Source organism: Salmo salar, chromosome 04 (genome assembly GCF_965601325.2).
Source record: "Salmo salar chromosome 04, fSalSal1, whole genome shotgun sequence".
Lineage (NCBI taxonomy): Eukaryota > Metazoa > Chordata > Actinopteri > Salmoniformes > Salmonidae > Salmo > Salmo salar.
Window position 1 is genome coordinate 31244058 of NC_138294.1, and position 109905 is coordinate 31353962.

Below are 109905 nucleotides of genomic sequence, written 5' to 3' on the forward strand. Positions count from 1 at the left end.
AAGCACAGTAATTACCCTATATTTTAGCCCATTGTTAAGAATGAGAATTGTTCCACTGATCAGACAAAAAGTAAATAAACAATCAAATCGCTTGAAGACAAGATTACATAAATCTGCCCCTACACCCTAACCAAATTATTTTTCTATTTACTGTCCCCCCTCTAGACTAAAACGTACACTGTAGGTAGGTCTGTCTGCTGCCTTTACGTTGTCACAGCCTAAATGACAATCACCAAAGGAGGGGACTAGTGTGGATTAAATCAACTTTTGTACATGCTGTCAAAATACTGCATTGTATATTGTACATAAAACAGTGGTACCATGCTACTCTTTTTTAGAGTTCTATAAACTCAGGAGAGATAGTTCTCTCTCCATTCAGCTCCACTCTAACCTTGAGGGGAGTTTATTTTTCCATCCAATCCTCTTGATTCCTTAGATAACTAGACTAATCATATGCTTCAATGTGTGGCGGTTCACAGTGCTGTGGCAAGACAGGACGACGATAGAGGTTCAGATCGTGATGCACCCTTGGTCATGTGCAGTGGTGCTCTATGTTATTCTTGTACTAACTAGCTTTAGTAAATGTGAAGCTCCAGTTCACTTCAATGTATTCAGAGTCTTTCTTATTATATCCATTAGTAATAAGAGCTAAGACACTACAGACAGTATGTACTAAAGTCGATTTAATCCACACTTGCGTTAGTCCGCTCTTTTGCTGATTGGCTTTTTGGCTGTGACAATGAAAAGGCAGCAGACAGACAGACATACACTACAATAGGTTTTAGCAGGGAAGTTTGGTAGGGTGACCTGATTTGTAACTATGAAAATAATTTTGCAAACAGATTGTGAACCCAAAAGTGTAAGTTTTATTCTAGAGGGGGGTGTCACGGGTACTTAGGGCAGGAGGAAGGAGTAGAGTCAAATGCAGGAGATATCGTCCAGTAGCTCGAAGTTTATTCACACCCAAACACTAGGTGATCAAAAGGCACTGGGAGTGCACAATACCCAAAAGGGAAACAGGTAATCCACAAAGGGAAAATCACGCACGGGGCGCAGCCCGGCGAGAAAATAAATCCTCCAATATAAAAACGATAGAGAAGACACGGCCACAGCGTAAACCCGCTGACAAACAAACAATCCCGCACAACACACAACCCCAAAGGAACAAACTAAATACCCCCCCCCACTAATGACAGAAATGACAACAGGTGCGGACCTAGACAGACAAAACACAGTGAACACAGAAACACAGATCGGCGGCAGCTAGTAGACCGGCGACGACGACCGCCGAGCGCCGCCCGGCCGAGGAAGGGCACCATTTTCTGTGGATACTGTGACAGGGGGACAATAACTAGACAAATAATTTGGTTAGGGCGTAGGGGCAGATTTGTGTCACCTAGTCTTCAGGAGATTTAATTAGCTATTTACTTTATTGAGTCTGATCAGTGGAACATTTCTCATTCTTAACAATGGGCTAAAATATATATATAGGCTAATTACTGTGCTTGTGAGCAAGAACACTACTGTTATTCCCCACACTTATTTGATTATTCCACTTCTTCACAATTTTGTCAGTGTAATCACATATTTGAAATCTGATATGCCTACTTGTGTCTTTGAAAATGACTTATATGAGGCTATGTCTTTTTGCAGCCATTCATGGACAGTTTTGAATAATTCAAATAAGCATAGGATATTAAATGCTCCAGGAATCAAATATAATTTTTACATTTTAGTATTGTGCACATGCTAGGCAGAGATAGTACGGTGACTCATAAACACATTATATTTTGTCTATGTAAGATGATGTCAAGGATCGCAACTAGTAAACATAAAACACCTGAATATTGATATTAATTTCATTTCTCTTGAAAGTTGGGTGATTTTGAGAAATTAATTGTTATAACAAGAACATTTTCAAACACCCAGCACTTGGGAAACAGATCGGGGGGGGAGAGGGGGGGGGGGGGGGGGGCTCTTGGAGAGCAAACAGGATTCTTCCAGCCCTATTTTAAATAGTTCACCCAAATTAGAAAATATACAATGTTTGTGTCCTTACCTTGAAAGCAGTCTATGGACAAGCAGACTGCAATCTATTATTTGGTCACCCACTGCCATCAACCAATAATATTTCCTGTGCAGAGCCTTGGTGTAGTGCGTAACACTCCTCGGCATGTGTCACATACAACTTTCCAACTGAGAACAGAGATCAATCCCTGCATCCAACCTTCCCACTGTTTCTAGCATTTGCCTCTCTCCCCATTTCATTACTGTCTGAATAAAGTGTCAAACCACCTAACAAATATTAGCATACTTTACATTTCATCCCCCAAAATTCTCAAAGTAACAATTTTGATTTAATGTTAAAAGCATCCTGATGTCGTGTCTTTGGGGTACCATTAAACTGAAGACATGTTTATCAATTAACTTCCTGTAATTATTATCACGCGATTAAACTGATTAATCGTTTAATTGTAATTAACTAGGAGATCGGGGCACCAAGGAGAATATTCAGATTACAAAGTTATAATTTTCCTAATATAACTTTCCTATATTATAATATAGGCCGATTATCTTCTGGTTTAAATGGTGTATTTTACCTCGCGTTCAGTCTCATTCCAAACGTCGTAAATTGTTGTATCTGCACGAACCCAGTCTTTACTAAAATCATCCATACATCAATTGTCTTAAAATCATTTATTTACTACACTAAGTAATTAACAGAAAACATGGGGGGCGTGCCGATGGCTGAGTTAGAATTGGTACAGAAATCCAATTCCATCACATTAACATCAGTACATAGCATCTCAATGTATTACAAATAGCTTTATCCTTATTAATACATTTTATACAACCATTATGATGCAAGTCTCATCGCTGAGGCTATTATATAAACAGTTTTATGGTAATATGGCTATATTGTCTCTTCTGAGTATCACAAAATTGTACCAAGTGGACCAGTTCGTATCGATTCTTCACCAATCTTCCATACCTTCTCCAGAACACACATGTCGCTCGGTTCTCCAATTCTATGAGTTGGAAGAATTTCCTTTGTCTCTCTATGAAACATGTGGTAGGAGATTATCCTCTTAGAGTTTTTACAACCCTTTCACACAGGGCCTGGGTTGGGTGGAAGGTAGGTTGGGGGATGGTACAAAGGGGAGGGGGTCAACTGTCCTTCCTGTACCCAAAGAGGCCAATGTCATGACACTGAATACACCTAATATTGCACCATGATCTTAGACCTAATTCATGTCAAAATACGTAGGATTGCAGTAAATTTGCTTTAAAACAGTAAAATCTCCCGGGGGGGGGACCCACAGTCCCCCGTCTAGGGATTGTACTGGGGGCAATGAAATTCACATAGCAAACATCACTCCACGCTTTTTTCAAAAGTTGGCAGTCCTGTATGAGGTGTGCCGTGAATGTGTAAGAAAAGGGTGAAATGCGTGTGTCTCATGGCCAATGCTTGGGAGTTGGCAGCTCTGGGTTAAATAAAGGTAAAATAGTCTTATTTAGTGTTCACAAGTTAGACATGTGAACTAGGCTGCACCTAGTAGTCATAACTACAACTCAATGGATTATAAAATAATATTAATAATAATACAAAGACAATAAAACAAAAATGTACGTTGGTCACTGCATGCAGTCTATCATGTGCTTGGCTTGGATCCGGGATCACCTACAGGATTTAGTCCTGTTAATGTCTTGTATTGATGTAGCTACTGCCCTTAGACTATGTTTTCTTTCTTCCTTTCAGATCTGATTGATGCTGTAAATGTGACGGGAAAAGAGGGAATGAAAGTAACTTTACCGACTGGACTTACTGAACTACCTAGTGGCATAGTTATATCATGGTCTTTCACTTTGAGTCATTCAGATTCATTTGATAACATAGCTCTGCTGAATGCTGGTGTGATTAAAACGGACTACAGTAGGAAGTTCAAAGACAGACTGAAGCTGGATACTCAGACTGGATCTCTCACCATCACAAACCTCACCATCAACGACTCTGGACATTATAAAATAGTTATCATCAATACAGGGACTACATCGAAGATTGCAAATCTAACTGTCTATGGTGTGTGTATGGCTTAATTTTTTACTTCCCTTTTTTCCATTCTCCCATTTACTCTGTTACCTATCTCCCAGAGTTGTTTTAAATTAAGATCAAGAAAGACCTTTGTATTTAGTTACTTGTTTTTAAACTATAACATGTACCATGGCTGGTCTCAAAAATCCCAAGCAATTCACAACATTTACACTGTAAACTTTACTGTGAGTCTGCCGCCTGAGTCTGCCACATATTTGAAAAAGAAATAGCCCACTTCTTCATATATGTTTACATCTCATTTATGACATCTTATTTCTTACTTTACACACACTTTATTTTAAATCTCTGTTTGTCATTGAGTCACTGCTTAATCATTCTGCTATCCCAGCCTCAGTGTCTGCTCCTCACATCAGTCACTCAGTGGACAGTCCATTTGAAAAAGTGAGCTGTTCATTGGTGTGCACTGTGAAGTACGGGAGAGAGGTGATCTTGTCCTGGTACAGAGGAGAAGAGATATTCAACCAGACCAGCAGCCCTGATCTTCTCGCCAATCTCTCTCTCCCTCTGGAGTTAAACAAAAGAAATGTTGACACCTACAGCTGTGAGGCTTCCAACCCTGCTGACTCAAAACCAACTCCACTCAACATTGAAATTCTCTGCCCTCAATTGTCCACACGCTCTGCCCTCACAGGTATGTCAACACTGCATATAGTATTGTTTTTCTGTTTTGTGGATCAGTGAGGGACCGTAGTGACAGACCAGTAAATAACAGGCTCTGTTTATAACGACCTCACCAGAGATTTCATTGGACAGAGCCGACTCCCAGACAGTGTCTGCTCTTTGTTTCCTCACTAACAACTTATTTTGTAGCATAGTAAGGGGAAAAATAACCTATTTTATTTTTAATAGTAAAACCTGAAGGCAGTTTTTACAAAATCCCTCAACATGCATATTATCATATTGTATTTATTTTAACAGAGTCTGGTCCCAATCCTGTCGCAATCGTACTGGTCACATTGTTAGCAGTTGGGATAATACGTGGTGGTATATTCTGGGCAATTAAAATAAGAAAATGTGGAGGTAAGTACAATCAGTGTTACAGTTCACATCATACAGAGCACCCTGAAGGCAACAAACACAGAACATAAGTAATCGTGTAATATTGTGCCTTTTCCCTTTATTTCAATGCAGCCGGCAAGCAAAGAGAAGAAGACCAACATTATGCTGAAGTGAAATTTCATACATTGGTAAGGTCTATGTGTATGGATGTGTGTATGTACTGTCTATATATGTGCATGCATATTATGCTACTTGGTTTTCTATGCAACTTCTGTATCTGTGAACACACACACACATACACATTTAGGATGGAAGTGGTCACTTGTTGTTGGCTTGTATAACATACCAGCCAATGTGAAAATACAGAATACACAAGAACAAGCACAATATGCAAATCTCATTGAATTGCAGGCTTCTGTTTCTATTTGTTTGTGCTGGCATTACAGGTTGGGTATATACTGGTATCTGTCACCGGAGGAGTCTGTTCACCAGAAGAGTCTGTTTTATACTCAGATGTCAGAATCTTACCTTCTGTTCAGACAGGACTAGATTCAATCACTCCTCTCTCAAAGCTGTGACCTTGGCGTGGTTAAGAGGCTTGTGTGTCTCAATGACCCTGAGAGCTACGCCGGAGGGGGCTTGGGCCCCTGGTAGGTTTAGCCATTCCGGATTGGTCTCCGGTGAGGGACCAGACCAATAACAGCATTGGTCCTACATGTTTCACGTTAGCATGGTGCTATAGGTAGGCAACCATACCACTATGTCAATGTTACATGCTGTGTGTATGTCTTTACTGTCATTTTAAATGTGTATTTTTCATAGTGCTGTACCTTACTTTGCAAGAAATGTGTTTGATAAAAATGCAATATTATTGTTGTTATTTGGTCAGAACATTTTGTCTGAAAACCGGGATTAGTAGCATGTAAACAAGCAAATGATTTAAATCATGGCACCACATCCACTCCCTGAAACGCTTTTACCATTTATTTTCAAAATGATTGTAACCGACTGCCCAAACCTGCTGATCTCATGGGCATGTTTAAACTTGTGGTTGAATGTTTTCATGTAGGTTTGTCCTGCCTTTATCTTCCCTCTAGAGTCTCTGTTATGTTCTCCACTATTTACCAAACTACTGTCATGACTGTCCTGTGAGGATCCAAATAGGTCAGATTAGCTTGGAAATGGATGATTTCAACCAGACCCTCTCTCACCCACAGAGAGGGGGAGGCGGGAGCTAGTGGGGGGTTGACACTTCATGCCCTGTTGTAAATTACAGGAGAGGAGATCCAGGGTCTCCCTCTCCAAATTCACAAAGGAATGTGCTTTGTCTCCCGCCAAAACGCTAATGTCAAATGGGTTGTTATTTGTTTATGTAATAAAAAAAAGGAAAGGAAATACTGTAACTTGAATGTATATACACTACATGTACGAAGTCTCCATCCTTAACGTTGTGTATGAAATATGAACAATTATGAAAGTAATTGGCAAGAGATGGTAACTCTTTAACAGGTGTGCCTTGTTAAAATCATTTATTTCCTTCTTAATGCATTTGAGCCAATCAGTTGTGTTGTGACAAGGCAGAGGTGGTATACAGAACAACGTCCTATTTGGTAAAAGACCAAGTCCATATTATGGCAAGAACAGCTCAAATAAGTAAGGAGAAACGACAGTCCATCATTACTTTAAGACATGATGGTCAATCAATGCAGAACATTTCAAGTTTCTTCAAGTGCAAAAATCATCAAGCACTGTGATGAAACTGTCTCTATTGAGGACCGCCACAGGAAAGGAAGACCCAGAGTTACCTCTGCTGCAGAGGATAAGTTCATTAGAGTTACCAGCCTCAGAAATTGCAGACCAAATAAATGCTTCACAGAGTTCAAGTAACAGTTCCCTCTCAACATCAACTGTTCAGAGGCGACTGCGTGGATCTGGCCTTCATGGTCGAATTGCTGCAAAGAAACCACTATTAAAGAACAGAAATAATAAGAAGAGACCTGCTTGGCCCAAGAAAGATGTGCAAAGGTCATTAGACCGGTGGAAATCTATCCTTTGGTCTGATGAGTCCTAATTGTAGATTTTTGGGTCCAACCGCCGTGTCTTTGTGAGACACAGAGTAGGTGAACGGATGATCTCCACACGTGTGGTTCCCACCGTGAAGCATGGAGGAGGAGGTGTGATGGTGTGGGTGTGTTTTGTCATTGACACTGTCAGTGATTGATTTAGAATTCAAGGCAGACTTATTCTTCTTCTTTAGACTAGTTGAGTATCTGGAGCATCAACATGTGGTTAGGAGCACTCCCTTTAAGAGTGTGCTCCTAATCTCAGCTCGTTACCTGTATAAAAGACACCTGGGAGCCAGAAATCCTTCTGATTGAGAGGGGGTCAAATACTTATTTCCCTCATTAAAATGCAAATCAATTTATAACATTTCTGACATGCGTTTTTCTGGATATTTTTGTTGTTATTCTGTCTCTCACTGTTCAAATGAACCTACCATTAAAATGATAGACTGATCCTTTCTTTGTCAGTGGGCAAACGTACAAAATCAGCAGGGGATCAAATACTTTCCCCCCCCACTGTATGTCTCTTCAGAGGATGTGACAATGAAACCAGTGCTTAATTTGAGAACAGGATCCGGCACCTCTCAGTTTCGGACTGTTTCATTCCGAAACCTATTTTCCAGGATCCGGTACCTCTCGTGGCATGAACAGTGGCTACCCGTCATTCAGGGCAGGTGGGGCACAGTTTTGAGCCTCACCTGTTTAGCTAGTGGAAATTTGTTAAATATCCCTCTTACCATGTGCTTTTCAATGATCCTTGATTTTTTTTATTTTGGAAGGAAAAGAAAACAATCTTTTAGTGAAAGATTTTCCCTTGCTCAGAGAATGTATGTGAACTCAACTACAGACAAAATATTAAACTTACCAGTCCTAAAACTTTGTTTCCTGACCTTCACCATCACATCAGACCTGTTATTAGCAAAGAGAAACTGTGATACACAAGTCAATAGTGTTGTTCCAGGCAACTACATTGTAGACGTGCTGCACAAATCAACTAACGATAGAATGTCATTGTTATCTTCTGGCATCAGATTGCAATATCATATGGGTGCAGTTACTGACATGTTAAACACTTATCCAAGTATTGTGAGATTTATTGTGTGACTGTTTTTCAGACCTCCTGGAATACTGTTATTGTGTTGACATTGAGTCTCTCTCTGTCCACAGTTCTCTGTGCTTCCCAGCAAACAGTAAAGTCTGAGACTCAGCAGATGAAAGGCATTGTGGGACAGTCTTTATCGTTTCCAGAGAGAGTGTTTAAAACTGGATATTTAAGGTATGGAGAAGACACTACTGCAAGTGTGATCAATGGACAAAGCCATGTAGATTTAGAAGAGAGATTTAAAAATCGCGTTCACTGGGACAAAGTAACAGGATTATTCAGTCTGTCAGACCTACAGATAGAAGATGCTGGGGTTTATTCTGTGGAGACTAAAGACGGAGAGAAGAGGATAACTAAATTTAACCTCACTCTTTACTGTAAGTGTGTGCGTGTGCGTGTGTGTGCGTGTGTGTGTGTGCGTGCGTGCGTGTGCTATATTACAAAAACATTAAATATAAGTTCCATTCCTCCAATGTATTTACTATTTGTCTTCCAGATGTTGTTTCCAAACCTCAGGTGACAGAGTGTGACAGCAGCTCCTGTAGTGTGGTGTGTTCTGTGGACAACAAAAAAGAGGTGACCTTGACCTTGTACAGGGGAGAGGAAATACTAAACCAGACCAGCAGTCCTGACCTCACCACTGATCTATCTCTCCGTTTGGAGGTAGAGGGAAAGAACTACAACTCCACCTACAGCTGTGTGGCTGCTAACCCTGTCAGCAAGGAGACAGTTCTTGTCCCAAAATGTTGCAGTGAAGATGGTCATCCCAAGGAGACAGGTAAGAGTATCAATTCTGAATTAAAGCCATCCAGAAAATAGCAACTTCCAAAACAATTAAGTAAAACTATTAGTTGAGCCCATTTAAAACATACTGCCAAACCCTTGCGATATTTTACACTAATCATTTCCTTGTGTTTTATTTATTTCAGACAGTGATGGGATGACTCGGGGTATGCTTATTATTGCTGTAATCTGCGTTTTGGTTGCCTCAGGGCTGGTTGGACTTGCAATCAATCTAAAGCAGAGGGGAAATGAACACTCACAAGGCAGGTATTCATCTTTTAGAGGTCTGAGGTCAGTCAAAACATGTCATAATCTGCCTTTTTTTTATTATCAAGAAAAGTAATTTGGTAAAAAGTAGGAACTGTTTACTTGAACACAGGATGCAGGTCAAATAAAGTGTCACAATTCCTCTGCTTAGTCAGACAGTATTATTATCATCTCAGACCTTCCTGATACACCTCTCTAAATGTTGAAAAAGCAGCTGGCACCCACACAAACACGCTCTGAAAATCATTACTTTAAAGATTGGCTTCTATGGTGCCACAAATACCGCTAGCAGAGAGACAGGTACCCATCGTAAACAGTAGTCCTGAGGGTTTACAGAACCTGTCCAGGAGATGAGCGTCTGTATGTCTCTGTCAGTTAGTCACACCCCCGCCATATATTTAATTGACTTTATTTGTCTTCATAGATTCATCCGAAAGAGTGCAAGTTGACATTGAGTATGCAACGATTACTTACATAAAACAAACAGGTAACCAGGTTAGTAATAATGCTACAGGCTGATAGACAATAAACCAGCTATTGCAGCCATCATGGCTACAACTGTAAGGTTTAGCACTATGCAAGCATCTTCTATCTGTATGCCTGAAAGACTGAATAATCCTGTCATATTGTCCAAGGCGATTTTATTAAGTCTTGAGTTGCACATCCCACCTGAGTTTGATACCCGGCCTGATGTCATTGCAACCAGTTTTGCCCATATGATATGGTTGGGTTGCACAATGAGAAGCCACTCAGCACATATGGTATACAGTAATGCCTTTTATCTTCACATTGTCTTTTAGAGTATGTGCAAAAAAGTCTGTGGACTTTTAAAGTTAGGCTTTGTGTTTCCTCCCACTAGTATTAGGAAAGATCCTACATGTGTTGTGATGACAGTTGAGTTACCAGCTGCAGAACAATGAGTGTAGACAAGAGAGCGTCAGACGTGTCTTGTTTCCTTCCTCTGGTACGAAGTATCTAATAATGAAACATACTATTATTTTTTGTTGTTGGTGCTTTCCTGCCCTTCCCGTCTTTCCCTGTCCCTTATTCCCTGTACCTCTCATTCCTTCCTTCCCTCCCTACCTCCCTCTCCCTGCCTAGGAGGAGCGAAGAAGTATACCAGAACTGGAGTCGCATAGAGACAACCCTGAAATGGCATCAGTTTATGATACACTGCAGTTACATCGCATGGCTGACAGCAGGGATGTTGACACAGCATGAAGGAACAGAACTGGAAGTCACTGAGAAGCCAACATGATAACTCATAAAGAGGACATTTAACCAAAATGAAAGTAAAATAATAATCACCCAGAAAACCTTTTAGAGGCACAGTTGTTATGGGAGAAAAATCCCCTGGAACTGTTGCGCTGATGTTATAACTTCAGGCATTCTTTGTAGGTCATTCTCACAGACCTGTCAAATAGAGGCCTCGATGACATCCACTGATAAGGACCAATTCAATAACTATTTATTGAGTTAGTAGCAGGGTCAGGATAATCCTTCTTTTCAGCTGCCTTTTGTCCCAAATCCCAATGTATAAGTTAAAACAAATGGAACATATATTTTAATACTGGGCACAACTTTGGTTTTGGAAGTGGGAGGACATAACTTTTTATCCTGTCGGATAAACACTCCAAACAACCTACCCGCCCACTCGGAGGCGTCCGTATGGTCCTAAAGCACACCATTGCCTCGTTTTGTATCACATTCCAATGATAAAACTGGGGGGACAAAAATGATATTTCAGAATGTGGGGGGGACATGTGGCACCCTTGGTGTTTGCTATGCTACTGCTAGCCAAAGCTTCTTTTCAGTTATGACTGTTTTGTTGTTTAAATGTAGGTGCCTCCCCTGTATCTTTTTAAAGCTGGTCATTGTTTAGCTTGCCAGTGGATAGCAGCTGTGTACATAATAGAAAAAAAGCAGGCGTTTGAGATAAAGCCTCCTACTCCTTAGCAGCAATGGCTGTTAGGCTCCTTTAGGTCCATAGATGTAATAACAAAAGCTTTAATAACAAAAGCTATTAACAATAGATTTACTTTTTTTCTGTAGATCTTGATTTGCCATTTGATCTTGAGTGTTTTTAGACTCTTCTTATCACTTTTCGCAAAATTTTGTTCTGGCCTAACTTGTCTCTCTTAATTAGCTTGTTTCATTTATTATGATGGATCATTTATTTAGCTGAAATATGTATATCTGTCATTCTTATTGAAAGCAAGTCTAAGAAGTGGAACACAGGAGTGATGGTTGCTGATAATTGGTATTGGTATTTCTGATCAATTTGATGTTATTTTAATGGACAAAAAAAATGTCATTTTCTTTCAAAAACAAGGACATGTCTAAGTGACCCCAAACTTTTTACTTGTAGTGCCGTATATATATATATATATATATATATATATATATTCCAGACTCTGACATTACTTGTTCTGATATTTCTTAATTCCATTATTTTTATGTTGGGGATTTGTGTGTATTGTTATAATTAGGGGGTAGTTTTACAATCATGTTACACTGTATGTACAAGTGGGTAACCTGTACAAGTGTGAGGTGTGAAATGGAAATGTGTTTTGTTGCATATCTCCCTCCCCCTGAGACACCCTCAGAGAGTGGGGTTTTGGCCAGGGATCAGCCAATACCCCTGGAGCAATTAGGGTTAGATGCCTTGCTCATGGGCAGAATGACAGATTTGACCTTTCGTTTACTGGCCCAATGCTCTAAACTGCCAGGTTATGTGCTGCCCTAGTATTACAGTATTGCTCTTTTGGAGCTAGAAACATTAGCATTTCGCTGCACCTGCAATAACATCCGCAAAGTATGTGTATGTGACCAATAACGTTTGATTTGATCAGCTTTTTGATTAGGAGCACTACTCTCCATGGATTCATTCCACAACCATGCTGTTTTGAGACTTTCTACTTTTACAGTGTAGTTTCACACAGCAGCCATCCCTTATCTTTGCTAAGACTCCGCCATCTGCAAGAGCCAAATAAATATTTTACCATATCCTCAAAAGGTCCAATTCTATACAATTAACACAACTTTATTTGGCATTTGCCCTACTCTGAATCCCACATTTGAATACTTTCAATGAATCTAGTTTCAACAGGTTTTTGCTGCTTGTCACCTGGCCGTGTGGTTGACGATATCAGTCAGAGATGGTGTATTTCTCCCTGCCCCCATTATCTATCATCTCTGTTTCTCTGCAGCCCCACCACATCCTGTCTAGCTTAGAGACCCTAACTAGACGTCTGGTTATTTTACCTACTTTATTTCAATGCACTTATTGTAAGTCACTCTTGATAAGAGTGCCTGCTAAATTTAGGTGCAGGGAACTGAGAGCATGGTTTGTGGTGTCAGATCCCTTGCTTGAGAGAAGCTGTTCAGAGACAGAGGGATTTACCACATCTCCCCTATTAGAAGAATGACAGCGACTGACCCATATAGGCTACTGACAACAGAGAGAACAAATAAGCGATAACCACACGCTGACATAGATGGCGATAGAGAAGTGTACATGCACACTCACGCACACTAACACACGCACACACACAGACAATATGGGGTGTTGTGGTGTTGACTGAATCCAAGTATGTTGACACTCATTAATTTTTATACATTTATTTGTGTAGTTTTACATGAGCTAAAGCAACCAGGTTAACTTATGAAGGGAATGAGAGAGTCAGAGACCGGTACAGTTATATGCAAATATGATATTGATGATACATTCAGCACTGTATGTCTGATTGTGGACGGGGTAAATTATTCATTTAAACGCTAAAGCAGTTGATGAGCTCTTTGCCAAGTCAAATTTCAGCCCCCCTCACAGCTTGTTTATCCCACCCACCCCTTCCAAGTAAAATCTTCTAGCTTTCACCTGGCTGAGTTAGCCGATGCAACACACCTACACAGATCTCTGGTTACCCCACACAGGCCCCCAACCCTCCCACAATCTGGCTGCTCTTCCAAAATGTATTCCTGAGGCATATGTCTGTGTTCAGTCACCTGCAGCCCAGCCTTTACCCTTGTGTGATGTTCATGTTTTTGTTATTTTTTGTTATTTTTTAATATATATATATATTTTTTATTTTACATTTTATTTAACTAGGCAAGTCAGTTAAGAACAAATTCTTATTTACAATGACGGCCTAGGAACAGTAGGTTAACTGCCTTGTTCAGGGGCAGAACGACAGATTTTTACCTTGTCAGCTCGGGGATTCGATTGAGCAACCTTTCGGTTACCGGCCCAACGTTCGCGGGTCTGATGGACCCACGACATTATTGGGTTTGTAAAACAATACAGCCATAACAATTTATGTAAAAATGCTTAATACTTAATAATTAGATGTTGACTTATATCAATTACAAGCAATATAGACAGCATACATTGTTAATATTTGTCACAGTATCCACAGAAGGTGGCGCCCCTCCTCGGTCGGGCGGCGCTCGGCGGTCGTTGTCGCCGGCCTACTAGCTGCCACCGATCCATGTTTCTGTGTCTTTTGGTTTTGTCTGTCTGTTCCGCACCTGTTTCTTGTCTGTCATTAGTGGGGTGGTATTTAGTGTGTCTTTTCAGTTCAGGATTTCGTGCGGGATTGTTTGATGTCATTTCAGGATAGACGTTAGTGAGCACTGCTCCCTATTTTCTATTATTGACCGGGCTGCGCCCCGTGCGTCATTTGTTTTGGGAACGTGTTTCCCTTTTTGATTATTGTGTGCGCCCTGTGCCTTTCGGCTTCTTGTGTTTTCCGGATTATTATTAAATACTACGATCTACCGGACCTCTGTCTCCCGCAATTGACTCTGCCTTTCTACTGATCCTGGTAATCGTGACAATATTTGCCATTTAACTCTGCTAGATCACATTATCAATAAAAGCGCTGTTCGTTTTTTTTATAAAATGTGATTTTTGTGTTACAAAAATCAATTATAATCAAGACATGGGTGGAATAAATCATGTTTATCTTGAACAAATATATATGAAACATGGTTTTCATCACTATTTATGTTTATTGCTTTGAAATGAACAAGTTGGAAGGACAACTTTTACATACAGTATTTTTGGGAAATTATAAATTAGCCCCATTGAACCCAAATTAAGTCTGGTCTACACACCACATGAGGGACAGAGTTTTACTGTGTGTGTTGCAAATGTATTTCTTGCACTTGATGCATGTGGACTGTGTCTTCCTGTCCTTCTTGGGTCCACACGCATCACAGCGCTTCTTCTTGTTGCTACCAGCTGCAATCTAGAATGATGAGAAGACTTAGTTCAGGAATTTTACTAACATCTCACTCACTCACTTATATAGTTACAGCAGGCCAAGGTAGGAGAGTCAGACACACACACATGAAACAGCATCACTCACACTTACTTCAGGTATTGGAGTTGTTGGTTCTGTGGGTCGGGCAGATGGGGCACCAGCATCGTCTTCCTAAATGCTCCACAAGATTGCTGCAGAAATTGGGGTACTTGGGATATGTTGCCTCCTCTGGTTTGAGGTCTTACTAATACCTTGCCCAGCTCCTTGAGAAAGAGCTGTCTCCTCTGGAGCTTCCCTCTGTTCCAATCTGGGTTCAACGCCATCCAGATGACAAACAAGTTGCACGCCGAGATGTCCAAGATATTGAAGAATGTTGAAGAATATCACAAGTGGCCAGCGTAGGGTTCTTCTTTTGTAACTGTAGCCAGTCACCAGCTTGTCTAAATTGTCCAACCCTCCTTTTGTGGCATTGTAATCCATTATGATTTCTGTTTTTTTATGTTCCTGGCCACAGATTCTCCCATCCCTATGCAGCGTACTCATGAGTACCACATTTTTGCCTTTCTTTGTCATGTAGGACACTAGGGACGTGTCGGACGTGAACACAAACTTAGAGGAATTGATAGGCCTGTTTCGTGTATTCAGCAGCTGAGGTCGGAGCTCTGGCTTGTTTTTTCGTACTGTTCCTACCATCGTCAGGATCCTCTTGAGGAGCTCCTGTCCCAGCTTGTGTGAATTAAAAAAGCCTTGTGATGTTGTGACCACGGAGTCCATGTGTCACATCCAGGTCAACACGCATCCCTTGGTTCTTATCAGGGGTTCCTCCATCTGGCTTCCACGCATATGATGAAACAGCGTCACAGGCAATCCAGATCTTGATTCAATATTTTGGGGGTTTAGACGGTATGTACTGCCTGAAGCGGCCACGGCCCCTAAATGGCATAAACTGCTCATCAACAGTAACGTTGGGCCCAGGGTTGTAAAACAGGGGAAGGTGGTCCACCCACACTGACCTGCTTGCAGCTAGCTTGTCTCTCCGCAGACGAGCTGGTCTGGTGTCTCGGTTATCGAAGCGGATAATCCTGGAAATAATGTGGATGTTTTCCAGAGACATTGTTGCACAGAAAAGTTATCTGCCAGTTTCTACATCCCACAATGGATTCCCCATTGGATCTGAAAACACCAGGAAGGATAAGAACCCCAAAGTATGAATGTAAATGAGTTTGGTCGACCTCCTTCCATCTCTCCAAAAACACACCTTCCCTCCAAATTAGTGCAGTCCAGAATAATTTTCTGGATGGTGTCTGGGATGAACAGTTAAAAAAAAGTCTTTATGTCTTGCACATGAGTAACCTCCATCCGTGTCGGCCCTGTTTGCATCCTTATCACATTGGCAGCCATGCGGGGTGGCTCATACCTTGGGCAAGAAGACCATTCAATTTCACAATTTGACATACATATTTCTCCTGCAGGCTGCTGATGAGCTGGTTACTGACGGGCTGGTCCTGGGGTTGGCTGCTGACGGCCTGGTCCTAGGGCTGGCTGAGGGTCAATCTCACTAATCCTCTTCTTCCAACTCACTGTCAGACTCCGAAGTGGAAGACTCTCCTTCCACACTAGCTTCTCTCTGCAAAAATGATTTCTCTGAGCAGAGATTATTTTTGCCATAGTGATTGATTGTGGTAAGAAGCCACACATGCAAAGCAATTTATTTGTTGTGTCCCTGCTGTGACGTTCGTCGTTAAAGGTAGACCAAGGTGCAGCGTGGTAAGTGTTCATATTTGTATTTATTTAACTCAGAACACTCAATCAAAACAATAAACAAAGAAAAAAAAGGAACATCACGTTCTGCAGGCTTCACTGAGCAATACAAAAACAAGATCCCACACAGAAAGAGGAAAAAAGGCTGCCTTAGTATGATTCCCAATCAGAGACAACGATAAACAGCTGCCTCTGATTGGAAACCATACTCGGCCAAACACAAAGAAATAGAAAACCTAGAATGGCATTGAATGCCCACCCCACATCACACCCTGACCTAACCAAAAAAGAGAAAATAAACGGCAATCTAAGGTCAGGGTGTGACACCTGCCCCAATTTGCACCTGGCTGGGGTAGAGTGTGAGAAAATACTACGATTTTTCAATGTATCGAAATAATGTATCGAAATAAAGTATTGTAATAACATTGTGCAGGTTCCCGCAAGACAAAGTGTAGTTTCACACATTACAAAGGGTAAAGAGTGCGAGAAAAGCAGAAGACAGGGAGACAGGCAGGGAGACAGACAGGTTCTTGCGGCTATGTTGAAACAGCAGGCCCAGGGAGGAGGGATACAGAGTGAAGGCACACAGGAAACCTTTTTGTTTAATTTTTACTTGTTTTTACCAACACACATTTTCCCACACTTTTATTACTCTCTGTTCCAGTGGCACCGAACACCACATATGTAATATAAATGTTTAGGGGGGTGCACAGTGTGCACTCAATGGAAATGTCTTATTTTACATGTTCTTCACAGAAAATGAGCCAAAGGCCAATGAGTCTCAGGTTGAAAAAATAATGAATTGTATCATTTTTCTTTTGGTAAACATTGAAAAGGGTTAAATCAGGGAGATTCCAAAGACTCTTCCAAGCAGCGTTGTGTTACTATCCAACCGGTTTTCAATTTCAACCAACCTACTTTCTCTCACTAACTTTGCTCTCTGCTTTTCATAGAATTGGTCATCCACCATCACTCAACTTTCAAAGATTCTCTGGAGAATATGAAGTGAGAAAATTAATGCACGCAGAATAGATTAGACGAAATAGCTGTTTATGAAGAACATGTACAGTATAAGTGAACTGTGTTACAGTAAATGTATCTTACCTTTGTTGGCCTCACCCTATGTTGAATGACACTGCAAAGATTCCTGGGAACACCACCAAGGCTGCTGGTGGGACAACAGGATAGCATCTTCCTCCATGCTTCTCATCTATGTTGTGTGGAGTTGTGTGGGGGGAAAACAAATACAAAACATACAGTGCAACCAAAGCTTGAATGAGTCCCTAGGCCTACATATACTGTATATACAGAGACTTCAGAAAGTAATCACACCCCTTGACTTTTTCAAAATATGTTTGTTACAGCCTGAATTTAAAATTGATTTGTGTCACTGGCCTACACACAATACCCCACAATATCAAAGTGGACTTATGTTTTTAGAAATGTGTACAAATTAATAAAAAATGAAAAGTTTAAATGTCTTCACTCAATAACTATTCAACTCCTTCATTATTGCAAGCCTAAATAAAGTCATATAATAAGTTGCATGGACTCAAAAACAAAGACCAGGGAGGTTTTCCAATGCCTTGCAAAGAAGACCACCTATTTGTAGATGGGTAAAAATATTTTAAAAAAAACATTGAATATCTCTTTGAGCATGGTGAAGATTTGAATTACACTTTGGATGGTGTATCAATACACCCAGTCACTTCAAAGATACAGGTGTCCCTCCTAACTAAGTTGCCGGAGAGGAAGGAAACCGCTCAGGGATTTATGTACAACACATCACTGAGTACTGCTCTTTATATTTTCAAGCATGGTGGTGGCTACATCATGTTATGGGTATGGTTGTCATTGGCAAGGACTTGGGAGTTTTTTTGGATACAAATAAATGGAATAGAGGTAAGCACAGGCAGAATACTAGTTCAGTCTGCTATCCAAAAGACTGGGAGACAAATTCACCTTTCAGCAAGACACTCCTAAAACAAAAGGCCAGATATACACTGGAGTTACTTACCAAGACGACATTGAATGTTCCTGAGTGGCCTAGCTACAGTTTTGACTTAAATCGTCTTGAAAATCTGTCAAGACTTGAAAAGGGCTGTCTAGCAATGATCAACAACTAACTTGACAGACCTTGAATAATAAGAAACATTTGTAAATATTGTACAATCCAGGTGTCCAAAGCTCTTGGAGACTTACCCAGAAGACAAAGCTGAAATGTCTGCCAAAGATGCTTCTACAAGGTATTGACTCAGGGGTGTGAAGAATTATGTAAATATTTATGAGATATTTCTGTATTTCATTTTCAATAAATGTGAAAACATTTCTAAAAACACATTTTCACTTTGTTATTATGGGGTATTGTGTGTAGATAGGTGAAGGAAAAACATATATTTAATCTATTTTGAATTTAGGCTGTAAAATGTGGAATAAGTCAATGGTATGAATACTTTCTGAATGGATTGAGGTATTATTGCTTTCACCTGGATTCACCTGGTCAGTCTATGTCATGGAAAGAGCAGGTTTTCCTAATGTTTTGTGCACTCAGTGTTCATACCTCACATAATAGAACACAGGCTACAACACAAGATCATGCGAAGTGCAAACCATTCACAGTGAAATTCTCTATCTTCTCCACTAGAAGGTGCACTGTAACAACATACTTTCTGGTTCGTCACTAGACAACAAGTCTACTAACCTGTCCCCCTAGCGCAAGAGGGATAGGTATTATAGGGTAATGAGCTCAGAGCTGATGGCAATAATGGATTATATGATTTCTCACACATACGTCTTCTCCAAGTCCTCCATCTCCACAGGGTGTTGTGATGTTGACAGTGATGATGTGATTACTGACAGGCTTGTCAGCTACACCACTGTAGATGGAGTTGGCAATGATATCAGGTGTGTAATCATTAATCCAAACAGTTGCAACTAGAACTAGAGTTTCTATTGGACAAATTCAGGTAGGTCCCTACCTGTTCCGTTTGCTTCCATTTTAAGTAAGGTTTTGCAACAGAATCTGCGTAATGAATACACCCTAGAGAGCTGCTGGTCTGGTTGAGTCTATTCTCTCCTCTGTACCAGGACAAGGTCACATCTTGCACACATCTGAACAGCTCGAGCTTTAGAGCAATGAACCATTTGTTTGGATGGACAAGGCTCATGCTGCTATATTTCATCATTTATGGTATGTTTCTTTTGTTGTTACTGATTTGCTTCACTAACATAAAGTATTCAATGTTTTAATTGGTAACTTTTGATCTATCATATGTTTGTACGCTTGTTGTGTTTCTTGACAAGGGAGCCTGGACTAGGGCTGTAGTGTGTGGAGCACAGACCGAATGGGAATATTTACATTAAGGGATAGATACAGACAGAGACTAGTTTCTAAAACAGAGCTCTTTCATGGGATGAAAGAGGTGTAGGCTATAAAAGGTTGTGATCTATACACCAACTACAGAGTATGCCAATACTTTATTGATTCATAAACTCATTTAGATGAGAGATGAATAATCTTTTGGAAACAACAGGCTGACAACCTTTTATAATTCTCTGAGACTGAGACTGTAGCTAGTCATTTGAAATGAACTCACAGAGCTCACAGGCTTACTATGTTTAGGCTCACAGTGCCTGCCCAATGATGTTTGAAAAGACTAATGACTATGGATGTGACAATAAAACATACACCTTTATGGTGTTAGAACTTAGCAATTCCCTCAACCATGTTGAATCATTACAGGACATGGACGTGGCTTCATGCACAAAATGAAAAAATCTATATCTAAAAGTCTTTAGGTAAAATTAACACTCAAAGTGGTACTGAAGCTACATTCGAATGGTACATTTGATGAGTAGCTGAGTTTCATACCATGGGACAAAAAAACTATGGAACATCTTAACTGAACATCTTAACTGAGAATGAAGGCATTCAAGAGCAATAAGAGCTACGACGCAAATATCCGTACAAACGCTTCAGAATTGTGTTCTGAGGGTATCAACAAGTATGCTGATTCCCCATTTCAAGGATCCACAATCCATATGTAATACTTAGGGAGTTAGGGCCCTGCATTTTGTTCTAGAAATGGAGACGCTGTGCTTTTACCAGTTTTTCTAGCATTAACCACCAGTGTTGCTGCAGAACATTCTAGAACATGTTCTGGAATTGACACAAGCTGTCTCCAATCAATCAATTTCTGGTTGTGCATGTGTGTTTGTGGGGGGGGGTCGCCTGAGCCAGGGGAGGCATAGCTTTTCAAATCTTAGCGGGCTTTCACAACAAATTGGTTTGGAGTGGTTTATCCGAACTCTGGCACATTTCCCCCTTATTTCGTATCGTTGAACTGGTGTGAACACTATCCCATAGTCAGGAGCGCATTAACATAACAACAATCAAAACAATCAATCCATAATACATTAATTGCTCCACTCATGTAGTTGTTAACATACTCAAATCAATCAGTCAGTTAAAAATATATAATTCAGTTACAAATCATAAATAAACCCCAATTCATTATTCAACCCAAATTTAGAATGACAATGCTTAGTGTTTCACATTAGTTAAGCTATCACTTAAAGACAAAACCCTCAACTTAACGCACACCGACTCTGGCAGAATGTACATTTAACATACAGTATAATTATCCATAATTCTAGTATTAACTTTCCAATCATGATCATAATTACAGATCAGTATCTCAATGCATTCTTAGTCTAAATTACTATACATTTAGCAGTGTAAACCTCCACAATCAACCTGATAACCCAAATTACAATTTTGGACATTCCTATATCGATTACAACCATTCGATACATAAAAGTACTAAAATGAATATCGTAATTTCAAACATAAGCCCTATTCTAAAATGTATGATTTCCCCCCTCATCAATCTACAATGACAAAGCAAAAACATTTTTTTTTTACATTTTTGCAAATGAATTAAGTCATGTTGTTTTCCATGTAAAATAGTCTTTGGGCCTCAAAAACATTATCCACATTAAGGATGTTCAAATAAAATGTTTAGAATTGGAGAAATTGTTGTTTTCTCTCTTGCAAGTTACATGGAGTGGAAGCTTTAGGTAAGTATTAATATTTTAAAGTCAATTAAATTCTAGTAGAAAATTCTAGTGAACAGGATCCTAAAACATTTTAGATGAAAAGATGTTTGGTTTGTGAGTTTGTGTGGGTGAGACTTAAACACAGAAAGATATTAGACTTATACCGTCTGCATACTTTATTATCAAGTGCCTGGAGTATGTAAGCCGGAGGCTAGCTTCTGTTGAAGAACAGGCAGAATACGTTTTCTAAGCAAATTAATATGCAAATCGGTGATAATGAAGATCATGTTAGTCTTTACCAATTTGCATATCTCATTCACTTAGAAAATGTGAAAACAATGTTTCACAAAAGCACTGTACAGTTACACTCCCAGGCCTACACACCCATGCAGAACAGTCCTCCTTTTTCCTGTGTAAAACTTTCACTTCCGAAGACACCTATAAGACACCTATAGGCTGACATGGATCCTACAAACTGCAAAAAATTATAAATAAAAATCTAATCAAATCAAATTGTATTAGTCACATGCGCCAAATACAACAGGAGACCTTACAGTGAATTGCTTACTTATGAGCCCCTAAAAAACACTGCAGTTTAAAAAAATACGGATAAGAATAAGAAATAAAAGTAACAAGTAATTAAAGAACGGTAGTAAAATAACAATAGCGAGACTATATACAGAGGGGTACCGGTACAGGGGCACCGGTTATATGTACATGTAGGTAGAGTTGTTAAAGTGACTATGCATAGATGATAACAACAGAGAGTAGGGGGGGGGGGGGGGCAATGCAAATGGTCTGGGTAGCCGTTCGATTAGATGTTCAGCAGTCTTATGGCTTGGGGGTAGAAGCTGTTTAGAAGCCTCTTTGACCTAGACTTGGCGCTCCGGTACTGCTTGCCATGCGGTAGCTGAGAGAACAGTCTATGACTAGGGTGGCTGGAGTCTTTGACTATTTTTAGGGCCTTCCTCTGACACCGCCTGGTATAGAGGTCCTGGATGGCAGGAAGCTTGGCCCCAGTGATGTACTGGGCCGTTCGCACTACCATCTGTAGTCCCTTGCGGTCGGACGCTGAGCAGTTGCCATACCAGGCTGTGATGCAACCAGTCAGGATGCTCTCGATGGTGCAGCTGTAGAGCCTTTTGAAGATCTGAGGACTCATGCTAAATCTTTTCAGTCACCTGAGGGGGAATAGGTTTTGTCATTCCCTCTTCATGACTGTCTTGGTGTGCTTGGACCATGTTAGTTTGTTGGTGATGTGGACACTAAGGAACTTGTAGCTCTCAACCACTGCAGCCCCGTTGATGAAAATGGGGGCATGCTCAGTCCTCTTTTTCCTGAAGTCCACAATCATCTCCATTGTCTTGATCACGTTAAGGGAGAGGTTGTTGTCCTGGGACCACACGGCCAGGTCTCTGACCTCCTCCCTATAGACTGTCTGGTCGTTGTCGGTGATCAGACCTACCACTGTTGTGTCATCTGCAAACACACCTCTTACATCTTGACGTTCCGCTAGCGGAACACCTGCTCCAATATCCAATGATAGTGCATTGAGTGCCTTTCAGACAGTAGATACGACCTCTCTGTTACCTAGCAAGCTAAGGAACTGGCAGTGGATCAAAAACATATGACTATTTTACACCATTTTAAAGACAAGACTCTCATTAATCTAACCACACTGTCCGATTTCAAAAAGGCTTTACAACGAAAGCAAAACATTAGATTATGTCAGCAGAGTACCCAGCCAGAAATAATCAGACACCCATTTTTCAAGCTAGCATATAATGTCACATAAACCCAAACCACAGCTAAATGTAGCACTAACCTTTGATGATCTTCATCAGATGACAACCCTAGGACATTATGTTATACAATACATGCATGTTTTGTTCAATCAAGTTCATATTTATATCAAAAAACAGCTTTTTACATTAGCATGTGACTAGTATTCCCACCGAACACTGCCGGTGAATTTATTAAATTACTCACGATAAACGTTCACAAAAAGCATAACAATTATTTTAAGAATTATAGATACAGAACTCCTCTATGCACTCGATATGTCCGATTTTAAAATAGCTTTTCGTGAAAGCGCATTTTGCAATATTCTCAGTAGATAGCCCGGCATCACAGGGCTAGCTATTTAGACACCCAGCAAGTTTAGCACTCACCAAAGTCAGATTTACTATAAGAAAAAAGTTATTACCTTTGCTGTCTTCGTCAGAATGCACTCCCAGGACTTCTACTTCAATAACAAATGTTGGTTTGGTCCAAAATAATCCATCGTTATATCCAAATAGCGGCGTTTTGTTCGTGCGTTCGACACTATCCGAAACGATAAATAAGGGTGGCGCAATTCGTGACAAAAAAATATTCCATTACCGTATTTCGAAGCATGTCAACCACTGTTTAAAATCAATTTTTATGCCATTTTTCTCATAAAAAAAGCGATAATATTCCGACCGGGAATCTGCGTTTAGGTAAACAGACAAAATAAAATAAAGTATGGGGTCGACTGGGGCACGCGCCTAAGCCCATAGTACTCTGATCGGCCACTTGCCAAAAGCGATAATGTGTTTCAGCCAGAGGCTGCCTCGATATCGTTCAGCTTTTTCCCGGGCTCTGAGAGCCTATGGGAGCCGTAGGAAGTATCACGTTATAGCAAAGATCCTCAGTCTTCAATAAAAAGAGCCAAGATGAAACACAACTTGTCAGACAGGCCACTTCCTGCATGGAATCTTCTCAGGTTTCTTCTCAGGACAACTTCACCGCATCAAAGGGACGATGGACGGGGCCATGTACCGTCAGATCTTGGGTGAGAACCTCCTAATCTTCTCAGGTTTTGGCCTGCCATATGAGTTCTGTTAAACTCACAGACACCATTCAAACAGTTTTAGAAACTTTAGGGTGTTTTCTATCCAAAGCCAATAATTATATGCATATTCTAGTTACTGGGCAGGAGTAGTAACCAGATTAAATCGGGGACGTTTTTTATCCGGCCGTGTCAATACTGCCCCCTAGCCCTAACAGGTTAAAAACGCGCTATTAAGTGTCTATAATCAGCATAATTGCTTTCATTGCGTATTATTAATATTATTTAAACTACATAGTTATGTTTCAGTGATATATTGGGGGGGACAAATCATATTTTTCCCAGGATGGGGGGGTCGTGTCCCCCCCGTCCCCCCCGGGATTTCCGCCCCTGGGCGGATGTGTTGTCACCTACCCTTATCACCTGGGGCCGGCCCATCAGGAAGTCCAGGATCCAGCTTCAGAGGGAGCTGTTTGCCAGTTGGTCAGCGCAGTACACGTCCTGGTAATCCGTATGGCCCTGTAGGCTTGTGAATGTTGACCTGTTTAACCTGTTTGGGATAGGGGGCAGTATTTTCACGTCCGGATAAAAAACGTCCCCGATTTAATCTGGTTACTACTCCTGCCCAGAATCTAGAATATGAATAGTAGATTTGGATAGAAAACACTCTAACGTTTCTAAAACTGTTTGAATGGTGTCTGTGAGTATAACAGAACTCATATGGCAGGCCAAAACCTGAGAAGATTAGGAGGTTCTCACCCAAGATCTGATGGTACATGGCCCCGTCCATCGTCCCTTTGATGCGGGGAAGTTGTCATGTCCCCTTAGCAGAAAAACACCCCCAAAGCATAATGTTTCCACCTCCATGTTTGACGGTGGAGATGATGTTCTTGGGGTCATAGGCAGCATTCCTCCTCCTCCAAACACGGCGAGTTGAGTTGATGTCAAAGAGCTCCATTTTGGTCTCATCTGACCACAACACTTTCACCAGTTGTCCTCTGAGTCATTCAGATGTTCATTGGCAAACTTCAGACGGGCATGTATATGTATTCTTGAGCAGGGGGACCTTGCGGGCGCTGCAGGATTTCAGTCCTTCACGGCGTAATGTGTTACCAATTGTTTTCTTGGTGACTATGGTCCCAGCTGCCTTGAGATCATTGACAAGATCCTCCTGTGTAGTTCTAGGCTGATTCCTCAGCGTTCTCATGATCATTGCAACTCCACGAGGTGAGATCTTGCATGGAGCCCCAGGCCGAGGGAGATTGACAGTTCTTTTGTGTTTCTTCCATTTGCGAATAATCGCACCAAATGTTGTCACCTTCTCACCAAGCTGCTTGGCGATGGTCTTGTAGCCCATTCCAGCCTTGTGTATGTCTACAATCTTGTCCCTGACATCCTTGGAGAGCTCTTTGGTCTTGGCCATGGTGGAGAGTTTGGAATCTGATTGATTGATTGCTTCTGTTGACAGGTGTCTTTTTTACAGGTAACAAGCTGTGGTTAGGAGCACTCCCTTTAAGAGTGTGCTCCTAATCTCAGCTCGTTACCTGTATAAAAGACACCTGGGAGCCAGAAATCCTTCTGATTGAGAGGAGGTCAAATACTTATTTCCCTCATTAAAATGCAAATCAATTTATAACATTTCTGACATGCGTTTTTCTGGATATTTTTGTTGTTATTCTGTCTCTCACTGTTCAAATGAACCTACCATTAAAATGATAGACTGATCCTTTCTTTGTCAGTGGGCAAACGTACAAAATCAGCAGGGGATCAAATACTTTTTCCCCCCACTGTATGTCTCTTCAGAGGATGTGACAATGAAACCAGTGCTTAATTTGAGAACAGGATCCGGCACCTCTCAGTTTCGGACTGTTTCATTCCGAAACCTATTTTCCAGGATCCGGTACCTCTCGTGGCATGAACAGTGGCTACCCGTCATTCAGGGCAGGTGGGGCACAGTTTTGAGCCTCACCTGTTTAGCTAGTGGAAATTTGTTAAATATCCCTCTACCATGTGTTTTTCAATTATCCTTGATTTTTTTTATTTTGGAAGGAAAAGAAAACAATCTTTTAGTGAAAGATTTTCCCTTGCTCAGAGAATGTATGTGAACTCAACTACAGACAAAATATTAAACTTACCAGTCCTAAAACTTTGTTTCCTGACCTTCACCATCACATCAGACCTGTTATTAGCAAAGAGAAACTGTGATACTCAAGTCAATAGTGTTGTTCCAGGCAACTACATTGTAGACGTGCTGCACAAATCAACTAACGATAGAATGTCATTGTTATCTTCTGGCATCAGATTGCAATATCATATGGGTGCAGTTACTGACATGTTAAACACTTATCCAGGTATTGTGAGATTTATTGTGTGACTGTTTTTCAGACCTCCTGGAATACTGTTATTGTGTTGACATTGAGTCTCTCTCTGTCCACAGTTCTCTGTGCTTCCCAGCAAACAGTAAAGTCTGAGACTCAGCAGATGAAAGGCATTGTGGGACAGTCTTTATCGTTTCCAGAGAGAGTGTTTAAAACTGGATATTTAAGGTATGGAGAAGACACTACTGCAAGTGTGATCAATGGACAAAGCCATATAGATTTAGAAGAGAGATTTAAAAATCGCGTTAACTGGGACAATGTAACAGGATTATTCAGTCTGTCAGACCTACAGATAGAAGATGCTGGGGTTTATTCTGTGGAGAATAAAGACGGAGAGAAGAGGATACCTAAATTTAACCTCACTCTTTACTGTAAGTGTGTGCGTGTGCGGTGTGTGTGCGTGCGTGCGTGCTATATTACAAAAACATTAAATATAAGTTCCATTCCTCCAATGTATTTACTATTTGTCTTCCAGATGTTGTTTCCAAACCTCAGGTGACAGAGTGTGACAGCAGCTCCTGTAGTGTGGTGTGTTCTGTGGACAACAAAAAAGAGGTGACCTTGACCTTGTACAGGGGAGAGGAAATACTAAACCAGACCAGCAGTCCTGACCTCACCACTGATCTATCTCTCCGTTTGGAGGTAGAGGGAAAGAACTACAACTCCACCTACAGCTGTGTGGCTGCTAACCCTGTCAGCAAGGAGACAGTTCATGTCCCAAAATGTTGCAGTGAAGATGGTCATCCCAAGGAGACAGGTAAGAGTATCAATTCTGAATTAAAGCCATCCAGAAAATAACAACTTCCAAAACAATTAAGTAAAACTATTAGTTGAGCCCATTTAAAACATACTGCCAAACCCTTGCGATATTTTACACTAATCATTTCCTTGTGTTTTATTTATTTCAGACAGTGATGGGATGACTCGGGGTATGCTTATTATTGCTGTAATCTGCGTTTTGGTTGTCTCAGGGCTGGTTGGACTTGCAATCAATCTAAAGCCGAGGGGAAATGAACACTCACAAGGCAGGTATTCATCTTTTAGAGGTCTGAGGTCAGTCAAAACATGTCATAATCTGCCTTTTTATATTATCAAGAAAAGTATTTTGGAAAAAGTAGGAACTGTTTTCTTGAACACAGGATGCAGGTCAAATAAAGTGGCACACTTCCTCTGCTTAGTCAGACAGTATTATCATCTCAGACCTTCCTGATACACCTCTCTAAATGTTGAAAAAGCAGAAGGCACCCACACAAACACACTCTGACAATCATTACTTTAAAGATTGGATTCTATGGTGCCACAAATACCGCTAGCAGAGAGACGGGTACCCATCGTAAACAGTAGTCCTGAGGGTTTACAGAACCTGTCCAGGAGATGAGCGTCTGTATGTCTCTGTCAGTTAGTCACACCCCCGCCTTATATTTAATTGACTTTATTTGTCTTCATAGATTCATCCGAAAGAGTGCAAGTTGACATTGAGTATGCAACGATTACTTACATAAAACAAACAGGTAACCAGGTTAGTAATAATGCTACAGGCTGATAGACAATAAACCAGCTATTGCAGCCCTCATGGCTACAACTGTAAGGTTTAGCACTATGCAAGCATCTTCTATCTGTAGGCCTGAAAGACTGAATAATCCTGTCATATTGTCCAAGGCGATTTTATTAAGTCTTGAGTTGTACAGACCACCTAAGTTTGATACCAGGCCTGATGTCACTGCAACCAGTTTTGACCATATGATATGGTTTGGTTGCACAATTAGAATCCACACAGCACATATGGTATACAGTAATGCCTTTGATCTTCACATTGTCTTTTAGAGTATGTGCAAAAAAGTCTGTGGACTTTTAAAGTTAGGCTTTGTGTTTCCTCCCACTAGTTTTAGGAAAGATCCTACATGTGTTGTGATGACAGTTGAGTTACCAGATGCAGAACAATGAGTGTAGACAAGAGAGCGTCAGACGTGTCTTGTTTCCTTCCTCTGGTACGAAGTATCTAATAATGAAACATACTATTATTTTTTGTTGTTGGTGCTTTCCTGCCCTTCCCGTCTTTCCCTGTCCCTTATTCCCTGTACCTCTCATTCCTTCCTTCCCTCCCTACCTCCCTCTCCCTGCCTAGGAGGAGCGAAGAAGTATACCAGAACGCATAGAGACAACCCTGAAATGGCATCAGTTTATGATACACTGCAGTTACATCGCATGGCTGACAGCAGGGATGTTGACACAGCATGAAGGAACAAAACTGGAAGTCACTGAGAAGCCAACATGATAACTCATAAAGAGGACATTTAACCAAAATGAAAGTAAAATAATAATCACCCAGAAAACCTTTTAGAGGCACAGTTGTTATGGGAGAAAATTTCAGGCTTTCTTTGTGGGTCATTCTCACAGACCTTCTGTCAAATAGAGGCCTCGATGACATCCACTGATAAGGACCAATTCAATAACTATTTATTGAGTTAGTAGCCGGGTCAGGATAATCCTTCTTTTCAGCTGCCTTTTGTCCCAAATCCCAATGTATAAGTTAAAACAAATGGAACATATATTTTAATACTGGGCACAACTTTGGTTTTGGAAGTGGGAGGACATAACTTTTTATCCTGTCGGATAAACACTCCAAACAACCTACCCGCCCACTCGGAGGCGTCCGTATGGCCCTAAAGCACACCATTGCCTCGTTTTGTATCACATTCCAATGATAAAACTGGGGGGGACAAAAATGATATTTCAGAATGTGGGGGGGACATGTGGCACCCTTGGTGTTTGCTATGCTACTGCTGGCCAAAGCTTCTTTTCAGTAATTACTGTTTTGTTGTTTAAATGTAGGTGCCTCCCCTGTATCATTTATAGCTGCTCATTGTTTAGATTGCCAGTGGATAGCAGCTGTGTATATAATATAAAAAAAGCAGGCGTTTGAGATAAAGCCTCCTACTCCTTAGCAGCAATGTCTGTTAGGCTACTTTAGGTCCATAGATGTAATAACAAAAGCTTTAATAACAAAAGCTATTAACAATAGATTTACTTTTTTTCTGTAGATCTTGATTTGCCATTTGATCTTGAGTGTTTTTAGACTCTTCTTATCACTTTTCGCAAAATTTTGTTCTGGCCTAACTTGTCTCTCTTAATTAGCTTGTTTCATTTATTATGATGGATCATTTATTTAGCTGAAATATGTATATCTGTCATTCTTATTGAAAGCAAGTCTAAGAAGTGGTAGATATGTTCTATGTGCACTATTTCTATTTTTGCCATGCTTGAGTTTTGCTTTTGTGTATTTTACTTTTGGTTTTGTACAACAGCTTCAAACAGAGGAAAACACAATATTTTTCGTTATGGAAAATATATTCCACAGCGGTTTAGATGGTACAATGATTCTCCTCGCTATAGTTGCTTGTTTTGTCACATAAACAACCAGGAAATGGAAAGAGTGATTTCTGCATAGAGCATCTATAACATGAGAAGGTTTTGCGGAAAGAAAGTATTTTTGTCAACCCAATAGATGGTTATCACGTCAACTGGCTTCACACGGAGTGATAGACAAACGTGGGCATCACACAGACAGACATGAGCAATATTGCTGGATATTAATTGGCAAATATTGTGTTTAGTTATTTTAACAACCAATTAATCCAATAGCAAAAAAAATATGATACATGTTTCAAAATTGCCCTTTGAATGTAGTATGCTACTGTACTGTAGATTCCAGTACATTACACTGTTTTCACTTTAGGCAATACACTTGCACTACCCATAACAATTTACTGAACATACAATTTCCATAATTCAGGCCAAATAGTTCAATCTTGGTTTTATCACACCAGATAATCTTGTTCCTTATGGTCTGAGAGTCCTTTAGGTGCTTTTTGGCAAACTCCAAGCAGGCGGTCATGTGCCTTTTACTGAGGAGTAGCTTCCGTCTCGCCACTCTACCATAAAGGCCTGATTGGTGGAGTGTTGCAGAGATGGTTGTCCTTCTGAAAGGTTCTCCCATCTCCACAGAGGAACTCTGGAGCTCTGTCAGAGTAATCAAGGCCTTTCTCCCTGATTGCTCAGTTTGGCCGAGAGGCCAGCTCTAGGAATAGTCTTGGTGGTTCTAAACTTCTTCCATTTAAGAATGATGGAGGCCACTGTGTTCTTGGGGACCTTCGATGCTGCAGACATTTTTTGGTACCTTTCCCCAGATCTGTGGCTCGACACAATCCTGTCTCTGAGCTCTACGGACAATTCCTACAACTCCAATCAAGTTGTCCAAACATCTCAAGGATGATCAATGGAAACAGGATGCACATGAGCTCAATTTCGAGTCTCATAGAAAAGGATCAAATTACTAATGTAAGTAATGTATTTCTGTTTTGCGTTGTCATTATGGGGTATTATGTGTAGGCTGTAACGTAACAAAATGTGGAAGAAGGGAATGGGTCTCAATACTTTCCCAAATGCACTGTATATATTATAATTTTTAGTTTTTTTTGTTGTAAATTTCAATTCACCACAGAATATATTCTTACAATGTAGCTATGTGGTTGAGAGGGTAAAATTCCAATGAAATGTACCATCTTACTGCCCCTCATGTTTCCAATCTGTCTTAATAAAGCATAGAAAAAATAAAGGTGGAATTCCACAAAAACTATTCTCAATAGGTCCTTAAAATCAATAAATATTTACACTTTAACCATTTGCATTTCTAAACCATTGTTTATTGTGTTTTGATGCTGCCTTTTACATGCACTGAAACCCCCAAAAAGTGTTTTCACAACACTCTCTTAACAATTCCAATATGTAGGTTTAACGCTTCATTTCTGTGTATTAAAACACTTACGTTGGGTTTACATACAAACACCAGATCTCAGTTTACTGCCTGCCCTACTGTACAGCACCTGCTTTCACAGGAAGGTCGAGAAGATTATATCAAGTACCTCAGTCACCCGAGCCAAGGCATGTTCACCTTGCTACCATCTAGAAGATTGAGACAGTATAGGTGCTTCAAAGCTGTAAACGAGAGACTGAAAAACAGCTTCTACAGTTGAAGGTGGAAGTTTACATACACTTAGGTTGGAGTCATTAAAACTTGTTTTTCAACCACTCCACACATTTCTTGTTAACAAACTATGGCAAGTCGGTTAGGGCATCTACTTTGTGCATGACACGAGTAATTTTTCCAACAATTGTTTACAGACAGATTACTTCACATATCATTCACTGTATCACAATACCAGTGGGTCAGAAGTTTACATACACTAAGTTGACTGTGCCTTTAAACAGCTTGAAAAATTCCAGAAAATGATGTCATGGCTTTAGAAGCTTCTGATAGGCTAACTGACATCATTTGAGTCAATTGGAGGTCTACCTCCAAGAGGTGTGCCTCTTTGCTTGACATCATGGGAAAATCAAAAGAAATCAGCCAAGACCTCAGAAAAAAATTGTAGACCTCCACAAGTCTGGTTCATCCTTGGGAGCAATTTCCAAACGCCTGAAGGTACCACATTCATCTGTACAAACAATAGTACGCAAGTATAAACACCATAGGACCACGCAGCCGTCATACCGCTCAGGACGGAGACACATTCTGTCTCCTAGAGATGAACGTACTGTGGATCGAAAAGTGCAAATCAATCCCAGAACAACAGCAAAGGACCTTGTGAAGATGCTGAAGGAAACAGATACAAAAGTATTTATAGCCACAGTAAAACAAGTCCTATATCGACATAACCTGAAAGGCCGCTCATCAAGGAAGAAGCCACTGCTCCAAAACTGCCATAAAAAAGCCAGACTGCCGTTTGCAACTGCACATGGGGATAAAGATCATTATTTTGGGAGAAATGTCCTCTGGTCTGATGAAACAAAAATAGAACTGTTCGGCGATAATGACCACCATGCTGTTTTGAAACTTTCTACTTTTACAGTGTAGTTTCACAAAGCAGTAAAAATTAAGAAAAACCCTTGAATGAGTAGGTGTTCTAAAACCTTTGACCGGTAGTGTATGTCCCTGTAAAACATCCAATGCCGGTCCACACCTTTGAGTGCATGCACAGAAAGAGCGGTCTTCTTCACCTCACCTCAATGCATGTGTTCGTGTTTTCCCTGTGTGTTTGTGTGTGTGTCAGTTGATGAGGAAAAATCTGACTGAGAAGACAGGGCAGTACGTGGAGCTGACGTTTCTGGAGCATCAGACGTGTGATTGCAGATAATAAAGCGTGATATCATCTGCCATGTAATGCTATCGAAGTCATTCAAAATATGAACAGCACTTTCACCCAGGCACATTCTCTTAAAAACTGTGTTGTATTCACTGGTAACGAGACGTAAGCAATCAGGCCGATACGGGAAGGTACTACCCTGACCATATCGAATAAGAAAAGCTTATTTTAATTTTCCGTTGCCAAACGTTTTGCTGTGGTGTGCGCTAATGAATATGAATTAACCTGATGAGACCAACAACAACAAAAAACCTGTCGTCTTGTTTTTAGACTCAGTAAGATGCATTTAAATGAGAGGTGAGAAAATAAATTATTACTTCTATGGTTACAGATCTGTAATTGGGTAGCACTTTATTTACAGTACAGTAATGGTAAAATGGTAAAATGTTTGTTCCTGTGGATTTGTTAACTCAAGCACCACTCCTTTCCCTGCTCCTTCTCAGCAGTTCCAGAGTGAGCATCCATCCCAGTAGGAGGAAGCACAGGAAGAGATCCAAAGACTGTGGCAAGTAAGTGTCACTAGACTGCCCTCAGCTGGTGACGGGAAGTCTTACATGCACACACAGGTACACCAGAGAGAGCTAGAGAAGAGAGAGAAGACAGCGAGAGAGAAACTTAATTGCCTACACATAATACTGATACTAACGCGGTGGTGGGAGCCTACAGCTCAGCGTTCAACCCCATAGTGCCCTCAAAGCTCATTACTAAGCTAAGGACTCTGGGACTAAACACCTGCAACTGGATCCTGGACTTCCTGACGGGCCGCCCCAAGGTGGTAGGTGTAGGTAACAACACATCCGCCACGCTGATCCTCAACACAGGGGCCTCTCAAGGGTGCGTGCTCAGTCCCCTTCTGTACTCCCTGTTCACTCAGGCACGACTAGGCATGGCCAGGCACGACTCCAACACCATCATTAAGTTTGCAGATGACACAACAGTGGTAGGTCTGATCACCGACAACGACCAGACAGTCTATAGGGAGGAGGTCAGAGACCTGGTCGTGTGGTGCCAGGACAACAACCTCTCCCTCAACGTGATCAAGACAATGGAGATGATTGTGGACTTCAGGAAAAAGAGGACTGAGCATTCACCCATTTTCATCAACGGGGCTGCAGTGGTTGAGAGCTACAAGTTCCTTAGTGTCCACATCACCAACAAACTAACATGGTTCAAGCACACCAAGACAGTGATGAAGATGGCATGACAAAACCTATTCCCCCTCAGGTGACTGAAAAGATTTAGCATGAGTCCTCAGATCTTCAAAAGGTTCTACAGCTGCACTATCGAGAGCATCCTGACTGGTTGCATCACTGCCTGGTATGGCAACTGCTCGGTGTCCAACCGCAAGGCACTACTGAGGGTAGTGCGAACGGCCCAGTACATCACTGGGGCAAAGCTTCCTGCCATCCAGGACCTCTATACCAGGCGGTGTCAGACGAAGGCCCTAAAAATTGTCAAAGACTCCAGCCACCCTAGTCATAGACTGTTCTCTCTGCTACCGCACGGCAAGCAGTACCAGAGCGCCAAGTCTAGGTCAAAAAGGCTTCTTAACAACTTCTATCCCCAAGCCATAATACTCCTGAACAGCTAATCAAAGGGCTACCCAATCCCCTATTTTACGCTTCTGCTACTCTCTGTTTATTATCTATGCATAGTCACTTTAACTCTACCTACATGTATTCGGCGCATGTGACAAATAAAATGTGATTTGATTTGATATGAGGGATTGTCACGGTTGTTGTCGGTGAATGAGGACCAAAACGCAGCAGGTACGTGAATGCTCATCTTGATTTTTAATTATCTTCAAAAAATGAACATACAAAATAACAAAACCGAAAAACGAACAACTAACAAACAGTCTGGCAAAGCAAAGCTCAACACAGAACAATCACCCACAAATCACACACACAAACACACCCTAATATATGGGACTCTCAATCAAAGGCAGATAGACAACACCTGCCTTCAACTGAGAGTCCCAACCCCAATTAACCAAACATAGAAACACACACACCAGACTAACCATAGACTACAAACACATAGACCATCAACCAAAAACCCGGAAATACTAAATCAAACACCCTTTACACAAACACACCACCCCGAACCACATAAAACAAATACCCTCTGCCACGTCCTGACCAAACTACAAAAACAATTAACCTTATACTGGCCAGGACGTAACAGGGATCATCAACTAGATTCAGACAATTGACGATTCTTTTCTTGAGCGGATGGGAGGCCGAAATATAATTACAAATTATTTTTAGATTGCAAATTGACCGCAAGAAGCCCGAACAGATATAATATTTGACGAAAATATACTGCTCAAAAAAATAAAGGGAACACTTAAACAACACAATGTAACTCCAAGTCAATCACACTTCTGTGAAATCAAACTGTCCACTTAGGAAGCAACACTGATTGACAATAAATTTCACATGCTGTTGTGCAAATGGAATAGACAACAGGTGGAAATTATAGGCAATTAGCAAGACACCCCCAATAAAGGAGTGGTTCTGCAGGTGGTAACCACAGACCACTTCTCAGGTCCTATGCTTCCTGGCTGATGTTTTGGTCACTTTTGAATGCTGGCAAGGAGGAGCAGGAGAAGCACTGCCAGAGCCCTGCAAAATGACCTCCAGCAGGCCACAAATGTGCATGTGTCTGCTCAAAAGGTCAGAAACAGACTCCATGAGGGTGGTATGAGGGCCCGATGTCCACAGGTGGGGGTTGTGCTTGCAGCCCAACACCGTGCAGGACGTTTGGCATTTGCCAGAGAACACCAAGATTGGCAAATTCGCCACTGGCGCCCTGTACTCTTCACAGATGAAAGCAGGTTCACACGAGCACGTGACAGACGTGACAGAGTCTGGAGACGCCGTGGAGAATGTTCTGCTGCCTGCAACATCCTCCAGCATGACCGGTTTGGCGGTGGGTCAGTCATGGTGTGGGGTGGCATTTCTTTGGGGGGCCGCACAGCCCTCCATGTGCTCACCAGAGGTAGCCTGACTGCCATTAGGTACCGAGATGAGATCCTCAGACCCCTTGTGAGACCATATGCTGGTGTGGTTGGCCCTGGGTTCTTCGTAATGCAAGACAATGCTAGACCTCATGTGGCTGGAGTGTGTCAGCAGTTCCTGCAAGAGGAAGGCATTGATGCTATGGACTGGCCCGCCCGTTCCCCAGACCTGAATCCAATTGAGCACATCTAGGACATCATGTCTCTTTCCATCCACCAATGCCACGTTGCACCACAGACTGTCCAGGAGATGGCGGATGCTTTAGTCCAGGTCTGGGAGGAGATCCCTCAGGAGACCATCCACCACCTCATCAGGAGCATGCCCAGGCGTTGTAGGGAGGTCATACAGGCACGTGGAGGCCACACACACTACTGAGCCTCATTTTGACTTGTTTTAAGGACATTACATCAAAGTTGGATCAGCCTGTAGTGTGGTTTTCCACTTTAATTTTGAGTGTGACTCCAAATCCAGACCTCCATGGGTTGATAAATTGGATTTCCATTGATTATTTTGGTGTGATTTTGTTGTCAGCACATTCAACTATGTAAAGAAAAAAGTATTTAATAATATTATTTCATTCATTCAGATCTAGGATGTGTTATTTTAGTGTTCCCTTTATTTTTTGAGCAGTGTATAATAATTCAAAGCTGGCTTACATTTGTAGACGATCAGGTACCTCTATTACGCTTGGGAATACTTGAACAGATTTCTTAATTAAAAATCACTTGGAGCTGATTTCCTGGTGTTTTCTGGCTCAAAACAAAACGATAATTTTGATTCCAACACCTGGTTCTAGCTCTTTTGAGGTGTAACAATGCAGTACCGTAGAGAGTACATTAATTCATGCAAACACTGTTCATCTGTGCTCATCCATGTTCTAGCTGTTTCTAGCTTCTCGAGTAAACAAATAAGTCCTGTGCTTTCTCAGATGTGCGGACCTGAATGATTAGGTAGCTAAACTAGCTAGCTACTGTTTGCTATTTTTCTGGCACATGCAGAATCAGATTTATTGCTCTACAGTAGCTAGCTAACGTTAGCAAGCGAATTGCCATTTTGCTGAGAAATACATAATATGCTGTAGATAGCGCTGGCAACTATTTCTCTCTTCTTGCCCATGTGAAATTATATAGTGTATTAAGAGAAGAGTAATGGGTTAGCTATAGTTAATAATAACCTCACTCAATTATATTTTATCAATAGTCTCCAGTATTGATTAGAAAACTAATGACAACTGTTAACTTGCTGACTAACGATAGCTCGTTTCTTGCATGTTCTGTGTCTTAACTACCTACAAACAGTAACATTACTTTAGCTAACACCAAACAGTTAATGCCCACTACAAATTTTTTAATATCTAATTTCTAGAAAATGTATAACATTAAACTATATATTTGTAACTTGCTTTTCTATCTTGGTAGCGTTATAAAAGTCTTCAACAATGAATAGTTACTTAACGTTAGCTACATCAAATCAAGAGTACACCCCACATTCTGTAATTGCATTTTTGACTGCCCCCCCCCCCCAGTTTTTTCATGTGATATAAAATGAGGTGACGGCGTGTTTTAGGGCCATGCGGATGCCTCCGAGCGGTCGGGTAGGCTGTTTCGAGTGTTCATCCGACTTAATGTCCCCCCCACTTCTAAAACCAAAGTTGAGCCCCTGATATTAGGCAATATGCTAGATGTAGTATGAAGAGAGCAGAGTTGGAGAGACTTTCTCTTGAGCTATTTCTATAGCCTACCTTCTAGAAGTGGGAAGATTCACAGCAGGGTCAGACAGCCAGGGAAGACCAGTCTACGGAGCTCAGGTGAATTTTGCAGTATATTCAGTGAATGATACTAAGTTCCTTCTTGAATTGATGGGTAGACCTACAGTAGCTACATGACAGCTGCTTAAGCTTAAAGCTACAGTCTGGGATCTGGGAATAATGGTAATTTCAATTATTATTATTTATATTCTTGGATAATATCATGTATAAATGTACACCAAAGTAAGGCTCGGTTTGGCTGGGCGGTCAAGCTGAAATTTGATATAGAGGATGTCTTAAAGACAGTCAAAAGTTAAGTCTTTGTACTTTATTTGTAAGAGTTGTTCATTTGTTAGGCTATTGGTTAAAGGTGCAACACAGTATTGATTATTTAATATTGGGGTTGTATCCTGCCTGGTTGGCCCTGTCCGGGGGTATCGTCTGACGGGGCCACAGTGTCCCCGACCTACCCCTGTCTCAGCCTCCAGTATCTATGCTGTAGTAGTCTATGTGCCGGGAGGCTAGGGTCAGTCTGTTATATCTGGTGTAATTCTCCTGTTTTATCCAGTGTCCTGTGTGAATTTAAGAATGCTCAATCTAATTCTCTCTCCCTCTCTCCCTCCCCTCCCGGAGGACCTGAGCCCTAGGACCATGCCTAAGGGCTACCTAGCCTGATGAACTTTGGCTGTCCCCAGTCCACCTGGTTGTGCTACTGCTCCAGTTTCAACTGTTTTGCCTGCATCCCGGACCTGCTGTTTTCGACTTTCTCTCTCTCTACCGCACCTTCTGTCTCAACCTCTGAATGCTCCTGAGGTACTGACCTGTTGCACCCTCTACAACCACTGGAATTATTTGACCCTGCTGGTCATCTATGAACGTTTGAACATCCTGAAGAACAATCTGGCCTTAATGGCCATGTACTCTTATAATCTCCACCAGGCACAGCCAGAAGAAGACTGGCCACCCCCCAGAGCCTGGTTCCTCTCTAGGTTTCTTCCTCTATAGGTTTCTTCTGGTAAGTATTTCCAAGCCACCGTGCTTCTTCATCTGCATTGTTTACTGTTTGGAGTTTTAGGCTGGGTTTCTGTATAGCACCGCAACATCTGCTGATCTAAAAAGGGCTTTATAAATACATTTGATTGATTGATTGATTGATTACCGGGTGGTAGCCGGCTAGTAACAGTGACTAAGTTCAGGGTGGAGGCCAGCTAGTGGTGACTATGTAATAGTCTGATGGCCTGGAGACAGAAGCTGTTTTTCGGTCTCTCGGTCACAGCTTTGATGCACCTATACTGTCTCAATCTTCTAGATGGTAGCAGGGTGAACATGCCGTGGCTTGGGTGATTGAGCGCCTTGATGATCTTCTTGGCCTTCCTGTGAAAGCGGGTGCTGTTCAGTAGGGCAGGCAATAAGTTGAGATCTCGTGGTTGTATGTAAACCAAATGTAAGTGTTTTAATACACAGCAATTAAGTGCTCTGAAACACTCAACCTAAATATTTGTGTTTTTAAGAGTGTTGTGAAAACACTTGTAGAGATTTCCGTTTATGGAAAAGGTAGCATCAAAACATAAATTATCTGTTTCTCATACAACCAATGGTTTAGAAATGAAAATGGTTTATATTATTTTATAAAATGGTATATATTATATTATATTATTATTATTTGATAATAAGGGCTTATTGAGAATATTTTTTGTGGAATTCCACCTTTATTTTTTCTATGCTTTATTTAAACAGATTGGAAACAGGAGGGGCAGTAAGATGGTACATTGTGTTGGAATTTTACCCTCAACAACATAGCCACACTGTAAGAAATGATTCTGGGGTGAATTGAAATTAAATAATAAAAACAAAACGTATACTTAATAAAAATGTATGCAAGTCATGCAGAGCCTGTGGTCTAGTGGACAGCGGTAACACATCCAGCTTAGTCACTTCACCCTCTCCCCACTGAAGATCGGGGTTCAATACCCTGCCCTTCAATCTGTTTCTCCCCTCTGTCATTTCATAACTGTCAAAATACCCCAAAATATATATTTTAAAACATTTATATAAGTAATTTAAATGATTTGTTCATTTCATTTTACCAAAATAATGTAAGAATAAGGCCATGTTAATGTGTTGCTCAAAATGTAAGACTCTTTCAGGAATATAACCAAAGAGAGAGAACATTTTATGATTGAACTCATTAACGTTTTTGGTTTTAATTACCTTGCATTTCTTATCTTGTTTTTAGACGATTGTGGGTAATAAAAAAATACAGATTTCATGATTCTTTCACACAATGTTTGCATCATCCAAAGTGATATGCTACTATGCAAAGTCTTCACAGGGACACCAGTCATAAGCTTTAAGAAATGTCCTACCCTAAATTACAAATTAGTCCCCAGCTACCTTCCTGGTGACTCTCAAAAGACTTGGCTAGACCACAAACCCAGGGGCTCTTTTAAATGCAACCAGTGCAACCACAGAAAAAGTACTTTGTTGACACAGCTTCTAAAACCGTTTATCAAGTTAAGTGTTTAATTAACTGTAAAACTACTCATGTCATCTACAAATGACATGAGTAGTTTTACAAGGTATTCTTGTTCCGCTTAGCGGAACACAAGTATGCCATACGAGTAGGCAACGAAGACTACCCCATGACAAGGCACTACAAGTCCTTCCACTATGGCGACCCTGCCTCCATACGAGCTATGGGTATGGATCATGTTCCGGACTCCATTAGAAAAGGGGACCATCCTAAACAGCTAAACCAAAGGGAAAGCTTTTGGATTTACAAACTAGTGACCAGTAAGTTCCCTGATTTAAATGAAGATGAGGATTTCTCACCTTTACTGTAATCGTGAGGCGTTCCTTTGCTGTCATCTAGTGGACATATTTCATTATTGCCCTCAACATGTTGAGACTCCTTGTTTGCTGTGGTCTAGCAAACTATAAAATAGGTGGCTCTCCTACTCTTACCACTTTGCCCCATCATATTTAATGTTTTTTTTTGGGGGGGGGTCCGATGCTTCTAGCCTTGATTACCACTTTGAAAACATATCTACAGTATTTCACTTTATAATGTGTATAGTATTGCTTACTTGGTGTCGTCCAATGAGTTCTGTAACCACTCCCTCTTCAAATCAGGATTGATTGGAAAACGCTGTTCTAAAGACGACACTGTATTATCGTATCTTTGTTCTCCCTGACGAAGGCCATGCAGTCAAACCACGTCAGAGTTTGTCATCTTTGTTTCCAATGAACATACCATACAAATAAGGGCATTATAATGAATTATATGAAGAGTGCCTTGGTCCTCCTTTCTTTTTAATGTTGTATGCATGTTTGAAGAAAGAAAAGTATATTTAGATATTAGTATTAAGCTTGATGTGCCATGACGGGTAATGGATCATGATGAACGGACATCAAAACCAACAGGCAAATGAATGTTCAATGAGGACAGCACCCATTCCCAGAATCCAAGATTGTCAATGAGAAGGAATGTGTGGTATCGGTGGAGAAAGCTGTGTGTGTTAATTGTGGAGGTGCTTAAGGGGCTGGAAGATCGGAGGTGTCCAGTGAGAGAAAGGCAGATTGAGGTTGCCAGGGTTGGAGTAGTACAGAAAATGAATTATGCCGAAGCAGTGAAGAGAGTGGTAGAGGACGATGTGCTTCTTCTACACCTGCATTGCTTGCTGTTTGGGGTTTTAGGCTGGGTTTCTGTACAGCACTTTGAGATATCAGCTGATGTAAGAAGGGCTTTATAAATACATTTGATTTGATGTGTACAGGATGAGGGATAATGAGAGGATTCCTGTGAGTAGGCAGAGACCAAGAGACAGTGATGGGAAGAACATGAGCTTCAGTAAGGTGGGCTTTTTAGCATTTATAGCCATGGTTGTCAATTATACTGCAGAAATGGATCGAAAGTCACAGAAAATATAGTTTGTGGAGGCAGAGAAGTACTTGGGATTGCAAGGATTTACTGCAGAACAGCTGCAGGGGGGGTTGAGGGGTAGTGTTATATCCTCTCAGGCTATTGGATGGGGGTGTTTTTTTTTAGAGAGGGCTAATAGTTGTCAGGGCAATTTTCCTTTACCTTTTTCCAAATGTTGTAGTTTCGTATTAAATAACGGTATCAATAATTTCATGTAGGTAGGTGGGGAATGGCCTCACACACCAGTACGGTGGTGCTGTTTGCAACTAAAAGTTGGATTCGATCCACCAACCAAATCCCGAAGAAGAAGAAGAATTATTGTCAATGGAAGAGGCAAGTGCAATATCTTGCAGGTCAACCTCCCAGTGGAGGCTCCTCAGGGAGGAGGGGAGGACTGTCCTCCTCAGTGAATTTCATACGAATAAAAATAGTGAAACATTAAAAAAGTTATCCTTTATAGATAAAACTATAATAAATATACAGTATTTATATTCTGACATTGCTCGTTCTGATATTTCTTAATTGCTTTCTTTTTATCTTTGGGATTTGTGTGTAGTGTTATAATTAGGGGGTAGTTTTACAGTCATGTTACACTGCATGTACAAGTGGGTAACCTGTACAAGTATGAGGTGTGAAATGGAAATGTGATTTTATGCATATCCCACTCCCCCTGAGACACCCTCAGAGAGTGGGGGTCACGGCCAGGGATCAGCCAATATTGACAGCGACCCTGGAGCAATTATGGTCAATTCCTTTGCTCAAGGGCAGAACAACAGATTTTTACCTTTTGGTTACTGGCCCAATGCTCCAAACCGCCATGCTACCTACAGTAATTGCTCTGTTGGAGCTTAGAAACAAGCATTTCACTGCACCTGCAAAAACATCCGTAAAATATGTGTATGCTACCAATGATATTTGATGTTCGATTTTTGATTAGGAGCACTACTCTCCATGGTTTCATTCCACAACCATGCTGTTTTGAGACTTTCTGCTTTTCAGTGTAGTTTCACACAGCAGCCATCCCTAATCTTTGCTAAGACTCCACCATAGGGAAGAGACAAATAAAGCACTTACCATATCCTCAAAATGTCAAACTCTATACAATTAATACTACTTTATTTGGCATTAGCCCTACTCTGAATCCCAAAATGTTAACACTTTCATGAATCTAGTTTGAACAGGTTTTTGGTGCTCGTCACCTTGGCCGTGTGGGTGATGATATCAGTCAGAGATGGTGTATTTCTCCAAGCCCCCGTATTCTATAATCTGTGTTACTCTGCAGCTCCACCACATCCTGTCTATCTTAGAGACAGAGACCCTTACTACGCTACTCCATAAAGAGAAATAAACATCATTCATCATACCCCTTGTATCTTAAAATGATTTTATGAGCATTTAATCCAACTAAGATACTATTGGTGAGCTTGTGTTGGTGTACTTCACAGCAAAAAGAAGATAGTTTAAAACCTTGAACACATCTCAAACACATCTCTTACCCTCCTGTCTGTGCATGGCAACCACACTTTCCAGTTCCGGCTAAGCCTGGCAAATCATTATTACCACACGATTCAAGCACTGACCCCCCCTCTCTCTCTCTGACTCTCATTGTGTCTGTCTCTCTTTCCTCTTTTTCTATCTCTCTCCTCTGAAAGTGAGAGGAGAGGCCATATAATGTTAAAACGTCAGCATGCAGCTAGAAAGTCTATTCAGTATACATTGTAAAATACTTACGAAATTGAGCAGACACTTTTATACAAAGTGACTTACAGTCATGTGTGCATCCATTTTTTATGAACGGGTGGTCTCAGGAATCAATCCCACTATGCTGGGGTTGCAAGGGCTACGCTCTACCAATGGGATATGGAGGACTACGCTCCCCTGAGAACTAACAGAGGGACACTTTGATAACAGGTCACAGTTGGAAGCCGTCCTATTGCCTCTGACCACAGAACAACAGAAGTTATTTCCCTTTCTGTTCAGTTAAAACTAAACTTAGGTTAAAGGTTAGGCACAGGAGTCCTTCATTTGACCAGTGCTGTAAAGTATTTAAGTAAAAAAATACTTTAAAGTCCTACTTAAGTAGTTTTTTGGGGGGTATCTGTACTTGACAACTTTTACTTTTACTTCACTACATTCCTAATTAAATGTATTTACTTTTTACTCCATACATTTTCCCTAACACCCCAAAAAAGTACTCGTTTTCCAATGCTTAGCAGAACAGAAATGGTCCAATTCACGCACTTATCAAGAGAACATCCCTGGTCATCCTTACTGCCTCTGATCTGGCAGACTCACTAAACACAAATGTTTTGTTTCTGAATGATGTCTGAGAGTTGGAGTGTGCCCCTGGCTATCCATGAATAAAAAAAACAAGAAAATGGTGCCATCTGGCTTGCTTAATAAAGGGAATTTAAATTATTTATACTTTTACTTATGATAATTAAGTAAATGTTTGCAATTAGATTTACTTTTGATACTTAAGTATATTTAAACCCAGATACTTTTAGACTTTTACTCAATTAGTTTTTACTGGGTGACTTTCACTTTTACTTGAGTCATTTCCTATTAAGGTATATTTACTTTTACTCAAGTATGACAATTGGGTACTTTGTCCACAATTGAATTTGACTAGCTTACTAGCACAGATCTGACTTGTAGGTCACTCTTTATGAGAGTGTCTGCTAAATGTGGGTGCAGGGGACTGAGAGCATGGTTTGTGGTGTCAGCTCTCTTGCGTGAGAGAAGCTGTGCAGAGATAGAGGAAGGTACCACATCTCCCCTATAATGAGAATGACAGCGACTGACCCATATAGGCTACTGACAACAGAGAGAACAAATAAGCGATAACCACACACTGACAGAGATGGCAATAGAGAAGCGTACATGCACACACTAACACACGTACACAGACAATATAAGAGTGTTGTGGGGGTTGATGGAATCCATGTATGTTGACATGTTCATTTTGATTCATGTATTTGTGTAGTTGTACTTGAGCTAAAGCAACCACAAGGCTCCCACTCTCTCTCTGTTTGTGGGTGTTGTTTTGAGACTAACATCAGGGCCTTATTCAAAGATTATTGCAGAGTGGTGTACAGAAGAGGTGGCTGTACAGTATGTTCTATACAGCACATTTCTATCAGGACCACACCATGCTCATAGAAAGAGACATGGTACTCTGATCTGATTGAGGCAACATGTGTAATAACTTTCAAATACAGTATTGAAAATATGCAGTTTTCATAGCATATTCTTTTGAACTGTATTTATTTGTCTTGACATATGAACTACCATTTACCATTCTCTCTAACGGACATTAACACTCAGTAACTTTCATTGTATCTACATTATGCCCAGGCCTGATACCCAGGTGTTCAGGTAGTTTTCCTTTCTATCTAATGCATCATATTTCATAAGCTGTTTTAAAATATGGTGCAATAGATAAGCAGCAATAGATAAGCAGCAGGTGATGGCTTTATCAATCTGTCATAAAGAGCAGGGTCTGCCAAACTCGGTCCTGGGCCCCCTCCCCCTGGGTGCAAGTTTTGTTTTTTGCCATAGCACTACACAGCTGATTCAAATCACCAACTCATCATCAAGCTTTGATTATTTGAATCAGCTGTGTAGTGCTAGGGGGAAAAACAAACCAGCCCCAAAGGGGGGGGGGGGGCCCAGGACCAAGCTTGGAAAACCCTGATCTAGAGATACACCAGAATAACCTGTTCAAGTGTCAAAACACCTTGATATCCTATTCAATGTAAACACATGAGATCAACCACAACAACCTTCTGAATAACACTTTGAAAATAAATATTTTTTCCAGTGTCATGAAAGCAAAAATATCTACATTATTACAAATTGTTGGATTTACTTTTCTTTACAACAGTTATTCTACTGTATGTCAAGTCATATTACAGCTAAACAATAATACACAATGCTACTTTTAGTGTATTGCAACACACACCATGAAGGGAATGAGAGAGTCAGAGACCAGTAAAGTTATATGCAAATATGATATTGATGATACATTCAGCACTGTATGTCTGATTGTGGACGGGGTACATTTTTCATTTTAAACGTTAAAGCAGTTGATGAGCTCTTTGCCAAGGCAAACCTTAACCCCCCACGCAGCTTGTTTATCCCACCCACCCCTTCCAAGTAAAATCTTCTAGCTTTCACAGATCTCTGGTTACCCCACACAGGCCCCCAACCCTCCCACAATCTGAGGCAGATGTTTTCTTTGTTCAGTCACCTGCAGCCCAGCCTTAAATCAGGGAGATTCCAAAGACTCTTCCAAGCAGCATTGTGTTACAAGTCCATTGGTTTTCCATTTCAACCAAACTACTTTCTCTCACCAACGGTAAGTTGTTGGTTGCAAAGCACTGTACATCAAAAGTGATTTTTATACTCCCAAGTGACGATTTAAATGTACAATTTATATCAATTTGTTTGTAAATGTTATTCGAACATCACACATAAGATGCAGTGTTTTCTGCTGAATATTTGTTGTGCATTTTGTTGTAGAGAATTCCAGCCTAATACTAGCTAGCAACTTACTGTGTCTGGTGGGGGGGTTTGTATATTTTGTACAGTGCGTGAGTGCAGAGTTGGATGGTGAGCCGTGCATTGCATGACGTGCAATTTTGTGCTGTTCCTATCAGATACATTGTTAAAGATATTATATTGTATATTGTAATTGTATTATTTTGGTAACTACATTGCCCAGTGAACAAGCAACAAACCAGCATGCGTGAGTGCAGAGTTGGATGGTGAGCCGTGCATTGCATGATGTGCAATTTTGTGCTGTTCCTATCAGAATAAAGCTCCATGACTGGTGTTACAAGGTGGAGTTCGTGTCAATGATTGATTGTACACAATGCAAGAAGAGTACTGTTACATATATACCTCACACAATAGCACACAGAAGGCTACCATACAAGATAATGCAAACTGCAAACAGTTCACAGTGAAATTCTCTTTTCTCCACAAGAAGGTGCTCTTTAATCTGTGTCCCTTCCACGGGACGGTTGAGCTAATGTAGGCTAACGCGATTAGCATGAGTTTGTAATTAACATGAACATTTCCCAAGACATAGACATATCTGATATTGGCAGAAAGCTTAAATTCTTGTTAATCTAACTGCACTGTCCAATTTACAGTAGCTATTACAGTGAAATAATACCATGCTATTGTTTGAGGAGAGTGCACAATTGTGAACATGAAAAGTTATTAATAAACAAATTAGGCACATTAGGGCAGTCTTGATACAGAAATGCGATGGTTCATTGGATCAGTCTAACACTTTGCACCTTCACTGCTGCCATCTAGTGGCCAAAATCTAAATTGCACCTGGGCTGGAATAATACATTATGGCCTTTCTCTTGCATTTCAAAGATGATGGTACAAAAAAATTCAAAATAATGTTTTTTTTTCCTTCTTTTTATTATATTTTACTAGATCTATTGTGTTATTTTCTCCTACATTCCTTTCACATTTCCAAAACCTTCAAAGTGTTTCCTTTCAAATGGTACCAAGAACATGCATATCCTTGCTTCAGGGCCTGAGATACAGGCAGTTAGATTTGGGTATGTCATTTTAGGCGAAAATTGAAAAAAAGGGGCGGATCCTTAAGAGGTTTTTAACAACCTACACTGTGGTTTGTCACTACATAACAAGTCTACTAACCGCTCTATTTATCTCAAGAGGGATGGGTATTATAATGTAATGAGCTCAAAGCTGATGGCAGTAATGGATTATCCAATTTCTCACGCATACTTCTTCTCCTAAGCCTCCATCTCCACAGGTTGTTGTGATGTTGATGATGTGATTACTGACAGGGTTTGCAACTACACCACTGTAGATGGAGTTGTAATGTTATCTCTCTACCTCCAGAGGGTGAGACAGGCTGGTGATGAGATCAGGGGTGTAAACATTGGTCCAAACAGTTTCAACTAAAACAGCAGTTTCTATTGGATATATTCAGGTAGGTCCGTCCCCGTTCTGTTTCCTTCTTTTTAAGAAACGTTTTGCAACAGAATCGTCTTAATGAATACATCACAGAGGGCTGCTGGTCTGGTTGAGTCTATCTCTCCTCTGTACCAGGACAAGATCACATCTTTCCAGTTCTTCACAACACACACCACTGAACAGCTGAAGATTTAGAGGAATGAACCATTTGTTCGGATGGAGAAGGCTTGCCAGACTGACGTTCATGCTGCTATATTTTGTCATTAATGGTATGTTTCTTTTGTTTTTACTGATTTGCTGCACTAACTAAAATTGTATGTGGGAGATGATAGATAAGTAGCCTAGTGTTTTTATTTTTAAATGTTCAATGTTTTAATTAGTAACATTGGTCAAATTCTAAAATGCTAAATCATTTAAACAGTGCAACATTTACACTGTGTGTAGCCTATTGCTAAGACTCATTCCAAAATAACATTCCTCTCTCTCTCTCTATCCTCCCGTATCCTGTCCGAGCATTAGACAAATATTAGACAGTAAGGGATAGATAACAACGGAGAGTAGGTTCTAAAACAGAGCTCTTTCGTGGGAAGAAAGAGGTGTAGGATATAAAAGTTTGTGATCTATACACCAACTACAGAGTATGCCAATACTTTATTGATTCATAGACTCATTTAGATTATTAATATTTTAGAAACAACAGGCTGACAACCTTTTATAGTTCTCTGAGACTGAGACTGTAGCTTGTCATTTGAAACTAATTTGTGTTCTATTAGAATTTTGGCCAAATGACAGAAGTCACATGTTCACTGTGTTTAGGCTCACAGTGCCTGCCCATTGATGTTTGAAAAGACTAATGCCTATGGATGTGATAGTAAAACATGCACTTTTATGGTGTTGGGACTTGGGAATTCCATGATGAATCATTGAAGGACAATGGACATGGCTTTATCCCCAAAATGAAGAAATTATTTAATGGATATCAATATCTAGAAGTCATTATGTAAAAATAATATTCAGACTCAGTGGTATTTAAGCTACATTCGAGTGGGCCATTAAACAGGAAATGTTTGTGGTTTCCTGTCATTATGTGGTCAGAGGCTGTCTGTTACATAGATGGATGGAAGAGCGACAGGCAGGTCGTTGGAACAGGCAATGTACTTTTTTAAAAAGGTCATGGTCTGGTCACTGGTCAGCCCAACACAAATTTGATGTTCCTCTGGTCATAGCGTGGGACAAAAAAACTGTGTTTTTAGGGTGTAAGTGTCTAGCTTGAATGTCTTAAACCTGAGAATGAAGACGTTCAAGAGCTATAAGAGCAACACTGCATGACCAAAAGTATGTGGTCAGCAGTGGTGTAAAGTACTTAAGTAAAAATTCTTTAAAGTTCTACTTAAGTTGTTTGCTCGCCTTGTGCAGGGCTGCATGCCAAGAATTTGGACGTTCAATGAAAATGAGAAGATCCACCTTGATTTCTTTGTACTTTTGTTGCATAAATTCTGCTCTTAGGGTATCTGCTTGCTCTTTCTTTATATTTTTTCCTCCCTGCTTCACTGGCAATACCTTCTGCATTTTGGATTGTAAGGTTGCTGAGTATGGGCTTGTAAATGTATCCATCTTAGTTTATTACAGCTGGATACAGTATATGTTACAGTTGGTTTGCACTTGGCTAGTTGTAGCTAGATGTTTCTGAATGTAAACAAAGCCTACCACGATTGTTTTCTGTCTGAATTGTTTTCTCTTGGTTGTGTAGGTTTAGGTACTAGTTTTTCTGTCCTTTGTCCTTTTTGATTGTCCTTTTTGTTATTTGTTAGCTAGCAGCAGGTAGCCAGTAGCTAGAAACTCTTAGCAACCTGTAAACAACTGTTAGCTTGTTAGCTATCCAATTGAGTTATCTGGATAAAAGTTGTCTTCCGATGTTGTATTCTTAATCCTTCTTTATCTTTCACTCACTTGTTTTTCTCAAATGTACAATTCCTCAATCATTTGAAATTTGATATCTTAATACTAGATATTAGGAGCTCATCATTTTACCAGCTGCTCTTGGAACAATAACTCAGTAACTCATAACTGATGTTTTGAAATTATCTGTCATTTTCCATTGAGAAATATATTTCCCTACAGAAATCATTGCAGTTGTGCAGTTGCACATGCTGTTTTATTATATGGCTACTGCAATAGCGGCGTCCAAAATAACACAGTTAGAGTCACTTTTGTAACGGCAGGGTTAATATTATATTATCCTGTACAATTCAGTAATTGTGTAGTACAGGGGTAGGAAACCCTGTTCCTGGAGTGCCTCAGGTAATAGAGGATTTTGTTCCAACTAGGCACCACACCTGACCAGCTGAGCTAATTGATCAGTTCAGTTATTACCTAAATTCAACACACCTGTGGTTGGTTAAATGAAAAACATGAATAGCCTGCGTCACTCCAGGACCATGGTTGCCTAACCCCTGGTGTAGTGGTTATGTCCTAACGCTGGTTATTTTGCAGTTATACTGCAGTTGCTCATTCAAAATAACCATTATACTGCAAATACTGTAACTGCAGTTTCACAATTGCAGTGAGTTACAAGTTGATGGCATAGCCAATGCTTTGTTGTTAATTGGTGTCAGTTTTACTGTTACAGTAGCCAGCTGCAGAAATAGCCCCTCAACCATTGCATACTTTTTTTTTTTAACTGTTTTTCTTCTCATAAGTCGCTGTCTGTGTGTTGTCTATCCTTTGTTACAATCCCTATGGCGATGCTGAGAAGTATGTTTATCCTAAACGAACAAGACTTTGGTATGTGAGTATGTGTGGGTGAGACATAAACTCAGAAAGATATTAGGCTTATACCGTATACATACTTTATTATCAAGTGTCTGGAGTATGTAAGCCGGAGGCTAGCTTCATTGCGCTGAAGAACATGCAACACTAGGGAGGCTATCACCACAATGTTCATTGTCTCATCACCAATTTGTATAGTTAATTTGCTTAGAGAATGTGAAAACAATGTGGAAAATCTGTAGTTACACTCCTAGGCCTACCCACCCATGCAAAATAGCCTTCCTTTTCCCAGTGCAATTTCACTTTCATTTTTAGAAATCCAAAGACCCCTAGCAGGTCTACATAGATCAGACAACTGTAAGAATTATAAGAGTCACTGGTAGACCTTTTGTCACGGTTGTCGTCGGTGAAGGAGGACCAATACGCAGCAGGTACGTGTATGCTCATCTTGATTTTTATTAACTACAAAAATGAACATACAAAATAACAAAACGAACGAACAACTACAAACAGTCTGGTAAAGCATACGGCTTACACACAGAACAATCACCCACAAATAACACATACAAACACACCCTAATATATGGGACTCTCAATCAAAGGCAGATAGACAACACCTGCCTTCAACTGAGAGTCCCAACCCCATTCAACCAAACATAGAAACACACACACTAGACTAACCATAGAATAAACTAAACATAAACCAAAACCCGGAAATACTAAATCAAACACCCTTTACACAAACACACCACCCCGAACCACATAAAACAAATACCCCCTGCCACGCCCTGACCAAACTACAAAACAATTAACCTTATATACTGGCCAGGACGTGACACCTTTAGCATTACTGAGAACTATTCTGTTCGCTGCAGTTTAACATATTCATTTGCAGTGGAAACATATTTCACCACATAGGCCTGTGTGTGAGACGGGACTCTGTACGCAGGGAAGACTGTGTGGGGCTGCTTCTCAGTGTGGTCAAACCACTAATGTAACAGAAAAAGCAGACCACACGATGTGACAGACTGATGGGAAAGGAAACCAGTCTGTGTTCACAAGCAGAGACACAGTCACATATTCAGATACACAATGTATACAGTTCGCTATTGGAGGACAAATACATTATGTCCGTAGCGTGTGCTTGAGTTTTCTTCTATCCACCTGTAGAACTAATACTGAAAAGTTGTTACTGTACAAGCCCAATAATATGCTGTTGGGCCTATGAGCCTATAACCAGATTATTAAGCTAATGATCTGGGTAACCTAATGCCTAATTGGTTACATTAAGACTATGTTTCCTCTGAGGATGTGACACTGAAACATTTGTTCTACCTTACTCAACACCTTAAACCATATAGTAGTGGGAAGTAGGGGTGCTGCAGCACCCCCTGAAAAATCAGAAGTGGAAAAAATATATGTATTTTTTTCACAAAAGTAGTGCACTGGGCCTTTAATAGTCGTGTATAAGCAGACTGATATAGCCGTCTGTAGTGCGGGGAAAAAAAACATCCACCCTCCGTCAATGAAAAAAATAGAAGAACCCCCACACCCAAACTATTTCCTGCAGCTGTGCCTAAAACCTTAAAATCTTTTGCAGTTAGCACTTTTTTATTTAGGAAATAATTATTATTACATTTTGAATGCTTAGCAGGACAAAAAATATATTTAATTCACACACTTATCAAGAGAACATGACTGGTCATCCGTACTGCCGCTGATCTGGCAGACTCACTAAATATAAATGCTTAGTTTGTAAATGATGTCTGAGTGTTGGAGTGTGCCCCTGGCTATCCGTAAATAAAAAAAAGAAAATTGTGCGGTCTGGTTTGTTTAATATAAGGAATTTGAAATGATTGATACTTTTACTTTTGATACTTAAGTATAATTTAGCAATTACATTTACTTTTGATACTTAAGTAGATTTAAAACCAAATACTTTTACACTTTTACTCAAGTAGTATTTTACTGGATGACTTTCACTTTTAGTTTTTATTATGGTATCTTTACTTTTATTCAAGTATGACAATTGGATACTTTTTCCACCACTGATTATTGATATACATTACTTCTGTCTAGATAATTACATTTGAGTAATTTAGCAGGCACTTTCTACAGGCTACAGCTGCTTATAATCAGAATATATTTGCAGTGTCCATATGTACAGAATTCCTGCCTCTTTCCTACTGCGAGTAGGACAACCATCATGCCCCTGATCTATTTTTCTGTGTTCTCAACACAAAACCTTGTTTCAACAAATAACACATAGGCTAATGCCTACAATAGTCCTCTATCATGCTGAAATGTTCTTCTGACCCTGAAATTCAAAGGATAAGATCTAGGCTATTTAATCATGTTAGGTGGTAATGAAATATCTCTGTAAAGTCATGTCTTTTTCAGTGATATCATTGACTTTTATTTTGGGGGAAAAACAACAGTCAATTGGGGAGAACTTCCCTCACTCAGAGAATGCATTTCCATATGAACTTAATTTCTGACAAAATATTCAACTTCTAGTCCTAACAATTATTTCTTGACCCCAACCATCACATTAGGCCTGTAAATAACTAAGAAGGACTGTGATACTCAAGTCAGTAGTGTCATTCCAGACATTGCAGACGTGCAGAAAAATGAACTAATTATTGAATGTCATTGTCATCTTCAGTGCAGTCTGACATCAGATCACAATATCATATGGATGCAGTTACTGACATGTTAAACACTTATCCAGGTATTGTGAGATTTAGTGTGTGACTGCAGTCATTGTGTTGATATTGAGTCTCTCTCTTTCCCCAGTACTCTGTGCTTCTCAGCAAACAGACCAGTCTGAGACTCAGCGGGTGAAAGGCATCGTGGGACAGTCTTTCTCTTTTCCAGAGAGGGTGATCAAGTCTGGCAATTTACTTTATGGAGACCTTGGCAGTATTGCAAATGTGTACCCTGGTAAACAAGGCAAAATCACAATGGAGAAGAGATTTGAAAACCGCCTCCACTTGAACAATGTTACAAGATACTTCACTCTGTCAGAACTTCAGATAGACGATGCTGGGGTTTATACTGTGGAGAATACAGATGAAGGAAAAAAAACAAAAATTCAGCTCACTGTATACAGTAAGTGTGTGCGTGTGCGTGTGTGTGTGCTGTATATTACAAACACATTTAATATAGGTTCCAATTCCAATTTATTCATATTTTTTCTTCCAGATGTTGTTTCCAAACCTCAGTTGAGAGAGTGTGACAGCAGCTCCTGTAGTGTTGTGTGTTCTGTGGAAAACGATAAAGAGGTGACCTTGACCTTGTACAGGGGAGAAGAAATACTAAACCAGACCAGCAGTCCTGAACTCACCACCGATCTATCTCTCCGTTTGGAGGTAGAGGGAAAGGACTACAACTCCACCTACAGCTGTGTGGCTGCTAACCCTGTCAGCAATGAGACAGTTCATGTCCCAAAATGTTGCAGCGAAGATGGTCATCCTAATGATGCAGGTAAGAGACATTTTGAATTAAAGCCATCCAGAAAATAGCAATTACCAAGTGAAAGTGAAGTGTAGTTGAGCTCATTCAAAACATACTTTGCAAAAAATAATTACCTTGCGTTTTATTTCAGACAGTGATGAGATGACTGGGGGTTTGTTTATTATTGCTGCGATCTGCGTTTTGGTTGCCTCAGGGCTGGTTGGACTTGCAGTCTATCGAAAGAAGAGTAGAAATGGACACTCACAAGGCAGGTATTTATCTTTTAGAGGTGTGAGGTCACTTCCCAAAGTCAAAGCATGCTTAGCCTTTTTTATTTAAAAAATGTACAATCAAGGGCAGTGTTTTGGAAAAGGTTGGAAATGTTTGCTTGAACACAGGATGCAGGTCAAATAAAGTGTCATATCTTCCACACTTCATCTGCTTGGTCAGACAGCGTCGTTATCCCAGACAACTTCTCAAAATGTTGAAAAAGCAGAAGGCACACACACACACACTCTGACAATGATCACTTGAATAGCTTGGCTTATCTGACACCAAAATGGCTGCAAGCACAGACCAGTACTCATAGTAACAAATGAGTCCTGAGTGTTTACAGAACCTGTCCTGGGAGGGTGAGCGTCTGTATGTCTCTGTCAGTTAGTGACACCTCACCCTAGCCCTATATTTACTTTACTTTATTTGTCTTCTTAGATTCATCCGAAAGAGTGCAAGCTGACATTGAGTATGCAACGATAACCCCTAAAAAACGAACAGATAATCAGGTTAGTAAAAATGCTACAGGCTGATTGAAAATACAGCAGCTTTTGCAGCCCTCATGTCTACAACTGTAGGCTTTAGCTCTGTGCCAGTGTGTTAATGTGGTCTTGAGTAGCAGAGGCCACCTGAGTTTGATACACGGCCAGCCTTCCCTGTAGCTCAGTTGGTAGAGCATGGTGTTTGCAACACCAGGGTTGTGGGTTCGATTCCCACGGGGGGCCAGCACAGAAAAAAAAAATAAAGAAAAAAAATCGATGAAATGTATGCATTCACTGCTGTAAGTCGCTCTGGATAAGAGCGTCTGCTAAATGACTAAAATGTAAATGTAATGTCATTGCAACCAGTTTTGCCCATATGATATGGTTGGGTTGCACAATGAGAAGCCACACAGCACATATGGTGTATCGGAGTGCCAGGTCTAGGTCCAAAAGACTACTTAACAGCTTCTACCCCCAAGCCATAAGACTCCTGAACAGCTAATCAAATGGCTACCCACACTATTTGCATTGCACCCCCCCCCCTTTTTACGCTGCTGCTACACCCTGTTTATTATCTATGCATAGTCACTTTAACTCTACCTACATATACATACTACCTCAATCCTCGACTAACCGGTGCCCCCGCACATTCACTCTGTACCGGTACCCCCTGTATATAGCCTTGCTATTGTTCTTTTACTGCTGCACTTTAATTATTTGTAACTTTAAAAAAATCACTTATCTATTGTTTACTTAACACTTATTTTTCTTAACTGCATTCTTGGTTAAGGGCTTGTACAGTAAGTAAGCATTTCACTGTTGTATTCGGCGTATGTAACAAATAACATTTGGTTAGTAATGCCTTTAGTCTTTTACAGTATTTGCAAAGTCTGTGGACTTTTAAAGTAAGGCTTCGTGATTCCTCCCACTAGCTGTAGAAAATGTTCTAGATGTGCTGTGTTGACTGTTGAGTTACCTACTGCAGAACAATGAGAGTAGACACAGTGTTGCCAACTTAGTGATTTTGTCGCTATATTTAGCAAGTATTCAGACCCCTCTAGCGACACATTTAAAAAAAAAAATCGACTAACGACACATCGAGCGACTTTTTCTGGTGTTATTGGAGACTTTTGGAGACTGACGTGAAAGCACATATCGTTCTTACTCTTCTCAACGAGCAGCGGGTGCTGCCGTGGGCCCCACCCCCATCCCAAAGCACTCACAGGCGGCCAAGTCCTCGCGCAGCAGGCGCTCCCAGATGCAGTCAGAGCAGGAGATGTTCACCTCTCCGAGTCCAGACTGCAAATGAATCGCGTATGCAGAAAGCCGCCGCTGCGGGATGTAAATGTAAAAGGTTCTTTGTCTAAAATAAATCACTACACAAAAATAAATCACTGCATTTGACTCACACAGCCTCAGTCACTTACTCACCTTGTGTACTGTGTGTGTGCCTCTCTGTGACATAAGCTAAACTTCTAGCTGGCTAGCTCATCATGTCTCAGTCTAAACTGTACACTCAAAAATACAGAAAGGACTGGGAATCAAACCCTGAATTCAAAGGCTGGTTGAAACCGTTTATTGGAGATGATACACGGGCACATGACAACTCAAAAACATACTCAAAAGGTAAAGCCTGATAACAGTTCCACCCAAAACAAGCTGCCATTTATGGTTAAAAAAATTTGACTCTGCAAAAAAGGCTGAGGCCACCATGGCATTAGCTATTGCTGAACACTGTTCCATGCTGGCATGTGATCACATTGGAGAAGCATGTAGAGCTGCTTTCTCAGACTCCACTACTGCTACCCACTTCAAAATGCACAGGACAAAGTGCACAGAAATTATTAATGGTGTTCTAGCACCATACTTTCTGAAAAAGTTGGTCGCAGATGTGGGTGACCAGCGTTTCAGCCTCTTCCTCAATGAGTCCACGGATGTAAGTATTTCCAAGGAACTGGGGGTTGTGATAAGGTACTTTAGTGGCACCAAGCAGACAATTGTATCAACATTTCTGGGGCTTGATGAGTTGGAGGGAAGAGATGCCAAATCTATAGCCCGTGCTGTTGTGGCTTTCCTCGAAGTGTGGTCTTAAAAAAGAGAAACTCCTGGGGATAGGGACTGACAATGCCTCTGTTATGACGGGGATTAACAATGGGGTCCAAAAAGGGCTGAAGGAGGAGTATGGCCTCAAATATCTGGTTCTTATTCGATGTGTGTGCCACTCTGCAGCTTGCTCATTTGTAGTTCTAAACATATTTGGGGTGTATTTTACTCACTTTTTGTCTCTCCCACGACGTTATTCCTCTCTCCTACAGCGTCCATCACAATTACATGCACATGGCAAATTAGGTGACTATGTCATTTAGCGACTTTTAGAACAGCCAATAGCTACTTTCCTTACTGAGGAGTTGGCAACACTGAGTAGACAAGAGAGTGTCAGGCATATCCTGTTTCCTTCCTCTGGCACAACGTTTATAATGAAGAAGCATAAGATCCTTTTTTAATTGTGTTACTTTCCTAACCTCTTTTATCTCCCCTCTCTCTGCCCCTTCTTTCCCTGTCCCTCTCTGTCCTTCCCTCCCCTACCTCCTTCTCCCTGCCTAGGAGGAGCGAACAGATATACCGGAATTGGAGTCGCACAGAACAGATATACCAGAATTGGAGTTGTGTACCCTGACATCAGTTTATGATACACTCCTGTTACATCGCAATGCTGGCAGCGGGGATGTTGACACAGCATGAAGGAGAAAAACGGTGGGATAACTCACATTCTGTAGAGGACGGTTTATCATAAAGAGGATGTTGAAACAAAATGAAAGAAAAAAAATATTCATTCTAACAACCTTTTAGAGGCACAGTTGTTAATGGAGAAAAATCCCCTGGAACTGTTGCGCTGATGTTATAGTTTCAGGCTTTCTTTGTAGGTCATTCTCACAGACCTGTCAAATAGAGGACTCGATGACATCCACTGATAAGGACCAATTCAATAACTATGCATTGAGTAAATAGCAGGATCGGGATAATCCCTCTTTTCAAGTGTATTTTGTCCCAAATCCCAATGTATTGGTTAAAACAAATGGAACATATCTTTTAAAACAATTCACTAGTGTGTTTGCAATGCTACTGCTGTGCCAAAGCTTATTTTCAATATTGTCTGTTCTGTTGTTTAAATGTAGGTGCCTCCCCTGTATCTTTTGAGCTGGTCATTGTTTAGCTTGCCAGCGGATAGCAGCTGTGTACATAATATTAAAAAAAGCAGGCGTTTGAGATAAAGCCACCTACTCCTTAGAACCAATGGCTGTTAGGCTCCTTTAGAAACAAAAGGTCCATAAAATGTTTTCCTTTCACCATGTATGTTGTATCGAAAAAAAACTTGCTGAGGGATAGATCTTGATTTGCCATTTGATCTTGAGTGACATTTTCCTCTTAACGCTTTTCGCAAAAGGTAGGTCTGGGCTAAATTGTAGCTCTTAATTAGCTTGTTTTGTTTATTATGATGGAGCATTTATTGGTTGTCCTTATCTATGTAGCACATCCTCCCTTAAGAATGCAATCACTTTTTCCTGCAGACACTGTACACTCTCTTTGTCACGTCCTGACCATAGTAAGTTAATATTTTCTATGGTAGAGTAGGTCAGGGCGTGACAGGGGGTGTTGGTCTGTTTTTTATTTCTATGTTCAGTTTCTAGTTTTGTATTTCTATGTTGGTGTTTGGGTTGATCTCCAATTGGAGGCAGCTGATCCTCATTACCTCTAATTGGAGGTCATATTTAAATTGTTTGTCCCACCTGTGTTTGTGGGTGATTATCTTTTGAGTAGTGTGTTTTCCTCTCTGCGTCACGGTTTGTTGTTTGTGTTTCAAGTGTATAGCATTTAGTTTCACGGAATAAATAAATGTGGAACTACGAACACGCTGCATTTTGGTCCGATCCTTCAGACAGCCGTGACACTCCTATCAGAGCATGTCGTGCTCTATCTACATTAGTGCAGCCTTTGTATATACAGTGGGGAGAACAAGTATTTGATACACTGCCGATTTTGCAGGTTTTCCTACTTACAAAGCATGTAGAGGTCTGTAATTTTTATCATAGGTACACTTCAACTGTGAGAGACGGAATCTAAAACAAAAATCCAGAAAATCACATTGTATGATTTTTAAGTCATTAATTTGAATTTTATTGCATGACATAAGTATTTGATACATCAGAAAAGCAGAACTTAATATTTGGTACAGAAACCTTTGTTTGCAATTACAGCGATAATACGTTTCCTGTAGTTCTTGACCAGGTTTGCACACACTGCAGCAGGGATTTTGGCCCACTCCTCCATACAGACCTTCTCCAGATCCTTCAGGTTTCGGGGTTGTCGCTGGGCAATACGGACTTTCAGCTCCCTCCAAAGATTTTCTATTGGGTTCGGGTCTGGATACTGGCTAGGCCACTCCAGGACCTTGAGATGCTTCTTACGGAGCCACTCCTTAGTTGCCCTGGCTGTGTGTTTCGGGTCGTTGTCATGCTGGAAGACCCAGCCACGACCCATCTTCAATGCTCTTACTGAGGGAAGGAGGTTGTTGGCCAAGATCTCGTGATACATGGCCCCATCCATCCTCCCCTCAATACGGTGTAGTCGTCCTGTCCCCTTTGCAGAAAAGCATCCCCAAAGTATGATGTTTCCACCTCCATGCTTCACGGTTGGGATGGTGTTCTTGGGGTTGTACTCATCCTTCTTCTTCCTCCAAACACGGCAAGTGGAGTTTAGACCAAAAAGCTCTATTTTTGTCTCAGACCACATGACCTTCTCCCATTCCTCCTCTGGATCATCCAGATGGTCATTGGCAAACTTCAGATGGGCCTGGACATGCGCTGGCTTGAGCAGGGGGACCTTGCATGCGCTGCAGGATTTTAATCCATGACGGCGTAGTGTGTTACTAATGGATTTCTTTGAGACTGTGGTCCCAGCTCTCTTCAGGTCATTGACCAGGTCCTGCCGTGTAGTTCTGGGCTGATCCCTCACCTTCCTCATGATCATTGATGCCCCACCAGGTGAGATTTTGCATGGAGCCCCAGACCGAGGGTGATTGACCGTCATCTTGAACTTCTTCCATTTTCTAATAATTGCACCAACAGTTGTTGCCTTCTCACCAAGCTGCTTGCCTATTGTCCTGTAGCCCATCCCAGCCTTGTGCAGGTCTACAACTTTATCCCTGATGTCCTAACACAGCTCTCTGGTCTTGGTCATTGTGGAGAGGTTGGAGTCTGTTTGAGTGTGTGGACAGGTGTCTTTTATACAGGTAATGAGTTCAAACAGGTGCAGTTAATACAGGTAATGAGTGGAGAACAGGAGGGCTTCTTAAAGAAAAACTAACAGGTCTGTGAGAGACGGAATTCTTACTGGTTGGTAGGTGATCAAATACTTATGTCATGTAATAAAATGCAAATAAATTACTTAAAAATCACTCAATGTGATTTTCTGGATTTTGTTTTAGATTCCGTCTCTCACAGTTGAAATGTACTACCTATGATAAAAGTTACAGACCTCTACATGCTTTGTAAGTAGGAAAAATCGGCAGTGTATCAAATACTTGTTCTCCCCACTGTGTCTGTGCTAGCACAGGTTACTGTGACCCGGAAATACAAAATCTGACGATACCATAGTGAGTTGCACTGTAGGCTATTTCATATTATACTACTCTATTTCAGAGTAGTTACTGAGACTGAATATGAAGATATAATTCACTTTTCAACTATTTTAAAATAATCTCTTTACTTATTCAAACTGATAAAAAATAAACATGTTGTACTGAGCTTCAATATATTAAGTCAACGACTTACCCATACATTTCATTTTAAGTCATAAAATGTGTATATTTCCTGATGTTTAACAGTCATCAATACATCAATACCCATGCTTGAAATATATAAATGTTTTACATACCCTATCACAACTCAATATGATGGTATATTACTCCATTCCCCGTTTTATGTTTTTGTTGTCATTTAAATCTTTGTAAACAAATAATGCATTGCTTCAGAATACCTGTGTAAACTATCATTCCTTGAATCCACAGCTGCTTCTATAAGTTTGAGAGTGGAAACATTTCTTCAGAAACATTTCTCCAGAAACACAACTCCAGATTGTAGTTTTAATGTAACCTACTTCTAGGGTCAATAGGAGAAACCACTGTAATTGGTTGGTGGATTCTCTATTTAGCGAGTTTAAGTGTGTGACCTTTTGTTCTGTCACTTTGCATGCCAGACAGCTGTACATTTCAAATTTAAAAACAATGACTGTAAACAGTGAATTAACTTTTTATTTAAAAATCCTATACATTTCCAGCTTTGTTTATAGAAAACGTTGGTCTTTTCTTCCAATCCTTTTCCTCCATCTAGTGGTTGAATGTTTTTATATTTCAGTATACTGTATACTGTACATAATGCACAGTGTTTCACTCTGAGACAGTATACTGTAAATTGTGTAAGTGTATCTTAAATCATGTGGACTCAAAATGTTCCCTAACAACCTTTCTATGCCTTAGACTGTGGTCATGCATTTTTGTGCCAATGTGCCATTATTATAACATTATTGTGAGTAAACATTTAAACATTTGTGAAATATGCCATGTCGATGCTATTTGGTAGCAAAACATGAGCCTCATTTATCATTCTGTGTATTTATGTTATGCATGTTCATTTTAATATTGTTATACTACTGTGTTATTGATTTTGTATTATAGATATGTTGTGTTAGAGTAGTGTCATGTCCTGACCAGTAAAAGGGGTTATTTGTCATTGTAGTTTGGTCAGGGTGTGGCAGGGGGTGTTTGTTTTGTGTGTTTTGGTGTTTTTGGTTTAGGTTCTATGTTTTCTATTTTTATGTTTAAATCTAGTTTTCTATTTCTATGTTGGGTTTTTGGTAGGATCTCCAATTAGAGGCAGCTGGTTGTCATTGTCTCTAATTGGAGGCCATATTTAGTTGAGGTTTGTTTCACTTGTGTTTTGTGGGTGGTTATTTTCTGTATAGCCTGTGTGCCTTATGGAACTGTTTTTCGTTGTTTGTTTCTTTTGTTTAAGTGTTATCTTTAAATAAATTAAGTATGAGCACTTTACCCGCTGCGCCTTGGTCCTATACTTACGACGCCAATGACAAGTAGAGTGTAATAATATGTTGTGTTATGTACTGTTTTATTTTGTATGTAATTGCATAATCGTGATTGGACCCCAGGAAGAGTAGCTAATGGGGATCTGCAATAAATACAAATGTTATGTAGTTTTCCACGAAATTCCGATTGCGCACTGTTGTAATTTGTTAAACTCCAATGTTTTGTTACAGGAAATGTGTAAACGTCCTATATAAACACACATGATCTTTCAGTCTGTAGCAGCATGGACAAAGTGGTGAGTAGCCTACTTTTAATTTGATTCCTGATCTGTAGCATAACTCCACAAAGTTACGTTTTCTTCTACAATCACGGAAGTGGGGTACGGAAGCAATCTTTCTCAATTGAAAGCAGTTAATCCAAGTAATAACGACACTGGATTATAGCTCCCATTATACCTTGATTATCAAATCAAATTTATTTATATAGCCCTTCGTACATCAGCTGATATCTCAAAGTGCTGTACAGAAACCCAGCCTTAAAACCCCAAACAGCAAGCAAAGCATGTGAAAGAAGCACGGTGGCTAGGAAAAACTCCCTAGGAAAAACTCCCTAGAAAGGCCAAAAACCTAGGAAGAAACCCAGAGAGGAACCAGGCTATGAGGGGTGGCCAGTCCTCTTCTGGCTGTGCAGGGTGGATATTATAACAGAACATGGTCAAGACGTTAAAATGTTCATAAATGACCAGCATGGTCAAATAATAATAATCATAGTAGTTGTCGAGGGTGCAACAAGCACGTCCGGTGAACAGGTCAGGGTTCCATAGCCGCAGGCAGAACAGTTGAAACTGGAGCAGCAGCACAGCCAGGTGGACTGGGGACAGCAAGGAGTCATCATACCAGGTAGTCCTGAGGCATGGTCCTAGGGCTCAGGTCCTCCGAGAGAAAGACAGAAAGAGAGAAAGAGAGAATTAGAGAGAGCATATTTAAATTCACACAGGACACCGGATAAGACAAGAGAAATACTCCAGATGTAACAGACTGACCCTAGCCCCCCGACACGTAAACTACTGCAGCATAAATACTGGAGGCTGAGACAGGAGGGATCAGAAGACACTGTGGCCCCATCCGATGATACCCCCGGACAGGGCCAAACAGGCAGGATATAACCCCACCCACTTTGCCAAAGCACAGCCCCCACACCACTAGAGGGATGTCTCCAACCACCAACTTACCGTCCTAAGACAAGGCCGAGTATAGCCCACAATGATCTCCGCCATGGCACAACCCAAGGGGGGGCGCCAACCCAGACAGGAAGACCACGTCAGTGACTCAACCCACTCAAGTGACGCACCCCTCCCATGGACGGCATGGAAGAACACCAGTAAGCCAGTGACTCAGCCCCTGTAAAAGGGTTAGAGGCAGAGAATCCCAGTGGAAAGAGGGGAACCGGCAAGGCAGAGACAGCAAGGGCGGTTCGTTGCTCCAGCCTTTCCGTTCACCTTCACACTCCTGGGCCAGACTATAGGACCTACTGAAGAGATAAGTCTTCAGTAAAGACTTAAAGGTTGAGACTGAGTCTGCGTCTCTCACATTGGTAGGCAGACCATTCCATAAAAATGGAGCTCTATAGGAGAAAGCCCTACCTCCAGCCGTTTGCTTAGAAATTCTAGGGACAATTAGGAGGCCTGCGTCTTGTGACCGTAGCGTACGTGTAGGTATGTACGGCAGGACCAAATCGGAAAGATAGGTAGGAGCAAGCCCATGTAATGCTTTGTAGGTTAGCAGTAAAACCTTGAAATCAGCCCTTGCCTTAACAGGAAGCCAGTGTAGGGAGGCTAGCACTGGAGTAATATGATCACATTTTAGGTTCTAGTCAGGATTCTAGCAGCCATATTTAGCACTAACTGAAGTTTGTTTAGTGCTTTATCCGGGTAGCCGGAAAGTAGAGCATTGCAGTAGTCCAGCCTAGAAGTAACAAAAGCATGGATTCATTTTTCTGCGTCATTTTTGGACAGAAAGTTTCTGATTTTTGCAATGTTACGTAGATGGAAAAAAGCTGTCCTTGAAACAGTCTTGATATGTTCTTCAAAAGAGAGATCAGGGTCCAGAGTAACGCCGAGGTCCTTCACAGTTTTATTTGAGACGACTGTACAACCATCCAGATTAATTGTCAGATTCAACAGAAGATCTCTTTGTTTCTTGGGACCTAGAACAAGCATCTCTGTTTTGTCCGAGTTTAAAAGTAGAAAGTTTGCAGCCATCCACTTCTTTATGTCTGAAACACAGGCTTCTAGCGAGGGCAATTTTGGGGCTTCACCATGTTTCATTGAAATGTACAGCTGTGTGTCGTCCGCATAGCAGTGAAATTTAACATTATGTTTTCGAATGACATCCCCAAGAGGTAAAATATATAGTGAAAACAATAGTGGTCCTAAAACGGAACCTTGAGGAACACCGAAATGTACAATTGATTTGTCAGAGGACAAACCATTCACAGAGACAAACTGATATCTTTCCGACAGATAAGATCTAAACCAGGCCAGAACTTGTCCATGTAGACCAATTTGGGTTTCCAATCTCTCCAAAAGAATGTGGTGATCGATGGTATCAAAAGCGGCACTAAGATCTAGGAGCACGAGGACAGACGCAGAGCCTCGGTCTGACGTCATTAAAAGGTAATTTACCACCTTCACAAGTGCAGTCTCAGTGCTATGATGGGGTCTAAAACCAGACTGAAGCGTTTCGTATACATTTGTTTGTCTTCAGGAAGGCAGTGAGTTGCTGTGCAACAGCTTTTTCTAAAATTTTTGAGAGGAATGGAAGATTCGATATAGGCCGATAGTTTTTTATAATTTCTGGATCAAGATTCGGCTTTTTCAAGAGAGGCTTTATTACTGCCACTTTTAGTGAGCTTGGTACACATCCGGTGGATAGAGAGCCGTTTATTATGTTCAACATAGGAGGGCCAAGCACAGGAAGCAGCTCTTTCAGTAGTTTAGTTGGAATAGGGTCCAGTATGCAGCTTGAGGGTTTGGAGGCCATGATTATTTTCATCATTGTGTCAAGAGATATAGTACTAAAACACTTTAGTATCTCCCTTGATCCTAGGTCCTGGCAGAGTTGTGTAGACTCAGGACAATGGAGCTTTGGAGGAATACCCAGATTTAAAGAGGAGTCTGTAATTTGCTTTCTAATGATCATGATCTTTTCCTCAAAGAAGTTCATAAATGTATTACTGCTGAAGTGAAAGCCATCCTCCATTTGCGAAGGCTGCTTTTTAGTTAGCTTTGCGACAGTATCAAAAATAAATTTCGGATTGTTCTTATTTTCCTCAATTAAGTTGGAAAAATAGGATGATCGAGCAGCAGTGAGGGCTCTTCGATACTGCACGGGTACTGTCTTTCCAAGCTAGTCGGAAGACTTCCAGTTTGGTGTGGCGCCATTTCCGTTCCAATTTTCTGGAAGCTTGCTTCAGAGCTCGTGTATTTTCTGTATACCAGGGAGCTAGTTTCTTATGACAGATGTTTTTAGTTTTTAGGGGTGCAACTGCATCTAGGGTATTGCGCAAGGTTAAATTGAGTTCCTCAGTTAGGTGGTTAACTGATTTTTGTCCTCTGACGTCCTTGGGTAGGCAGAGGCAGTCTGGAAGGGCATCAAGGAATCTTTGGGTTGTCTGAGAATTTATAGCACGACTTTTAATGCTCCTTGGTTGGGGTCTGAGCAGATTATTTGTTGCGATTGCAAACGTTAATAAAATGGTGGTCCGATAGTCCAGGATTATGAGGAAAAACATTAAGATCCACAACATTTATTCCATGGGACAAAACTAGGTCCAGAGTATGACTGTGGCAGTGAGTAGGTCCAGAGACATGTTGGACAAAACCCACTGAGTCGATGATGGCTCCGAAAGCCTTTTGGAGTGGGTCTGTGGACTTTTCCATGTGAATGTTAAAGTCACCAAAAATTAGAATATTATCTGCTATGACTACAAGATCCGATAGGAATTCAGGGAACTCAGTGAGGAACACTGCATATGGCCCAGGAGGCCTGTAAACAGTAGCTATAAAAAGTGAGTGAGTAGGCTGCATAGATTTCATGACTAGAAGCTCAAAAGACGAAAACGTCATTGTTTTTTTTTTTGTAAATTGAAATTTGCTATCGTAAATGTTAGCAACACCTCCGCCTTTGCCGGATGCACGGGGGGTATGGTCACTAATATAACCAGGGGGTGAGGCCTCATTTAACACAGTAAATTCATCAGGCTTAAGCCATGTTTCAGTCAGGCCAATTACATCAAGATTATGATCAGTGATTAGTTCATTGACTATAACTGCCTTGGAAGTGAGGGATCTAACATTAAGTAACCCAATTTTGAGATGTGAGGTATCACAATCTCTTTCAATAATGGCAGGAATGGAGGAGGTCTTTATACTAATGAGATTGCTAAAGCGAACACCGCCATTTTTAATTTTGCCCAACCTAGATCGAGGCACAGACACGGTCTCAATGGGGAAAGCTGAGCTGACTACGCTGACCGTGCTAGTGGCAGACTCCACTAAGCTGGCAGGCTGGCTAACAGCCTGCTGCCTGGCCTGCACCCTATTTCATTGTGGAGCTAGAGGAGTTAGAGCCCTGTCTATGTTTGTAGATAAGATGAGAGCACCCCTCCAGCTAGGATGGAGTCCGTCACTCCTCAACAGGCCAGGCTTGGTCCTGTTTGTGGGTGAGTCCCAGAAAGAGGGCCAATTATCTACAAATTCTATCTTTTGGGAGGGGCAGAAAACAGTTTTCAACCAGCGATTGAGTTGTGAGACTCTGCTGTAGAGGTCATCACTCCCCCTAACTGGGAGGGGGCCAGAGACAATTAATCGATGCCGACACATCTTTCTAGCTGATTTACACGCTGAAGCTATGTTGCGCTTGGTGACCTCTGACTGTTTCATCCTAACATCGTTGGTGCCGACGTGGATAACAATATCTCTATACTCTCTACACTCGCCAGTTTTAGCTTTAGCCAGCACCGTCTTTAGATTAGCCTTAACGTCGGTAGCCCTGCCCCCTGGTAAACAGTGTATGATCGCTGGATGATTAGTTTTAAGTCTAATACTGCGGGTAATGGAGTCGCCAATGACTAGGGTTTTCAATTTGTCAGAGCTAATGGTGGGAGCCGTTGGCGTCTCAGACCCCACAACGGGAGGAGTAGAGACCAGAGAAGTCTCGGCCTCCGACTCCGACTCGCTTAATGGGGAGAACCGGTTGAAAGTTTCTGTCGGCTGAATAAGCGACACCGGTTGAGCATTCCTACAGCGTTTCCCTCCAGAAGCCATGAGAAAGTTGTCCGGCTGCGGGGACCGTGCGAGGGGGTTTATACTAACGTTACTATCTGTACTTACTGGTGGCACAGACGCTGTTTCATCCTTTCCTACACTGAAATTACCCTTGCCTAACGATTGCGTCTGAAGCTGGGCTTGCAGCACAGCTATCCTTGCCGTAAGGCGATCGTTCTCCTGTATATTATAAGTACAACGACTGCAATTAGAAGGCATCATGTTAATGTTACTTAGCTTCGGCTGTTTGAAGTCCTGACGAACCATGTCCAGATAAAACCTCCGGGGTGAAAAAGTTGAATGAAAAAAGTTGAGTGAGGGAAAAAGTAAAAATATACGGTAATGAAAAAGTAAAAAACCGTCAGGTAGCAAAGTAAGATCGGCAACAAAACGCACAGCAGCGTAAACAAGTCTGCAAGTTGTGACCGGAAACAGGAAACCGGAAACCCGTCTTGGTCTTTGTTATCCGGAGGTGTGTGTACTCATAAGCCTGTTTGTTTCTCCTTAGGTGACGTGCGTAACGATATCCCGCTCCCGTCCACCCACTCTAAATGAATGAAAACGCGCTTTGGTGATGAAATGTAACTTCCTTATCTTATAAACTAACTTTGACCAAATATGATTATTCATGTTCTGAGTCGATAACATATCTAACATATCATAAACATTATATTTAAAAATCAGATTTTGTAACTTCAATAATAAGCACCGAACTCTGACAGAGCGGTGGCGCTTTCTCGCAGTAACTTTTGAGGGTTTTACATGTGTTGGTCCTCTGCAAAGTTGTTTGTGAGAAATCTAAGAAAAAGAACAGGAATTTTTTTATTACCATAAAGGGTACAGCATACTAAAATATGACAATACTACATGGCATGTCTCAAAATCAATATCTATTTTATGTCCTCCCGATTCAAGAAGAAAAATTATGATTTCAACAGTGAGTCTGTCAATTAGCCTAATCCTCGCATAGCATCCTGCCTAGCTGACACAACGCTATTTTCCAGTTTTTTGACCACTTTGATTCTCTGGCCGCCATTGATTTAGTCGCCTTAATTTTGGCCATCCCTAAGGGCAAACAATTTTGAACTGATTATGAGAGACATGGGTTTGGACCATTGGTTTTCATAGAGGAGTATCTACACAATTAACATACTATTTTACCCTTTGGTCAAAATATGTGTTTTTGATTGGACACCCTAATGACATTTATTCATGTAATAGTCCACTCAATTACACTCAAAAGTGATTTAAACTTCAACCAGTGAATGCTAGCGATGGCTAGATATGCTAGCTATTCTACCAGTCTCTCAAAGAGTGTTAGCAAACTAATAGCACATCCTGCATTCACATTTTTTTTTAAGGGGTCTGTGGTAGGTTGATAACGATATCACCAAAGTATGTTGTATCAGACATTTCAAACGACAATCTCAGCTAATGAGAAAACAGTCATGGTATTTAATTTTAGAGAATGAACAAGATTTAACAAGGCAACCTTGAGGCTAATTTGACTGTGTGCAACGCAGTAGAGAGGTGTGGCTGCTGTGAAACGTTATTCCATGAGGAACTAACAGAGGCCCGGACGTTGGTGACGTCACCACGTTTTATTAAATAAAACCCCTGACTTTAATAATTTGGTAAAAAGTCTGTCCTCCGTGACCTGGAAAACCGATAAGTGGTCAAGGAGAGTCTCAATTCGTTAGTAGGCAAACGGAACACGGTCCTCCCCTCCTTGATATCCTCCTTTTGGCGAGGATGCACAAGAGAATCCTACCAGTTCTCTGAAGAGTTTTGAAATCTGCCACACCCCATTTCAATCAGCTGTTGTTTTCTCAAAGGAGAAAACCATGCAAACATTTAAAAACGATATGCCACTTATCCTTTTATGTATAAAATGTCTTGCACATCTAGCTAGATTCGTTTTTATCACATAGAAGCATGTTTTCGTCCACTTTCATTTGAGAAAAGGCTCCCTTGTGTTTACGCTAGAGACGTTCTGTTTATTTTCATGGGCTGCGTCGCATTCCACTGAATCCGCCTGTATCGGCCATTCGCATATGTGGTGGATAGGCACTTGTCAGCGCCTTCATTTGCCAGACATGAGAGGACACCGACAAGTTACTTTTCACGAAATCGTCTGTCTAGTCTGACTGATTTGAGCTAAAAACTACCCCCCAAGTCTTAGAGTCAGGTTTACAATTTATCTGATCCTCTGTTGTATCTCAGGTTTGTACTATTAGCTGTGAATCAGGGTTGGGCTCAATTCAGAATTTTGCAATTGACTCATGAGTTGAAATTCAACACAACCATACACCCTCTAAAGGATGTAGAATTTGAATTTGATTTGGAGTAACAGGAAGTAGAATTTAATTAATTGCAATCAAAGATTGTCTATTATATGGACAAGATGGTCAAGTGACCACTCTAACAATGGAAATACAAGTCCTCAAACATGGAAGGCAGGTGGGAGGAGGCGAGATCAGATGGGAACATTCTATCCAGTGAGAGGGCAGATACATGTGTGAACAACAGGCCATTGAGACAGATAGAGGACTCATTAAAATACATATAATTTTGTTTATTTAACTAGGCAAGTCAGTTAAGAACAAATTCTTATTTACAATGACGGCCTACCCCGGCCAAACCCGGACAACGCTGAGCCAATTGTGCGCCGCCTTATGGGACGGCCGGATGTGATACAGCCTGGAATCAAACCAGGGACTGTAGTAATGCCTCTTGCACTGAGATGCAGTGCCTTAGACCGCCGCGCCACTCTGGAGCATCTTTGTATCTGTGCCATTATAGCATCTGTAACCGCATGGGCAGCACCATTAATGCTATCTCTATTTTAAAGTAGTCTGTTTTCTTCTTCTTCAATGGCTGATTGCTCCCACCTCATAGGAATCCTCACCCAGTTGACTAATTTAAAATGGTTGAAGCCCTCAATGGCAATGTCCATGATAAACAGTTTATATCAATGATGAGTCTTCTATCTCTATGACAACAGGCACAACTCAAATATAAAGTACTTTTTTTCAAAGTTGTGTGTCCACTTATGTGCATTCATAACAACCTAACCATTACGAAACTTCTATGCGATCAAATAAGTCTCACGTAGCAAATTAGCAATTACGTTTTTTGTTGCCCAAATTCGACACCTTCATTGACCTCAATACAAAATGTTTTCGCTTCGTGGGCTTATGTTTCTGACAGATTTTGCGGGCGGAGTAAAACCTCTTCCTCTGGTGCAATTAAAATAAATTCCACTCAATTATAAAATATGAGAGATTCATTGAATCGGACAGGTCACTCTTCCAGATACTGGGGGGGGTACTGTCACAACTTCCGCCGAAGTCGGTCCCTCTCCTTGTTCGGGCGGCGGTCGACGTCACCGGCTTTCTAGCCACCGCCGATCCACTTTTCATTTTACATTTGTTCTGTCTTTGTCTTACACACCTGGCTTCACTCAACCAATTATTGTTTGTTATTGTCCTGTGTGTAGCTGGTGTAGAGAGTCAGGCGCAGGACAGCAGATATGAGTAATCAACGTACTTCACTCAAAAAGACAAATTTACAAAGTAACATCACGAGCCCACAAAGACGGACCGAATTACAATAAATAATCACTCACAAACACAACATGAGCCCAACCCTGCTGTGAATCTCTTCCGGGAGGAAATCACAAGTGTAGCCCAGACCAACCCAACAGATTCTGACATCAGACTGCAATGGAGGATTCTGGCCAAAAGGGGGTGACCTTGCAAAACAACGAGGGAGAACGTACAGCCGTTCTCAGAGGAGCAAGTGTAAGTACTGTATCTCTTCATTATTTTCCTATGCCTGGACTTACATACCGAATCTACTTCCTATTGACATTGCTTCTGTAGCTCATCTCTCTGTGCACACAACATTTAGAGCTAAGTACAGTAGGCCGTCATTGTAAATAAGAAATTGTCCTTAACTGACTTGCCTAATTAAAGGTTAAATAAAACAATTTAAAAAGTGCACTAGAGACAATAATAGATTTAGTTTTATTCAGAATGTTTCTCTTGTAGGCATGCATATATACTTGTACTCCTGCAAAAATTCCAAAACAATCTAATCTGAATTCTCTGTGTGTGTGTCTTTGTCCGAACAGTAGGAGGAGTCAGAGAGAATCTCCAATCAGAGCTGAAAGGGAGGTGTGCGTCATTGTGTGATGGAACCCCAGCAGGACAAGAGGTGCGGAGCCACTGCCTCACACACTCCTATGTGGAACTCCTCATCTCCGAGGGCAACGTCCAATGGCACAACGATAGGCATGCTGCCACATGACCTGTAAGGCCACCATCAGATATACCCACTGCTAATGAGGAAGTAACGATCAAGCTTGACGATGTCTTCAAACCGCCGCTATCTCCGGATAGGCCTCAAGCAAAAACCGTCCTGACGATAAGACCTGCGGTCTCAGGGAAGACAGCGAGTGTCCAGAAGTTTGTAGTGAACTGGGCCGAGGACAAAGCCAATCAGGATGTCGACTTCTTGTTTGTCTTTCCCTTCAGTGAACTCAATTGGCTGATAGACCGGAGCTTCAGTCTGAGTGGCCTCCTCATCCACTTCCACTCGTCCATGACGTCAGAGAGCGAGAACCCTGGCTATGGATCTGAGTCGGTATAAGGTGGTTTTCATCTTGGCCAGTTTGGACTAATTCAACCATCTCCTGGACTTTGAAAGCAAATCAGTGGAGTCTGACATCAATAAGGAGAAGCCTTTGCCCATCTTCCAAGCGAACCTCACCAGGTGTCAGCTGCTTCTTACCTCCGCCTACGTCTGGGTGATCACCAGGCCTGCGGCCACCAGGTTCATCCCCATTGACTTCCTCCCCCAACAACGGTGATTGATGGAGGTACGGTGCTTCGATGACACCCAGGAGAGGGAGTTTTTTTAGAAAGAGGTTTGGCGATCAGAGTCTGGTGCACAAAGCTATCGCCCTAGTCATGAAAGATATTGCCCTAGAGTCATCACGGAACCTCTGCATCCAGTGCCAGACATCATTGTGCTGTGAGATGTTAGCGGCCATTTTAGAAAACACTGAGGCGGGAGAGTGTGTCGAGATAGACACTCTGATGACACTCTGACGCAACTATACACTAACTTTTTGCTTGTTCAGATCGGTTTGAAGAATGATCGAAATGGTGAACACTCAGAATCAGAGCGGTTGTTCGTAAGCTTGGGAACCTGGCTTTTCTACAACAGGAGTGAAGTAACCTCATATTCAGCAAGAGCGATGTGAAGGAATGCGGAATCGACGTCTCTAAAAGTTCCACATTCCACAGGTTGTGTAGGCCACTCATCGCAGGGTGTGAGATGTACCTGGAGGAAATGTACCGCTTTGCTTACACAGGCATTCAAGACTACCTAGCTGCCCTGCACGTGTTTCTCATCTACACAAATGAAAGGAGAAACCTACTACACTCTTTGATCGATTGAAAGGAACGTTCAGGAGAGCAACCCTTTTAGATCTCCACAGATGCTCCGTGGACAGGGTTTTACGGAATACGCACAGAACGTATGACCTCTTCCTCTGCTTCCTCTTTGGCCTCTCAACGACACCCAACAACACTCTCTTAGATCTAGCATGTCTAGGAAAATGTTTAAAGATCACAGAGATCACTGCGGAGTACATCAAGCAAGCGATCGAGGCTGAGCCTTACTCTCAGACCACCCTGGCGCTTTACTGCGGTCTGGGGGAGCTAGGGGATGCCTCGCTGGGCAGAGAGGTCCGACACTACCTGGCCTCCGAGTCCTGACCAATGCTGGGAGCTGACGGACATGCTTTGAGCAGGCTGGGAGATGGAGAGGGAAGTGTTTAGGGAAATGGAACGTTTGAGTTTGATGCCCTGAATCAGCATGTGGGGCTTTTGGAGGATGCAGACTGTACTGGGGGACAGACACTGGCAGGTCTACTAGAAAGACATCATTGCTGTATGAATGGTCTACTAGGGAGACATCACCACAAAGTACTGCCACATCTACTAAATTGCCACTGCAGGGACTGTTGAGGGATTTCGAGTTTAGAGCGATGTATAGGTACATTAGGAAGGTAGGTTTGAGTGTTTTTTTTGTAGAGAGAAAAAGTGATGATTGCAATCCATGTCTATGGCTCTGAGTAGTGGGTAGTAGTGTCTACTGAAAAATCTTAAAATCCATCAATCAATCGATTCTTCAAACAAACAAACTTTATTGGCTTAGTGCTTTGTACAAACTGACTTGCCAGACACATGGCAGAAGTCATAGCACAGTTGAGGTTGGTCATAGTGCCAATATACTCCAGGTAGAAGTGCCACGTCAGAGCACCTCCCCATTTGTTAGGTACCTTCTTTACCGCCACTACCCTGAACAGCTCGTAGGGTGGCACCAGCACATTGAGGCCTGAAGAGGAGCGTCAGTGGTGCGAGTGCAAGCAGGGCAGCAGGTGCCCGTGACACATCCGGTTGGTCAGATCAAAGCTGGAGCTGTACCGCCGTGTGGACGCCAGGACAAAGTGCCCGGTGCGCACCTGATCCCCCACAAGTTGTCCCCGCGCCTGCTGTCAGTATACACCAGCAGGCAGCCCTTCCCATCCTGCTCCAACTCTGCCTCCGCCTCGTCCCGACCTATCAGGAGCCGCAGGGCATCGGTCAGCAGGAAGGGGAGGGACTTGAACAGGAAGTACCGGCGGTAAACATTGGCGTCGGGGCCCAGAGATCTGGCTTCCACGTCGAAGATCAAAGGGACGGTGCGGTTGTATGTATTTGTGTAGAGGGTCAGCGCTGTGACATGGAGGTCGTGAGGTTCGCCACGGTCATCTTGCAGCATTCAGCTTGCGACCAGGTGGTGGAGAAAGAGGGGCTGGCCTGGCGTTCCCTGGTCAGCAGGTCGCCCGTGGTGATGTTCCCCATCATCTCCTCCCTGCACATCGTGTAGCGGATGTCCACCGAGCTCGGTTCAATGTTCAACAGCTCCTCGTCACACCGGCACTGCCGAGGACAGCTATACAGCATTACAATCATTCTGTCCCTGCTGAGGACAGCTATAACATTTTAGAATCATTCTGGCACTGCTGAGGAGAGCTATACAGTGTTCCAATAATTCTGGTACTGCCGAGGAGAGCTATACACTGTTAGAATCATTCTGGCACTGCTGAGGACAGCTATTCAGTGATAACATATACTGTATATGGCTACATATATAAATATATGGCTACATATATAAATATAAACTATGGCTTCCTGTAAATTGTGTCACCGATATATTCAAATAATATGTGCAACTGGGGTCACCCACCTCTGCACTGTTGACTGTAGTGAGCATTGTTGTCAAGAGCAACAGGACTCCTGCCAAGTATTTCATAGTAATGCAGGTTGACAGCAAAACAACCTGCTTATAGAATTTTGAAAAATAATCTCAAATTTTCAAATTCTGGTATTTTTACAATGAAACAACATGACTGATGAATCTTGGTCAGTCAGTCGTAATTGCTAGAACCTGAAGTTGATCATCTAATGTGGAGTTGAAATACAAACTAATGTATATATAAATCAATTGACTTTCAAACTGACTATAAAACAAAATATTGTGTTTCTGATTATTATCCAGTGGTGTGTGTGTGTGTGTGTGTGTGTGTGTGTGTCTTTCCCGGATCTCTGTCCTCTCTTTGTCCAGTCCCAGATAGTTTTAGCTGACACTTTAGGTCTATCCAGGTTCACAGAAATCACCTTACAATAAATCAATGATCTGAGCTTGTGCTGGGTCGAACGCTAGTGTAGACTACCCACAGAGACAAACTCTTTCAGCGTGTGTATCTCAATAGTCCTCAGTGGCTTCCTCTCCTCTGCTTCAAATGCACTGATCTGAAACATGGGACAGGTGAAAGCAATATTGTGGATGTATTTGCTTTCAGCAGTTCTGATTTTTACCCACATGATTTCAGATGAAGGAAAGGAAACTATTGAGATTAAACTACTGTTCGACCCAGCGTGCACTGACCCTCAACGCCCACACATGAATTGGCCAATATCCCCCACACTCACTCTCTCCTAATCCTTGTGAGTTGGTTTCCCAAAGGCCAGAAAAAAATATAGTGTACATGCCATAACTTATTAGTGCAACTTTGAAAGTGTTCGGTGTGCTTGATAAGGTGAAAGACTTACAAATACATATAAGCAACAATCAATGCATTTATGTTCAGAATGCTGGATACAATAATACAATAATGTAGGCTACGTTCGCTGTGCTCTCGCATACCCATTGATTAGTCTGTGATTAGGGCTTGTCACTCCATGACTGAATAGATCCAAAGTAAGGTGAATTATTGAAACTGTTAACCTCACTAGGGTGGTGTGGGACGGTAGTGTCCCACCTGGCCAACATCCAGTGAAATTGCAGAGCGCCAAATTCAAAAACAGAAATACTCATAAAAATTCATGAAACATACAAGTGTTATACATTGGTTTAAAGATTAACTTCTTGTTAATCCAACCACGGTGTCAGATTTCAAAAAGGCTTTACGGCGAAAGCATACCATCAATTATCTGAGAACAGCGCCCAGCAGACAAATCATTACAAACAGTAACAAGCCAAGTAGAGGAGTTACACAAGTCAGAAATAGTGATAAAATTAATCACTTACCTTTGATGATCTTCATATGTTTGCACTCACAAGACTCCCACTTACTCAATAAATGTTTGTTTTGTTCGATAAAGTCCATGTTTATACCAAAAACCAAAACCTTTTGTTCAATAATCCACTATCTCAAACAACATCCGGTGAAATTGCAGAGCGTGAAACTCAATAAAACAGAAATGTTCATAATAAACATACATAAAAGATAAATGTTATACACCAGCTTAAAGAAACGTTTTTTTTATCCAACCGCTGTGTCAGATTTCAAAAAGGCTTTACGGCGAAAGCAAACCATGCGATTATCTGAGAACAGCGCCCAGCAGACAAATCATTACAAACAGTTAGCAGCCAAGAAGCGGAGTAACAAAAGTCAGAAATCGCGATAAAATGTATCACTTACCTTTGATGATCTTCATATGTTTGCATTCCGAAGACTCCATGTTACACAATAAATGTTCGTTTTGTTCGATAATGTCCCTCTTTATGTCCAAAAACCTCCATTTTGTTGGTGCGTTTTGTTCAGCAATCCATTGGAACAAAGCGATAAATCAAAAAAGTACAATAAAAGTTTGTAGAAACATGTCAAACGATGTTTAAAATCAATCCTCAGGTTTTTGTTGTCATAAATAATCAATAATATTTGAACCGGACAAAAGCTTCATCAATAGAAAAGGAGAAACAAGAAAGGCGCACTCCCGATCGCGCCCTGGACTCATGTCTGGAAATTTCCACTGTCTACTCATTGAAAGTGCTGTATCTCCCTCATTTTTCAGAGGAAAAGCATGAAACAATGCCTAAAGACTGGCCACATGTAGAAGAAGCCATAGAGATCGTAAACTGGGTCCTAGTACTTCCTGGATGGATTTTCCTCAGGTTTTTGCCTGCCATGTCGGTTCTGTTATACTCACAGACATTATTTTAACAGTTTTGGAAACTTTAGAGTGTTTTCTATCGAAATCTACCAATTATATGCAAATCCTAGCTTCTGGGCCTGAGTAGCAGGCATTTTACTATGGGCACGCTTTTCATCCAAAATTCTGAATGCTGCCCCTGACCCTAGTGAAGTTTTAAATACCACACAATCCTCACTACCCAGATGAATATCTGTCTGTCCTTGTCTCCAGAACCTACGCACCAACAAGTTTAGAGACATTATATTATGTCATTATATTAAGTCTTCAGCATTTAGTACAAGAACCAAGTGTCTACAAGATCCATTTGTATTTTACTCACTATGTTTTAGTGAGAGTTGTTCCATCCACCCATTTCCAGGTGCCTTCCTTCATTGCCTCAGTCAGACCAATCCAGAACTTCAGATTGTTAGCCAATTTATTCAGAAACACCTGGGGAAAACATATTTAGTATGTTTATTATCTCTGCCTGTCTGTATCTGTATCTCTCCCTCTCTTTCACCTTCTCTCTCACCTGTTTGTCTCTACTGTTTATGATCACAAGGTCCGCTCTTCTCTTTATACATTCTGCTCTGCTCTGACTCCAAGTTTTCTTCTCTTTAGAGGTAATAACAGCTAGACTTGAATCTCCTCCAACTGACAGGACAGCATCCTGCAGAAGGAAAGCATACAGTCATAACTTCTATATATCATAATACTTTTTTCACATTAACTCAAATTCACAGTTATTTGCACAATATACATACTCACCCAGTTCTTCTGAGATCTTTCTTTCCAGCTCTTGTCACACCTGCTCCCTCTGGCGCTCGAGGGTGCCAGACTGACTTCATTACGCACACCTGTCACCATCATTACGCACAGCTGCGCATCATTGGACTCACCTGGACTCCATTACCTTGTTGATTTCCCCTCCTATATTTATCTGTTCCTTGTTAGATCCCAGTGTCAGCGTTATTGTCGTTATGTGTTCATGTCCAGACGCTATCCTGTTCCATGTCTGTTGCCATTAAATGTTCACTCCCTGTACCTGCTTCTCGTCTCCCAGCGTTTGTCCTCACAGACTGTTGGAAGCGTCAGGGAGTTTGTTTTAGTTTGTGACGTCGGGTCCGGGTGCTAACGCCTAGGGAACCAGGGGTGCCTCAGCTAGCTCATTGAGCTTCCACGCCTTAGCTGGCTCGAGAGGTTGTCTTGCCTCGGTGGGCTCGGCCGGCGCCCACCCCACGTTATGCTTTAGCTGGCCGTCAGGCTCCCACGCCTCAGCCGGTTCGTCAGGCTCCGAAACCTACAGTAAGTGGGATCCTCAGTCTTTCATGCCTCAGCCTGCTCCCGCTCTCTCTCTCTGGCGCTTGAAGGCACCAGACTGCCTTCACTACGCACACCTATCACCATCGTTACACGCACCTGTGTTTCCTCACCGGTCACCATCACGCGCAGTAGCGCATCATTGGACTCACCTGGACTCCTTTAATTTGTTGATTGCCCACCTATATCTATCTGTTTCTTTGGTTAGATCCCTGTGTCAGCATTAATGTCTTTGTGTTCCTGTCCAGACACTGTCCTGTCCATTGTCCGTGGTTAATTAAATGTTCCCTGTACCTGCTTCTCATCTCCAGCGTCGTGCTTACAGCTCTGACATTTTCCTTTGTAGCTGGTGTTTCTCTTCAGCCAAGGTGTTGTAACAGGTTTGTAGCTGGGCTTTGTTTCTAGTCATTGTGTTAAAATGGGCCTGTAACTGGTCTGTCTTTATTCAAGGTGTTGAAAGAAGTCTCCGGCTGGTCTCTCTCCTTAGTCAGGTTTTCGTAACTAGTTCTTCCTTCTCTGAAGTATGGTTGGCAGTTGGAAGAGAAATAATTCTGGAGAGTTGATTGTAGTCATCGTCATCTGTGATGGAACAGAGAACAAATGTATAATTGTATGTTTCTTTACACAGACACTGATGCTGACGCTAACACACACAAACATACACACTCACACCCTACCACCTATGATTGTTGAATACTCACAGTGTACAGAGAGACTTATGACTGGCCAGCAAGAGAAGACACAGCAGTCCCAGAGAAACTGAGGCCAGTCTGTAAGGCTGACAGTTATGATTCCCAAGTTTCAGTCCTGCAGGTGTAGAGAAACAAATGTAACATACACCTGACTTGGTCCTACTGTATCTATCTTAGTCTTTCCACCTGACCAGTTTCTCCCTCATCAACCAATGCTGTTCTGATACCAAGAGGAACTGATGCTGTGGTCTTCAACCACACACAGACAGACCGTAACAGCAATTCTGTCCTCTACTACCATTTCCTGGAAATAATTTGGTTCCAATTCAAAAGGAATCAGTTTTGTGTGAAATGTGTCATTACTACATAGAAAGACAATGTATGATGATATTGAACATGATTCTTATTGATTTATAAAACATTTCAGCGTTTGCAGAATTTCATACATACTTATAACAGGTGATAATATTATACATGCCTTTAGTATTAGCAGTGTGTTAGTGTTAGCAATATGTCTCCATTTTCCCTCCATTTGTAGTACATCTTTCACATATATTTCCATTTATATCCAACAGCAATGTGTTTCCTTTTCTCAGTGCAATGTGTTGACGTCTGTGTTGATAAATGTCCCTATGTCCTCATCGCTGTTTTTTTTATGTCTGATGTATTTACGTTGTCTCTTTTGTATATGTTTCCAAGATTAGACTACAGATGAAAAGTAGTCATATCTGGTGGTTAATTAAATGTTCCCTGTACCTGCTTCTCATCTCCAGCGTCGTGCTTACAGCTCTGACATTTTCCTTTGTAGCTGGTGTTTCTCTTCAGCCAAGGTGTTGTAACAGGTTTGTAGCTGGGCTTTGTTTCTAGTCATTGTGTTAAAATGGGCCTGTAACTGGTCTGTCTTTATTCAAGGTGTTAGTGTTAGCAATATGTCTCCATTTTCCCTCCATTTGTAGTACATCTTTCACATATATTTCCATTTATATCCAACAGCAATGTGTTTCCTTTTCTCAGTGCAATGTGTTGACGTCTGTGTTGATAAATGTCCCTATGTCCTCATCGCTGTTTTTTTTATGTCTGATGTATTTACGTTGTCTCTTTTGTATATGTTTCCAAGATTAGACTACAGATGAAAAGTAGTCATATCTGGTGTGACGCATCATTCCTCAGTTCCTAATAGACATATGGTTTTGTTGGGCATTGTCCTTCAAAGTAAATGTAATGAATACAAAAGAAGAATCTGTAAACACACTTACTTGTTCCAGCCTGTGGACTCTGGTGTAAAGTCTCGTAACCTGCAGCCAGATCATCAGTCTTTCACACTGATCTCCTCTACATTGGCATAGACGTCCTCATCTTTCTCCATATATCAATGTTGATGATGATAGCGGGTTCTGTGTGTATAGTCTGTCGGTTTCTTTGTATGCTGTCTGTCTCAGTGATGCTCTGACTTCCAAATGACAATGAGGTGACAAAGGTCAAGTGTTTATGTAGTGTGTGTGCGGTGTGCACTTGTGTGCGTATTAGAAAAGTTTCTGTTCCTTATTTGTATAAAGAACAGAAGTATATCACAGAGGTGAAATAAAGACAAATTATACAGCTTGTCTTCTTTGTATTTCATTCCAAATCGGTGTATTAGAAATCTGATATGTTATCGATTACAAAAACATTTAAAAACACAACATTAGCATCCACTCTTATCCAAACTGATTTACAGTCAGTGCCTTCAACTAAGGTAGGCAAAGGCAACCACATATCACAGTCATTGCAAGTAAAAGCAAGTAAACTACAAGTAAAACGGTGCACCAGAGTCATCATAGTGGTTATCCTGGTCATCACTTTGATCGTTTTGGTCATTTTAGGGAAGTTAGAGGGTCATTGTAGCTGTTGTGCTGTTATTGGTCCATCAAGGTTGGGGTCAATTCCATTTCAATTTAGTCAATTTTCAAAGCTTTTCCGTTAGTACATTTTTTTTATTTCAGTTTACTTCCTGAATTGATTGAATTGACATGGAATTGACCCCAACCCTGATGGACCAACAGCAGCACAACAGCTACAATGACTGCTATCTCTAAAACTTTCCTAAAATGACCAAAACAATCAAAGTGATGACCAGGAGAACCACTATGATGACTACAAAGACTCTGGTGCACCGTTCTCTCAGCGATAGTCCCAACAAGGACGTGGTCTGGTCCTGTTCCGGATCCCAAGTGGGCCGGACCAAACTGTCCAAAGTGGTTTGGTCCGGACCAGATTGTTCTGAGGGTTCCCATGAGATGACATCCGATATTTGCTATAATAAAACAAGAGATTACATTTTTTGCTATAATGACACACTGCTTCTACACCTGCATTGCTTGCTGTTTGGGGTTTTAGGCTGGGTTTCAGTACAGCACTTTGAGATATCAGCTGATGTAAGAAGGGCTTTATAAATACATTTGATTTGATTACATCTTTGCTATAATGAAACAACGAGAGATTACATTGTTTGCTGTAATGAAACAGCAAGAGAGATAACATTGTTTGCTATAAGATTTTTACTCAAAATAATCACAGAATGAAAGTTTCCATCCATGTAAATTCATGTTTTTAAACAGATAATATATCATATATTACAAATAGGCCTAATAATATGCTATTTGTAACATAACTATTTTACTATTTATAAAATAATATAACTGTTATATTTACTAGGCTATATGACTTACCCAACCAAAACACTATGGCAAATTAACTCAGAATCCTTTCTCTACAACTTCCCTAAGATGCTCAAAATGATAAAAGTAATCACCAGGAAGACCACAAAAAAGATGAAGACCTTGAAAGCTCTGAGGAGGCGGTCTCTCAGCGACAGCCCCATGTAGCCCGTCTGGTCCAGGAATGTCGCTAGCTCCAGCTCAGGGTCCTGGATGATGCGGATCAAATCCGGATTTATAAGGTGGGTGCGTTCGGAGTCAAACTCCCCCCGGCCGCCGTCCTCCTTATGCTCGGTGACATAGGTGGCCGTCACGTCCCCCTGCTTCAGCCTGATGATGATGCGGTCCTTGTTGCATTGGCGGTAGCCCAGGGAAAGCCTGTAGTCCTTTCTCACGTAGTCCGGTAGGTCCTCGGCTTTGGAATAGGTCTCTGTGTTCAGGTTGCCCACCTCGAAGTAGCTTTCCCTGCAGTCTCGCGATAGAACTGGGAGAATCTCCTCGAAGTTGCCAAAGTAGTGGAAGCCGAACTCTTCCATCTCAGGGTGGCACTGTACCAGCATGTTGCCGTGGTGATTGAACGCCACACACTCGTTGGCGAACCAAAAAAGGAGCTTGAGGCCGTGTCGGGGGGGAGGACGGCCGAAGCCAGAGTTCTTCAGGTCTTGTATGGTGCTCAGCTGACTACCTTCTTCTCTGACAGACCGCACCATCTTGAACTGTATGGATAGAGATATAGAATGATGGTTGGCCAGACAGAGACAGAGAGAGAGAGAGAGAGAAAAATGCTAGAGAGAGAGACAGAGACAGGGAGAATGGGGGAGTGATATTCAGGCATCAAGGTAGAGTAGTAAAACCAATATCAAAAACCAATATCCTCTTATAGAATATTTGCTCAAAAGTATTGTTGAGCTCCTGCACCACAGTACCAGCACCCAAAATGAGTATCATTACCGATTTCGGTCTAAGTCATGCACTGCACTTACATACACTCACACACAGTCACAGACACGTTAAAGTTAGTACCTTATTTATGGTAAGTGGCCTTCCTCTCCACCACTTTCTGAAGATGTGGTGACTAGTCTGCGACCGTGACAGACTAATTATTCACATGACTGATTGTTGCCTAAGTAAGAGGTGAGAGGGAGGGACTGCCATGCAAGGGTTCTTCAGCCTGAGGAAATCAAATTCAAACATTGTCATAAGAACTCTGCTCTGAACTATGTGTGTTTTCATGTCTGCATTAGCACTACTGTAGATTACTGTAAGTGCACAGTAATGTTTTATGTAACTTTGAAGGCAAGATTAAAATGTAGATCAATGGACCTTGCACCTAGTCACACATACTGATAAATTGCATGCACTTAAAAGTTGTGGCAAGCCTCTCCCTGTGTACATACTCGCGATAATGCGAACCCCAAAGCTGCATAATTTGCAGTCCGTCATAGCTGCTAGAACCTGAGGTTGATCACTAATGTGGAGTTAAAACACAAACTAATGTGTATATAATTCAATTATTATTAATTGGGGTGGTGTGTGTCTGTACCAGGAAGTGTGTGTCCTTACCGGATCTCTGTCCTCTCTTTGTCCAGTTCCAGAGACTTTTAGCTGACACTTTAGGTTGATCCTGTTAAGTCAGGCTCTGAGACAAACAGCTTCACAGAGATCACCTTACAATAAATGAATGATCTGAGCTTGTTCTGAGTCAGACGCTAATGTAGACTACCCACAGAGACAAACTCTGTGTTGAAGCTAACCTCCTTCACTGGGTGTATCTCAATAGTCCTCAGTGGCTTCCTCTCCTCTGCTTCAAATGCACTGATCTGAAACATGGGACAGGTGAAAGCAATATTGTGGATGTATTTCCTTTCAGCAGTTCTGATTTTTACCCACATGAATTCAGATGAAGGAAAGGAAACTATTGAGATTAAACTACTGTTCGACCCAGCGTGCACTGACCCTCAACGCCCACACATTAATTGGTCAATATCACCCACAGTCACTCTCTCCTAATCCTTGTGAGTTGGTTTCCCAAAGGCCAGAAGAAAATGTAGTGTACATGCCATATTAGTACAACTTTAAAAGTATTGGGTGTGTTTTATATGGTGAAAGACTAATAAATACTGTACATTCTTTCCCCTAAAGAAACATAATTGTATTTCGTTCAATTGAGGTGAATAAAATACTGGACATTTTGTAGATTTTATTCAGAATAGCCACACAAATAGAGGGGCTCAAGCCTGGGATCCGTAGGGAAAATGGTGAAGAATGGTCAGTGGCTAGGTCACTGGCCTGAATCAACACCTACACCTGTACAGTACAGTGTGCACACACTCTCTTCCAATCACATGAGTAGATTATCCCACGGTTACCAGAGGAATTGACTTGGTCCCATAATTACCTTGCTAAAGCACAAAGCTCTGGTTCACTTAATTATAGTTATTGATAGAATATGTCATTTGACTAAGTGACATTATTATATTAAACATCTTGACTATGAGTGCATGTTATTATGGCAACACAACACAGATTTCTAAATTAGCTCATGAACAAAGGTCAAATTATCAATACTTTTATTGTCAGTGTGCACGATACAATACATTAAAAGATGGCTGATCTCTTAGCTTCTAAAATGTTTATTTGTAAAATCATTCCATCTGACAAAGAAATGATCAGTTTAAAGCAGCTGTCTTGTTCACAGTGGAAGCCACAGTTGGATGGATAGATTATGACTGAACCTACATGTCGCATCAGCTTCCAGGTTAGTTGCATTCTCATATTACAACGCAATCAATTCTCTTAAGCAATTTTAAGCAATCCTACCTACTACTGTAATGTTCTGCGCTTTGACCTTCTATATGCCTTTCTAGCCAGTAGAGGGCGCATGTTAGTCATAGTTAACTGGAATGTTTACAAAGATTTTCATACATTTTCTCTACAATTTGTGCTACTAATGAAATGCAGGAAGTATTCATCTTAATGTTGGAGGAAATCTAAACGCTATAGCAAATTCAAAAGGGAATTCAGATTATCCTGAACACATGCCAAAACAGCCGACTTGAAGAATTAACATCTGATGTAGATTCAATGTTCAACTTCCATTAATGTTAATCGCTAGCTAATTACTGGGCCTTTTTTTTTACATGTGTTAAGGGTCATCTGTTTTCCTACCAGGACTTGTCAGCATCAACTTCTAGCATCACTGCTTTGTATTTTTTTTACAATGGAATTCAAATATTCTCCTGTGGGCAGACGAAATCACGATGTGTAGGCCTATTAGGAGGACACGTTAGGTGTGTATTTGCATACCCAATGGATAAGCAATCAGCTAGGCTGGTCATTCCATGACTGTATAATTCCCAGGTTATCGCTGAAGCTGTTGAAGACTGCACAGTTCTCACCCCCCTGGGCATTATTTGGCTCTCCTTCTCTCCAGAACCTAAGAACCAAGTAGTTCAGTCAACAGTCAACCCAGGAGGAAAAACAAGTGATTATTGGTTACTCTGCCTGTTCCATTGTAATTGATATGTTACTCTGCATTTCAATCACTGTGTTGTGGTTGGTTTTGTTCCATTCACCCATTTCCAGATCCCTTCTTTCTCTGAGACAGTCAGACCAATCCAGAAATACATTTTTTCCACACAAGTTGTTTAGAAGATTCTGCATACAACAAAGTAGTATGATCAGTCTCTCTCTCTCACCCTATCTCTATCTCTTTCTCTATCTCTCACTCACTCTCTCTCTATCGCTCTCTCTCTCATGTACCCACATACACACCTGTTCCTCTCTGCTGTTCATGATCAACAGGTCTGCTCCTCTCTCTCTGCAGTCTTGTCTGCTCTCACTCCAAGTTGTACTGTTATTGAGAAGTAATAACAGCTACATCTGAGTCTCCTCCAACCATCAGGACAGGGTCCTATAGAAAGATAATGAGCACAGCTCCCATTTTGGCTGTAGTGTTTCATTCTTATTTATCTCCGGTAATGAACATACTATTCTCCGTCGTAAATGTAATTGTTTATTTTGCGTATTAGGATACCTAAGGTTTGATTATAAATGTTGTTTGACTTGTTTGGAAAAGTTTATTAGTAATGTTTGGGATTCATTTTGTATGCATTTTGAACGAGGGAAACTGAGTGGATTATTGACTGAAGCGCGCCAACTAAACTGAGTTTTTATGGATATAAAGAAGGACATTATCGAACAAAAGGACCATTTGTGATGTAACTGGGACCTTTTGGAGTGCCAACAGAAGAAGATCATCAAAGGTAAGGCATGTTTTATATCACTATTTCTGACTTTCGTGTTGCACCTGTCTGGTTGAAATATGTTTTTCATGTGTTGGTATGCGGGGCACTGTCCTCAGATAATTGCATGGTTTGCTTTCGCCGTAAAGCCTATTTGAAATCTGACACGGCGGCTGGATTAACAACAAGTTAAGCTTTATTTGGATGTATTGCACTTGTGATTTTATGAAAGTTAAATATTTATAGTAATTTAATTTGAATTTGGCGCTCCGTAATTTCACCGGATGTTGGCCAGGTGTCCCGCTAGCGACATGCCTATCCCAATGTTAAGCACCGTTTATATGTCAATTTGATTTCGGAGCACTCAGCATGGTATTTTAGTTGATCCCCAGCTGAATGGAGATGACCTTGTTGCATAACACGGGGACCATTTATCATATTTATTTAAATGACTAGTTGGCCCATGTGGAGAATATTCTGAGGTGTCGGGATCTGGGACTTTCATCCTCACTCGGATGTATTTAAATACCTTTAGGTTGGAGTGTACTCTTATCAAAATGTACTTCAACATCTTTCTTCTCGAATCTGGAAAACGTAAAACAATATAGAGGTAAGATAGCTACTGATTTTGAGACATTTGTATTTGTATTTCATTCAGGTCCCTATTAGATATTCTTCCTGGGGTCCAATCAGGATTACACAATTACATACAAAATAAAACACTAGATAACAACATATTATTACACTCTACCACAACATATCTATAATACAAACTCAACAATACAGTAATATGACAATATTAAAATGAACATAAATAACAAATACACAGACTGATGAGGCTCTCATTTTGCTACCAAATGTGATTCAAGCAATAAAAATAGCATCGACATGGCATATTTCACAAATGTTTTAATTTTTACTCACAATAATGTGATAATAATGGCACATTGGCACAAAAATGTGTGACCACAGTCTAAAGCACAGAAAGGTTAGAGAACATTTTGGTTGCACATGATTTAAGATACACTTACACAATTGACAGTATACTGTCTCAGAGCAAAACACTGCATTATGTACAGTATACAGTCTCAGAGTGAAACACTGTGCATTATGTACAGTATACAGTCTCAGAGTGAAACACTGTGCATTATGTACAGTATACAGTATACTGTCTCAGAGTGAAACACTGTGCATTATGTACAGTATACAGTATACTGTCTCAGAGCGAAACACTGCATTATGTACAGTATACAGTATACTGAAATATAAAAACATTCAACCACTAGATGGGGGAAATGGATTGGAAGAAAAGACCAACGTTTTCTCTAAACAAAGCTGGAAATGTATAGGATTTTAAAATAAAAAGTTAGTAATTCACTGTTTACAGTCATAATTGTTTTTAAATGTGAAATGTACAGCTGTCTGGTATGCAAAGTGACAGAAAAAAAGGTCACACATTAAACTCGCTAAATAGAGAATCCACCAACCAATTACTGTGGTCCCTCCTATTTGACCCTAGAAGTAGGTTACATTAAAACCACAATCTGGAGTTGTGTTTCTGAAGAAATGTTTCCACTCTCAAACTCAGAGGCAGCTATGGTTTCAATGAATGACAGTTTACACAGGTATTCTGAAGCAATACATTGTTTACAAAGATTTAAATGACAACAAAAACATAAATGGAGAGTGGAGTAATTAACCCATATTTGGGGTTGCGATAAGGTGTGTACATTTTTATAAACTGTATTTCAAGCATGGGTATTGATGTATTGATGACTGTTAAACATCAGGAAATATAAAAAATGTATAACATTAAATGAAATGTATGGGTAAGTCTATGACTTATCTTTATCAGTTTGAATAAGTCAAGAGATTATTTTAAAATAGTGTAAAGTGAATTAAATCTTCATATTCAGTCTTAGTACCTACTAGAGTAGAAAAATATGAAATAGCCTACAGTGCAACAACTCACTATGGTATCGACAGATTTTGTATTTCCGGGTCACAGTAACCTGTGCTAGCACAGATATATACATTTTAACATTTAACATTTAAGTCATTTAGCAGACGCTCTTATCCAGAGCGACTTACAAATTGGTGCATTCACCTTATAATATCCAGTGGAACAACCACTTTACAATAGTGCATCTAAATCTTTTAAGGGGGGGTTAGAAGGATTACTTTATCCTGTTAGGGCTAGGGGGCAGTATTGACACGGCTGGATAAAAAACATACCCGATTTAATCTGGTTACCACTCCTACCCAGTAACTAGAATATGCATATACTTATTACATATGGATAGAAAACACCCTACATTTTCTAAAACTGTTTGAATGGTGTCTGTGAGTATAACAGAACTCAAATGGCAGGTCAAAACCTGAGAGATTCCTTTACAGGAAGTGGCCTGTCTGACCATTTCTTGAACTTCTTTTCCATCTCTATCATTTACTAAGTTTGCGGGGGGTATGCTAGTTCTGAACGTCACATGCTAATGTAAAAAGCTGGTTTTTGATATAAATATGAACTTGATTGAACAAAACATGCATGTATTGTATAAGATAATGTCCTAGGGTTGTCATCTGATGAAGATCATCAAAGGTGAGTGCTGCATTTAGCTGTCTTCTGGGTTTTGGTGACATTATATGCTGGCTTGAAAAATGGGTGTCTGATTATTTCTGGCTTGGTACTCTGCTGACATAATCTAATGTTTTGCTTTCGTTGTAAAGCCTTTTTGAAATCGGACAGTGTGGTTAGATTAACGAGAGTCTTGTCTTTAAATAGCTGTAAAATAGTCATATGTTTGAGAAATTGAAGTAATAGGATTTTTAAGATTTTGAAAATCGCGCCACAGGCTGCAAGTCGCTGTTACGTCCCACCTTGCCCATAGAGGTTATCCTATCCCAGGTATTCCTTGAAGAGGTGGGGTTTCAGGTGTCTCCGGAAGGTGGTGATTGACTCCGCTGTCCTGGCGTCGTGAGGGAGCTTGTTCCACCATTGGGGTGCCAGAGCAGCGAACAGTTTTGACTGGGCTGAGCGGGAACTGTGCTTCCTCAGAGGTAGGGAGGCGAGCAGGCCAGAGGTGGATGAACGGAGTGCCCTTGTTTGGGTGTAGGGCCTGATCAGAGCCTGAAGGTACGGAGGTGCCGTTCCCCTCACAGCTCCGTAGGCAAGCACCATGGTCTTGTAGCGGATGCGAGCTTCGACTGGAAGCCAGTGGAGAGAGCGGAGGAGCGGGGTGACGTGAGAGAACTTGGGAAGGTTGAACACCAGACGGGCTGCGGCGTTCTGGATGAGTTGTAGGGGTTTAATGGCACAGGCAGGGAGCCCAGCCAACAGCGAGTTGCAATAATCCAGACGGGAGATGACAAGTGCCTGGATTAGGACCTGCGCCGCTTCCTGTGTGAGGCAGGGTCGTACTCTGCGAATGTTGTAGAGCATGAACCTACAGGATCGGGTCACCGCCTTGATGTTGGTGGAGAACGACAGGGTGTTGTCCAGGGTCACGCCAAGGCTCTTAGCACTCTGGGAGGAGGACACAAGGGAGTTGTCAACCGTGATGGCGAGATCATGGAACGGGCAGTCCTTCCCCGGGAGGAAGAGCAGCTCCGTCTTGCCGAGGTTCAGCGTGAGGTGGTGATCCGTCATCCACACTGATATGTCTGCCAGACATGCAGAGATGCGATTCGCCACCTGGTTGTCAGAAGGGGGAAAGGAGAAGATTAATTGTGTGTCATCTGCATAGCAATGATATGAGAGACCATGTGAGGATATGACAGAGCCAAGTGACTTGGTGTATAGCGAGAATAGGAGTGGGCCAAGAACAGAGCCCTGGGGGACACCAGTGGTGAGGTAGGTAGGACGCAATCCAAGCGTGGGCGGCGCCGGAGATGCCCAGCTCGGAGAGGGTGGAGAGGAGGATCTGATGGTTCACGGTATCAAAGGCAGCAGATAGGTCTAGAAGGATGAGAGCAGAGGAGAGAGAGTTAGCTTTAGCAGTGCGGAGAGCCTCCGTGACACAGAGAAGAGCAGTCTCAGTTGAATGCCCAGTCTTGAAACCTGACTGATTAGGATCAAGAAGGTCATTCTGAGAGAGATAGCAAGAGAGCTGGCCAAGGACGGCACGTTCAAGAGTTTTGGAGAGAAAGGAAAGAAGGGATACTGGTCTGTAGTTGTTGACATCGGAGGGATCGAGTGTAGGTTTTTTCAGAAGGGGTGCAACTCTCGCTCTCTTGAAGACGGAAGGGACGTAGCCAGCGGTCAAGGATGAGTTGATGAGCGAGGTGAGGTAGGGGAGAAGGTCTCCGGAAATGGTCTGGAGAAGAGAGGAGGGGATAGGGTCAAGTGGGCAGGTTGTTGGGCGGCCGGCCGTCACAAGACGCGAGATTTCATCTGGAGAGAGAGGGGAGAAAGAGGTCAAAGCACAGGGTAGGGCAGTGTGAGCAGGACCAGCAGTGTCGTTTGACTTAGCAAACGAGGATCGGATGTCGTCAACCTTCTTTTCAAAATGGTTGACGAAGTCATCCGCAGAGAGGGAGGAGGGGGGGGGGGAGGGGGAGGAGGATTCAGGAGGGAGGAGAAGGTAGCAAAGAGCTTCCTAGGGTTAGAGGCAGATGCTTGGAGTTTAGAGTGGTAGAAAGTGGCTTTAGCAGCAGACAGAAGAGGAAAATGTAGAGAGGAGGGAGTGAAAGGATGCCAGGTCCGCAGGGAGGCGAGTTTTCCTCCATTTCCGCTCGGCTGCCCGGAGCCCTGTTCAAAGGCTTCACTAATGTAGGTGGAGCACAACATGCTCTGATAGAAGGAGAGTGGAGAGTAGCATAGCAAACACACTAGTGATTTAGAAGATAGTTCCATTTGTTTTAACTTATACATTGGGATTTGGGACAAAAGGCATTTAAAAAGACATATTATCCTGACCCTGCTACTAAATCAATAAATAGTTATTGAATTGGTCCTCATCAGTGGATGTCAGCGAGGCCTCTATTTGACAGAATTAGAATGACCTACAAAGAAAGCCTGAAATTATAACATCAGCGCAACAGTACCAGGGCATTTTTCTCCCACTCTCCCATAAGGATGGTAGGGTTTGTGGGGAATAATAAAGGCATATTCTTTAAAAAGTATGTATATCTATATAGGCATGTGTCTGTATATATGTGTATATGTGTGCATACCTGTATGTATATGGATATATATATTTACCAAAAAAGATATGGGGGATTGGAAATGATGCAGACAATTACATTGATGGAAGCAACAATCCTTCCGCAATATTAAGCTGATCCACCCCTTCCATTTTTTTTTATTTTTTTTATTTTTTTTTTTTATAAAAAGAAAGCCTAATAGATATTATAATATCAGTGAAACAGTTCCAGGGGAATTTTCTCACATAACAACTGAGTCTCTAAAAGATTTTCTGGGTGAATATTTTTTTACTTAAATGTTGTTTCAATGTCCTCTTTATGATATATAGTCCTCTACATGATGTGAGTTATCATGTTGGCCTCTCGGTGACTTCCCGTTTTGCTCCTTCATGCTGTGTCAACATCCCCGCTGGCAGCCATGCAATGTAACTGGAGTGAATCATAAACTGATGTCAGGTTAGGGTTGTCTCTAAGCGACTCCAATTCTGGTATACCTGTTCGCTCCTCCTCGGCACGGAGTGGGAGGGAGGTAGGGGAGGGAAGGACGGAGAGGGATAGAGAAAGAAGGGGCAGAGAGATGGGAGATAAAAAGGGGTAGGAAAGAAACAAAAATAAAAAGGTTTTCATGTTTCTTTATTAGAAACTTTGTGCCAGAGGAAGAAAACAGGACCACGGCTGATGCTCTCCTGTCTATTCTCATTGTTCTGCGGTAGGTAGCTCAAAAGTCAACACAACTCATCTAGAACCATTCCTAACGCTATTGGGAGGAACCACGAAGCCAAGCTTTAAAAGTCCACAGACTTTGCAACTACTGTAAAAGACACAGGTGATCAAAGGCATTATTATATACTATATGTGCTGTGTGGCTTCTCATTGTGCAACACAACCATATCATATGGGAAAAACTGGTTGCATTGACATCAGGCCTGGTATCAAACTCAGGTGGTCTGTGAAACTCAAGATCACATTAACCCACTGGCACAGAGCTAAAGCCAACAGTTATAGCCATGAGGGCTGCTAAAGCTGCTCTATTGTCAATCTCCCTGTAACATTTTTGCTAACCTGGTTATCCATTCGTTTTTTTAGGAGTTATCGATGCATAATCAATGTCAACTTGCACTCTTTCGGATGAATCTATGAAGACACATAAAGGGAAGTAAATATGGGCCTAAGGTGAGGTGTGACTAACTGGCAGAAGCATACAAACGCTCACCCCCCTGGACAGGTTCTGTAAACACTCAGGACTCATTTGTTACCATGGGTACCTGTCTCTGACTTGCAGACTTTTTGGCATTAGTGTCTCTGTACTTGGCATCAGATAAGCCAAGCTATTTAAGTATGTCCGAGGTGTGTGTGTGTGTGTGTGTGTGTGTGTGTGTGTGTGTGTCTGGGTAATGACACTGCCTGGATGATAAGCCACTTTATTTGACCTGCATGTTTTGAATTTGGGGAGTGATCTCACACCTCTAAAACATAAATACCTGCCTTATAAGTGTCCATTTCTACTCTTCTTTAGATAGATCAGAACATCAGGTCTTTATTCAAAGAACTTTGCAGAGTGATGTACAGAAGAGGTGGCTGTACACTAAGTTCTATACAACACATTTCTATCAGGACCACACCATGGTCATAGAAAGAGACATGCTACTCTGATCTGGTATCGGCAACACATGTAATAACTTTCAAATACAGTGCTCTTTACTCCCACACAGTATTGAAAATATGTAGCAGCTGCACTTCTTATAGCATTTTCTTTTGAACGGCATTTGTTTGTCTTGACACATGAACTACCATTTACCATTCTCTCTAACGGACATTAACACTCAGTAACTTTCATTGTATCTACATAATGCCCAGGCCTGATACCCAGGCATTCAGGTAGTTTTACTTTCTATCTAATGCATCATATTGCATAGGCTGATTGAAAATATGATGCAATAGATAAGCTGCAATAGATAAGCAGAATTTGTTGGCTTTATCAATCTGGGTTTCCCAAACTCGATCCTGGGCCCCCTCCCCCTGGGTGCAAGTTTTGTTTTTTGCCGTAGCACTACAATGCTGATTCAAATCACCAACTCATCATCAAGCTTTGATTATTTGAATCAGCTGTGTAGTGCTAGGGGGAAAAACAAACCTGCCCCAAAGGGGGGGGCCCAGGACCAAGCTTGGAAAACCCTGATCTAGAGATACACCAGAATAACCTGTTCAAGTGTCAAAACACCTTGATATCCTATTCAATGTAAACACATGAGATCAACCACAACAACCTTCTGAATAACACTTTGAAAATTATGAAAGCAAAAACCTTTACATACTATTTCACATTTTGGGATTTACCTTTCTTTACAAAAGCTAATTATACCGTATTTCAAGTCATGCTACTTTTATTGTATTTCAACACACACCAGGTTAACTTGTGAAGGGAATGAGAGAGTCAGAGACCAGTACAGTTATATGCAAATATGATGTTGATGATACATTCAGCACTGTATTTCTGATTGTAGACAGGGTAAATGATTAATTTAAACGTTAAAGCAGTTGAGTTCTTTGACAAGACAAATTTCAGCACCCTACACAGCTTGTTTATCCCACCCACTCATACCAAGTACAATCTACTAGGTTTAACCTGGCTGAGTAAGCCCAAGCAACACACCCACACAGATCTCTGGTTACCCCACACAGGCCCCCAACCCTCCCACAAGCTGGCTGCCCCTCCCAAATGTATTCCTGAGGCAGATGTTTTCTTTGTTCAGTCACCTGCAACTCAGTCTCAAATCAGGGAGATTCCAAAGACTCTTCCAAGCAGCATTGTGTTACAAGTCCATTGGTTCTCAATTTCAACCAACCTACTTTCTCTCTCTAACTTCGTTCTCTGCTTTTCAAAGGATTGTCATCCACCATCCATCAACATTCAAAGAATCTCTGGATAATATGAAGTGAGAGAATAAATGCACACAGAATGAGTTAGATAGAAACAGCTCTTTTTGAGGGACACGTACAGGATAAGTGAACTGTGTTACAGTAAATGTATCTTACCTTTGTTGGAGTCTCCCTATGGTGAATAACACTGCAAAGATTCCTGGGATAACAGGATAGTATTTTTCTCCATGCGTCTCATCTTTGTTCTGTGGTTGTGTTGTGTGGTGGGAAAACAAATACAATACATGACATACAGTGCCTTCAGAACCCAAGCTTGAATGAAACCCTTGTGCATTCGGGAAGCATTCAGACCCCTTGACTTTTTCCACATTTTGTTACATTACAGCCTTATTCTAAAATTGATTAAATTGTTTTTTCGCCTCATCAATCTACACACAATACCCCATAAAGACAAAGCAAAAACAGTTTTGTAGACATTTTTGCAAATGTATAGAAAAAAAATGAAATATCACATTTACATAAGTATTTAGACCCTTTACTCAGTCATTTGTTGAAGTGCTTTTGGCAGCGATTACAGGCTTGAGTCTTCCTGGGTATGACGCTTTGTCATTATGGGGTATTAGGTGTAGATTGATGAGGGGGAAAAACAATTTAATAAATTTTATAATGAGGCTGAAATGTAATAAATGTGGAAAAAGTGAAGGGGGCTGAATACTTCCCGAATGCACTGGATGTACAATGCCTTCAGAAAGTATTCACACCCCTTGACTTTTTCCACATTTTGTTGTTACAGCCTGAATTTTAAAATTGATAAAAATTAGATTTTGTGTCACTGATGTACACCCCATAATGTTGAAGTGGAATTATGTTTTTAGACAAATTAATTTCAAATGAAAAGCTGAACTGTCTTAAGTCAATATGTAATCAACCCCTTTGTTATGGCAAGCCTAAACAAGTTCAGGACAAAATAATGTTTAACACGTCACATAATAAGTTGCATGGACCTGTTAGGTTCTAAATATTTGAGTAAGAACTCAACGGACACTATGAAAGCTTAAACCAAGTTTAATCATCCCAAAGGATCGAACAGCTTAACCGACCAAAACACATTTCCAATAGTGGTGGTATATGTACCCCAATATGGGGTGGAATCTCCTCTCCAAACACTACATCTCTGTTGCTAGGCAGGAAATTAAGTGACGCATCGCAATAAACTGTTACTTCTCCCTTAATGTGACCTGTCTCCTAGAGATGAACGTACCAGAACAACAGCAAAGGACCTTGTGAAGATGCTGGAGGAAACAGGTACAAAAGTATCTATATAAACAGTAAAACAAGTCCTATATCAACATAACCTGAAAGGCCGCTCAGCAAGGGAGAAGCCATTGCTACAAAACTGCCATAAAAAAAGCCAACTACGGTTTGCAACTGCACATGGGGACAAAGATTGTACTTTTTGGAGAAATGTTCTCTGATCTGATGAAACAAAAATAGAACTGTTTGGCCATAATGACCATCCGAAGAACCAACCAGCCGAAGAACACCATCCCAACCGTGAAGCACGGGGGTGGCAGCATCATGATGTGGGGGTGATTTGCTGCAGGAGGGACTGGTGCACTTCACAAAATAGATGGCATCATGAGGCAGGAAAATTATGTGGATATATTGAAGTAACATCTCAAGACAGTCAGGAAGTTAAAGCTTGGTCGCAAATGGGTATTCCAAATGGACAATGACCCCAAGCATACTTCCAAAGTTGTGGCAAAATGCCTTAACCTCTATGGGCTAGGTGGAACGCTTGCGTAACAGCCACTGCCAGCCTGTGGCGCGATTTTCAAAACCTTAAAAATCCTATTACTTCAATTTCTCAAACATATGACTATTTTACAGCCATTTAAAGACAAGACTCTCGTTAATCTAACCACACTGTCCGATTTCAAAAAGGCTTTACAACGAAAGCAAAACATTAGATTATGTCAGCAGAGTACCAAGCCAGAAATAATCAGACACCCATTTTTCAAGCCAGCATATAATGTCACCAAAACCCAGAAGACAGCTAAATGCAGCACTCACCTTTGATGATCTTCATCAGATGACAACCCTAGGACATTATGTTATACAATACATGCATGTTTTGTTCAATCAAGTTCATATTTATATCAAAAACCAGCTTTTTACATTAGCATGTGACGTTCAGAACTAGCATACCCCCCGCAAACTTCCGGGGAATTCGCTAACATTTTACTAAATTACTCACGATAAACGTTCACAAAAAGCATAACAATTATTTTAAGAATTATAGATACAGACCTCCTCTATGCACTCGATATGTCCGATTTTAAAATAGCTTTTTGGTGAAAGCACATTTTGCAATATTCTAAGTACATAGCCCAGGCATCACGGGCTCGCTATTTAGACACCCGGCAAGTTTAGCACTCACCATAATCATATTTACTATTATAAAAGTTTGATTACCTTTTGTTGTCTTCGTCAGAATGCACACCCAGGACTGCTACTTCAATAACAAATGTTGGTTTGGTCCAAAATAATCCATCGTTATATCCGAATAGCGGCGTTTTGTTCGTGCGTTCCAGACACTATCCGAAATAGTAAAGAAGTGTCGCGCGCATGGCGCAATTCGTGACAATAAAATTCTAAATATTCCATTACCGTACTTCGAAGCATGTCAACCGCTGTTTAAAATCAATTTTTACGACATTTTTCTCGTAGAAAAGCGATAATATTCCGACAGGGAATCTCCTTTTCGGCAAACAGAGGAAAAAATCCCAAAGGCGGGGGCGGTCGGGGTCACGCGCATAAGCCCAGTGTCCCTTGATCGGCCACTTGAGAAAGGCGATAATGTGTTTCAGCCTGGGGCTGGAATGACGACATTCTGTTTTTTCCCGGGCTCTGAGCGCCTATGGACGACGTGGGAAGTGTCACGTTAGAGCAGAGATCCTTAGTAAATGATAGAGATGGAAAAGAAGTTCAACAAATGGTCAGACAGGCCACTTCCTGTAAAGGAATCTCTCAGGTTTTGACCTGGGGGCTAGGGGGCAGTATTTGCACGGCCGGATAAAAAAACGTACCCGATTTAATCTGGTTACTACTCCTGCCCAGTAACTAGAATATGCATATAATTATTGGCTTTGGATAGAAAACACCCCAAAGTTTCTAAAACTGTTTGAATGGTGTCTGTGAGTATAACAGAACTCATTTGGCAGGCCAAAACCTGAGAAGATTCCGTACAGGAAGTGGCCTGTCTGACCATTTCTTGCCCTCCTTGATCATCTCTAACAAATACAGGGGATCTCTGGCATGACGTGACACTTCCTACGGCTCCCATGGGCTCTCAGAAGGCGGGAAAAAGCTGAACGATGTAATTCCATCACCAGGCTGAAACACATTAGCGCGTTTGGCAAGTGCTCTATCAGAGGGCCATTAGACTGAGGCTCGTGCATGAGGGGATAGCATGCTTTTACTTTCACTCTCTTTGTAATAAAAAACGATTTCCCGGTCCGAACATTATCGCTTTTTTACGAGAAAAATGGCATAAAAATTGTTTTTAAACAGCGGTTGACATGCTTCGAAGGACGGTAATGGAATATTTAGAATTTTTTTGTCACGAAATGCGCCGTGCTCGTAACCCTTATTTACCCTTTCGGATAGTGTCTTGAACGCACGAACAAAACGCCGCTATTTGGATATAACAATGGATTATTTGGGACCAAACCAACATTTGTTATTGAAGTAGAAGTCCTGGGAGTGCATTCTGACGAAGACAGCAAAGGTAATAACATTTTTCTTATAGTAAATCTGACTTTGGTGAATGCTAAACTTGCTGGGTGTCTAAATAGCTAGCCCTGTGATGCCGGGCTATCTACTTAGAATATTGCAAAATGTGCTTTCACCGAAAAGCTATTTTAAAATCGGACATATCGAGTGCATAGAGGAGTTCTGTATCTATAATTCTTAAAATAATTGTTATGTTTTTTGTGAACGTTTATCGTGAGTAATTTAGTAAATTCACCCGCAGTGTTCGGTGGGAACGCTAGTCACATGCTAGTCACATGCTAATGTAAAAAGCTGGTTTTTGATATAAATATGAACTTGATTGAACAAAACATGCATGTATTGTATAACATAATGTCCTAGGGTTGTCATCTGATGAAGATCATCAAAGGTTAGTGCTGCATTTAGCTGTGGTTTGGGTTTATGTGACGTTATATGCTAGCTTGAAAAATGGGTGTCTGATTATTTCTGGCTGGGTACTCTGCTGACATAATCTAATGTTTTGCTTTCGTTGTAAAGCCTTTTTGAAATCGGACAGTGTGGTTAGATTAATGAGAGTCTTGTCTTTAAAATGGTGTAAAATAGTCATATGTTTGAAAAATTGAAGTTTTTACATTTTTGAGGTATTTTAATATCGTGCCACGGGATTACACTGGCTGTTGAGTAGGTGCGTCCCACCTAGCCCATAGAGATTAAGGACAACAAAGTATTAGAGTGGCCATCACAAAGCCCTGACCTCAATCCCATAGAAAAGTTGTGGGCAGAACTGAAAAGGCGTGTGCGACCAAGGAGGCCTACAAACCAGCTCTGTCAGGAGGAAGGGGCCAAAATTCATCCAACTTATTGTGGGAAGCTTGTGGAAGGCTACCCGATACGTTTGACCTAAGTTAAACAATTTAAAGGCAATGCTACCAAACACTAATTGAGTGTATGTAAACTTCTGACCCATGTTGATGATTAGTTATTTGAGAAGGAGACAAGTCAAGACGCTGGACCGGGTGATTCAGTTTATAGTAAGGCAGTTTATTATGAGACAAAGATATTTGGCAAAGCGTGCACGGACTCCTTCGTTTAGCTCATAGGGAACTAGCAGAAGAGAGCCCCGAAACATAGTGTACATCCAATTTATACAATGAAATAACAGTGTGTTGACGTTGAGTCTAGTAGGTCCGCTCTCCTGACTGGTCGATGAGTGGAGGGACGGTCCACTCTCCAGGTGGTGTCGACTTCCCATTGGCCCTTGGCAGTGTCCTTTGTCCTCGGAGTCCAACACACCTAAGTGTGTGTGTGTGTGTGTGTGTGTGTGTATTTCTGGTAATTCGTGTCTGGGTGCTTGCGATATTCATGGAATGTTGTTCTTTACACCAGTGGTCAGTTCGTGTGGCTAGGGCTTAAGTCAGCCATCTGTCTCTGGGTGTGGTCGTGATTGGTATCAGTTGGTCGCTCAATATGTCTCTGGAATTTTGTTGTGTGCTGTTGTGAAACATGTTGTGCAAATGCCCTCCTTATATATCATTAGGTAAAACGTTAGATTATCTTTATTACACCCACTGGGAATGTGATGAAAGAAATAAAAGCTGAAATAAATAATTCTCTCTACTATTATTCTGACATTTCGCATTCTTAAAATAAAGTGGTGATCCTAACTGACCTAAGACAGGGATTTGTACAAGGATTAAATGTCAGGAATTGTGAAAAACTGAGTTTAAATGTATTTGGCTAAGGTGTATGTAAACTTTCGACTTCAACTGTATATGCATGAAAACCCAAAGTTTGACAACATGACAATTCCCACTCTCTCTTCACCTGACTATGCCTTCAGGATATTTTTCTGCTGAGTTTGTCAAAAATTAAAGCCCTAAAAAGCCTCCTCATGCTTTCGCCCAGTCTTCCCCACCAGACCACAGGATCCAAGAGGTGTTCCCAAGCCATGTCATTTGCACTTTGTTCCTCCTTCTTCCTCCATTGCCACCTGATAGGCACGTCACCTGATAGGCAAGTGCGTTTCCCTAATCAACGCTACATCCTCTTGAGGTAACTCAGCATTGTATATGCTTTCACATCAATGCCTCTAAAATTTTGTTTAGAGTACAATTAACCCAACATCTATCATTTTATATGATGCATTAACCAATAAAGCAGATAACTCAACCCAACTATGGTGTTTAAAGTGGCTCCCAGACCCAACCCATCTACATGTCTACAGTGGAATCTAGTCTTTCTCTCTCTCTTTAGCTCCAAATCCTCTGTCATGGCGTCTTCAAGCTCACCCATTATGCAGCTGGATCTCACTTCACGTGAGAAGTGTGAACCCACTGAGGAGAGACATAACAATCTTTACAGCTGCAGGTGCTGCAAGGAGTACAGTGTGTGGACCAGACCAACGCTGTCCCAACACCCCCGCGTGGTGTATCTTTATGTACACTCAATCAACAGAATTCAGCCTGTGCTCTCGGTTATCTCCTGCCCCTAATGTGCTGCTTTCACCTGGGAATATACACACTGCAACACATGGGACATTTCCTGACAACAGGACAATATAGACTCTCCCATTATGGCCAGATCACTAATTTGTGACATGTGAATAACAGGCCCCGGTACTCCCATCGGTCTCCCAGTTACCAGCTACCAAGCCATGTGGCATGAATCCTCATAATGACATCCCAACAATGCTACTAAAGTAACCCCTGATACTACTGACACTGCCCATGACGCATACCTCAAAATCCCTAATTTGCGCCAAAGTCCAGCTCCATGCTGTTACTATATCCTCCTTCAATTACTGTCCCTACAGCAACTGCCGTGAGAATAACTACTGCTTGGAATCTGTTAAGTGTTCGCTGGCTGTTATAAATGGGGCGGATATTAATGACGTTGAAAGAATGTCCAACCTAGCAAAACTCTGAGTCACAGGTTCCCTGAAAGTTGACAATAGTGTCTGAAATGCCAACCCCATCTCTGCTACTTTCACCATGATCTGGGTATGTGTAATAGTCCCGATATTGTGCACAGTTAGCTGTCCTCCCTCTCTTATGAGCTATCTCCTGTAACAATATACAGAGTGGTATCGTAGTCCCAGAGACTATCACCCCGACCTCAATTTACGAGCACCCACATATTTCCACCCCAGTCACATTCCATCCCAAACCTTCTGACTCAAACACAGGCCTCATGTGTACCTTGCCTCCTGCTACAGATACATTTGACCGCTCTTACGTTCCACAACACCTAAAAACATATTGACTTGAAAGGGAAAGAGAAAAAGTACATATTTAATCATTTCACACCATCCTTGAGGCGACTAAAACTGGGGACAGAACCGTCCATCCCTTCCGTTCTATGCCCATGTCATGCTGGTCTCTATGCCCGACTCCTTCATTTTCATTCTTGGGTGTTAACGCAAGACACAGACTATGAGCCTTGTATGCAATTAATTGTACCATATCATCCAGCAATCTATATGCATTGATGCGATTTAACATAAAAATGCTGATGACATGGTAAAACAACAACAACAAAAATGTCATGGTTGAACCAATCTATCATCCAGTGAGTTCTCTGATAACCTCCCTCTCCGAGGACACTTAAAGATAATGTTTCTAGAGAGAAAAACCGTCCCCAAGGCCCAATAAAATCAAGCTGTTGCGCCTTCTTCACCACGCTGTCTGTGTGGGTGAACCATTTCAGTCTGTCCGTGATGTGTACGCCGAGGAACTTAAAACTTTCCACCTTCTCCACTACTGTCCCGTCGATGTGGATAGGGGGGTGCTCCCTCTGATGTTTCCTGAAGTCCATGATCATCACCTTTGTTTTGTTGACATTGAGTGCAAGGTTATTTTCCTGACACCACACTCCGAGGGCCCTCACCTCCTCCCTGTAGGCCTTCTCGTCATTGTTGGTGATCAAGCCTACCATTGTAGTGTCGTCTGCGAACTTGATGATTGAGTTGGAGGCGTGCATGGCCACGCAGTCATGGGTGAACAGGGAGTATAGGAGAGGGCTGAGAATGCACCCGTGTGGGGCCCCAGTGTTAAGGATCAGCGGGGTGGAGATGTTGTTTCTTACCCTCACCACCTGGGGGCGGCCTGTCAGAAAGTCCAGGACCCAGTTGCACAGGGTAGGGTCGAGACCCAGGGTCTCGAGCTTAATGACGAGTTTGGAGGGTATTATGGTGTTAAATGCTGAGCTGTAATCGACAATAGGTATTCCTCTTGTCCAGATGGGTTAGGGCAGTATGCAGTGTGATTGTGATTGAGTTGTCTGTGGACCTATTGGGGCGGTAAGCAAATTGGAGTGGGTCTAGGGTGTCAGGTAGGGTGGAGGTGATATGATCCTTGACTAGTCTCTCAAAGCACTTCATGATGACGGAAGTGAGTGCTACGGGGCGATAGTCGTTAAGCTCTGTTACCTTAGCTTTCTTGGGAACAGGAACAATTATGAACCTCTTGAAGCATGTGGGAACAGCAGACTGAGATAGGGATTGATTGAATATGTCCATAAACACACCAGCCAGCTGGTCTGCGCATGCTCTGAGGACGCGGCTAGGGATGCCGTCTGGGCCGGCAGCCTTGCGAGGGTTAACACGTTTAAATGTTTTACCCTTGTTGGCTGCGGTGAAGGAGAGCCCGCAGGTTTTGGTAGCGGGCTGTGTCAGTGGCACTGTATTGTCCTCAAAGCGAGCAAAGAAGTTGTTTATTTTGTCTGGGAGCAAGACGTCGGTGTCCGCAACGGGGAGGGTTTTATTTTTGTAATCCGTGATTGACTGTAGACCCTGCCACATACGTCTCGTGTGAGCCGTTGAATTGTGACTACTTTGTCTCTATACTGACGCTTCGCTTGTTTGATTGCCTTGGAGGGAATAGCTACACTGTTCGTATTCGGTAATGTTTCCAGGTCCTTGCCATAATTAAAAACAGTGGTTCGCGCTTTCAGTTTTGCGCGAATGCTGCCATCAATCCACGGTTTCTGGTTGGGGAAGGTTTTAATAGTCACCGTGGGTACAACATCACCGATGCACTTGCTAATAAACTCGCTCACTAAATGAGCGTATACATCAATGTTGTTGTCTGAGGCTATCCTGAACACATCCCAGTCCACGTGATCGAAGCAATCTTGAAGCGTGGAATCAGATTGGTCGGACCAGCGTTGAACAGACCTGACCACTGGCGTTTCCTGTTCAGTTTCTGTCTATAGGCTGGGAGCAACAAAATGGAGTTGTGGTCAGATTTGCCGAAAGGAGGGCGAGGGAGGACTTTGTATGCATTGTGGAAGTTAAAGTAGCAATGATCCAGAATTTTGCCAGCCCGGTTCGCGCATTCGATATGCTGATACAATTTAGGGGGCCTTGTTTTCAGATTAGACTTGTTAAAATCCCCAGCTACAATAAATGCAGCCTCAGGATATGTGTTTTCCAGTTTACATAGAGTCCAATGAAATTCTTTCAAAGCCGTCGAGGTGTCTGCTTGGGGGGAGGGATATACACGGCTGTGATTATAATCAAAGAGAATTCTCTTGGTAGATAATGAGGTCGGCATTTGATTGTAAGGAATTCTAGGTCAGGTGAACAAAAGGACTTAAGTTCCTGTATGTTGTTATGATCACACCATGACTCGTTAATCATAAGGCATACACCACCGCCCTTCTTCTTACCAGAGAGATGTTTGTTTCTGTCGGCGCGATGCATGAAGAAACCAGGTGGCTTTACCGACTCTGATAAGGTATCCCGAGTGAGCCATGTTTCCGTGAAACAGAGAATGTTACAATCTCTGATGTCTCTCTGGAATTTCGTCTACCTTGTTGTCAAGAGACGACATTGGCGAGTAGTATACTCTGGAGTGGTGAGCGATGTTCCCGTCTACGGAGCTTGACCAGAAGACCGGCGCTGCAGAAGTCTGCTCCTTCTGCAGTGCCGTTGTTTTGGGTCCCCTACTGGGATCCGATCCATTGTCCTGGTTGGTGGTCCAAACAGAGGATCCGCTTCGGGAAAGTAGTTTTCCTGGTTGTAATGTTGGTAAATTGACGTTGCTCTTATATCCAATAGTTCTTCCCGGCTGTATGTAATAAGACTTAAGATTTCCTGGGGTAACGGTAATACATAAAACATTTTAAAATACTGCATAGTTTCCTAAGAACGCGAAGCGAGGCGACCATCTCTGTTGGCGCCATAATCAAAATTTCACTATCACTGTTGTTGATAACACACATTACCAAAATAATTCACACTTGTCTTCCTATTTCCACATAATCTGTCACGGTTCATCGCACCAATAGGGCATAACCATCTCCTTATTGCTACTGCTCATATACTCTAATCATGTTATCTTTTTCCTTTTCTAACCATGGATGAGGCTCTCCTCCAGACACTTTATCCATCCACTGGCGCTATACTGCCTCACAGCCACTGCGGCTGAGACTTTCACCCTCTCGTTACAGGTTTAGCAGGGACCCAACCCCACCCGGGTCTTACCCCCTAGAACTTACCCTATACAGGTACCAACCTGCTTGGGCTTACCTTCCGAGACTTACCATATACCACAAATCCACGACCGGTCGTAATACAATGGGACTACTGAATAAGCTCAGGCTTTCTAGTTCCGTATCTTATAATTGGTTCAGACTCTCATGTCCCCAAGATGTCAGAATTAGTGATAACAGGTGTCAGAACTGTGCCTACCTTGTCTCTGGTGCCGGCTCCTGTTTCACTGATCCGGAATCTCTAGTTCAACTGCAAACCGTGGTGAACCCTGCTCTCAGCGCCAACTGTTCGGTTCTAAATATTAGAGCAAGAACTCGACAGACACTATGAAAGCTTAAACCAAGTTTATTCATCCCAAAGGATCGAACAGCTGAACCGACCAAAATACATTTCTAATAGCGGTGGTATATGTACCCCAATTTGGGGTGGAATCTCCTCCTTCTCTCCAAACACTACATCTCTGTTGCCAAGCAGGAAATTAAGTGACGCGGGCAATAAACTGTTCCTTCTCCCTTAACGTGACCTGACCTCGACCCCCTTCATCACTAATCCACGGCTCTCTCCCCTTATCAGTGCTGCCACATGTGATCGTTTTCCCTGCAATCAGCACATGCCAAGCTTAATTGCACCCACCATATACCTTCCTCCTACAGATAAGCATTAACTTCTGGTGTAGACCCTCTAGACAATAGCACTCAATATTTCAATAGGATACCTGATAATTAACCCTATTCCAAGTTTAGGAGTTAGTACCCAGAATCCATCAGACTCTACAGTATGTGCAATAATGATGTTTATAACATGATTTTTGAATCACTACCTCATCTCTGTACCCCACACACAGTTATCTGTAAGGTCCCTCAGTCGAGCAGTGAATTTCAAACACTGATTCAACCACAAAGTCCAGGGAGGTTTTCTAATAACTCACAAAGGCGGCCACATATTGGTAGATGGGTAAAAATATATTTTTTAAAACATTGAATATATCCCTTTGAGCATGGTGAAGTTATTATTACACTTTGGATGGTGTATCAATACACCCAGTCACTACAAAGATACAGATGTCCTTCCTGACTCAGTTGGCAGAGAGGAAGGAAACCACTCAGGGATTTCACCATAGGGCCAATGGTGACTTTAATTAAAAGCTCTTAGAGACCCCTTCGCGCTCTAATCCCGTTAACGGGATTGATTTTGACAACAGCCAGTGGAAAATCAGAGCGCCAAATTCAAAACAGCTAAAATCTCATATTTCCATTTTCTCAAACAATCAACTATTTTACACCATCTAAAGATAAGACTCTCGTTAATCCAACCACATTGTCCGATTTCATAAAGGCTTTACGGTGAAAGCATAAAATTAGATTATGTTAGGACATAAACTTCACAAGAAAAACCACACAGCCATTTTCCAAGCAACTAGATGCATCACAAAAACCAAAAGTACAGCTAAAATATTCCCTAACCTTTGATGATCTTCATCAGATGGCACTCATAGGACTTCATGTTACACAATACATGCATGTTTTGCTCGATAAAGTTCATATTTATATCCAAAAACCCCATTTTACATTGGCTCGTAATGTTCAGAAATGTTTGGCTCCAAACCATCCGGTGAATGAGCACAATGTGTCACGTCCTGACCAGTATAAGGGTTATTTGTTATTGTTGTTTGGTCAGGACGTGGCAGAGGGTATTTGTTTCATGTGGTTCGGGGTGGTGGTTTATTTAGTAGGGTGTTTGATTTATTATTTCTGGGTTTTTGGGTAATGTTCTATGTTTGTATTTCTATGTGGTCTCTAGTCTTTTGTATTTCTATGTCTAGTTTATTGGGGTTGGACTCTCAATTGGAGGCAGGTGTTTTCTCATTGCCTCTGATTGAGAGTCCTATATATGGGTATGTGTTTGGTTTAGTGTTTGTGGGAGATTGTTCCATGTATAGCTTATGGCCTTACAGGACTGTTTATTTGTCGTTGTGTTCTTTTGGTGTACATGTTTATTTTGGTTTTTCCTTCTTTCCGTAATAAAAGAAGATGAGTACACATATACCCACTGCGTTTTGGTCTCAATCCGACGACAACCGTTACACAATGAGCACAAATATTACAGAAATACTCATCATAAACTTTGATCAATATAGAAGTGTTAGGCCCAGAATTATAGATACACTTCTCCTAAATGTAGACGCTTTGTCAGATTTCAAAAAAGGTTCACGGCGAACGCACAATTTGCAATAATCTGAGTACAACCCAGAAGACACCAACAACTAGCAAACAGAAACCCGCCATCTTGGAGTCAATAACACTAAGAAATTACATTATAAATATTCACTTACCTTTGATTATCTTCATCAGAAGGCACTCCCAGGAACCCCAGCTCCACAATAAATGTTCTATAAAGTTCATGTTTATGTCCAAATACATCCATTTTGTTCGCACGTTAGGTTCACTATCCAAATCCACAACGCGCATGCTTACTTCGTCCAGACGAAAAGTGATACTACAGTTTGTAGAAACATGTCAAACGATGTATAGAATCAATCTTTAAGTTGTTTTTAACATATATCTTCAATAAAATTCCAACCGGACCTATCCGTTCTCTTTAGGAGTGAATATGAACTCAGCTCGCTCCCAAGTCCTTGCGCGTGACTGAGCCCATGCCTTATTATGGGACACCTACTTCCTTGGGCTGTTATTCCCATCAAATTCACCATAGAATCTTCAAACAACGTTCTAAAGACTGTTGACATCTAGTGGAAGATTTAGGAAGTGCAAAATGAACCCATAGTCACTGAATACAGTCAACGCAATCACTTGAAAAAATTACAACCTCAGATTTTCCACTTCCTGGTTGAATTTTTCTCAGGTTTTTGCCTGCCTTATGAGTTCTGTTATACTCACAGACATCATTCAAACAGTTCTAGAAACTTCAGAGTGTTTTCTATCCAAATCTACTAATAATATGCATATCCTACCTCCTGGGCCCAAGTAGGAGGCAGTTTAATTTGGGTACGTTTTTCATCTGGCCGTGAAAATACTGTGTAACTGTTTTAAACAGTTACAGAGTTTAATGGCTGTAATAGGAGAAAAGTGAAGATGGATCAACAACATTGTAGTTAATCCACAATAGTAACCTAAATGGCAAAGATGGAAGCCAGTACAGCCTTCCCATGTAGCTCAGTTGGTAGAGCATGGTGTTTGCAACGCCAGGGTTGTGGGTTCGATTCCCACGGGGGGCCAGCAAAAAAAAATGTATGAAATTGTATGAAATGTATGCATTCACTACTGTAAGTCGCTCTGGATAAGAGCGTCTGCTAAATGACTAAAATGTAAAAAAAAAAAATAATAATGTACAGAATAAAAATATTCCAAAACATGAATCCTGTTTGCAATAAGGCACTAAAGTAAAATTGCAAAAAATGTGGCAAATCCAACACAATACATCACTGAGTACCACTCTTCATATTTTCAAGCATGGTGGTGGCTACATCATGTTATGGGTATGCTTGTCATCGGCAAGGTTTTAAGAGTTTTTTGGGGATCAAATAAACTAAGCTAAGCAAAGCCAAAATCCTAGAGGACAACCTTGTTCAGTCTGATTTCCAACAGAATGGGAGACAAATTCACCTTTCAACGGGAAAATAACCTAAAACAAAAGGCCAAATATGCACTGGAGTTGCTTACCAAGACAACATTGATTGTTCCTGAGTGGCCTAGCTACAGTTCTGACTTAAATTGGATTGAAAATCTATGGATTGAAAAAGGCTGTCTAGCAATGATCAACAACTAACTTGACAGAGCATGATGAATAAGAATAATGTGCAAATATTGTACAATCCAGGTCTGCAAAGCTCTTAGAGACTTACCCAGAAAGACACAGCTGTAATTGCTGCCAAATATGCATCTACAAAGTATTGACTCAGGGGTATGAATATGTCAATAAAGATATTTCTGTATTTCATTTTCAATAAATGTGTAAACATATCTAAAAACAAATTTTCACTTTGTCATTATGGGGTATTGTGTGTAGATAGATGGGTGAGAGAAAAATATATTTAATCCTTTTGTAATTTAGGCTGTAACACAACAAAATGTAGAATAAGTCACTGGATATGAAAACTTTCTGAAGGCACTGAGTGTACGAAACATTAGGAATAGCTTCCTAATATTGAGTTGCACCCGCCCTCAGAACAGCCTTAATTCGCCAGGGCATGGACTCTACAAGGTGTCAAAAGCGTTCCACAGGGATGCTGGCCCATGTCGACTCCAATGCTTCCCACAGTTGTGTCAAGTTGGCTGGATGTCCTTTGCGTGGTGGACCATTCTTGAGTGATGAGTGTGAAAAACCTAACAACATTGCAGTTCTTGACACACTCAAAGCAGTGCGCCTGGCACCTACTGTTATACCCTGTTACATTTACATTACATTTAAGTCATTTAGCAGACGCTCTTATCCAGAGCGACTTACAAAATGGTGCATTCACCTTATGATATCCAGTGGAACAACCACTTTACAATAGTGCATCTAAATATTTTAAGGGGGGGGGGGGGGGGGGGTTAGAAGGATTACTTTATCCTATCCTAGGTATTCCTTAAAGAGGTGGGGTTTCAGGTGTCTCCGGAAGGTGGTGATTGACTCCGCTGTCCTGGCGTCGTGAGGGAGCTTGTTCCACCATTGGGGTGCCAGAGCAGCGAACAGTTTTGACTGGGCTGAGCGGGAACTGTGCTTCCTCAGAGGTAGGGGGGCCAGCAGGCCAGTGGTGGATGAACGCAGTGCCCTTGTTTGGGTGTAGGGCCTGATCAGAGCCTGAAGGTATGGAGGTGCCGTTCCCTTCACAGCTCCGTAGGCAATCACCATGGTCTTGTAGCGGATGCGAGCTTCAACTGGAAGCCAGTGGAGAGAGCGGAGGAGCGGGGTGACGTGAGAGAACTTGGGAAGGTTGAACACCAGACGGGCTGCGGCGTTCTGGATGAGTTGTAGACGTTTAATGGCACAGGCAGGGAGCCCAGCCAACAGCGAGTTGCAGTAATCCAGACGGGAGATGACAAGTGCCTGGATTAGGACCTGCGCCGCTTCCTGTGTGAGGCAGGGTCGTACTCTGCGAATGTTGTAGAGCATGAACCTACAGGATCGGGTCACCGCCTTGATGTTAGTGGAGAACGACAGGGTGTTGTCCAGGATCACGCCAATGTTCTTAGCACTCTGGGAGGAGGACACAAGGGAGTTGTCAACCGTGATGGCGAGATCATGGAACGGGCAGTCCTTCCCCGGGAGGAAGAGCAGCTCCGTCTTGCCGAGGTTCAGCTTGAGCTGGTGATCCGTCATCCACACTGATATGTCTGACAGACATGCAGAGATGCGATTCGCCGCCTGGTTATCAGAAGGGGGAAAGGAGAAGATTAATTGTGTGTCGTCTGCATAGCAATGATAGGAGAGACCATGTGAGGATATGACAGAGCCAAGTGACTTGGTGTATAGCGAGAATAGGAGAGGGCCTAGAACAGAGCCCTGGGGGACACCAGTGGTGAGAGCGCATGGTGCGGAGACAGATTCTCGCCACGCCACCTGGTAGGAGCGACCTGTCAGGTAGGACGCAATCCAAGCGTGGGCCGCGCCGGAGATGCCCAACTCGGAGAGTTGTTGCTGTTCAAAGGCACTTACATTTTTTGTCTTACCCATTCACTCTCTGAATGGAACACATACACAATCCATGTCTCAATTGTCTCAAGGCTTAAAAATCCTTCTTTAACCTGTCTCCTCTCCTTCATCTACACTGATTGAAGTGGATTTAACAGGTGAGCATGACATCAATAAGGGATTATAGCTTTCACCTGGATTCACCTATGTCATGGAAAGAGCAGATTTTCCAAATGCTTTGTACACTCAGCGTATATACCTCACATAATAGAACATATAAGGCTACCATACAAGATGATGCAAACAGTTTACTGTGAAATTCTCAATTTTCTCCACTAGAAGGTGTTCTTTAACAACCCACAGTACACTCTGGTTCATCACTACACAACAAATCTACTAACCGCTCCCCATCTCAAGAGGGATGGGTATTATAGTCCAATGAGCTCATGGCAATAATGGATTATATGATTTCTCACACATACGTCTTCTCCAAGTCCTCCATCTCCACAGTGTGTTATGATGTTGATGGTGATGATGTGATTACTGACAGGGTTGTCAGCTACACCACTGTAGATGGAGTTGTAATCTTATTACTTTACTTCCAGAGGGAGAGACAGGCTGTTGATGAG

The 109905-nt window shown here is 41.5% G+C and overlaps 4 protein-coding genes across 12 annotated transcripts; 3 read left to right on the forward strand and 1 right to left on the reverse strand.

The window, feature by feature from the left end:
• Positions 1–3770: 3770 nt before the first annotated feature.
• On the forward strand, positions 3771–5831 carry LOC106602780 (cell adhesion molecule CEACAM1-like). Its single transcript, XM_045717634.2, has 5 exons — positions 3771–4081; positions 4443–4745; positions 5033–5134; positions 5246–5301; positions 5560–5831. Exons 1-5 carry the CDS (start codon positions 3799–3801, stop codon positions 5689–5691), a joined length of 876 nt encoding a protein of 291 aa, XP_045573590.2. The 5' UTR covers positions 3771–3798; the 3' UTR covers positions 5692–5831.
• A 13543-nt stretch (positions 5832–19374) lies between these two features.
• LOC106602798 (uncharacterized) lies at positions 19375–31279 on the forward strand. Its single transcript, XM_082974342.1, has 5 exons — positions 19375–19543; positions 26661–26972; positions 27077–27358; positions 27510–28112; positions 28727–31279. The coding sequence occupies exons 1-4, from the start codon at positions 19489–19491 to the stop codon at positions 27809–27811; spliced, it is 951 nt and encodes a 316-aa protein (XP_082830468.1). The 5' UTR covers positions 19375–19488; the 3' UTR covers positions 27812–28112; positions 28727–31279.
• LOC106602779 (SLAM family member 5) lies at positions 19386–61548 on the forward strand. Of its 8 annotated transcripts, XM_082974341.1 has the most exons (7): positions 19386–19446; positions 47605–47732; positions 53029–53343; positions 53437–53718; positions 53840–53956; positions 54400–54470; positions 57048–61548. In XM_082974341.1, exons 2-7 carry the CDS (start codon positions 47663–47665, stop codon positions 57183–57185), a joined length of 993 nt encoding a protein of 330 aa, XP_082830467.1. In that variant the 5' UTR covers positions 19386–19446; positions 47605–47662; the 3' UTR covers positions 57186–61548. The 8 variants fall into 8 exon arrangements, with proteins under 8 accessions (XP_082830467.1, XP_014051112.3, XP_014051117.3 ...); XM_014195637.3 differs by lacking the exon at positions 19386–19446 and having other exon boundaries at positions 47422–47732; positions 53903–53956; XM_045716754.2 differs by lacking the exon at positions 19386–19446 and having other exon boundaries at positions 47426–47732; positions 53903–53960.
• Positions 61549–80014: 18466 nt separating this feature from the next.
• LOC106602797 (uncharacterized) lies at positions 80015–82262 on the reverse strand. Of its 2 annotated transcripts, none has more exons than XM_014195653.3 (3): positions 82133–82262; positions 81232–81825; positions 80015–80706 (listed from the first exon to the last, which is right to left on the reverse strand). In XM_014195653.3, the coding sequence occupies exons 2-3, from the start codon at positions 81817–81819 to the stop codon at positions 80485–80487; spliced, it is 810 nt and encodes a 269-aa protein (XP_014051128.1). In that variant the 5' UTR covers positions 81820–81825; positions 82133–82262; the 3' UTR covers positions 80015–80484. The 2 variants fall into 2 exon arrangements, with proteins under 2 accessions (XP_014051128.1, XP_014051127.1); XM_014195652.3 differs by having other exon boundaries at positions 81232–81894.
• Between the last annotated feature and the right edge of the window lie 27643 nt (positions 82263–109905).

Excerpts from the sequence above, each read along its gene's own strand:
- LOC106602780 (XM_045717634.2), top strand. The coding sequence starts at position 3,799 with ATGAAAGTAACTTTACCGACTGGACTTACTGAACTACCTAGTGGCATA. Across the intron at positions 4,082-4,442 it reads TGCAAATCTAACTGTCTATG|CCTCAGTGTCTGCTCCTCAC; the intron begins GTGTGTGTATGG and ends CTGCTATCCCAG. Across the intron at positions 4,746-5,032 it reads CACACGCTCTGCCCTCACAG|AGTCTGGTCCCAATCCTGTC; the intron begins GTATGTCAACAC and ends TTATTTTAACAG.
- LOC106602798 (XM_082974342.1), top strand. The coding sequence starts at position 19,489 with ATGAACCATTTGTTTGGATGGACAAGGCTCATGCTGCTATATTTCATC. Across the intron at positions 19,544-26,660 it reads GCTATATTTCATCATTTATG|TTCTCTGTGCTTCCCAGCAA; the intron begins GTATGTTTCTTT and ends CTCTGTCCACAG. Across the intron at positions 26,973-27,076 it reads ATTTAACCTCACTCTTTACT|ATGTTGTTTCCAAACCTCAG; the intron begins GTAAGTGTGTGC and ends TTTGTCTTCCAG.
- LOC106602779 (XM_082974341.1), top strand. The coding sequence starts at position 47,663 with ATGAACCATTTGTTCGGATGGAGAAGGCTTGCCAGACTGACGTTCATG. Across the intron at positions 53,957-54,399 it reads TAGAAATGGACACTCACAAG|ATTCATCCGAAAGAGTGCAA; the intron begins GCAGGTATTTAT and ends TTGTCTTCTTAG. Across the intron at positions 54,471-57,047 it reads AAAAACGAACAGATAATCAG|GAGGAGCGAACAGATATACC; the intron begins GTTAGTAAAAAT and ends CTCCCTGCCTAG.
- LOC106602797 (XM_014195653.3), bottom strand. The coding sequence starts at position 81,819 with ATGGTGCGGTCTGTCAGAGAAGAAGGTAGTCAGCTGAGCACCATACAA. Across the intron at positions 80,707-81,231 it reads GCCTCCTCAGAGCTTTCAAG|CAAATATCGGATGTCATCTC; the intron begins GTCTTCATCTTT and ends GTTTTATTATAG.